We start from the raw sequence: 144,179 nt of genomic DNA, 5'->3' as shown, positions 1-144,179 counted from the left end.
ATTCCCCACCCCCCTCTTTATGAAAGACTGGGCTTCCAATGCAATCTGTTTTGGTCCTGGGGAAAAATAAATATACTTAATATGGAAGTTTCAGACAGTTTTTTTTAAAGAGATTTTCATTGGGAGTTACAGCAGCCATACATTCCTATAAGCAAGTGAACAATGTGGGTCCTAAGGACTAAAGGTTTAATTACTCCTGCAGACTGCCTTAGATGTTTGGATATTTTTGTAGAAATGTTGTTTTTATATAATTTTATGCTTGAATTATATGTTACCAAGGAAATACAGTAAATTTTTAGTTATAATTTTTAAAATATACATATTGAAAACATTTTTAATGTTTGTTTCTATATTTTCATTTTGTTTATTTTTTCTCTGGTTTTATTGAACTGTAATTGGCATGCAGCAATGTGTAAGTTTAAGGCTTAAAGTATAACTTGATTTCATGTATTGTGACATGATTACCATAGTATATTTAGTTAACACCCATCATATCATATAGATTTAAAAAAAGGGTTTTTTCCCCTCATGGTAAGAACTCAATGTTTACTCTCTTATCAACTTTCAAATATACCATACAGCAGTGTTACCTGCGGTCATCATGTTACACATAACATGACTTACAACTGTAAGTTTTTATCTTTTGACCACCTTCATCCAATTAGCCTACCTTCTTTTTGGAAGAGGCTATTAAAAGATAATCCTGAGTAATGAGATAGCAATTTTTGCAGCAATGGTGAAGAGTACAGAGAGGTCTCAGGCCTGCCCTACCTCCGTAAATCCTGGTATTACTATTATTGAGTGTGTTAGTCTTTGAGTGTCAGTCTCAAATTTCCAAGGACTGAGGAGTCTCACTTTATCCTCAGTGCCTGGCACAAGGCTTTACTTCTAGTAGGTGTTCATAGAGTCTGTTGAATGAATGGGTGGATTAATAAAAAGAAGATGAAACCTAGAAGGTTAAGTACTGTGGCCCTCTTGGCATCCATGGCTTTTGCAATTCCCTCCCACAGGGATTCTGGTCTTGGTCATGAGACTTGGCTCGGCTAATGGGACAGGAGCACATGTGGTGCTGCAGAGATGGCCTAAAACAACAAACATTTATTCTCTCACAGTTCTGGAGGCTCAAAGTTCTGGAGCAAGGTGTTGGCAGGACCATGCTCCCTCTCAGACTTTGGGTAGAAACCTTCCTTGCTCTTTCCTAACTTGCGGTGGTGACCATAGATCCCCGGTGTTCCTTGGGTTGCCCCTGCACTGCTCCCATCTCTGTCTCTATCATCACATGGCATTCTCCCTGTGTGTCTCTGTGTCTAATTCCCCTCTTCTTATAGGGACACAAGTCATATTGGGTTAAGGCCCATTCTACTGACCTCATCTTATCTTGATTACATCTGTCAATACCCTATGTTACAAATTAGGTCACATTCCAGAGACCGGGAGTTAGGGATTCAACATCTCTTTTTGGGGGGTGGGGGGTGGGTAATGGGGGGAGACAGTTCAGCATATAATACATCCTTTTCTGGAAAAGATAACTTATTGTCTATTTCACTGATGGGACACCGGGGGAAAGACTTTTACTAAGATGCAACAAAGATTTTTCAAATGTTCTTTTAAAAAATATGGCAGCTATTTAATGCATGTTTTTAATACATAGAATAATTATATATCAAAATGGCTATTGCTTATAATGTAAAATGTTCTTAGAACAGATCAAATATGTAAGATAAGAGGAAAATCAAATGAAGGATCTTTGGTCTTATGGAGAAAACTGCTTTGAACATATCGTAAGTTTTTTGGTGGGGAAGGACAGAGTATAACGGTATGGTGAGTCCATGATTTAGCATACTGTATGAATGTGATAAATACAGTTTTAAAAGAAAAAAAACACATATTGGGCAAAACAAGACAAACATTTCTCTGATAAAAAATGTAAAAGAGTGAATCAGAATATTAGCCTGAATTGTGTCCCCTAAAAGATGTTGATGTCCTGATTCCTAGTACTTGTGAATGTGACCTTATTTGGAAATAAGGTCCTTGCAGGTGATAAAGTTAAGATGAGGTCATGAGGGTGCTCCTTATTCTAATATGTCTTTGTCCTCATAAAAAGGAGAAATTTGGACACAGACACAGATACACACATGAGAAAGACAATGTGAAGATACAGGGAAAGCACTGTCTATAAGCACAGGAACCTCAAGGCTACCAGAAGTTTGGAGACAGGCAAGGAACAGATTCTCCCTCACAGGTAGCTGTCAGAAGGAACAACCCTGCCAACTCAAAGTTGTAGCCTCCAGAGCTCTGAGACAATATATTTCTGTGATTTGTCACCCAGTCTGTTGTGTTTTGTTATGGCAGCCCGAGGAAACCAATACACAGGATGAAAAGGCTGTTTGGTTCCAGCTGCAGAAATTCTTGCTGATAGCTTCTTTCTGGTAACAGAAGGTAAATGTGCTTCATGTCAGGTGAAGAACAAATTCACTCCATTAGCCAGAAGCTGAAACTAAAGGAAATTGTGGGGGAGGGAATACAAAGAGTTTCTAATATGGGGTTATGGCCTTATAGAAACCTATGGGCCTAAGGAGGTTCTAGGGCAAAAACTTACTTTACACATAGGAACTGGCACAAGCCACCTAACAGCTTGTGGACTTCAAGACCCTAAGGTAATAGCATACAGGCACCTTCAAGCTTATAAGAATGGGTTATGTAGCCCAAGTGTCCATTAGTAGAGGGGTGGATAAAACAACTATGGGGCATTTACACAATGGAATACTACTCGGCCATAAAAAAGAAGAAAATTTCACCCTTTTGTGACAGTATGAATGGACCTGAAGAACATTATGCTAAGTGACATAAGCCAGTCAGAGAAAGACAAGTATCATGTGATTTCACTCATATGTGGAATCTAATGAACAAACTGAACTAACATGCAAAATAGAGACACTTGTAGATAGAGAGTGGATGACAGATAGTTCTGGAGGGTGAGGAGGTGGAAGGGTTGAGCAAAAAGGAAAAAAGACTCATAGACATGGACAAGAGTGTGGTGATTGCAGGGAATGGGAGATGTAAGGGGATTAAATGGTAATGGGAAAAATACAATAAGAAATTTTTTAAAAGAATGACTTGTCAACTGGGAGTGAGATTGGTACAAATAGAAGTGGTTACATAACTGCATTCGGGTCGGGGAGAGAGAAAGAGAGAGAATGAGAGAAATTTGAGCCTGTAAAACAAACTTTTGGCATAAACAAAATAATAGAAGCTTGGAAATACAACATCAAGAAAAACCATTAGATAACTTCCGGCCAAGATGGAGGTGTAGGTAGACACACGGTGCCTCCTCACACAACCAAAAGAAGGACAACAACAATTTAAAAATCAAAAACAACCAGAACTGATGGAAAATCCAAAGCTATGGAAGTCCGACAACCAAGGAGTTAAAGAAGAAATATTCATCCGGACCAGTAGGAGGGGCAGAGTTGGGCAGCCGGACAGAAAGGACTTGTGGCAAGGTGGTGGCTGGCAGAACCAGCATGGGATTGTGGAGTGGAGTGGGCAGGGCTGCACTGGCAGCTGGTGGAGAGGGTGGTCCCATATTCGTGCACAGATAAACTGGGAGGAACAATTGGGGAGTGAGACATACCAGGCAAGCCAGGGTCCCAGCATGGGGAAATAAATCCTCAAAACACCAATTGAAAACACCTGTGGTGGTTGAGGTGGCAGTGGGAGAAACTCTCAGCTTCACAGGAGAGTTCACTGGAGAGACCCACAGGGTCCTAGAATATACACAAACCCATAAACCCAGGAATCAACACCAGAAGGGCCCACTTTGCTTGTGGGAACTGGGGGAAGTGACTGAAATCCAGCAGAGAGTGGATCAAGTGCCACTGTTCCCTCTCAGACCCCTTCCCCACATACAGCATCACAACACAGTGACATGGGTTACCTTGTCCAGGTGAACACCTAAGACTCTGACCCTCACTACGTAACAGGTGTATCAAGACCCCCCCAAAAATGGCCCAAATGAAAGAACAGATCAAAGCTCCAGAAAAAAAATACAACTAAGTGATGAAGAGGTTGACAACCTATCAGATGCACAGTTCAAAACACTGGTAATCAGGATGCCACAGAATTGGTTGAATTTAGTTGTAAATTAGATTTTAAAAATGAAGGCTATGAAAAGTGAAATAAATGAAAATGTACAGGGAACCAATAGTGATGGGAAGGAAACTGGGACTCAACTCAACAGTGTAGACCAGAAGGAAGAAGGAAGCATCCAATCAGAAAAGAATGAAGAAACAAGAATTCAAAAAAATGAGGAGAGGCTTAGGAACTTCCAGGACATCTTTAAACATTCCTACATCCAAATTATAGGGGTACCAGAAGGAGAAGAGGAAGAGCAACAAGTGGAAAACTTATTTGAACAAATAATGAAGGAGAACTTCCCCAACCTGGCAAAGGAAATGCACTTCTAGGAAGTCCAGGAAGCTCAGAGAGTTCCAAAGAAGTTGGACCCAAGGAGGAACACACCAAGGCACATCATAATTACATTAGCCAAGATTAAAGATAAGGAGAGAATCCTAGAAGCAGCAAGGGATAAGGAGACAGTTACCCTCAAAGGAGTTCCCACAGGCAAGAAGGGGCTGGAAAGAAATATTCCAAGTCATGAAAGGCAAGGACCTACATCCAAGATTGCTCTCTCCAGCAAAGGTTTCATTTAGAATGGAAGGGCAGATAAAGTGCTTCTCAGATAAGGTCAAGTTAAAGGAGTTCATCATCACCAAGCCCTTATTATGTGAAATGTTAAAGGGATTTATCTAAGAAAAAGAAGATCACAAATATGAACAGTAAAATGACAGCAAACTCACAATTAGTAACAACCACACCTAAAACAAAAAAACAAAAGCAAACTAAGCAAACAACTAGCAGGAACAGAACCACGGAAATGGAGATCACATGGAGGGTTATCAGTGGGGGAGTGGGAGGAGGAGCGAGGGGGAAAAGGTACAGAGAATAAGTAGCATAGATGGTAGGTAGAAAATAGACAGGGGGAGGGTAAAATAGCATAGGAAATGTAGAAGGCAAAGAACTTATATGTATGACCCATGGACATGAACTGAAGTGGGGGAAAGTGGGTGAGAGGGCATGAGCAGGGCAGAGGGGAGTGAAGGGGGGGAAATGGGACAACCGTAATAGCATAATCAATAAAATATATATTTTAAAAAAGAAAAGCTATTAGAACATGAATTCACTCCAAATAAATTTTAGTTGGTGAAATAGTCTAAGATTTTAAAATGTCTATGCTTAGTATGCTCAAAAAATAATTGATAGGATCCATTAATAAAAGCAAAATAAATTATTATAGAAAATAGGCCAGTATAAAATAAGGACTAGTGGCTATGAAAAAGAATTGACTGAAAAGATTGCTAAAATGAATCACTAAAGCATGGGATAAACTGGATACAGCTGAAGAAAAAAATTAGAAAATGGGAAGGTAGTATTGAGGAATCTACTCATATGCACAATAGAGAAGTGAACATAAAACTTAGAAAATTTAGCTCTGAGCAGTGTGGCTCAGCTGTTTGGACATCATTCTGCAAGACAAAAAATCACCAGTTTGATTCCTGGTCAGGTCACATATTTGGGTTACACATTTGGTTACATGTTGGGGCATATACAAGAAGCAACCAATTGATGTTTCTCTCTCACACTGATGTTTCTCACCCTCTCTCTGTCCCTCTCTTCTCTAAAAAATAAATAAATAAAATACTAAAAATCAGAAAATTTAGATTAGAGACATAGAGAAGAAGCCAATAAGAAATAAGAAATATTATAAAGAAGGTTGTACAAGCAATATCTCTAACTACAAAAGACAGTAGCAGAGAAACTTCTAGAAATAAGAAAGATATGAATCATCAGATGCAAGTTATACTCTGAATATTAATAAAGAAAAATACATCATTAAATACACTGTACTAAAGCTATAGACCATCAAGAATAAAAACTAAATTACTACTACTTTAAAAACTATTTAAAAAACATGCAATGACCACAAATGATCCAGCAGATTTCACATAACCCTGAGGACATGCTCACTTAATGGTACAATAACAAATTGTGCAGGAAAAAATTGCTAATCTAGAATTTCATATCTTATTAAGCTACCATGAAAATACAATACTTTTTAATATACATACATACTAAAACATACACACATACTAACATATATATACTAAAAGGAAAGAAAAAATAGAGCTTGTAGCTTTCAAACAAGCAGAGGGGAAAACAAAAAATATAGAAACTATCAATCCAAAAGGAAGCATGAAAGAAAATAAGAAGTAAAGCAAAAATATCAGAAAATAAAAAAATAAGATGGTAGAAATGAGTCTAAATTTATCAATAATTATAATTATTGTAAATAGAATAAATTCATCTGTTAAAAAGTAGCTCTTATCATAGAGAACTAAAAAGAAAATGATCTGGTTTTAAGTTGTTTAAAAGAGAAAAAGCAGCCCTGGCTGGTGTGGCTCAGCGGTTGAAACATTGTCCTGTATTCTGAAAGGTTGTGGGTTTGATTCCCAGTCAGGAGACATGCCTTGGTTGTGGGTTTGGTCCTGGGTCCAGGAGCATACTGGAGGCAACCAATGTCTGCCTGCCTGTCTGTCTGTCTGTCTGTTTCTCTCTCTAGAAATCAATTAATACATCCTTGGGTCAGTATAAAAGAGAGAGAGAGAAACCGAGAGCAGGCAAAAATAAAGAATTATAAAATGACTGAAAATAAAAGGATGGAAAAAGAGTTATAATGCACATCCTAATAAACAGAAACCTATTACATGTATAGTGTTATTTATAGCAGACACAAAAGAATTTAAAGCATCAAGGAATTACTATAAATAAAGAATACTACATGCAATAATTCACCAAAAACATATATAATAAATTAGGATGCCTTTAATGTATGAAATAGATAAAACAAAAATGAACAGTTACTAAGAGAAACTGATAAATTCTTAGTGAGATTTTTTAAAGCATTTATTTAATTTTAGAAAGAGGGGAAGGGAGTTAAAAGAGAGGGAGAGAAGCATCCATATGTGACTGAAATGTTGGCTGGTTGTTTCTTGCACACCCTCAACCTGAGACCTGGCCCACAGTTCAGGCCTGTGCCCTTACTGGGGATCGAACCAGGGACCTTTCAGTTTGCAGGATGATGCACAACCCGCTGAACCACACCAGTCAGGGCGATAGTGAGATATTTTTATATTCTTTCAGAAAATAAGATATTAAGCACAAATTAGATGAGAAGAACAGACAATATTCAGATTAATAAGACAACCTAATAGGTAGGTGTGGAAATATGAATTCAAAAATACAAAACAAAAACAATTTTCAAGGTAAATATGAAATACAAAGTACTTTATAAAGGAAATTGTATAAATTTTCAGGGATCAATGTCATACAAACCACATTCTCAGACTTAAATATAATTAAATTAGAAGTCAATGAAAGTAAAGCAATCACACTTTTGGTCAAGATGGAGGTATAGGTAAACACAGCTTGCTTCCTTGCACAACCACATCAAAATTACAACTAAACTACAGAACAGCCATCACTCAAAATCTTCAGAAATTGAGTTCAATCAAAATCCAACAATTATGGAATAAAAGAAACCATATCCATCCAGACTGATAGGAGACATGGAGACACAGAACAGGCTGGTCCCACACCCACGTGTGGTGAACAATTCAGAAGGGATATCTCAGAAGTGAGGGGCCCTAGCCCTACACTAGGTCCCCCAGCCCAGTGTTCCAGTGCCAGGAAGATAAGTCTCCACAACTTCTGGCTGTAAAAACCAGTGAGGGTTGAGGTGATAAAAGGAACTACTATATGCCTATATTCCTATATTCTTAAAGGGCCCCCACACAGACTTACTCAGACTCCTCTCTCTGAGCTCCATCACTAGGGTAGCAGCTTGAAAGGCACCAGTATCATCCAGGGAAGAACTGAATTGTCTATAATTAGGGTGAGAGTTGGGGGATAACATTCTCTTAGATAGAAAGGCAGACAGAAACCATTATTCCTTTTCTAAGCCCTCTCCTCACAGAGCCACAGAGCAGGTAGGTGGGGCCATATCTGAGACTCCATCATTCTGGCTCACATGGTTTGCTCTGCCCTGGTGAATCCCTAAGGCTTCATACCACCAAACCCACAGCCCACTATAGCTGTTAACAGTGGAAGCAAAAACCAGTATCAGTGAGCCCCCAGCCTTCATATCCCTGGCTAAGTGGCCACAGGCCCAGCACTAGCAGCAGACTACTTTGGATCAGTTTGGCTTCGTCTGGGAACCGCCAAAACTAGCACAAGTAGGAGCCATCTGCAGATTGTTGCAACTCATGCTGGGTGGCCCTGGGTAGAAACATCGGGTAGGGGGATGACTCTGGCCTGCAGCACCTGGGAAACCCTAGAGCTGGTAAACCCAATGGAAAGCTACAGGCCATGTTGGAACACTACCACTCTGTCCCTGCACAGTTGATCATCCACAAGGATTAGTGTTGATGGTCAGTGGTCATAGTCAGTCCTTACAGCTGACTTGCCTGGCTAAATCCCTCCCATTGACTGGGTACTCTCAATCCCTATAGCAATCAAAGCTCAACTACAAGAGGAAGGTACACTCAGCTTGCACAGAGGGTGCACCTTGAATACCCAGCTTGGGTGATAAGAGAGGCTGTGCTACTGGACCTTACAGGACACCTACTACATCAGGCCACACTACCAAGACAGGGAGTCATAGAAGCTCTACCTAATACATGGAAACAAACACAGGGAGGTTGCCTAAATGATGATACAAAGAAACATTGCCCAAATGAAAGAAAAGATGAAAATTCCAGAAAAAGAACTAAACAAAACAGAGATGAGCAATCTATCAGATGCAGAGTTCAAAACACTGGTTATAAGGATGCTCAAGGAACTTAGTGAGAATCTTAGCAACATAAAAAAGACCCAGGCATAAATGAAGGATAAACTAAAGAAATAAAGAAAAATTTACATGGAATCAATGATACAATGTTATGACGCCAAGAATCATATCAATGGTATGGAACATAAAGAAACATAAAACAATCGATCAGAACAAGAAGAAGAAAAAGAATGTGAAAAAATAGGGATAGTGTAAGAAGCCTCTGGGACAAATTCACGTGTCCCAGCATTTACATCATAAGGGTGCTGGAAGGAGAGTAAGAGAAAGAGCAAGAATTTGGAAATTCTTCCCTAATTTGGTGAAAGAAATAGACATAAAAGTCCAGGAAGCACAGAGAGTCCCAAACAACATAGACACAAAGAGACCCACACCAAGACACATCATGATTAAAATGTCAAAGGTTAAAGATGAAGAGAGAATCTCAAAAGCAGAAAGAGAAAATAAGTTAGCTACATACAGGAGAGTTCCCATAAGATCATAGCTGATTTACCAAAAGAAAATTTGCAGGCTAAAAGGGATTTGCAAGAAATATTCAAAGTCATGAAAACCAGGGACCTAGAGCCAAGATTGCTCTACCCAGCAAAGCTATCACTTAGAATCAAAAGGCAGATAAAGAGCTTCCTGGACAAGAAAAATCTAAAGTATTTAGTTCATTATCACCAAACCATTATTATATGAAATGTTAAAGGGACTCATTTAAGCAAAAGAAGATCGAAACTATGAACAATAAAATGACAATAAACACATACCTATCAACAACTGAATCTATAAAACAAAATAACCAAACAAGAACAGAGACAGAATTGTGGATACGGACAGCATTTTGATGGTTGCTAGAAGGGAGCGGGGTTTAGGGGAATGTGTGAAGAGGTAAGGGGATTAAGAAGAACAAATTGGCAGCCACAGAATAGCTGCGGGGATGTACAGTACAATATAGGAAATGGAGTAGCCAAAAAACTTACACACATGACCCATGGACATGAATGAAGGGGTGAAGATTGCCTGAGGGGTGGGAGGTGCTGGGTGGGTAGGCAAAGGGCATTACAATTGGGACAACTCTAACAGCATAATCAATAAAATATAATTGAAAAGAAAAAAAAAGTAAAGCAATTAGATGGACCTGGAGAGTATTATGCTAGGTGAAGTAAACCAGTCAAAAACAAGTATCATATGATTTCACTTATGTGTTTAGCTAACAAATAAATGAAAACAGATTCCTTGAGATAGAGAACAGACTGACAGCTGCCAGAGGGGAGGGGTTGTAGGGCTTTGTGAAAAAGATGAAGGGATTAAGCAAAAACAAAAAACAAAAAACAAAACTCAAAAAACTCAAGCCAGACAGCTATATGATGATTGTCAGAGGAAGAAAGTGAAAAGGCAGTGGGGGGTGGTAGTAGAAGAGGGCAAAAGGAGAACATATGGTGATGGAAAGAAATTGACTTGGGATGGTAAACAAGTAATACTTATACAGGTAATGTTTTATAGAATTTTATATGTGAAACCTATATAATTTTATTAACTGATGTCACCTTAATAAATTCAATAAAAATAAATAAACAAAATAAAATACAATACAAAAAAGTAAAGTGATCTTCTCAACAAAGTATGTTTAAAATCTCATATGTTAAAGAAACGATCATGATGGTAATAAAATATTTAGAGCTAAGCAACACTTGAAGTACTATATGTCAAAATTTATGGGATACAACTAAAATTGTTTGTAGAGTCATAAATGCATTTATTAAAATGTAGTAAAAACAAAAAATGAGTAAAATAGAGAAAAAAACATAAAATTCTTTCAAAATAGAAGGAAATAATAGATAAAATACATAAATTCAGATAACCCAAAATAGTAGAGCAAATCAATAAACCAAAAATTAGTACTTTAGCAAAACTAAAATTCACAAAAATTTTATCTGGATTAAGAACAACAAAGGGTATATATATAAAGTGAAGTTATAAACACACAAGGGGAAATAACTGTGGATATTGTAGAATACATATCTGTAAATAGGATATACCTTGGTGATAAAGAATAGCTATGTCAAACATACATAATACTTAATGGTGACATTTTAGAGACTGTTTTATTAAGAGAGAAACAAGACAAGGGTGCCACTGACTGCTCTATTCAGCATTAGACTGACAACTATATCCAGTGCAAAAAGAAAAGAAAAAATAAACAGCACATAAAGATGGAAAGAGGCAAGTCTTTTAAATGATAGATGATCCACATAGGAATGATTAGAGACTTTTCAGACAAGCTATTATAACCAAATAGAATTTGGTAAGTTTGTTGGAACCAAGATCAAAATACAAAATCTGATATTCAACAATGATAGATATTAAGAATATGTCATAGAAAAAATTTGATTCCCAATAATAACAAAAGTTCAATGCTTTAAAAATGTTAATTCTTTCCAGATCAATCTTTAAATTAAAATTCTGACCATTTTTTCCCATGAATCTTGAAATGGTACACCTAAAATTCATAAGAAAAATTAAAGAACTAAGAGGGACTTACTATGCCAGATATCATTTTTATTTTATTTTTAAAAATTTTATTTTAAATTATAGTTGATATGCAATATATTCATTTTAGTTATAAAATATAGTGATTAGACACTTATATACCTTATGCAGTGATCACCATGATAACCTGAGTAACTGTGTAATACCATGCATGGTTATTATGATATTATTAACTATATTCTCTGTGTTGTACATTACATTCCCATGACTTATTCTAATACAACTGGCAGTTTGTACTTCTTTGTCTCCTCCACATTTTTCACCCATCTTCTCATTCCCTTCCACCTAGCAAGCACCAGTTTGTTTTTGTTTTATTTTGTTCTGTTTTTACATTTCACAAAGAAGTGAAATCATAAGGTATTTGTCTTTCTCTGTCTGATATTTTACTTAGCATAACACTCTCAAGGTCCATCTTAAATGGCAATATTTTATTCTTTGTTATGGCTGAGCAATATTCCATTATATAAATATACCACTGCTTCTTTATCCATTCATCTATTGATGGACACTTAGGTTGTTTCCAAATCTTGGCTATTGTATATAATACTCCAGTATTTTTTTATTTCTTCATATAAATACTCAGAAGTGGGACTGTTGGGTTATATGGTAGTTCCATTTTTAATTTTTTGGTAAACCTCCATTCTGTTTTCCATAGTAGCTGCACCAGTTTATAATCCTACTAACAGTGCACAAGAGTTATTTTTTCTCCACATCATTGACAACACTTATTCTATGTTATCTTTTTGATACTAACCACTCTGATAGGTGTGAGGTGATATCTCATTGTGGTTTTGATTTGCATTTCCTTTATGATTAGTGATTGTAAACACTTTTTCATATATCTGTGGGCCATCAAGTTTTATTTTAAAACCAAAGTAATTAATACTCTGGCATTAAAGCACAAAAGATGAATAGGTTAGCTGTACAGAATGGAGAGCCTAGAAAAAATTTACACTTGCATGGAAACGTGGCATATGTGAGAGGCAGAATTTTATATCAGGAGGTAGGAGATATTAATGGTGATAAAATAATTGATTGTTCTATTGGGGAAAAAAAGTTAGGCTCCAGAATCATACATCTATTATAAAATTAAATTCTGATGCTTTCACAAAATATGAAAATCAAATTGGTATTTTTTTAGAAGACAATGTAGAATTACCTTTATAATTTTAGAGTAGGTAAAGTTATCTAAAAAGGTAATAAAAACAATTCATAAATTAAAATATTGAAAATATAATTAAACAAAAATTTTAAAACCTTGGTTCAACAAAAGACATTGAAAACAAAGTTAAAAGAAACACCAGAGATGGTGAGAAGATAACTCTGAAATGTATAACTGACAAAGGATTAATATTCTGGGTTTATTAAAAATGCCTACAAATCAATATGAAAAAGAACTAACAAATAATATAAAAATGCTCATTTGCTAATAACAAGCTATTCACAGAAGAGAAAGCCAAAATGATCAATAAACAAAAAAATTATTCAATTATTCTCACTAGTTATCAAGAAATTTCAAATAAAAAGTGAGATATAATTTCATACCCACCAGATTGTCAAAAAATAAAAGTATGGCTGTCTCAAGTGTTGGTAAGAATATGGAACAATACAAACTCAGAAACTAGTAGTATGAGTGTAAATTATGTAACATTTTATAGCACAATTTGGCAGGATCTAGTACAAGTTAAAGATTTATATATTCCTCAACTCAGCAATTCTATTTTTAGGTATTTACTAGTGAAAGTTTTGCACATGTGACTATGAAAAATATACAGGGATGTTCCTAGCAGCTGTTTTATGACTGTAAGAAATTAAAAATATTCTAAATTCCTGAGGTAATCCAAGATGGTAGAGGAGTGAGTGGAGGCTACAAGAACATTCTCCCAGGATTAATCTGGAATTATAACTAAATTGTGGAGACATCATCTGGAATAAACAACTGAACAACAGCGGGAGAGAAGCCGCTGTGGTTATAACCACAGACAAACAGAAAAACAGCTTCACGACAATGTGACTGGTACAGATTGAGGAGGAGATATGAGAGAGCTGGTTGGGCTTCCACAGATGGCAGAGGAATATTCCTCTGGCACTTCTACAGCAGCTGGGGTGTTCCCTCTGAGAAGTGTGGGGTCTAAACCCCAAGCTGGGCTCCCAGCCTACAGCACCTAAACCTGAAAAGTACCCAGATAACATCCAGCTGCAAAAAGCAGCAGGGTTTCTCTCTGCCAAGGACAGACAGCTGCAGATACAGAAAACCTTTTTAAAGAGCCAATGTATAAATTTTCATTGCAGCCACTTACCCTGGGCTCCAGCAAAGGGGGTCAGAGTGGACTAGAGGTACTTGAGAGTCTGGAGATGATGGCTTTGGGGAGAGAACTGAGAGAACAGCCACCAGGATTATGGTGCTGGGTCATCCTGCATACTGCAGGAGCCATCATGCTCAGGCACACTACTCTTCTCTAAGAGGTATCAGCCTAAGGAGAAGCAATAGCCCTGTCCCCAGGACTTAGTCTGCCCCAACCTGTGATGCTTAAGCCTGACTGTTGAGTACAAAGTGACTAGATTAACAACTGAAGGAGTTAGCCACTGATGGTGGATCTCTGATAGCCTTGAACAGGCTACCTAAGGCTAGACTGGGACACCAACTGACATCGCCGGAAGCAGATCCACACACACAAAAAACAAACAGTGCACCTGCATGATAGCATACAAGACATGGTAGGTGGGTAAATCTCAGTCAGCCAGCTGGAAGGAAGGACCCATCAAAGAATAAACCAATAATCAAAACCCAATTACAACCAGAGAGCCAACATAAATGGCATAAGGGCATCCCAAGAGCATCAAGTTTAGGAGATTGAGGAGACTGCATCACTGAATCCCACAAGTCTCCTACTATAGAAGTTCATACCACAAAGACAGGTAGTCAAAGTAGATTAATCTAAGAAGCAGGAACAAACAAGAATAGTCTCTCCTAAAATGAGGAGATAAATAAGCAACTCCCAATGGAAAGGAAAGGAAGAGTCCCAGGAAAGAGTGCTAAATGAAATAGAGGCAAGTCAACTATCAGACATTGAGTTTAAAATAATGGTTATAAAAAAGCTCAATGAGCTCAGTGAGAAATCCCAAAAAGTACAAAGAAGCTACAAGGAAGCTACTTACTGCGAACTACATCAGCATGAAAAAGAACATAGAAACTATCAATAAGAACCAGGAGGAAATGAAGAATACAACTTCTGAATTGAAGAACACAGTAGAAGGAATTAAAAGCAGGTTAGATGAAGCAGGGGATTGAATCAGTGAGCTGGAGGACAAGGTAGAAAAAAATTCAGACTGACAAAATGAAGAAAGACTCAGAAAGAATGAAGAGGGCTTAAGAGAACTGCAGGACAACATGAAATGTAACAATATTCATATCACAGGAATGCCAGAAGGAGAAAGAAGAGGTACAAGGTATAGAAAACTTGTTTGAAAAAGTAATGATGGAAATGTCCTTAACATGATGAGGGGGGTGGGAAATCATACAAGTCCAAGAGCACAAAGGATCCTATTCAAGATGAATTCAAAGAGGCCCACTCTGAGACACGTCATAATAAAAAAGACAAAATTTAAAGAGAAAGAGAGAATATTAAAGGCAGCAAGGGAGAAAGAGCTAATAACATACAAGAGAGCCTTGATAAGGCTATCAGCTGATTACTCAACAGAAACACTAGCTGGCAGAAGGGAATGGCAAGAAATATTCCAAGTAATGAAAAGCAAAGGCCTGCAACCAAGACTACTCTACCCAGCAAGACTCTCATTGAAAATGGAAGGCAAAATAAAAAATACCCCACACCACACATACACAAAAAAGCTAAAAGAGCACATATCCACCATTCAGCATTACAAGAGATGTTAAAGGGACTGCTTTAAGAAAGTGAAGAAAAAGAGAGTGAGAGGAACACAAGAACAAGGGGAAAAATTGGCAACAAATAAGTACCTATTAATAATAACCTTAAATGTAAGTGGATCAAATGCTACAATCAAAAGACATAGGGTAGCTGAATGGACAAGAAAACATGACCAACATATATGTTGTCTACAAAAGACCCATCTAAGAACAAAAGACCTACACAGACTGAAAGCGAAGTGATGGAAAAAAAATATTCCAGGCAAACAGACCTGAAAAAAAGCTGGGGTAGCAATACTTATATCAGACAAAATAGATTTCAAAAGAGGCCATAAAAAGAGAAAAAGGAGGATACTATATAAAATTTAAGGGAGCAATCCATCAAGAAGATATAACCCTTGTAAACATAAAGCACCAACATAGGAGCACCAAAACATATACAGAAAACCTTAGAGGACTTCAAGAAAGATGGAAGGCAACTCACTCATAGTAGGGGATTTTAATACCCTATTTCGACAATGGATAGATCTTCCAAGCAAAGAATCAGTGAGGATATTGTGGAACTGAACAACACTCTAGATTAAATGGACTTAATTGATATATATAAAATCTCTCACCCCAAATAAGCAAAATATACATTATTTTCAATTGCACATGGAACATTTTCAAAGATAGACCACATGGTAGGTCACAAAACAAGCCTCAACAAACTCAAGAATATTGAAATCACATCAAGCACCTTCTCAGATCACAATGGCTTGAAACTAGAAAACAACCTTAAGGGAAAAGCTCAACAACATTCAAATTCATGGAGACTGAATACCATGCTATTAAATAATGAATGAGTTAACAATGAGATTGAGGAAGAAATCAAAAAGTTTCTGAAAATGAATGAAAATGAATACACAACAGCCCAAAACTTATGGGACACAGTGAAGGCAGTCCTGAGAGGGAAGTTTATAGCGATACAAGCCTACCTAAAAAAGATAGAAACATTTCAAATAAACAAACTAATACTACATCTATAAGAACTGAAGAACAACAATAAAGAAAGCCCAGAGTGAGTAGAAGGAAGGAAATAATCAAGATCAGAGCAGAATTAAATGACATAGAGACTAAAAGAACAATTTAAAGGATTAATAAATCTGGTAGGTGGTCCTCTGAACAGATAAACAAAATCGAGAAACCTTTAACTAAACTCATCAAGAAAAAAAGAGAGAGCATCTAAATAAATAAAAAAATCATAAATGAAAGAGGACAAATTACAACTGAAACCACAGAAATACAAAGGGTTGTAAGAAATTACTATGAAAAACTACATGCCAAGAAATTTGACAATCTGGATGAAATGGACAAATTTCTAGAAACCTATAATCTTCCCAAACCAAATCAAGAAGAAGCAGAAAGCCTGAGTAGACAACTAACAGCTAATAAAATTGAAGCAGTAATTAAAAAACTACTAGTACACAGAAGCCCTAGACTGGACAGCTTCATAGGCAAATTTTACCAAACATTTAGGGAAGAGTTAACTACTATTTTTCTCAGACTATTCCAAAAATCCAAAAAGAGGGAAGGCTCCCAAAATCTTTGTATGAGGCCAGGATTATCCTAATTCCAAAACCAAGTGAAGACACAACAAAGAAAAAAAAAGCTACAGGCCAATATTGCTAATGAACATAGATGCTAAAATCCCAAGCAAAATATTGGCAAACTGGATCGAGCAATACATTAAAAAGATCATATAGCATGATCAAGTGGGATTTATGCTGGGGTAAATGAGATTATACCATCACATAGTGATGGTATAATATTCACAAAGTGATAAACTTAACACACCACATAAACAAACTGAAAGACAAAAATCACATGACCATATCAACAGATGCTAAAAAAGCATTTGATAAAGCACAGCAGCACCGATTTATGATAAAAACACTCAGCAAAGTGGGAATAGAGGAAGCATACCTCAACATAATAAAGGCCATATACAAGAAATCTACAGTCAACATCATACTCAATAGGCAAAAAGTAAAATCTTTCCCCCTATGATCAGGGACAAGACAAGAGTGTTCGCTTTCACCACTTTTGTTTCACATAGTATTGGAGATTCTAGCCACAGTGATCAGACAAGAAAAATAAATAAAAGGCATCCAAACTGGAAAGGAGGAAGTTAAACTATCATTATTTGCAGATGGCATGATAGTATATATAGAAAACCCAATAGGCCCACCAAAAAACTGCTTGGCCTAATAAGTGAATTTGGCAAAATAACAGGATACAAAGTCAATATTCAGAAATTGAAGGCATTTTGTATACCAACAATGAAATAACAGGAACAGAAACTAGGGGAAAAAACCCATTTACTATAGTAACAAGAAAAATACAGTACCTAGGAATAAACTTAACCAAGAAGGTAAAAGACTTGTACTCAGAAAACTACAGAACACTGAAGAAAGAAATTAAGGAAGACAAAAATAAATGGAAGCATATACCATGTTAATAGACTGGAAGAATTAACATCACTAAAATGTCTATATTATCCAAAGTAATCTATAGATTCAACACAATCCCTATTAAAATACCAATGACATATTTTACAGATTTAGAACAAACATTTCAAAAATGTGTATGGATCCAGAAATGACTCTGAATAGCTGGCTGCAGCAATATTGAGAAAGAAGAACAAAATAGGAGGGATGAGAATACTTGGTATCAAACTGTATTACAAGGCACTGTAATCAAAACAGCCTGGTAGTGGTGTAAGAACAGACATGTAGATTAATGGAACAGAATAGAGAGCCCAGAAATAAACCTATGTCTCTATGGTCAATTAATATTTGACAAAGGGGACAGAGGCATAAAATTTACTAAAAATAGCCTCTTAAACAAATGGTGCTAGGAGATTTGGAATGTACGTGCAAATAAATGAAACTAGACCACACCAACTTACACTATACACCAGAATAAATTCAAAATGGATAAAATACTTAAACCTAAGTCAGGGCACCATAAAACTTCTAGAGAAAACAGGCAGTAAAATCTCAGATATCCTACATAGCAATATTTTCAGCAATACATCCTCTAGGGCAAGGAACATAAAGGAAAGAATAAACAAATGGAACTACATCAAACTAAAAAGCTTTTGTGCAACTAGAGAAAACACCATCAAAATGAAAAGGGAACCAACCGTATAGGAAAACATATTTGCCAACAATACATTGGACAAGGGTTTGATCTCCAAAATGTACAAAGAACTCATATGACTCAATACCAGGAAGACAAATAATACAGTTAAAAAATGAGCAAAGGACCTAAACAGACACTTCTCTAAAGAGGACATACAGAGAGTCCATAGGTGTATGAAAGGATGCTCAACATCACTAGCCATCAGAGAGATGTAATTTAAAACCACAATGAGATACAACACCTTACACCAGTTAGAATGGTCATCACTAATAAATCAACAAACAACAAGTGCTGACAAGGTTGTGGAGAAAAAGGACACCTAGTGCACTGTTGGTGGGAACGCAGACTGGTGCTGCCACTGTGGAAAACAGTATGATATTTCCTCAAAAAACTAAAGATGGAATTGCCTTTTGACCCAGAAATTCCACTGCCAGGATTACGCCCTAACAATCCCAAAACACCAATCAAAAGAACCTATGCACCCCAATGTTCATAGCAGCACAATTTACAATAACCAATTGCTGAAAACAGCCTAAGTGCCCATCAGTAAATGAGTGGATCAAAGAACTGTGGTACATTCTCATAATGGAATACTACACGGCAGAAAAAAAGAAGGAACTCCTACCCTTCGAGATAGAATGAATGGCACTACAGAGTATTATGCTAAGTGAAATAAGCATAATACTCTGAAATAAGCATAAGGCAGCGAAAGATAAATACCATATGATCTCACCTATAAGTGGAACTTAATGAACAAAACAAAGGAACAATATAGAGCCAGAAGCATGGAAACAAGGAACAGACTGACGGGGACCAGAAGGTAGTGGGGAGGGGGATAAGGGAGAAAAGAAGGATAAGGGCCTAGTTGAAGAACAAGTGTAAATGACTCATGGGCATGAACAACAGGGCAAGGATTGACCATGGAAGCAAGGGATAGGCAGGGTAGGGGAGAGCAAGGGGGAACAATTGGGACAACTGTAAGAGAGCAACAATAAAACAAACAAACAAACAAACAAATAATAATGTATCAAAATAAATAAATAAAAATATTCTAAATTCCCATCAACAGAAGAATGAATATACTGTAGTATATTTATACAATAGAATATACTATACAATAGGCAAAATAAGTGAACTCAAGCTACATACAGCAAAATAGTGTAATTAAGTTTCAAAAGGTATATATGGGGAAAAGTATATATACATTACATTTCACTATTATTTACATAACACTTGAAAATATGCCAAATAATGTTATATATATCTTTTTTTTAAAGATTTTATTTATTTATTTTTAGAGAGGAAAGGGAGGGAGAAAGAGAGAGAGAAACATCAATGTGCAGTTTCTGGGGGCTGTGGCCTGCAATCCAGGCATGTGCCCTGACAGGGAATCGAACCTGCGATACTTTGGTTCACAGCCCGAGCTCAATCCACTGAGCTATGCCAGCCAGGGCATGTTATATATATCTTATATAGCATAATTATATATATTTATGCATAGTGTGTGTGTGTTTGTAGGAATATTTTAAAACATACAAAATCAGAGCAGTGATTACCTCTGGGGGATGGAGGGTTATCAGATAGCTTCAACTGTGTCTTCACTGTTTTATTTCTTTTATGAATCATGCATGACGAAATCTAACAGAACTAGATGATGTTCAACAATTAATCATGTATTTTCTGGACATTTGAAATATTTCATAATAAAATAGTTTCTACTTTAAATATGACTATAAGGAAATTAAGCCTTTCCTCAATTCATTATTACTGATATAAAAACACAAATAATGAAATTATTTTATTTTTTCATCACATTTAGCTTACATTTGTGTAAGATTTAATAGTAAGTAACATTTTTCATTTGACCTACTTTTTTTCCATGTGATCATTTCTTTTAAGATGAGAAAGCTACACTAAAGAAGTTGAACTAATAAACCCACACTTTCATAGTCAATATTAATATTCAACAGAGGAAGCAAGCACATAAATGGGCTAAAGATAGTTTATTCAACAAATGGCATTGGGAAAATTGAACAGATACATGAAGAAAAATGAAACTAGACCACCTTCTTACACCACACACAAGGATAAATTCAAAATGGGTCAAAGACTTAAATGTTAGACCTGAAACCATAAAAATACTAGATGAAAACAAAGGCAGCAAAATCTTGAACATTGCTTGTAGCAATATTTTATCAGATATATCTCCCCAGGCAAGGGAAGCAAACAAACAAACAAAAAAAAACCCAAAACAATGGGACTACATCAAACTAAAATGTTTCTGCACAGCAAAGGAAACATGTACAAAATAAAAAGACAACTCACAGAATGGGAGATTATATTTGCCAATACATCTGATAAGGGATTAATATCCAAAATTTATAAAGAATTTAGAAAACTCAACACCAAAAACACAACAACCCAGTGAAAAAATGGGCAAAGGACTTAAATAGACATTTTTCCAAAGAGGACATACAGATGGTCAGGAGATGTATGAAAAGGTGTTCGATGTCATTTATCATCAGAGAAATACACATTAAAACAATAATGAGATACCATCTCATACCTCTTAGTATGGCTATCATCAGTATTCCAACAAACAACAAGTACTGGTGAGGATGTGGAGAAAAGAAAACTCTTTTGCACTGTTGGTGGGAATGCAGACTGGTGCAAAGCAGCATGGAGATACCTCAAAAATTAAAAATGGATCTTCCTTTTGACCCATTGATCCCATTTCTGGGAATATACATCCCTGTATGTTCCTGACATTTATAAACACCAGTTTTTCTATCCCTTATTTCCAAAGTTTGGTTTCCTCCAGTTGAAAGAAATATTCAGTCTTCTGGCCAAGATGGAGGCTCCATCCATTACTATGTAACAGGCATGCTGAGACCAAAAAAAAAAAAAAAAAAAAAAAAAAAAAAGGCCCAAATGAAAGAACAGATCAAAGCTCCAGAAAAAAAATACAACTAAGGGATAAAGAGCTAGCCAGCCTATGTGCTGCAGAATTCAAAACACTGGTAATCAGGATGCTCACAGAATTGGTTGAATATGATCACAAATTAGATGAAAAATGAAAGCTATGCTAAGTGAAATAAATGAAAATGTACAGGGAACCAACAGTGATGGGAAGGAAACTGGGACTCAAATCAACAGTGTGGACCAGAAGAAAGAAAGAAGCATCCAATCAGAAAAGAATGAAGAAACAAGAATTCAAAAAAAGGACGAGGAGAGGCTTAGGAACCTCCAGTACAACTTTAAACATTCCAACATCTGAATTATAGTGGTGCCAGAAGGAGAAGAGGAACAGCAAGAAGTTGAAAACTTATTTGAACAGATAATGAAGGAGAACTTCCCTAATCTGGCAAAGGAAATACACTTCCAGGAAATCCAGGAAACCCAGACAGTCCCAAAGAAGTTGGACCTAAGGAAGCACACCAAGGCACATTATAATTACATTACACAAGATTAAAGAAAAGGAGCAAGAGAAATGGAGACAGTTACCTACAAAGGGGTTCCCATAAGACTGTTAGCTAATTTCTCAAAAGAGATCTTGCAGGCAAGAAGGGCCTGGAAAGAAGTATTCCAAGTCATGAAAGGCAAGGACCTACATCCAAGATTGCTCTATTCTGCAAAGCTTTCATTTAGAATAGAAGGGCAGATAAAGTGCTTCTCAGATAAGATCAAGTTAAAGGAGTTCATCATCACCACGCCCTTATTATATGAAATGTTAAAGGGACTTATCTAAGAAAAAGAAGATAAAAACATGTACAGTAAAATGACAGCAAACACAATTATTAATAACCACACCTAAAACAACAACAAAAACAAACTAAACAAATAACTAGAACAGGAACAGAACCACAGAAATGGAGATCACATGGAGGGTTACCATGGGGGAATGGGAGGAGGAGAGAGGTGGAAAAGGTACAGAGAATAAGTAGCATAAATGGTAGGTAGAAGATAGACAGGGGGAGGTTAAGAATAGTATAGGAAATGTAGAAGGCAAAGAACTTATATGTATGACCCATGGACATGAACTGAAGTGGGGAGTATGTGGGTGGGAGGGCATATGCAAGGTGGAAGGGAATAAAGGGGGGGAAATGAGATGACAGTAATAGCATAATCAATAAAATATATTTTAAAAAAGAAATATTCATATGGTATCTTTCACATACAAGGATGTCATTTCCAGCTCAGTCAAGGGTGCACTTGAGGTGTCCATGAATTTGCATAAATCCATACATAAGAAATTGTAAGATCTTTCATTCTATAACAGAACTCTTCCTAAATTTGAAAATTAATACCTACTTGTCTCTACAGTAAACCCTTTCTCAATATTTTGTTAGCACCATAAAGGCTTATATGGTTTATAATGTCCCTTATATGAGTGGACAGCAACAGAGCAGCTGATGTTAGGGGTGAAATCAGTGGCCACAGGATCCAGACAGGTGGCTGGAGTCCAACTCATGGCCCATCCACTGCCTAATAATATGCACTAGGAAACATTCTTGTCTCATGCTTTATGCTTTGGAGAGCACCAAGTACCAGTTTTTTGCATCATTAGTAATGTGCTTAGTAGCATTTATTATATGAAACATTGTCTACATTTCCTTAAAAGCACCATTAGACTGAATTAATATAAGAGAGTCCATCAAATTAATTAAGTACATTCTTAATATCTATTAGCCTTGGCATTTTTGCTACTACATGTTTAGGATCTTACAAATTCAAAGTAATTTGCTTTCTTACTTATTTCAAAGATTAATGCTGTATTTTCAAAGCATGAATTATCCTCCATTCTCATCTTTCACATTTTTCAATCCTCTACCTGACATATGGACAGAGTTTCAGTTACACAGAGAACTTCTGATTTTTGTGATTAATTCCCTAATTCATTTGGTTATCTTGACTCTTTTCTATGCCATTGAGGATTCATTGTATTTGGAAGGGTATATTAAGAGGTATGCTGCTGATCTTCCAGACTTTATCTTCTAATATTATAAATCCCATGCCACAAGTAGAAAATATCTTTAGAGATGTATGTACCCCACATTCACTGCAGCATTATTCATGGTAACCAAGATATGGAAACAACCTAAGTGTCCTCCAATAGATGGTTGGATAAAGGAAATGTGGTATATACATACAATGCAGTACTACTCAGCCATAAGGAAGAATGAAATATTGTCATTTGCAACAACATAGATGGATCCTGAGAGTATCATGCTAAACAAAATAAGTCAGGTGGAAAAGGACAGAAACCATATGATTCCATTCATCTGTGGGATATACAACAGAAATCAACAAACAAAACAAACTCATACACACAGACAATACTATGGAGGTTACCAGAGAATAAAGAGGGTCAAATATATGGTGACAGGAGACTAGACTTTGGGTGGTGAGCACACAGTGCAATATACAGGCAATGCATTATAGAACTGTACATTTGAAACATATAATATTAACCAATGTCACCTTAATACATTTAATTTTTAAAATGTATAATTAAATGTTGGGGAATGTTATTAAAAGGAAATATCTTTAGAATATAGGTATAAAGAATAAGGAAAATTCTTAAGAAAAAGTAATTGAGAATCACCCCAAATCTCAAAGAGAAGAATGACATATATTACTTAGAAATATACTAATTGAGTAATAGGTAATTGGTGACAATAAAAAAAAGTAGTAGACAAGTTGGTGGCAGTAATATTATTAACATTTACACACCTCTTAATACATTATATTTAGTAAATCAGGTTAGTCCTGATATGTAACTTTATTTATTTATTTGTTTATTAAGATTTTATTTATTTATTTTTAGGGAGGGAAGGGAGGGAGAGAGAGAGAGAGAGAGAGAGAGAGAGAGAGGGAGAGAGAGAGAAACATCAATGTGCGGTTGCTGGGGGTTATGGCCTGCAACCCAGGAATGTATCCTGGCTGGGAATCGAACCTGGGACACTTTGGTTCCCAGCCTGCACTCAATCCACTGAGCTACGCCAGCCAGGGCTGATATGTAACTTCTAATTCATTTATTTCTTCTTCTACCATTTTTATTCCATCAACTGCATGCTAAACAATGTTATATATTATTTGTGTATATATGTGATATGTGTATCAATACTAGTAAATATGCATTTGGATATGAATCCTTACTATATATTATATTAATTATAGTTGAAGTCTAGAAACAATATATAAAACAATGCTAACACTTATGCTTAAACTTTTATTCTTTTATCTGCTAAGTTCCAATTACTTTGGCTGTAAAAATTACTTTTGCATTTAAGACCAAAAAAAGGAGCAAGTGCACTACACTTTCAGTTAATACTTATTTTTATAAATTTTTAACTACACTTAGTAAAAAAAGAACTTTTCAGGTCCAAAGTTGCAGAGGGTGAAAAGAATAAATTTAAAATTTTTTCAAATATATTGAGATTGTTCTGCTATTAAGAACCTTTAAATTACCTCTTTGATGATTCATTCCTAAAAACTCAGGGAATTAACAACACAATGTAATCTAGGTTTAAATTTTGGTTCCTCCCGTGTTTCAGATATTTATGTTTGAGTTTTCCCTTACTGACAAGCCACTTAAAGAGTTACTGTTACTTTGAGGTTTTATCTACGAGATCCGTGTCTTTGGAGCTCATTAAGGACATTTACAAAGGTTACAATGTCAATAGCAACTAATTTCTGGACTGTGAGAAAGGTCTTCTTGAGTACATAAAATCTGTGGCAGTGCACAGTACACAATGGGCAGCTCAGATCCCAAATTTTATCACACTTAAGTAGCAAACAAATTAATAATGTTACCTGGGCTCTCTCGGGATAATTAGGACTGAGTAAAAAACTGCTTTGAAATTCTGCAGATAGTATTGTACCTCATTTTTTATTCTCCTTGATTAACAAAGATTTATTTACCACTTCATTTCTTTTTCTAATGTTGCATGACTCTGTTGTTTTCATTAAAGTATTTTTGGGTTAACACTTGAAACATAACAAAAAGTTATTTTTAATATGTTTAGGAAAGATATGTTACCTGATATAACATTGTTTTAAAATATATTTTATATTTTATTTCACTTTGCAAAATAGCTACTGTATATTTTAATACTAATGATAGATTTTATTTTTATACTTGTGCTTGGTAGAAAATTGGTTTCTAAAGAACTAATGGAGAGAGTAGCTCTTTTAAATCACTAGCCTACTGCTTAGATCATTATGGCTACCATGTGGCCGTTATAATGTAATCTTTCTTTTGGGGACTGGGGATTCTATTATCAACAGCTCAGGAGGAAAGGTAGGGATAGGGTTAGCTAGGCACATCACAAGTTATCTATTTCACTTAATTCTCATCGCAAAGGTATGAGGTAGAGTCACCCTCTACAGTTTACACAGGTAGAGAAAATTGTGATTGAAGTCCCTCACTCAGTAAGTGTCTGGAACTGAGATGGGAATCGAAGTCTCTCCACCTGCAAGGCCTTCGTTACGTCATGTGTTTCCCCATTGTGTTGTTGAAAATGGGACAACACATGCATGAGTCTTGGGGCAAGTCAGTGTGACTGAATGGTGACATGCTTGGGCTCTGGGGCCACACTCCTGGGTTTGAATTTAAGTTCCTCCACTTATTTGCGGTGTAACCCTGGCAGCTTCCTAAACCCATGTTTATCCAATTGTCTCCTCTGTAAATTGGGGGTTGGGGAAAAGCAGTTCTGACCTCTTAGAGTTTTGTGAGGATTGAAGTCACAATCTAAAAGGCATTTAAAACAGGACCTTATACTCATTAATGTTAGCTATACACATTTTTTAAACTTTTAGACTATTTTACTATTTTTAAATTAAATTTATTGGTGTGACATTGGTTTGCAAAACCATACAGGTTTCAAGTGTGCAACTCAATAAAGCTTCATCTACACACCACATTGTGCACCATCGCCCCAAAGTCTCTTTCCATCCTCATTTGCCCCCTTTCCCTTTTTGTTCACCTCCACCTATCCCACCCCTTTCCCCTCTAGCTATACACAATTTTTAAAACTATCTTGTGATGTGCAAGTGCAACTTAAGAGCCTCAATCTTTTTTTTTGCTTTTTTAAATTGTTTAGTTACAGTTGTCCTACCTTTTCCCCATCGCTCATCTCTACCATATCCCCTGCAACTCCCACAACCAATCCCCTCTATTGAATCTGTGCCCATGAATCCTCTATTCATGTTCCTGTGCCTGCCCCTTTTCCTTCTTTCTCCCTGTTATTCCCCTAGCCCTGCCCCTCTGGTCACTGTCAGTTTAAGAACCTCAATCTTTGACATGGCATCAAGGATGCTGTAACAGGAAAGATAAATATTCAACAGGGTATTTAAAATATTAATATACTAAGAAATGAAACTCAGTACAACAGTGACTTTAAAGAGCTTGGTATGGCTTCTGTCACCAGCTGGGTTATAGATGGGTTAAACTAATCCCCCTGCCATGTTAGAGAAAATAATGAAGATTTGTCTCTAAGTCAGGTAACTAAATATCTCTTTAATAATGTATTTGTAAATTAGTGCTTGAAAACACTAACAATATATTAAACTATTTTTAAGAGCCTGAAGTTGGGGAGGTACTCAACCTTCTGAAATATCTGAGAAGCTCAAGGTGACTTATTTCATAAAGACAATTTGGCTCTTTGAATGCCTACTGTGACTACCACTCAGTAGCCATAACCACTAAAAGATTCATTTACTCCCCAAATTAGTAAATTTGTAATAACAATGCCTCCTGGCATTCATGTATTTATTTTTATTAAATACAAAAATTTATTTCTAGTAAAAGAAATAAACCCCATTATTTGGATTAACTGGAACCCAATTAACTAGAAACTGTTGTTAACTGGGTTATTTCTTCAAAGGGAAGAACTTCAGAGGGAACAATAAGACCTGCCAAAGTTGTATCTGAGATTTAGTAGAAAGGAACTTCAGGGTTATGTTCAGAGGTATTTGGTGTGAACATTGTCACCTACACCTCCTCTGCCATGCAGATTTATACTCAGAATATGGAGCTTTGTGGCATACTGCAAAATTATGGATTATAAAAGAAACATTTACATTTAGTTTATATAATTTACTAGTTTACATGCAGTTTAATTAGGTGAAAAACTGGACTAATGAATTTTAGGAGGGTTTTGAGTAGACAGGGTGGCAATAAGTGTACCTTTTGCATTTTCAGGACTGAGAAAAGGGAATGACATTTGTTTCAGCTGTCCATTTGTACTACCTCAAATGGACTGTTGAAAAACGGTTTGCTTGGCTGAGTAAAATTTGGATGGAAACTCCTCAGTTGAAAATTTGAGGGGATGAAATTTTGCTGTTAATTAAAATTTCTGGTCAACTACAGATCCCAAATCAATAAGCTGTATTTTCATGATACATCATAAAGTCTCTGTTCTCCTAATACATTAAATGTTTTAGAAATAGCTTACTTTATGGATTGGAATTTCCAACAACTCAACAGATCTCATCACTCATTTAAATGCTGATACCTTTAAAAGGTCATAGCTGTGCATTATAGAGACCAATCCGAGCCTTACTGTAATCTAAATGCTGGCCCAGGGGTTAACCAACACTATGACTGCTGAATGAGTCTCCTGTACCAAGGGCAGGCACCTCTGAAAGAGATACTGCCAATACACGTAAGCACTACAGAAATAGCTTCTCCATTGCATGGAAGCCCAGAAGGAGGTTCCTCGGTGCTGAAGATCCATTGAGCTTTCAAAGTGCAGAAGATTTTAAAATTAGGGTCCAGGATTTAAACTCTTATCACACAATTCTCCCTTGCATTAAAGATTTACTATAAAAGTCTACATTTAAACATTCCCAGACATGAAAAATAAAAATTATTGACATCCTTTGGGGTTATTCTCAATAATAATAATTCAGAATAATAATGTCATATTAATCCAACTTGTTTAGTAGAACCCACTAATAGCTTTAAATGATGGATTTCTTTAATTTTACTTAATCACCCTTCCACTCAACACCCTCAGCTGGACTGCTTATAACATAGAAAATTAAAGAAAGAGATGACTAAGTAGGGTTTGCATTTTGGTTTTGAAGTTTAAATAAAAGGAAGTGTGGTTGTACCCCCAAAGACTAACATAAAATTATGGAAAAAAACATACTTCCAGTTGCAAAAGACTCCAATAAAAACCCTGTAAGGATTGAGGGGAGATAAAATATGCTAGAAATAGTCATACTTTTTCCCTAATTATTAAGTTGGAAAAATAGGAATTTAACAGGAGAATCAGGTTGGGGGGCAGTTTAAATAATAGAAAAGAAAAAGGATTCCATTTGAGATAGTTTCTAGTTTTGAAATATGTCTAAATTATTTTTCAATTAGCAGCAATCAATATTCAAAAATGTGTATCAACATTCTTTTATTTGGCACATCTGTGTATCAATTTTATAAATTGTCAGAAAAAAGTCATAGATTCTTTCAGAATACCAAACACTCTGGGATAACGAAGTAAAGCAATGTTATTCTAGACTAAGTACCCATTCATTCCGTGTTTGAACCTCTTTTCCAACATCAAATATTCTTATCTTTTAATGAAGGCAGAAAGGATTTCTGATCACTGCCTATGTCCAAGTACTTGCTTGGTACCTGTAGATTAAACCAAAAAGTTTCATTACTGAGACTGAATAATATTGACTGGTTAAATGTTTAATAGGGGGGAAATAATCTACCTACCAAAGAAGCATGAGTATCACTTCCAGTAGATGCAGCAGAATCCATCATGAAGTTCATTTTAGAGTGCACAAATACAGGTTTTAGTTTCTGAAAGACACAAAAGATATGTACTGTGTTTACAAGGGCAAATAATGATCAAATCAAATAAATGGAGAGTGTTTTTCAGCACTTAGTTAACCAATACATGAAAATCTTTTTGCTCAAATATGTCTGGGGAAATCTTTTCCTTTGAACCCATGGAATAAACCTTTTCCTTTTTGGGCTACTTTGAGAGAAAATTCAAGAAAGATTTAAAAAACTCAACAATAATTAAAACCAGACAAATTGGTGGAGGTGGAATTGGATTTTTTCAAACTAAAAGAGAAAGTTTATTTAGGACAGAGGCAAAAGAAGGGCCTGTGGAGCTTAGGAAAGAGGAGGGTTTTTGTTTAATGGGTGCAGAGTTCCAGTTTTGTAAGAAAAAAAGGGATTTAGTGATTTGTTTCGCCACATGTCAATGTTCTTAAAATTATTGAGCTGTACACATAAAAATGTTTAATATGGTAAATTTTATGTCATGTATATGTTTTTACATTTATAAAAATTCTTGAATAGTCTCTTCAGAAAAGAAGATCTAAGAATGGCCAACAAGCACACGAAAAGATGGCAAATATTAATTATCGGGAAAATACAAGTAAAAACCTCAGTGAGATAGTATGTTAGCATGGGTAAAATTTGAAATTGGTGATATCAAGGTGGTGCCAACATGGAGCAATAGGAACTCTCAAATATCACTGGTGGGAGAGTGAAATGATACAATTACTTTGGAGTGTTGGCAATTTCTTATAAAGTTAAACATACACACTCTTAAGTTCCAGCCTGAGAGTTACAAAAAATGTATTTCCACAAATGACTTGTACAAGAATGTTTATAGCAGCATTTATTTTTCAAAATAGCATCTAACTAGAGACAGCTCAAGTATCCATCAAGAGGAAAATGGATAAACAAATTATGGTTTATTCATTCAATAGATTACTATTGAGCAACACAAAGAAACAATTGCTACAGGTACACATAATAGCATGGATAAATCTCAAAAGCATTCTGCTGAGTAAAATAAGCCAGGTATAAAAGACTACATAATGTCTGATCATATCTACATACATTTAAGAACAGGCAAAACTAATCTGTAGTGACAGAAATCAGACCAAATGTTTGTTATAAGAATCTGAGTGAGCTATTGTCTGAAAGGAGACATGAGGAGAATTTTAGGGATGGTGGAAATGTTCTATACTTTCATTTAGGTGATGGCTACACAGGAAAAAGCTCTTCAAATAGTATACCTAATATTTGTTCATTTTATCACATACAAAATATACTTCAGTATTAAGAAAATAGTAAATAATTTTTTCATCACACTTATTCTAATATGTACTTTAAAGTCTGATGTTTCCTTATTAATGTCTATCTTTTTGACATTGTAGATCAGGCAATATTCTAATCTCTATGAGTGAAACATTTTATAAAACAGACCAGTCCATATTCTCATGGAATTTATATTATAGTCTATAAAGGAAGGAGCCATATTTGTCATGTGAACTACCTTATTCCCAGTTCAGAGCTTGGTGCTTGTACTCAATAAATATTTGTGGAGTGGATGAGTGACTAGAGTGTAGGGAACCAAGGGAAAATGTTACTGTAGCCAAAACTCATTGATTCACTCACTCATCACTTTTTCTCTTTCCTTCCTTTCATTATTTTTCTTAAATATTTGCTATCAACTCTGATGAGTGTCTCAAGTGCCTACATATTGTGTGGATGTATATAGGATTCAGGAGTCTGAACCCCAGATAAGCAGTGGCACATAGGTGTATACTAAAGCAGACAGAGAACCACACCACTTCCACAGGAAGACAGATTATGTAAATATCTGAGGGCAAGATCAAGATGTTTCTCAAAAGAAAGACTGCACATCGCAAGCACATCTATTAATGTGCTTGGACTAGCATAATTTTGAGATTAAAAAATTTTTTCAGTTATAGTTTACATTCAATATTATTTTGCATTAGTTTCACATGTAGAACATTGTGGTTAGACCATCATGTGCTTTACAAAATGTTCCCCCTTATATTCCTAGTATTCACCTAGCATCATATGTAGTTATTACAATATTATTAACTATATTCCCTATGTTGTTCTTTATATCCCCATGGTATAATTTTGAGATTTAGAAGTTTGTTTCATAAAGCCTGGGCAATTGAAATTTGGACCGGAAAAAACTTACTGGACAATCCTAAAAGAAGCCTGATATTGAGTAGCATAGAATTCTCATGGGTCTTCCAATATTTTATTTGCCCAACTGATTAAATATCTAAACTAAGGATTACTTCACTTAAAAGTTTCAGGTGGAAAGCTTAAAGAAGATGGCGGAAGAGTGAATGGACGTCATGCTCACCTCCTCCCAGGGATGATCTGGAATTACAACTCAATTGTGGAGAAAGCACTCGGAACAAACAACTAAACAACAGCAAGAGAGAAGCCATATAACCTCTAACAGACAGAAAAATCAGCTTTGGCACAACCTATCTGGTACAGAGTCTAATAGAGGCTTGAGGGGGCTGGCTGGTTACCCACAGGTGGCAGTGCAGGAGGGATAATTAAGCAGCTGGTTGGATCCTTCTGAGAAGAATGGGGTCTAAACCTTAAGCTAGGATTCCCAGCTTAGAGCACCAAAGCCCAAAAATTACACAGATAACAACTACCAAAAAAAGCAGCAGAGATGCAGAGACAGACAGATGGAGATGCAAGAGTCATTTAAAGGGTCAACACAAATTTTTATTTGCAGCCACTTACCCTGGGCTCTGGCAAAGGCACGGGCAGAGTGGACTGGGGACACCTGAGGAGAGGCTAAGGACTGAAGCTCTGGGGAGAGAACTGAGAGAATAGATGCTGGGATCCTGGGGTGACTCATCCCTCATATGACAGTAGCCATGATGCTCAGGCAGACCATTCCCCTCTGAGCAGCAGCAGCCTGAGGGGAAACAATAGCCCCCACCACAGGAGGGGTTTGACCCTGCCCTACATGCTTAAACCTAACTGTTGAGTGCAAAGTGACTAGATTAACAACTAAGGGAGGCAGCCAAGGACAGTAGCTCACTGGACATATCAAACAGGTTGCCTAAGGTCAGATGGGATCAACATCTGACATCACCACAGGCAGATCCACAAAGGAAAAAACAGTGGTAAATACAAGAGGTTATTGAGACGAAATCCACTGGGTCTTCTCATGATTTGTGATATTTTCTTTCCTGCATTGCTTTTTAACATTCATTTCTTGTCCAGCAAGTTTGTACATATTAAGTCACTAAGTTTTATACTGTAAGTGTATTCAAATCACATATTTTGCTCCTCCATACTCTTAGCCAATTTTACTTTTCTCTTTCCTCACACTATTTTCATTTCAAATTTTGTCTCTTGCTATGACTTGTTCCCATTCCACAGTCTTACTATTTCTCCCCCATCCAGAAACACAAAACCAATTTTTTTTGTCGAGGGTCATCTTACATCCTTTTACCTGCTCTAAAAATACTTGTGCTCTCTCTCCACCTTTAACAATATTTGCTAGTTGGTTGTGGGTGGGGTAGTTGTTGTTGTATTATTTTACCAATTTCATCTCTAGAGCTTCATTAATTCTGTATTTCAAATATCAAATTTTACTGGTCCCCTGTCTTAATCTTTTTTTTTACCTGAAATTTTAATTTTGCTGTCTTAGCTTGTTTTTTTTTTCTCTTTTGCCTTTCTTCTATTTCTCTTTCATCCTGCCCTTTTCTTTTTCTTTAATCACTTTTTTCTTTTTCCTTACATCCCAAATTTGATATTTTCCCTATTTTGGCTTGTTTTTTGTTCCTCATTCTTAGTATTCCCCCTCTCTCTATTGTTTCAAAATCACATCCCATTTCTCTAAACATCTCTTAGACTTTTCTTTGTTTCTTTTTTCCCTCTTATTCCCATACCACCTATATTAATTTTAGCTCATTTGCTGTTGATAGTATTATAGTGGATCTTTCTCTCAAATTTGGCTCCCAAATTTTTATTGATTACTTACTATTTTCCTTCCTTTTTCTTTCTCTCTCTCACTTTATTTTATTTTATATTATTTTAATTTCTGTTTAAACCTAATACTATATGCTTCTCTTCTCATACTCCCTTCCCCATTCTTCATTCCCCTTTTTATTCATGATGTAATTTTTACTTTCTCTCTTCCCACTGCTCCAACTCCCAACTCTTATTAGTGCTCCTCCCTCTACCCTCTCAAAAATCACTTTTCTATTCAGTAGGTCATCTCATATCTGCTCTCCTTTCTTATAATAATCTTAATCTTGTTACATCCTTGTTAATATTGGCTCATTTGTTGTTGATAGTGGGATTGTGTGGGGGAGTTATTTTTTCAGGTGTGGGTTTGTTTCCTAGGCTTTGTAGTATTGTTGTTCTATCAGCACCTGCACAACAGCACACAAGATGTGGTGGGTGGAGTGACCCTCAGTCAACCAGCTGGAGGGAAGGACCCACCAAAGAAGGACCCAACAACAATCAAAACCTAATTACATTCAGAGAACCAGGATAAATGGCATAAAAGGCATCCCAAGAGCATCAAGTTCAGGAGATCAAGGAGACTACACCACTGAATCTCACAGGTCTCCTACCAAAGAATTCCACACCACAAGTCAGGAAGTCAAAACAGATCAATTTAAGAAGCAGAAGCAAACAAGAAGAGTCTCACAAATAATGGAAAGACAAAGAAACAACTCCCAATCAAAAGGAAAGGAGGAATCCTTAGAAAGAATGCTAAATGAAAGAGAGGCAAGTCAATTATTAGACACAGAGTTCAAAATAATGGTTATAAAAAAGCTCAATGAGCTCAGTGAGGGTTACCAAAAAGTACAGGGAATCTATGAGGAACTTACTGTGAACTATATCAGCATAAAAAAGGACACAGAAACAATCAACCAGAACCAAGAGAAAATGAAGAATATAATTTCTGAATTGAAGAACATAGCAGAAGGAATCAAAAGCAGGCTAAATTAAACAGAGGATCGAATCAGTGGGCTGGAGGGCAAGGTAGAAAAAAACTCCTAGAAAGAGCAAGAAAAGGAAAAAAGTTTAAAAAAGAATGAAGAGGGGTTAAGGGAAATGCAGGAGAACATGAAATGGAATAATATCTATATAATAGGAACACCAGCAGGAGAAGAAAAGGAGCAAGGAATATAAAACTTGTTTGAAAAAGTAATGATGGAGAACTTCCCTAATTTGACGAGAGAAAGAGTCACACAAATCCAGAAAACACAGGGTCCCAATCAAGAGGAGCTCAAAGAGGCCCACTTCAAGATACATCATAATTAAAATGGCAAAAATTCCAAGTGAAAGAGAGAATCTTAAAGACAGCATGGGAGAAACAAGAAGTAACATACAAGGGAGCCCCAATAAGGCTAGCAGCTGGCTTCTCAACAAAAATATTACAAGCCAAAAGAGAATGGCAAGAAATATTCCAAGTAATGAAAAGCAAAGACCTGCAACTGAGACTACTCTATCTAGCAAGGCTCTCAGTTAAAATGAAAGGTGAAAAAGGGAGCTTCCCAGACAAAAGAAGGCTAAAAGAATACACCTTCACTAAACCAGCATTGCAAGGTATGTTAAACAGACTGCTTCAAGAAGAGGAATAAAAACAGTGAGAGAGAAGGGAGTACAAGAAAAAAGGGAGTAAAATGGCAATAAATAAGTACCTATCAATAATAACTTTAAATTTGAATGGTTTAAATGCTCCAATCAAAATGCATAGGGTAGCAGAATGGATAAGAAAACATGACCCACACATCTGCTGTTCTAAGGTGGGTCTTTTGTTCTAAGAGACCCACCTTAACAAAAGAGCTACATGGACTGAAAGTTAAGGGTTTGAAAAAAAATATTCTAAGCAAATGGACAGGAAAAAAAGCCAGGGTAGCAATATTCATATCTGACAAAATAGACTTCAAAACAAAAGCCATGAAAAGAGACATAGAAGGAAACTTCATAATACTCAAAGGAAGAATCCATCAAGAAGACATAAATATTGTAAACATATATGCACCCAAATAGATAAGGAAATTCTTGGAGGACTTCAAAAAAGGTATAGACAGCAACACAATTATAGTAGGGGATTTTAACACCTCACTGTCAACAATGGATAGATCATCAAAACGAAATATCAACAAGGGTATTATGAAACTAAATGATGCATCAGATCAAATAGACTTAACTGATATATATAGAAATTTTCATCCCAAAGAAGCAAAATACACATCCTTTTCAAATGCATATGGAACACTGTCAAAGATAGACTACATGATAGGGCAAAACAAGCCTCAACAAATTCAAAAAAATTGAAATCATATCAAGCATTTTCTCAGACCACAAGGGCTTGAAACTAGAAATCAACCTAAAAGAAAATATTAAAAAGTATTCAAACTCATGGAAACTGAATAGCATGCTATTAAACAATCAATGGGTTAATAATGATATCAAGGAAGAAATCAAAAAGTTTTGGAAACAAGTGAAAATGAACACACAACAGTTCAAAACCTATGGGACACAGCAAAGGCAGTCTTGGGAGGGAAGTTCATAGCAATAACAGGCCTACCTAAAAAAAATAGAAACATTTCAAATAAACAAACTAATCCCACACAACTATAAGAATTAGAGGAATAACAAACAAAGCCCAGAGAAAGTAGAAAGAAGGAAATAATCAAGATAAGAGAAGAATTAAATGACATAGAGACTAAATGAACAATTCAAAGGATCAATAAATCCAGGAACTGGTTCTTTGAAAAGATAAACAAAATCAATACACCTTTAACCAGATTCATTGAGAAAAAACAAGAGGACCCAAATAAATAAAATCAGAAATGAAAGAGGATAAATTACAATGGAAACCACAGAAATACAAAGGATTGTAAGAAACTACTATGAACAACTATACACCCAGAAATTTGAAAACCAAGGTGAAGTGGACAAATTTCTAGAAAGATATAATCTTCCAAAACTGAACCAAGAAGAAGCAAAAAGCCTAAACAGACCAATATTAGCTGGTGAAATTGAAGCAGTAATAAAAAAAACCCAAAACACCCTTGGCACACAAAAGCCCTGGCTGGACAGTTTCACAGGAGAATTTTACAAAACATTTAAGGAAGAGCTAACACCTATACTTCTCAGACCATTCCAAAAAATCCAAGAAGAGGGAAGACTACCAAATTCTTTTTATGAGGCCAGCATCACCCCAATCCCAAAACCAGACAAAGACACAACAAAGAAAGAAAACTACAGGCCAATATCACTGATGAATGCAGATGCTAAAATCCTCAACAAAGTACTGGCAAACCACATCCACCAATACATCAAAAAGATCATACACCATGATCAAGTGGGATTCATCCCAGGGATGCAAGGATTGCATAATATTCACAAATTAATGTAATTTTTACATCACTTAATGTAATACATCACTTAAACAAAAGAAAAGACAAAAATCACACAATCATATCAATAGATGCAGAAAAAGCATTTGATAAGGTACAGCACTCATTTATAATAAAAACACTCAGCAAAGTGTAAGTAGAGGGAGCATACCTTGACATAATAAAGGCAATAGATGAGAAATCTACAACCAACATCATACTCAACAAAAACTGAAAGCTTTCCCATTAAGATCAGGAGCAAGACAAGGATGTCCACTTTCACCACTTCTATTCAACATAGTATTGGAAGTCCTAGCCACAGCAATCAGACAAGAAAAATAAATAAAAAACATCCAAATTAGAAAGGAGGATGTAAAACTGTTATTGTTTGTAGATGATATGATAGTGTACATAGACAACCCTATAGACTCCAGCAAAAAACTACTTGATCTAATAAGTGATTTTGGCAAAACAGTAGGATACAAAGTCATTATTCAGAAATCAAAGGCATTTTTGTACACTGACAATGAAATATCAGAAACAGAAATGAGGAAAAAAGTCCCATTTGCTATAGCAACAAGAAAAATAATCTATGTAGGGATAATCCTAACCAAGGAGGTAAGAGACCTGTACTCAGAAATACACAACACTGAAGAAAGAAATTAAGGAAGACACAAATAAGTGGAAGTATATACCATGTCCATGGATTGGAAGAAGTAACATCATCAAAATGTCCATAATACCCAAAGCCATCAGTTAAAGCCCCAGGGACAGATTCTTTAATCTCCTTTTTCCCTTTGGAAACAACTGGCTTCTTGAGCTTTCATATTTCCTAACATTCCACCCATGTCCATAAATGGTTGGACTGATAGTTTCTTCCCAGCTAGAATGAGTCAACCTTCCTCTGAAATTTTCACTTGCCTCTACTGTAGCTCAACCACATAGCATTGTAACAATTTGTTTATGCATCTATATCTCACACCAGATTGAGCTATTTGAGTTCTGGAACTTGTCTCATGCTCTCACTATCCACCAGAGTGACTGTCATGTACTATTTCCAGAGCGTGTAAGGTCAGGAGTTCAATAAATGTTAAATAAAAACAGAAAGACATGTGCAGATATCAAAGAAACAGAACCTAAATATCATTTGTACTTACAACATAATTGAAGGATGTATCAGCAAGCACTGCAAACTGACGAAACAATGTATGCCTGGTAAACATCTCATTCTTAAGGGCATGAAAGCTGAAATAAAATCAATAGTGAAATTTGAATGTATAGAAATCATAGCATAGAGCAAATCAGTATGATCCTCATGTGGTTAAGAACTAGAATTTTCAGTGTAAGAGAAAAAACAAGTAAGGATTTAAAAAAATATGAATACGAACTTGTTTCTTCTTTCATTTTTAAAAATTACATATTTTTAGCCCTCAAAGGTACAGGAACAATGGCAACATGGTATCAATGAGCACCCTGAGGGCTGAGACTGTGTTTTAAAGACATTTCTCCATGAAATGAATTAGGACATCTTCCAGAATTGGCTGTTTCTAGAACTAAAACATAAATGTACAAGATAAGCCTGGGAATTCTATTGTTTAGGGAGTCATCAAAGATTATGTCAAAAGTACATTATTCAGTTTTAAAGGACTCCAATTAACTTTAAGATTGGAGAAATTAAGCATCAAAAATAATGATTACAATATATCAAAGCACAACAAATATATGAAAAACTTGGGAAATTCTCAGTCTATCTATATTGCAAATAATGCTAAAATTAGGAGATTCAATCTCAGGAAAGCATGTTCTGCAGAGAAAGCCAAGAGTATGCTGGACAACCTTTGTTTAGCAAGTAGGAAGAAACAAAACAATCACAGCATTCAATCACACAGGTGGCTCTAAGAAGAGATTAGATGTATGTTTCATGGATCAAAACCATAACGAGGTAGCACTACATAGCTACAAGGGTGACTAAAACCGAAAAGCCTATAATTTCCTGCTCACCAGGCTGTCTGATGGCGCCTCAGTGAACTTTTCCACCTTCCATGGGCCACAGGTATACATGCCAGAGGCCTGAATCACAGCCTTTTGGGGAGAAAACTTTTCCTCAGCCCTAGAGGCAGAAGCTGTTTCGTACATTATGTTACTCCTCTAACCTGAAGTTCTCTTTACTTCCTTTAGTAGTTAGCCACCTTTTATTAGTTAATACTTCTTTTAAAAAATATATTTTATTGATTATGTTATTAAATTTGTCCCAATTTCTTCCTTTTGTCCCCCTCCACCAAGCACCCCCCCATTCCCTCTGACAACACCCCCCCCTTAGTTCATGTCCATGGGTCATGCATAGGTTCTCTGGCTATTCCATTTCCTATACTGTACTTTATATCCCCATGGTTATTCCACCTATTTGTACTTCTTCATCCTCTTACCTCTTCACTCATTCACCCATAACTCCCTCTAATCTGGAAACCATCAGAATGTTCTCCATATATGTGATTCTGTCTATTTGTGTTTGTTTAGTTTTTTAAAAAAATTCAGTTGATACATATGTATTTATTGTCATTTTATTGTTCATTGTTTGATCTTCTTTTTCTTAAATAAGTCCCTTCAACATTTCATGTAGTAATGGTTTGGTGATGATGAACTCCTGTAGGTTTTCTTGTCTTGGAAGCCCCTTATCTGCCCTTTAATTCTAAATGATAGGTTTGCTGGGTAGAACAATCTTGGCTGTAGGTCCCTGGTTTTCGTGACTTTGAATATTTCTTGCCAAACCCTTTTAGCCTGCAAAGTTTCTTTTGAGAAATCAGCTGTCTTATGGGAACTCCTTTGTAGGTAATTGTCTGTTTTTCTCTTGCTGCTTTTAAGATTCTCTCTTTATCTTTAACCTTTGGCATTTTAATTATGATGTGCATTGGTGTGGCCCTCTTTGGGCTCATCTTGTTTGGGACTGTCTGTGCTTCCTAGACTTGTATGTCTATTTCCTTCACAAAATTAGGGAAGTTATCTTTCATTATTTTTTCAAATAAGTTTTCAGTTTCTTGATCTTTACCTCCTCTTTCTGGCACCCCTATGATTCAAATGTTGACACATTTGAAGTTGTTCCAGATGCTCCTCAGCCTATCCTCATTTTTTTTTTGATTCTTTTTTCTTCTTGTTCTGATTGAATTTTTTTTTTCTTCCTTATGTTTTAAATCATTGACTTGATTCTTGGCTCTATCCACTCCACTGTTGATTTCCTGTCACTTTTTCTTCATTTCACTTAGTGTAATCTTCATTTTTGCCTGGGTCTTTTTTATGATGTTGAAGTATGCAATGAGTTCCTGGAGCATCCTAACCACCAATGTTTTGAACTCTGCTTCTGATAGATTGCTTATCTCCATTTTGTTTCATTCTTTTTCTACAGTTTTGTTGTTTTCTTTCATTTGGGCCATATTTCTTTGTCTTCTTATTTTGGCATTCTCCCTGTGTTTGTTTCTGTGCATTAGGTAGAGGTGCTTTGACTCCCTGTCTTAATAGCATGGCCTATTGTAGGAAAGTGTACCTGTTAGTTGGATGGGGTAGAGCCTTATGTAATTGCCAGGGTGGGGCAACCTGTGTGAACCAGGTTGATGGAGTCTCAGGTATGGTTTCACTGATCTGTGGCTCTGTTTGGAGGAGTACTCAGAAAAGGGACAATGACCACTGTCTGGCCTCTGGAGTTTTGTCTTGGAGGAAGCTGTTCCGTGGCACTCACCCTGATTCCAGACACTTCAGTGTCTCCCTATATGCCACTGGTGCTGTTCTAGCTGTTGCCCTGGTACTGGAGTACAGAGGGAGTAAGTCTGCGTAAGTCCTAAGTTTGTTTTGGTCCTTTAAAAAGAGATGGCTGAGAATTCCTCAGTTTCTTCTGCTGTCCCAACCCCCACTGATTTTTACAGGCAGAAGTTAAGGGGACTTACATTCCTGGCACTGGACCCCTGGGCTGTGTGGTCTGGTGTGGGTCTGAGATCCCTTGCTTCTGGGTTATCCCTCTCTATTTTTATCCATTACATGTGGGTGGGGGACCACTTGTTCTGTGTCTCTGTGTCTCCCTGTTTCTACCCTTCCTACCCATCTGGATGAATGTGACTTCCTTAATTCCTTGGTTGTCGGATCCCCATGCTGCTTGATTTTATGATGGTTCTGGGTGATAGCTGTTTTGTACTTCAGTTGTAATTTTTGCTGTGGTTCTGAGAGGAGGCAAGTGAAGATGGAACCTACACTTCCATCTGTACCAGAAGTCTTGTCTAATACTTCTTGATATACAATTTCTTTGTTCATGTATTTCCTGACTAAATCCTGACTGGTTTACTTAATTAGGGCAAAGATGTGTACACCCAAAGTGGACAATCAGATTACTGTTTACCCACATTTGGTGAACCCTTCCCTGTCATGCTCCTCCCCATGAGAAGACAACAGTACCATCATCTTGAACTTAAACCCATATGTCACATTTTGTTAATAAGTGCTAACAGAAAGTGGTTTGTGTTATTTCTGGGCAGAAACTTTAATCCCTGGTACACAGTTTGTTCTGTCTCTTTTGCCTCTGCCAAGACAATATTTTTGGTAGAAAATGCTGTATCAGCCTGGGCTCTATAGTCAAGGTAACAATGAACAGTGTCATATGAAATGTAGAGTGAGTGAAATAAGCTATTGTTATTTGAAGTCATTAAGATGTTAGGGTTGTTTGTTACTGCAGCATAACCTAGTAGATTCTGAAAGAATGGCCTTATGACTAGAAATTCCTCCTGGAGATGTATATTTGTAAACCATTTTTTACAAGAAGACAGGAGATAGGAACAAGAATGTTTATTGCAGCACTTTTTTGTGTTAGTGAAATATTGGAAATAATCTAAATATGCTGTAATAAGGGAAGGATAAACAACCTGTAAGTCATTTATAATATGTGTAATCTATAGTATTATACAGTACTTAAAATATTTAAGGCAAATCTTAAGAATCAACTTGAATTTCAAAATTATAACAAGTTAAGAAGTGGTATGTTATGATTGTTAATGTATATTATATAAGCTTTTAAAGCACACAAAATACTTTTTATTATTTGCCTTTACTCAAATATAAATTTATAGCTAATAAAGGTTAAAAAGGTGAAAGGAAGAATAAATGCTAAATTTATTATGTTGACCTTTAGAAAGGAAGGAAGAGATATAGGATTGGAGTAAAAGTACAAAAAGAATTTAAGTGTATTAGAAGATTTTACAAATTTGATTTAAAAACTACATTTTTGACCTATGAAAACTACTTATAGGCATAAATCTATCTTACAGAAATAATGGCAATAATATATTAAGAAACATAAGACTATTCAATGCAGCATTGTTTACATGGAAAAAATTCATCAGCCTTACACATGTGGATAAATTATAATCCACACATATAAGAGGACCAAGTGGCTATTAAAATGAATGAGGAGTATCAAAATGTTTTGACGAGGACTGTTGTCCAAAACAGAGTATTAAATAAAAAGGACAAATTGCATACTAATGTGTACATGATTCCAACTTTTGTAAAATATATATTATATAATATTACAATGGACATAGGATTGCAGATATATCATCAATATCCCATCATCATATCCTTTGTGTATATACCTAAAAGTGGGACTGCTAGATCATATGGTACTTCCATTTTTAATTTTTTGAAGAACCTCCATACTGTTTTCAACAGTGGCTGAACCAATTTACATTCCCATCAACAGTAAACAAGTATTCCCTTTTCTCCACATCCTCCCCATTACTTATTTCTTTTTATTGATTGGTGATAACCATGTAACAGGTGTGAAGTGATACCTCATTGTTATTTTGATTTGCATTGCTCTTATGATTACTGATGCTGAGCATTTTTTTGTGTTCCTGTTGACCATCTGTATGTCTTCTCTGGAAAAATATTTATTCAGTTCCTCCATCCACTTTTTTAAAAAAAGATTTTATTGTTGTTCAAGTACAGATGTCTGCATTTTTCCCCCACTACCCCCCTCCCTAGCCAAGCCCACCTCCCTCCTTTGCTTCCACCTTCCCCGCTGGTTTTGTCCATATGTCCCTTAGAGTAGTTCCTAAAAACCCTTCCCCACATTATCACCTCCCACCTTCCCTTTGGCTACTGTCAGATTGTTGTTAATTTCAATGTCTTTGGGTATATTTTGCTTGCTTTTTTTCATTTGTTGATTATGTTCCAGTTAAAAGTTAGATCATATGGTATTTGTCCCTCACTGCCTGGCTTATTTCACTTAGCATAATGCTCTCCAGTTCCACCCATGCTATTGTAAAAGGTAAGAGCTCCTTCTTCCTCTCTGTTGTGTAGTATTTCATTGTATAAATGTACCATGTTTTTTTGATCCACTTATTTACTGATGGGCACTTAGGTTGCTTCCATCACTTGGCTATTGTAAATTGTGCTGCTAGGAACATTAGGGTGCACAGGTTCTTTTGGATTGGTGTTTCAGGGTTCTTAGGATATAATCCCAGCAGTGGAATTGCTGGGTCAAAAGGCAGTTCCATTTTTAGTTTTCTGAGGAAATTCCATACTCTTTTCCACAGTGGCTGCCCCAGTCTGCAATCCCATGAACAGTGCAGTAGGGTTCCTTTTTCTCCACATCCAACACTTGTTTGTTAATTTGCTTATGATGGCCATTCTGACTGGTGTGAACTGGTATCTCATTGTGGTTTTAATTTGCATCTCTTTGATGGCTAGTGATGCTAAGCATCTTTTGATATGTCTCTTGGCCCTCTATATGTCTCCCTTGGAGAAGTGTCTGTTCAAGGCTTTTGCCCATTTTTTAATTGGATTTTTTGTATTCCTAGAGTAGAGTCATGTGAGTTCTTTATATATTTTAGAGATCAAACCCTTGTCCAAGGTATCACTGGCAAATGTTTTCCCATAGAGTTGGTTTTGTTTTCATTTTTTAAATGATTTTTTATTGATTATGCTACTACAGTTTTCCCAATTTTCCCCTCTATCCCCCCTCCAACCTGCCCTCCCAACCCTCCAGCATTCCTCCCCCTTAGTTCATGTCCATGGGTTGTACATATAAGTTCTTTCAGTCCTCTGTTTCCTGTACCATTTTTATCTCTCCCTGTCTATTTCATGCCTACTAATTATGCTTCTTCTTCTCTGTATCTTTTCCCCACTTTTCCTTCCCTCCCCTTCTCCACTGAAATCCCTCCATGTGATGTCCATTTCTCTGATTCTGTTCCTGTTCTAGTTGTTCGCTTAGTTTGTTTTCATTGTTTGTCTTTTCTTTTAGGTTCATTTGTTGATAATTGAGAATTTGTTGTCATTTTACTGTTCACATTTTTTATCTTCTTTTTCTTAGATAAATCCCTTTAACATTTCACATAATAAGGGCTTGGTGGTGATGAACTCCTTTAACTTGACCTTATCTGGGAAGCACTTTATCTGTCCTTCCATTCTAAATGAAAACTTTGCTGGAGAAAGCAATCTTGGATGTAGGTCCTTGCCTTTCATGACTTGGAATGCTTCTTTGCAGCCCCTTCTTGCCTGCAAGGTCTCTTTTGAGAAATCACCTGACAGTGTTATGGGCACTCCTTTGTAGGTAACTGTCTTCTCTTGCTGCTTTTAGGATTCTCTCCTTCATTTTAATCTTGGCTAATGTAATTATGATGTGCCTTGGTGTGTTCCTCCTTGGGTCCAACTTCTTTGGGACTCTCTGAGCTTCCTGGACTTCCTGGAAGTCTATTTCCATTGCCAGATTGGGGAAGTTCTCCTTCATTATTTGTTCAAATAACTTTTCCACTTCTTGCTATTCCTCTTCTCCTTCTGGTACCCCTATAATTTGGATGTAGGGATGTTTAAAGATGCCCTGGAAGTTCCTATGCTTCTCCTCATTTTTTTTTGAATTCTTGTTTCTTCGTTATTTTCTGATTGGATGCTTCTCTCTTCCTTCTGGTCCACATTGCTGATTTGAGTCCCATTTTCCTTCCCATCACTATTGGTTCCCTGTACATTTTCCTTTATTTCACTTTTCATAGCATTCATTTTTCATCTAATTTGGGATCATATTCAACCAATTCTGTGAACACCCTGATTACCAATGTTTTGAACTGTGCATCTGATAGGTTGGCTATCTCTTCATCACTTAGTTGTATTTTTTCTGGAGCTTTGATCTGTTCTTTCATTTGGGCCATTTTCTATCTTGACAGGCCTGTTATGTAGTGAGGGGTGGAGCCTTAGGTATTCACTCGGGCAGGATAACCCACATTGCTGCATTGTGATGCTGTACGTGGGGGAGGGGTCTGAGAGGGAACAGTGGCGCTTGATTCACTCTCTGCCGGATTTCAGTCACTTCCCCCAGCTCCCAAAGCAAAATGGGCCCTCTGATGTTGATTCCTGGGTGGGTGGGTTTGTGTACATTCTAGGACCCCATGGGTCTCTCCAATAAACTCTCCTGTGAGGCTGGGAATTTCTCCCACTGCTGCCTCAAGCCCCATGGGTGTTTTCAATCAGTGGTTTGAACAGCTTTGTTTCCCTGCACTGGGGCCCTGGGTGTGTGTTCTGTTTCATTCCCCAAGTGTTCCTTCTGGTTCATCTGCATGCAAATGTAGGACCACCCAGTCTGTAATCCACTGTCTCACCGCCCCACCCACTGCTGCCTAGCTGGCCAGCTGCAGCCTTGTGCACCCTGCTCCACAATCCACCGCCTCACTGGGTCCACCAGTCGCTGCCTTGCCATGAGTCCTCTATACCCAGCTGCCCATCTCCCTCTCTCCTCCCCATCTGGATGAATGTGTCTTCTTTAACTCCTTGGTTGTCAACTTCCATACAGTTTGATTTTCTGACAGTTCTGGTTGTTTTTTGTTTTTAAATTGTTGTTGTCCTTCTTTTGGTTGTATGAGGAGGCACAGTGTGTCTACCTACGCCTCCATCTTGGCGGGAAGTCCAAGTATTTTTTAACTGATTACGCTATTACAGTTGTCCCATTTTTTCTTGCCTTTATTCCCCTCTGCCCTGTACCTCCCCTCCCACCATCATTTCCCCACCTAAGTTCATGTCCATGGGTCATACATATAAATTCTTTGGATTTTCCATAGAGTAATCTTGGATGAAGGTCCTCACCTTTCCTGATTTGGAATACTTATTTCCAGCCCCTTCTTGCCTGCAAGGTTTCTTTTGAGAAATCAGCTGATAGTCTCATGGGAACCCCTTTGTAGGTTACTGTCTCCTTTTTTCTTGCTGCTTTTAAGATTCTCTCCTTATCTTTAATTTTGGGTAACTTAATTATGATGTGCCTTGCTGTGCACTTCCCTGGGTCCAACTTCTTTGGGACTCTCTGAGCTTCCTGGACTTCCTGGCAGGCTATTGCCTTTGCCAGATTGGGGAAGTTCTCCTTCATTATTTGTTCAAATACGTTTTCAATTTCTTCTCTTCCTCTTCTCCTTCTGGCACCCCTATGATTCAGATGTTTGAATGTTTAAAGTTGTCGTGGAGGTTCCTAAGCCTCTCCTCATTTTTTAAAAAATTCTTGTTTCTTCATTCTGTTCTGGTTGAATGTTTCTTTCTTCCTTCTGCTCCAAACCATTGATTTGATTCCTAGTTTCCTTCTCTACACTGTTGGTTCCCTGTACATTTTCCTTTATTTCACTTTTCATAGCCTTCACTTTTCCTGTATTTTGTGAACATACTCAACCATTTCTGTGAACATCCTGATTACTAGTATTTTGAATTCTGCACCTGATAGGTTGACTATCCATCGCTTAGTTGCATTTTTTTCTGGAGCTTTGATCTGGTCTTTCATTTGGGCCATATTTTTTGTTTTGGTGTGCCTGTTAGGTAATAAGGGGCAGAGCCTTAGGTGTTCACCTGGGTGAGGTAACCCACGTGGCTGTGTTATAGTGCTGTATGTGGGGGAGGGGTCTGAGAGGGAAGAATTCCCCATTGAGTGTTTTTGGATCCTTTATCATAAATTAACTGACCTTATGTATGAGTTTATTTCTGGGTTCTCTATTCTTTTCCATTATGTGTCTGTTTTTATGCCAATGCCATATTGTTTTAGTTACTATAGCTTTATACTATAGTTTGAAAGCAGAAAGCATGATGCCTCCAGCTTTGTTCTTTTTCAAGATTCTTTTGGCTACTTACAGTCTTTTGTGGTTCTATACAAATTTCAAATTTCTATTTCTTTGAAAAATTCCATTAAAATTTTTTTTCAGAACTAGTTTTTTTAAAGATTTTATTTCTTTATTTTTAGAGAGGGAAGGGAGGGAGAAAGAGAGAGAGAGACATCAATGTGCAGTTGCTGGAGGTCATGGCCTGCAACCCAGGCATGTGCCCTGACTGGGAATCAAACCTATAATACTTTGGTTCACAGCCCGCACTCAATCCACTGAGCTATGCCAGCCAGGGCTGAAAAATTCCATTAAAATTTTGATAGAGATTGTATTAAATTGCTAGATGGCTTTGGGTAGCATGGACATTTTAAGAATATTAATTCTTCCAATCTATGAGCACAGAGGATTTTTCCATTTATTTGTGTCTTCTTCATTTTCATTCATCAATGTCTTATAGTTTTAGAGCTTTCACTTTTTTGGTACATTTATTCCTAAATATTTTATTATTTTTTGATGCAATTGTAAATGGGATTGTTTTTTAAATTTCTCTTTCTGAGAGTTCACTGTTAGTGTATAGAAAGGTAACTGATTGTTTTATATTGATTTTTGTATCCTGGCTCAGAAGGGTGCCTCCAGACAAAATCCTGCAATTGAGGTGGGAGTGGCTGCATTACTGTGACATCACCAAGTTAGGGATCTATTCCTGGGCTGATGTGCCACAACTGTACACCATTTATGCTGAGAGAAAAGGCAATGATGACATCAGCAGCTGAGTAAGGCATGCCATGATAAGAGGAAAGACTAAGTTCTGCCCTTGTCATCACTGCTTAACTTCAGTCTTTCTGGAAATAATGACAACTCAGCAGGAAAAAAAAAGCTTTGAGAAGAAGTTTTGAATTGGATTAGTACTGACTATAAGTCATGACTTGGCTGAGAAATCATGGGATTAAATTGTTACCTTTACTAGCTAAGTTGAAGTTTTTCTCTTATTAAACAAAAATGATTGCTCCTGTTATATGATCTGTAACTGTAAAATGAAATAACCATTTTAGGACATACAAGTCTGCAACTGTACAATTAATCTCCACACCACACCATAACACAGCACTCTGGATATATATACTCTCTATGTTTTGGGTGTATCACTTTGAATAACATTTGGTGTTGCAACCAAGCCAGAGAGACTTAATGCATTATATCCTGACACTGTGCTCTTTTAGTCAACTAAATGAAGGGGGGAGGTTAATGGGTAGAGAAATTAAGCAAAAAGGAGGAAGGACTCATAGACATGGACAACAGTATGATGATTGCAGTGGAGAAGAGGGTATGAGGAGACTAAATGGTAATGGAAAAAATACAAAAAAACTTAAAAAAAGAAAGCTTAAAAACTTAAAAATAAAACATATAGAAAGTGTGTAATAATACTTCCTAAATATTTAGCTACCAACATAAAATCTGCACAGACCAAAATGATGAATATGATTATCAACATCTTGGTTAACAGAAAATCAATTTGAAGTAAAACTAAGATATTCTTGTTGTAAATGTTCATTGAGTATAGGATAAATTCCACAGGGAAAGATACAAGGTAAATCTTAGGGATGAAAGTAAATCCTACAGAAATGAATGAGGGAAAGACATTCTACTCAGTTTCAGAGATAGCCCAAAGTCCACATGCAAGAAAATAAAATTAAGTGTGTATTTAAGCTCTCCTTTGTTCTCAATCTCTTTGTTTCATCACCTCAATCTCTTGTTTCACCTGTATTTATGTGCTGTGCTTATAATAACTCTGTGAGGGGTCAGGGAAGCTATTAATATGCACATTTTTTCCAGATCACAGAGTAGTTATCAGCACTGGAGTGAAACACAAGCAGAAGTGGGAAGAACATTTTACCACAAGGATAAGATCCTTCACTCATCATCTGGTGGTATTTCTGTTATGGAGATACTCAGTGTGCCACCTGGGATTATTTTATTGCAATATATACAGCAATGTATATAATTTTATACATACAAATGGTGTGTGCTAATGAAACACAGTGCAAATGTAGGGCATCATCACCCCATAAAGTTAGGTGTGAGCCTAAAGTGTGACCTGGGACGTCAGACCAACATTGAATCTCTCCTGTCTTGATGCTTGACTGTGAAAAAACCTTGTAAAGAAATGATCATATGTGATAAAAAAGAGAATCTACAGGAAATTATGGCAGGAACCAAAATAATAGAATATAGAGTTTTAATGTTAACATGTTAAGACAAGAAAAAAAAGCGTGTTTTTCTTTCTTTCTTTCTTTCTTTTTTTGCCTTAGAACCATCAAAAATCATGGTCTTAGAGATAAATTTTGGTGACAGTAATTTCTCTGCTTGTTATATGTTGTAGTCTAGAATGGTCTAAGAGCAAGGGGGCTGGACAAGGAATAGAAGCAAGCCCAAGGTCTGCCTCAGGGCTATAGCTTTCATCCCATGTGGGGAGAGGAACCCTGACATCAGCCATGTGTGAGCCTGCCCCAGGCCCACACTGGAGTCCTGGTGATGGGTTGGTGAACCCCACTGTATCTGGTCAAAAGAACTTCCTGGGAACAGAGTGGAGTAGGAACTGTTCAAAATTGACCTTACCAGAACCCCTGGGTATCCTCCAAGGTTAGTGGGGTTCACCAACTGGTGGATCGCACACCTAACCTTGCATTTTTTCTACTTGGCATTGCTTTCAGGTTTTTCAGAATTTTACAGTGTCACTTTCTCCATTTTTTTTTTTTACTTTTTCCATCTTTGAAAAAGACAACGATGACCTTGGGAAAATAAATTAAAATAACTAAATGGAAATTAGATCTGAGAATTAGAGTTGGTTTGGTTTTGTCTGAAAAAAGGAAGATAATCTAGTATATTAAGCAATTTTACAAAGAAAATATAGACCAAGTAAATAAGATTATGTGCAATTGAATATAAAAACATTTTAACAGCCCTGTGAAGGAAGATGACTATGTAGGCCTGACTAAAGCAGGTATCGATAGGCACTGTCCATCCTCTTGAGACTTTAAAAGTTGAAACATTGAGATGAGGAATGAAACAGAGTTTTAAATTAATTTTTCTTTGAAGTGACTTTAACTACTCTTCTATTTTAGGGCAATTATTTTGTGTTTCTTTTTAAAAGTGTATGATTAATTTTCTATTAATTACTATGTACAGAAAAATCCCTCTTCATTTCCTTAAAAGATGATTAGTCATTTTTATAACTTGAATTTGTATATATTACACACTATACCTGTTCCTGAGAGTAAAGAATTTCTTTTCCCAGATTTTGCTTATCCGTTCTGACGCCCTTTTATACCTGAAATAAATGTATAGATGGTTAAGTTTTGTATTAGGTACAAATGAACAGTTATGAATCATTATTTTCAGTACCTTTCTGCCTTTTTTTTCTCATTCTCTAAACTAGCCTTTAACATTTCTATTCGCTTCTCCAAAACACGTTTTTCTTCAGCCTTTCAATAGAAAATACATCACAAAGTTAATTACATGAACACTACGCACTATTTCTCCATAAATCTGAAAAGCTACTTATAGTACATAGCATGCACATTCTAACTATCAAAAATAATTTGAGGGAACAGTGAGTTACATTTACTTGCAAATTCCTATGAATTAGAAGAATTTAAAATCCTACATCTCCACTGCCTGTAAATGATTCACTGAAAGACAGCCAGCTCTACACAACATTATGAAGCAACCAAATTTATCTCCATCACCCCTCTCTCTACCAGGTACCCACCTTTCTAAATCTTGCTTTCCTTTATTTATTGTGACCTCTCCAGCTCTTTATCATAGGCAGCAGTTGCTTTCAGTTAGTCTATTTTTTCTTTCTATCAAAACTGTCCTCAGGAAAGGATCACCAACTCAATCACATTAGAGCTTTTCATTATTTTTCACTATTATTTACATTTTACATGGGAAAATGTTTTTGCAAAAGGAATGAATCTCTAACAGGGGAATTGTAGGCATTTCAAAAATTAGAGAGATTTCTTTTGAGTGTGGCAGGGATGTACCCCAGATCATACTATAGAAGCAATCATGTCCTCTGTCTCTTTATAAGATTAATTCTCCATTAAAATCATTGTTATTTTCTAAGAATAGCCAGCATCAATATGAACAATAATTAGGTAACTAATAATGGTTATATTAATCATTATTATACCTTAACCTCTTCTATTTTCACCATCTTTTCTTCATGTGTCTCAAAAAGTATTTCAGGTCTAACCTGGCAAAGAAATAAACCAAGGTAAATCCAGGGTGTGACAAAATTAGGTTTATAGTTGTGAGTACATAAAACATAAAGTATTTTTGTTGTTATTTATTAATTATTATATTATTTTTCCATATGGACCATTGTAAACCTACTTTTGCCCCACCTGTATAACATTTCAAATTAATGAATAAAGATGTGGTTTCTCTGTAACTTAAAGAAAGGCAGCTGAGACTTAAAATATGCCAACTGTATCCCCACAGGGGTCTTCTCTGCCTTACCCAATTTATAAAGCTCAGTATTTATATACTGCATTTTTAATTTGAAATTTAGTCCATTAAAACCAACTTTCCCACCACTGTTTTTTAAAATGCATTACTCTTAGTAAAACATTACCATTATACTTTTTAAAAATTAAATGGATAGTTGTTACCTGTGAAAACACAAGCTTTAAACAATCTTTTATTTTAAATGATATTCAAGGTGGGATTTTCCTACTATACCTTTCTGATGATAAGGAGAGTAGATGGCAGTGAGAAAATATACTGAATATAAAAATTTGCTTGGTTAGCTATTGCTATATTCCTAAACAATAGACAGAAAAAATGCCCCTTATTGCCACCACTACCTTCTCTAGTGGATTCTGTGACCCCAAAACCCTTGATCTCTTGCTCTTCTTTATGGGGTGGGGTCTGCCAAGGAGGGTCTGAGAATAAGAATCAAAGAGTCTGGCAGGATATAATAAAAGAAAGGGACCTCAAGCTCCCCCAAACAATCAGAAATGTGGGCTGGGAAGAAGGCTGGAGGAGAAAATGGTGAGGCAAGACCAGATGGCTAGAGTTGCTAGTATGTAGTCAAGCCATGGCTGACCAGTGGCCAGGGTGATGTCCAATATTCAATTTGAAATGGCACCTTGGTGATGTAAACTGTTCCTGTCAATCAACCTTCTTCAATCTCCTTAAACTTACAAATGCAAAGGTGTCATGAGAGTGGTTTGGTTTTAGTAGAAATTGCAAAACTGGATTGAATTCAGCATCTGGTTTAACAAAATGTGAACTGGGATGGCAAGCAGAGTACAATGAGACTTAGAAACTGACTTAGGTAAGTGGAAGAAAGAGCTCATTCACAGTGACAACCACCAGAAGATGCTGTGGCATCTGCAGAAACTGTGGGACATACTGTAGGCTGCTGCAAAACACAAAATTGGTTTGACCTAATTTTACTTATATCCAAAGGGGCAGAGGGAACTCACCTGACATCAGCTACCACATATTAAAGGAACACATTTTGTAATAACATCCATAAAAACTAAAATTAATTGAGTGCCTACTCTGTGTCAGATATTCTACATACATTACTGTTTATTTCTATACACTAACCTATTGACTTCTTCATTCAGATTACCTTAGATATTTATTTATTTATTTAAATAATTTTATTTTAATTATTGGTCAAGTATCTTTTACTCCCATCCTGGCCCACTGGCCCAGCCCTCCCTCGCATTTCCACCTGCCCCTAGTATTTGTCCATGTGTCCTTTATATTTGTTCCCATAAACTCTTCTCCTTTTCCCCTGAAATTCCCTCCCCTCTTTCCTCTGAACACTTACATCCTGTTCTCTATTTCAGTGTCTTTGGTTATATTTTGCTTGTTTCTTTGTTTTGTTGATTAGGTTCCTGTTAAAGGTGAGATTATATGGTATTTGTCTTTCACTACTTGGCTTATTTCATTTAGCATAATGCTTTCCAGTTCCATCCATTCTGTTGCAAAGGATAGGAGTTCCTTCTTTCTTTCTGCTGCATAGTATCCCATTGTGTAAATGTTCCATAGTTTTTTGACCCATTCATTTACAGATGGGCCCCTAGATTGCTTCCAACACTTGGCTATTGTAAATTGTGCTGCTATGAACATTGGGGTGCATAGGTTCTTTTGGATTGGTGTTTCAGGGTTCTTAAGATATAATCCTAGCAGTGGAATTTCTGGGTCAAAAGGCAGATCCATTTTTAGTTTTCTGAGGAAATTCCATACTGTTTTCCATACCAGCAAATGGACCAATGGAACAGAACAGAGAGCTCAGAAATAAACCCAGATCTGTATGGTCAATTAATATTTGACAAAGGAGGCAGCAACATAAAATGGGATAACAATAGCCTCTTCAACAAATGGTGTTGGGAGAACTGGACAGCAATGTGCAAAAAAATGAAACTTGAGTACCAACTTACACCATACACAAAAATAAATTCAAGGTAAATAAAAGATTTAAATATAAACCATGGCACTATTAAAGTCCTAGAGGAGAACATAGGCAGCAAAATCTCAGATATTTCCCGCAGCAACATTTTTACTGATATGTCCCCTAGAGCAAGAGACATAAAAGAAAGAATAAACAAATGGGATCTCAACAAAATAAAAAGCTTCTGCACAGCTAAAGAAAACAGTATTAAAATAAAAAGAGAATCAACTGTATGGGAAAACATATTTGCCAATGATACCTCAGGCAAGGGTTTAATCTCCAAAATATATAAAGAACTTACACAACTCCACTCTAGGAAGACAAGCAACCCAATTAAAAAATGGGCAAAGGACTTGAACAAACTCTTCTCCAAGGAGGACATACAGAGGATCCAGAGACACATGAAAAGATGCTCAATATCGCTAGCTATCAGAGAAATGCAAATTAAAACTACAATGAGATACCACTTCACAGCAGTCAGAATGGCCATCATAAACAAAACAACAAACAATAAGCATTGGAGAGGTTGTGGAGAAAGAGGGACCCTAGTACAATGTTGGTGGGATTGCAGACTGATACCTTAGATTTTTAAATGATAGATAATGTATGCACATATTTTAAAAATAAACTACAAACAGCAAAGTATAGAGCGCAGATTAAACTAGGTTCTAGCGAAGATAGAGGCATAGTAGAAATCCTTTGTTTCCTCAAACAGCCAAAAGGAGGATAAAAACCAATCTAAAATCAATAAACAATCAGAAATCCAAAATCAAACTGCATGGAACTACTACAACCAAAGAATTAAAGAAATAGTCAACCAGAACAACCAGAATGGTGCGCTAAGACAAAGAAATATGACCCAAATGAAAGAACAGAGCAAAGCCTCAGAAAGAGAACTAAGTGGGGAGGAGATCCCTAACCTATCTGATGGAGAATTTAAAGCCCTGGTAATCAAAGTACTCACAGATCTGATTGAGCTTGGTTGAAAAATGAAAGAACAAATGAAAGATATCCAAAATGCAATAAAGCAAAATATTCAGGGAACCGACAGTGACAAGAAGAAAACCAGGACTCAAAGCAATGATTTGGAACAAAAGGAAGAAATAAACATCCAACCAGAACAGAAAGAAAAAACAAGAATCCCAAAAAATGAAGAGAGGCTGAGGAATCTCTGGGACAACCTGAAACATTCCAATATCTGAATTATAGGGGTGCCAGAAGAAGAACAATGGCAAGAAATTGAGAATTTATTTGAACAAATAATGAAGGAAAACTTCCCCAATCTGGTGAAGGAAATAGACTTCCAAGAAGCCCAGAGAGTACCAAAGAAATTGGACCCAAGGAGGAACACACCAAGGCATATCATCATTAAGTAACCCAAGATTAAAGACAAAGAAAGAATCCTAAAAGAAGGAAGGGGAAATGAGAGAGTTACCTACAAAGGAGTGCCCAGCTGCCAGCTGATTTCTCAAAAGAAACCTTGCAGGCAAGAAGGGGCTGGAAAGAAGTACTCCAAATCATGAAAGGCAAGGACCTCTGCCCAAGATTACTTTTTCCAGCAAAGCTTTCATTTAGAATGGAAGGGCAAATAAAGTGCTTCCCAGACAAGGTCAAGTTAAAGGAGTTCATCATCACAAAGCCATTACTATAGGAAATGTTAAAGGGATTTATCTAAGAAAAAGAAGGTCACAAATATGAACAGTAAGATGACAACAAACTCACAATCAACAAATCAATCTAAAAAAAACAATGAAAACAAAAACTAAGCGATCAACTAGAACAGGAACACAATCAGAGAAATGGACATCACATGGAGAGATTTCAGTGGGGAGGGGGAAGGGAAGAATGGGAGGGAAATGTACAGGAAAGAAGAAGCATAATTGGTAGGCATAAAATAGACAGGGGGATCAAAATGGTATAGAAAACAGAGGACTCAAAGAACTTATATGTAAAACCCATGGACATGAACTAAGGGGGGATACTGGAGGGCTGGGGGGTGCAGGGCAGAGGGGGGATAAAAGGGGAGAAATTGGGAAAACTGTAATAGTATAATCCATAATATATACTTAAAAAACACAAATTTTAAAAAAAGAATAGCATAGAGTGCAGCCTAGAGATGCTGACAAAAGACTGCAGGGGAGTTGCAGCTGCTTCCTGGGAGCTGATGTTGCCAAGTTTGCCAAAAAGCTTTGGAATTTTTAACTGACTTTAAGAAAAGTCCAAAAATAGATTTGACACTGTAAAAACAGAAGCTGCAGTAAGGGGTTTCAGTGCCCATGCATCAACAAAAAGACAGCTAGAGTTAGTGGAAGGAAATCTTCCTTGTTTTGTGTTTCCCATGGATCTTATATTTTGTGCAGATGACCAATTGATACATAATGAAGTATTGACTCTATATAATCTCTATGAGTTTGCCTTAAAGTTCAACGTTTTGTGTAGTACTCCAAATAAGTAGGTTGTTGTTGATGCTGCAGGTGCAGCAAAGCCTCAGTGTCATGTGGATATTGCAATTTGTCATATGGATATACTTGATCCTGCCATTATGATATAACAGACAAATTCAGTCTCCAAGTTTCTGAGCAAAACCAGAGGAAGGTGGAAAGAGGTTGTGGCTACTCTTCTGCCTTCTGCAAAAGAGCAAAAAAAGGAAGAAGAAGAAAAAAGAATAAAGGAACCATTAATTGAAAGTTTATTTTTTGAACAGTCATTTCAACCAGGAAACAGAACTGTCTCTTCAGGACCTAGTTTACTGTCTTGTTGGGAGTGGTGTGGATTGATGCTTTGTTACATCCGGGAATGTGGAGTTGCCAGTACCTCTCTCCCTTCATTTAGTTGTGAATCAAACATCAGCTTACATCTTTAGATCTTGCCACAAAGTCTCTACTTAGAACATGACTTTGAAGTAAATTCATCTAGGAGCTAGAGATGTGGACTGCCTTTTATCTCTGTTTCACTCCATTGACATCCTACAAACTATTGAATAATTTGCAATAAGTATAAATGTATAATACATTTTAAAATTACTCCATTCAAAGGACTTTAGCACATTATGTTACAAACAATAGGATGTTTCTAACACCTAGGAAAGTCTTTGAAGAAATTCTTTTTATATATAAACCTACATGCAAAACACTAATTAAAACATTTGTTATTTTCTCAAAAAAAAAAAAAAGGGAATAGTGTACCCTGACTGGTGTGGCTCAGTGGATTGAATGCCAGCCTGGGAACCAAAGGTTCACTGGTGTGATTCCTGGTCAGAGCACATGCCTAGGTTATGGAGCAGGTCCCCAGTGGGGGGGGTGTGATAGGCAACCACACATTGATGTTTCTCTCCCTCTCTTTCTCTCTCCCTTCCCCTCTGCCTAAAAACAAACAAACAAACAAACAAATAAAATCTTAAAAAAGGAAAAGAATAGTGTACATGAACATAAAATCTTACTTCCCAGAAGCCAAGGTGTTTTTTGGTTTTTAGTTTTTCTCATTGTTGTCATTATAAATAAATAACAGGGTTTATCAGGTTCCAGTCAAGATGGAGGCATAGGTAGAAACACTTCACTTCCTCATACAACCAAAGGAAGGATAACTTCCAATTTAAAAGTAATAAACAACCAGAAGTGCCAGAAAGTCAAACTGCATGGAATTCTGACAACCAAGGAGTTAAAGAAATAGTCATTCAGACCTGTAGGAGGGGCAGAGATGGGAAGCCAGGTGGGTAGAGAGGACCAGCAGCAAGGCAGCAGACCACAAGGGTGAAGCAGGGCTGGCTGACAGGGAAACTAAAGACTCAAAACCTTTAGCTATAAAACACTGTGGGGGTTGTGATAGTAGGAGAAACTCCCAGTCTCACTGGTGAGTCTGTTGGAAAGTTTTTCTTTTGAACAGTCATTTCAACCAGGAAACAGAACTGTCTCCTCAGGACCTAGTTTACTGTCTTGTTTGGAGTGGTGTGGCTAGAGCAGAGGGAGTGATTGGCATTGTTCCATCTCTGACGCCTTCCCCATAGACAGTGCCACAACACAGCCACATGAATACAAATGCCCCTTACAAATATTAAAGGGTCTGCACCTTATAACAGTTGCACCAAGACAAAGAAGTATGACCCAAATGAGATAAAAGACCAAAACCCAGAAAAAGAGCTATGCTTTTTTGATGAGGAGCTAGACAACCTATCTGATGTAGAGTTCAAAACACGGGTAATCAGGATTCTTATTGAATTAATTGAGCTCGGTCACAAAATGAAGGAAGAAATGAAGGCTACACAAAATGAAATAAAATAAAATATACAGGGAACCAACAGTTAAGGGGAAGAAACTGGAACTCAAATCAACAATTTGGAAAAAAAGGAAAAAATAAACATCCAACTGAAATGGAATGAAAAAACAAGAATTCAAAAAAAAAATGAGGAGAGGCTTAGGAACCTCCAGGACATCTTTAAGTGCTCTAACATTCAAGTCATAGGGGTACCAGAAAGAAAAGAGGAACAGCAAGAAATTGAAAACTTATTTGAACAAATAATGAGGAAAAATTTCTCCAATCTGGCAAAAGAAATAGACTCCCAGGAAGTCCCGGAAACCCAGAGAGTTCCAAAGAAGTTGGACCCAAGGAGGAACACACCAAGGCACATCATAATTAAGTTACCCAAGATTAAAGGTAAGGAAAGAATCTTAAAAGCAGCAAGAGAAAAGGAGACTGTTACTTACAAAGGAGTTCCCCTAAGACTGTCAGCTGATTTCTCAAGAGAGACCTTACAGACAAGAAGAGGCTGGAAAGAAGTATTCAAAGTCATGAAAGACAAGGACCTCTGTCCAAGATTACTCTATCCAGCAAAGCTTTCACTTAGAATGGAAGGGCAGATAAAGTGCTTCCCAGATAAGGTCAAGTTAAAGGAGTTCATTATCACCAAGCCCTTATTACACAAAATGTTAAAGGGATTTATCTAAGAAATAGAAGATCATAAACAAGAACAATAAAATGACAACAAACTTATAACTATCAACAATTGAACCTAAAAAAGCAAAAACTAAGCAAACAATTAGAAGAGGAACAGAATCACAGAAATGGAAATCACATGGAGGGTTATCAGTGGGTAAGGGAAGTGGGGAGAATGGAGTGAAAAGGTACAGGGAATAAGAAGCATAATTGGTAGGTATAAAATAGACAGGGGGAGGTTAAGAATAGTATAGGAAATAGAGAAGCCAAATAACTTATATGTACAACCCATGAACATGAACTAAGTAGTGGGGGGGTGGGGGGTTGGAACAGGGGGGTGCAATGTGGAGAGAGGAAAAAGGGGAGAAAAAACTGAGACAACTGTAATAGCATAATCAATAAATTATACTTTTAAAAATAGTCATTATTGATTTGGGCTCCCCACAAATAAACGTTAAAATTTTAGAACATTCACATTATTTTCCACCCTCTCTCTGACCCCTCACATGTCTGATTTTTTACTCGCAGATGTTGTTGCCTTTATTATGATTTCAATATATTTAAACTGGTATACTTGATATGTTAACTCTTTGCTGTGAAAAATAGAAATTTTTTAAAGGCTTTAGTTATTTATTTTTAAAGAAGGGACAAGGAAGGGAGAAAGAGAGGGAGAGGATCATTGATGTGAGAGGGAAAAGGTGATCAGTTGCCTCTCTAACACAACTGGCCCAAGGACTGAACCTGCAACTCAAGCATATGTCCTGACCAGGAATCAAACTGGTAAACTTTTGCTTTGTGGGGTGATGCCCAACCACCTAAGCCACATTGGTCAGAGTGAAAGATGGGAAATATATTTAGTCTTGTATGTTTTCCAACATCTTCACTCACCCAACTTCCAAGTTTTCAGAAGGAATGTTATTTTTACACTGTCAATATCTATAGCATTGTTCTCTAACTATAAATAGGTCCTCCATGCTTTATCCACACATTGATTCTAAAAACTGAAATCCAGTAAATAATATTAACAATGCATTTATGTAAATATTATTTACTACAGAACCAAGTAATACAACTATCCATAAAGAAAAATGTGTAAACCCTTTACTAAAGTTTGCCACTGAAATAACTCTTTCAAGTGTTTTTTAATGTTTCAACTTTAATTTTTTCCAGCTTCCCTCACTTTTGAGTCACCTAGTTTCTCCTTTTTATTGTGTCCACATTTTCATGCATATCTTTTTTTGCATACTCAATTAAGAGTTTAGCTGGATATAAGAATTAGGGTTTAAACATTTTTTTCCTTTGAACACATTGCTTTATATCTTTTAACTTTTCTCATAATTTCTGTCTGTTTTTTTTTTGCACTACTTCTACAAGACATTTTTTTTGTCTTCCATATTATTACTTAGATCTTTGGCTGCATCAATTTTATTTTTCAACATGCTCATTGCCATTTTTTAAAAGTTGTTAATTCCAAGAAATTATTCTTTTCCTCAGATTGTTTCTTTTTCATAGCAGCTTGCTTACTAGACAAAAGTTTTTCTTTGTTTTCCAAAATATATTTATTTTAAAAATGTCTTTTAAAGTCTGTGTCTGTTTCCTAAATTAACTGTTTCCTACAGAGCCAATGGCTTTGTTTTCTTTGTTCTTTCACTTGCTAAATATTTGCTGAATTCCTGCTATATATCAGGAAATGTTCTAAGCATTGAAGATACAACAGAAAATAAAACAGGGCTAGAGAAGATATATTTGAGAGGAATTATGAAAGAGGTAGAATTTAGAGCACTTTTTTGAGTGACAATAGAACCACCTATAATTTCTTATTCAAGCAACTAGATGGAGAATGGTGCCATTCACTATGATAAGAAAAACTAATAGGGACAATTTTGTATGCTAGTTCCTTCCTCCCTCCCTCCCTCCCTCCCTCCCTTTCTTTTTCTCTTTCTCTCTTTCTCTCTCTCTCTCTTTCTCTCTTTCTCTCTCTCTTTCTCTTTCTTTCTTTCTTTCTTTCTTTCTTTCTTTCTTTCTTTCTTTCTTTCTTTCCTTTCCTTCTTCCTTCCTTCCTTCCTTCCTTCCTTCCTTCCTTCCTTCCTTCCTTCCTTCCTTCCTTCCTTCCTTCCTTCCTTCCTTCCTTCCTCCTCTCCTCTCCTCTCCTCTCCTTTCCTTTCCTTTCCTTTCTTTCTTTCCTTATTTTTCTTTCCTTCTTTCCTTCTTTCTTTGGAAGAATTTGGTAGATGCGGTTTTAGACACTGAGTTTCAGGTACCCATGACACAATCACACAAAGACATTAATAGGTAATTGGGACAAGGGCCTGGAACTTGGAAGTGGGGTCAGTTCTACAGATAGAATTTGGAATCATCAGCTGAAGACTTGAATAAGGTCATTCACAAAAATTATACAAATAGAAAAGCATAACGTCAGGGGTAGAAGGCTGTGCCTAGGCATGGCTGACGTTTTGTTCTGATTCATCCCTGGCTGATAGGAGAATCCTCAGGACTAACTTAACCTGAACATGGGCCCTAAAACATCATTCTTAGTTCTCTAAACTCTAACTCCTGCTCCATCAGTCCGCACAGTAATGAAGGGCCCTTTGGTGGTTACAGATCTATCTAAATAATTGTGCCCTTAGTTGTCTACACTGTATCTCAAACTTCCTAGAAGAAACTAGCACCTACCACCACCATGACTCAGCACCTACCAGCACCATGACTCATTCTTTCCAAGGCTCAAAATTCAGGAAGCTAGCCAAAGTGAAAGCTTAAAACACAACAACATCAATTTAAGAAAAACAATCAAAAGTCTTTTGTTTGAAGCCTTCCTTGGCTTCAAAAAAGTGGGTTCACAAAGGTGACTGAAGGCATGCACTTATTGGGATCCTTGTACCTATTTGTCCTCAGAAAGCTTGATCCACCTGAAATGTCTCCCTGCCCAGAGCATAAGTAGTTCAGAGTGAGTTCACTGTCATTTGGTTAACATGGACCTAGGAAATCATTGAGGTAAGAGCCACAAAATTTGGAGGGCATTTACCAGGATGCTAATAGAAAAAAAAGTAACCCAAATTAAAAAAGATTAATACATAGAAAGTTAGAAAAGCAAACTGGTAAAAGAAAATAAGTGTCCCTGTGGAAAGACATTTACATTTATTTATTTCGCCACATCCAAAGTCTTATCAGTAATTGAAAGTTTATTTTAAAAAAGATGTGTTTAAATTCATATACAATAAAAATTAGTTCCAATTTTCAAGGTTTCCTTTTTCTAACTCTCATAAAATGATTGACTGTAATAGAGATAAGACTGTGCTAAAATATATTTTCTGTAAAGCAAATAATTATTCAGTCTTTCAAGAAGACAATACTCTGAGAATGACAATGACAAAGATAGCTTTTCTTTTCATTAAAAAAAAGTACTACAGTGGACTAAAGTGTTTGCTCTCCAGTTTGAGTTGAACTTTCAACTTGACTATAGCATGTTATATTGAATCCTCGCTCTGTCTACATTAAACTGTCATTTTGTTTTATCAGCTGCTGACATTCCATTTTCTCTGGAATACACATGCTGCTCTTTATGTGGTTACTTCATTGACAGGTGCAAATATTAAACTGCTAAACAATAGCTAGAGGTGAAAATAAATGGCAATATTAATATAAAAGTAGATAGCTTCTTAGGAAGGAAAATATAAATTAACAATTATAAAAATAATCAAAAGTTCTAATTAGAAATAATTTCTTACAAATATTTCTCATTTTAATGAATTTATATATTATATAAAACTGAAAATTCATAAAATTAAGAAATAAGGTTTCTTTTCTTTTTTTTAAAGATTTTATTTATTTATTTTTAGAGAGAGAGAGAGAAAGAGAGGGAGAAACATCAATGTGCGGTTGCTGGGGGTTATGGCCTGCAACCCAGGCATGTACCCTGGTGGGGAATCAAACCTGCGACACTTTGGTTCGCAGCCCGAGCTCAATCCACTGAGCTATGCCAGCCAGGGCAGAAATAAGGTTTCTTTATAACAAGTTATGATTCTTAAATTTGCTCTTTATTTTAAGTACTGAAAATGTTTTTAAAAACATCTAATAAGTATATAATCTTCTAAATTAGGAATCAACTAAATTAGCAATCAATTAGGAAGCCTAGCTTTGTCATAACAGAAGTGCAATTATGTTTATTAACCAGAGTAAAGCAATCATATTCCTTGTCACATCTTCTTCTTATTTTCTTGTTAATGAGGGAGTCATTACATTCTTCCATTTCTCCTAATTTCCACAAACATAATTCTTCTGAAACTTTGACTATTCTTTCCAGCCTTAATGCCCCCTTGCCTCTTTGTCTTTTAAACCATCAACTACTATTACTTTCAGAACAATCTTTCTAACTCATCCTGAAGAAAGGTGACCTTCTGTCCCTAAAACTTCATTAATCTTGATTTTTATATTAAGATTTTTTGACATCCTAAGCAAACAACTCTTTGAACACCAGTAATATGTCAGTGTGTGGTGGGTGGTGGGAGAAAGGAGTGAAAAACACACATGAATGGAGGAGAACCAGTCTCATATTTTTATAATTTGGAGAGAAGAGACTTGAGAAGTAAGAACATTGAGACTAAAACATAAGGTTGTATACAATCAAGCACTAATCATTGCATAGGTGAATAGTCAAAACATTTATCTAAATATAGCATTAATAAATTTGCTTCTAACAAAATCTTTATGCTAGAGAATTCTTTGAAAAATAAGACAAGACTTTCTCATTTGATATGCCCCAAGGGTGCCACTCCATGTTTGCCCAGGGCCTTGGAAATATTTTGGCAGATGATTGGGCTATGAAGCCCTATTGAGTCCAAGCTGATCCAGGCCATGTGCACATCTCAGGCATGTCTTCTCAAGGCTTGGAAGCCCACCAAATATGATGTAGGCTTGGCATCTTCACCTGCTTTCAGATCTTCCTAGACTTCATGTTCACTGCAGGAAGTCAGGTATGTAGAATCAGCCTACATATCTTCTGTCAAATTATTCAATCTAAAAAATTTGTGATAAAAATTCTTCCATGATGGAAATGGATCAATTAAAGATGGCAAAGCCATTGTTTATAACAGCAAAAAAAAAAAGGCATAAACAATATCTTAGGAAGACACCAGTAAATTGATAAAAACTTGGTTAACTAAATCGTGCTACTTCTATGGAGTGAAATACTGCACATGAGGGATTATATACATTCATTGGCATTGAATGAAGTTCCCCCAAATCTTGTTGTGGGTGCAAATCTCTGTCAAGACTTGCCTGAAAGGGGACTTCTGGCCAAGATGGAGGTATAGGTAGACACACTGTGCCTCCTCGCAGAATCAAAAGAAGGACAATGATTTTAAAACAAAAAACAACTAGAACTGACAGAAAATTGTTGTATGGAAGTCTGACAAGCAAGGAGTTAAAGAAGAAACATTCATCCAGACAGGTAGGAGGGGAAGAGATAGGCAGTCAGGTGGCGAGGACTTGAAGCAAGGCAGCAGCTAGAGGACCAGGGTGGGCAAGGCTGCAGTGGGTGGGCCTGGCGAGGTGGCTGATTTCAAACTGGGTGGTCTCACATTTGCATGCAGATAAACCGGGAGGGACAATTGGGGAGCGAGACAGTCAGCACAACCCAGGGTTCCAGTGTGGGGAAATAAAGCCTCAAACCTCTGATTGAAAACACCTGTGGGGCTTGAGGCGGCAGTGGGAGAAATCCCCAGCCTCACAGGAGAGTTCGTTGGAGAGACCCAAGGGTCCTAGGATGTACACAAACCCATCCACCCGGAAATCAGCACCTGAAGGGCCCAATATGATTGTGGGTAGCTGGGGAAGTGACTGAAAGCTGGCAGAGAGCAGAGCAAGCAGCACTGTTCCCTCTTGGACCCCTCCTCCACATACAGCATCACAACACAGCAATGTGTGTTGCCCCGCCCTGGCAAATACCTAAGCCTCTGCCCCTTACTATGTAACAGGGGTGCCAAGATGAAAAAAATGGCCCAAATGAAAGAACAGATCAAAACTCCAGAAAAAATACAACTAAGTGATGAAGATATAGCCAACCTATCAAATGGACAGTTCAAAACACTGGTAATCAGGATGTTCACAGAATTGGTTCAGCATGGTCACAATTTAGATGAAAAAATGAAGGCTATGCTAAGTGAAATAAATGAAAATGTACAGGGAACCAGCAGTGATGGGAAGATAACCGGGACTCAAATCAATGGTGTGGACCAGAAGGAAGACCTAGGCATCCAATCAGAAAATAATGAAGAAACAAGAATTCAAAGAAATGAGGAGAGGCTTAGGAACCTCCAGGACATCTTTAAATGTTCCAACATCTAAATCATAGGAGTACCAGAAAGAAAAGAGGAACAGCAAGAAATTGAAAACTTATTTGAACAAATAATGAAGGAGAACTTCCCTAGTTTGGCAAAGAAAATAGACTTCTAGGCAGTCCAGGAAGCTCAGAGAGTCCCAAAGAAGTTGGACACAAGGAGGAACACACCAAGGCACATCATAATTAAGTTACCCAAGATTAAAATGAAGGAGAGAATCCTAGAAGCAGCAAGAGATAAGGAGACAGTTACAAAGGAGTTCCCATCAGACTGTCAGCTGATTTCTCAAGAGAGACCTTACAGGCAAGAAGAGGCTGGAAAGAAGTATTTAAAGTCATGAAAGACAAGGACCTCTGTCCAAGATTACTCTATCCAGCAAAGCTTTCACTTAGAATGGAAGGGCAGATAAAGTGCTTCCCAGATAAGGTCAAGTTAAAGGAGTTCATCATCACCCAGCCCTTATTATATGAAATGTTAAAGGGGTTTATCTAAGAAAAAGAATATCACAAATATGAACCGTAAAATGATAAGAAACTCACAGTTATTAACAACTACACCTAAAACAAAAACAATAACAAACTAAGCAAACAAATAGAAGAGGAGCAGAATCACAGAAATGATGATCACATGGAGGGTTATCAGTGGGGGAGTGGGTGGAGGAGAGAGGGGAAAAAGGTATGGAGAATAAGCAGCATAAATGGTAGGTAGAAAATAGACAGGGGGAGGTTAAGAATAGTACAGGGAATGTAGAATCCAAAGAACTTATATGTATGACCCATGGACATGAACTAAAGGTGGAGAAATGTGGGTGGGAGGGATGTGCAGGACAGAGGGGAATAAAGGGGGAAAATGGGACAACTGTAATAGCATAATCAATAAAACATATATAAAAAAAAGACTTGCCTGAAAGGATGGTCATAAGGGGTTTTTGATGATTATTTCTGGGTGGCAAGATTCTTTTTTACTTTTCTTCTTTTGAGATTTTTTAAAATTTTATTTTAATCATTGACATTTCTTTATTGAGCCAAGTTTGTATAAGTATAAACTGTTTTATACAAGAAATTCAGACTTCTGGCTCCCAAATAGGATGCAAAAAATGCTATTCCCAGACTAACAACAAGAAAAATCCAGATACAGTACAAAATGGCAACCTTTCTTGAACCTATCAGAGAACTGAAGTCACAACCAGGCAACCTGCATTCCAGAGGGATGAGCCTCTCCAAGGAGAGTTATGACCACGAACAGTCTCACCTATAGCAGAAGCAGCACCATGCTAGTAGTTGCAACACAAGCAGGTAAGAAAAATAAGCTGAAATATAAAAAACTATGGAAGGGCAAGTATGGGTTAGCAGAGTGGTCTGAAGTAGCTGGGGCCACATGTTGAAAGAGGAGTTCATGCTCACAGCTCCTAGCTCTTCCAATGGTGGTATAAGGGTCTAAAGTTGTGTATGGGATCTTTCTCATTTTAATATAAAAATTACTTTTAAAATGTTTATGGCTTCTTTAATGTAAACCAGATGGAAATGCTATGTATCTTAATCAGATTACACTTGCACATTCTCACCTAGAGAAAAGACCACCAGAATTATACTCTAGGTTGCTTAGAAACATGTTCACCAATTCTGGTGGCATGAAACCAAATAGGGGTTCATCATATAAAATCAACCATTAGATGAACTTGACTCCATAACAGTTCATGACATTCGCTGTAGGTAACTTGTTTTTCTATTCTTGATATTTATATACACTCATATATTCAACAAAGGGAGGAATCCCATTTGAGATTGGTGAAGGAGATTCTCAAACTATTTTCAAATCTTTAAAAGCCTAAATGAATGTGTACCTTGATTCTGTGATAGAGTTGCACAGGTTAACAAAACTTAAGAACTCTTTAGATTTTGTTAGTATTAAATCAATTCAGTGAGATATCACTGGTTATCTAAGCTTGATCAGATATACAAGTTAAAAGTACTATATAATACATGAATAAATATGAGAAAATAAATAACTTTAAAAGTTCAGGGGTTTTTTTCTTTAAGATTTTATTTATTTATTTTTAGAGAGAGGGAAAGGGGGCGAGAGAGAGAGAGAGAAACATCAATTGGTTGCCCCTCACACATGCCCCCATACTGGGGACCTGGCCCCACAACCCAGGCATGTGCCCTGACCAGGAATCAAACTGGTAACCTTTCAGTTTTCAGGCTGTTGCCCAACCCATTGAACCACACCAGTCAAGGCTACAATTTCAAGTTTTCTTGTTGAACAAAAATAGATTAAACTAAGGAAAATGAAGGGTATTAAATGAAGAAAACTTTAAATACCACCATCCATTAAAATACATTTATAAAAAAAACATGATATGTTTCATAACTTACAGAAACATACCCTTAGATTAGGGTTTGAGGATAAAGCTGCAAACTGGAGACTCTAGGCCTGAAGAAATCAGGGCCGGAGAAACTGACAAATGGGCAGTGCTAGATCCCAAGAGGGTAGCCAACAGTCCAATACCAGTGTCGAAAGCTTGGGCTACCTCGAACTTAATTCTGGCCTTGAGTATCCGTGTAGAGTAGTTCTATATAATAGAACTCGTAGCACCCAGCAACAGAATTGACATCTGCCATAATGGCAGTTAGGATGAGTGACAACATATCAAATTGTTCAGTCTTCTTGGGGGTAAGACCCATTTCTGGGCCATGTCAGGACTCTGGCCAAATGACCTGCTGTTAAGACTGGCCTCAACTCCTAATGGGAACTGGAGAGAAACCCACAGCTGAAACCCTGGCAGACACAATAAAGCAACACTATGCAGTGTGGGGTAAGATGGCTGCTTTGTGTGCTCCTCAAAGTCATGGATGACATTTCTTCTGCTGCCACCACAGTGACATTACATGTGGCGAGGACCTAGCAGCTGCTCCCATGACTGAAAATGTCTAGGGAAGAGTAATAATTGACACCAATCTAAAATTCATCTTTTCCTGATTTCCATGGTAATATCTTAGGTCCTTGAGTTAAATGATACTGAAATATCATAAATTCTCCAAATAAAATGTTATAATCATCCTCCAGCAAAATAAATAAGAGACAAAGCATAAGCCTCTGAGTGGTTTTGCAAATAAAAATTTTCATTTATGCAAGTAGTAAACATTATTTTCACTAAAATATTTTCAGTTCCAAATATACTGAAAGTATTCAATTTATCATCAAACTACTCAGAATAAAATACTGTACAAACAGCCATCTTTCAGTTGAATTTTAAGTGGGATATTATTCAGATTTTTAATTTTAGTTCCCTGAGAGCAGAATCTAAAGATGAACTCATTTTTATGGTAAACAAAAATTTTGATTTTAAAACAAAACAAGTAATTGTAATATATGATTTCAATTATCTGTATATTTTAAAGCTATTCATATTATGAGACAAAGATCCAGTATAAAGGAAATTCCTTTGTGTCAACACGATCTATCAAAATACAATAAATATTTTTTGACAACCTCTGAAGACCATGCACGTGCGCAGATGTCCTACCTCTGTATTTCTGTGCCCTCCCCTCACCCTGTGGCCAAATTAACAACGAGAAAAATGCTGGCTTTCCACAATGCTCTGCAGAACTATTAACTGCTTACTTTATCAAACCCAGCCAAGGGGAAAAAAGAATAAAATAATAAAACAATGAACATATTACATTATTTTCTTGTCAGGTAGCATTTATTTTGAACTTCATGTGCAATTTAGTCAAATAAATAGGCTGTAGAGGAGAGGAATGGAAGCTCCAGAAGAAAAGATTCTTCCCTCCCTCCCTAGCCTATAATACTATATACCCATAATAATAATTCTGTATCCTGTAAGAGTAATTTTTCAAAAATTACTAGCTTGTATGGTGACTATGGTTATAATTGCAAAACTATTGCAAAAATATTTCATCTAATGATTCTTTAGTGAAAAGAATAATGCTCTAGAGTTTTTATTAAAATCTTGTATAATATATGAATTGCTTTGTATTACATGAACTTTAAGAATAGGAACACGACTCACTTTGTCCCTTGTCCCATTTCCCACACAGAAGGGTGCTGATGCTTTCCGCAGATCTAAGCACACACCATATGTTCCATCAGCATACACCAGGTTACCCCATGGAAGGTCAGAAATCTTCCAGGGAAGCATTCAGTGGGTGCGACCTTAATTAACGAATTACCCTGGCTGGGGGGTTGGGATAGGGGAAACCTGGAAATGCAATTTAACCTTGATATGTGAAACCTTAGTATTTGAAATGTTTTATAGATATCAAAAAATAAACTTTGCACAAAAACACTGTACAAATACAAATTTTAAGTTGTGAAATCGTTCATAAATAGAAATCAGACAGCAATGTTCATATCACGTTTTTCAGACTGACTAAACACTCAGTTTATCACTGTGTACTCCACTGAGTGAAGCATGTGTGCTGTTCCCACCAAATGACACAGATTTCAAGAAAATAAGTATGATTAATTGGATAAGTTAAATGACTGATTTAAAAGTTCCTGCAGCAAGCTCTCCATTTGGACATTTACACATAGTAAGTATAAAACTTTTAAAGTAATTTTTAAGATGTCCAGCTACCTGAATATAACAAAATATTTAAAAGAAAGAAATAAAAAACTTATAACCATAGTGCATATATATATATATATATATATATATAGTTAATCTATAGTGAAGAATGGATCACAGGGGAAGGTGCTATAAGAGAGCCCTTATAATACAGAATTATTGTTAACAACAGATGTATATATGCTAGTAATAATGATGAACTAGAAAACTATATTGAACTATAAAATCAAGTTAATTAATATAGAGATGTAAACACCAGCTTATGTCATTTCTCTCCTTCCCTCACCCAATTTTTACTTATTGTTATACATTAACTTCAGAGTCTACCAGCTGACAAAATATACTGCTATGTTTTGGAAACCGCAAGATAACCATCATTACAATCAGAAGGAAAAACTGTTACACTAAGAGAAAATTCTATTGAAATGTCACCTTCTCAGAGATCATGTCTGCCTTTGTCTCTCCTTACTGTGCATTTTCTGTGGGTAAGAACAGGCAGTATTTCTGTCCCTTGTGGCTGTGATTTTGGAAACTCAATTTCAATCTGTAAATTGAGGACACTGGAGTTTCTAAACTGGAATTGCAGGATTTAGTTACAGCCCTGGGCTTGCTGTAGGGATGGGGGCAGCTCCCCCTGTTGCTGCCATCTCAGGCTTGGAGGACCCAGTTGCTCTGTCCCAGCTGCCAACTCAGCTCAGCAGCCCCACATTCATCACAGAGCCTTGGAGCACAGAACCCTGGCAGTCGACCTGACTTCTGGCAGCTGACAGAGCCTTCTGGAGCAGGATGCTGCCTTGATCATAGGTTTACTAATCCAAGGCTTGGACTAGAGCCCCTCACCCAGTATGGCTGGTCTCTTTGCCCATTCAGCAGGCAGCACTGCTGGGGCAGGATTCTTTTTCTGTGTGTTTATTTGTTTTTGTTTGTTGTTCTTTGTGTGTGTGTGTCATTGAAATTAAGAACAAACTGACAGTAACCAAAGGGGAGGTAAGAGGGGACAATGGGAACAAAGAGGGAAGGGTTTTCAGGAACCCGTATAAAGAACACATGGACAAAACCAAAGGGGAGTAGGATCAAGGATGGGAAATAGGAATGACTGGGGTCGGGGGAGTAGTGGGGGAAAATGGAGACACCTATACTTGAATAACAATTAAAAATGAGGAAAAAATAAATTAATTTTAAAATTAAAAAAAAAAAACTTCCTAAGACCTGGATCTAAAAATCTTACTTCTAGAACCCAAGCACTGGTCATTCATATATCAACTTTCCCTCTAAATGCCTTTCTCCTCCTGAGGAATTACACTGGTTTCCAGTTGTCTATACTTCCCAACTTGCTGCAAAATGGAAATGCTTTTAAAAAGCAATGCTTTTTCTCAACTCCTGGGGAATGACTTCCACTAATATAACACCCTGTCCTCTCTCTACCTGCTGTCTCACTCCTCTGCTTGGTACAAGCAGTGAGCCATCTGCCTGGGAAGTTGGCATGAGAGGCCTAGATCTTTCTGTGCTTGTTTGGAGCAAAGATGATACAGGATGACAGTTCTGCTCTGCTCCTCCATGCCCTGAATGTTAGGGAGGTAGATTCTGTTCCCTGTAGAAGAAGAAGAACGTGGGAACATCTAGAAATAAGACTGAGCATGGGAAATCAAAACGTGCAGGTGGAGGGACTCTCTATGAAGTGTTACGTGTTAGCAAAATGAGTCACCAATTGGCTTCTAATCTTTCTGAGAATCAATGTGGAAAGGGAGTCTTGACTAGTGACACAATTCACAGTGTCAACAGGAAAGATCAATTGCTCAGAGAAAATACAACTATTCCTCTAACTAAGGGCAGAAGAAAGTTCCCCACAGGACCATCCTAAAGGGAGGCATTGTGTAATCCCATGAGCAGTGCCTCAGCAATGTCAACACAACAAGCCATGTTGAATTGAACATCACCAAGCTACTTCTTGACATGCCCTTTATGTAGATCAACAGTATTGCTGCAGATCCAGCAAAAGCAGCTCTGATTATTTTTGGATGAAAGTGAATAGAGACAGCAATAGCAGATAATTCCTGCATGCGTGGCTCTAATAGTATGAGTCAATACAGGCATCTATTTGGAAAACTATAAGCAAACATTCTGTATACCTGCATGTCCTTCAAGGAAACTTTGGTAAGCTTCTGATAGATATTGGGCAGTAATGAGTTAGAGATTATATGCCCTAGAAAGTGGTTGGAATATGGCTTCTCTATCCTGATAATTTAAAAGAAATCTACTATGGCTTAGTGCCTAAGCTAAATAAATCACTGAGCTGGGGATAGCAGTGGCATTCTCTTGGGTAAGTAACAAGGATGTATTGGTGTAGAGAAGAGCAGCCAGAACCCCTGCCCACCCAGATGTGTGCAAGGAGTAGGGAGAATCAGGCGTATTGAGACTGTTGATCTTGTTAATGCGGATGTGAGGTATGATGTGTGGATGCACTATCGCTAACAGAACAGGGGCCCCTGCACAGAAGAGGGTGTCACAGGGTGTGGCCATGTGAGCAGTTCTTACCACAGGTTGCTCTTGCTTTAAAGATTTTGTTGGAGTCTTAACTCTTTTGGTCTTAACATGCGCTGAACTGATGGAGGCAGAACGTAGCCTCGAAATGGTTCCTCTCCTGGATAAAATCTTGGGTTGTGAGGACCATGGCAATAAAGCCATTGCCTTTTTTCCTTCGGGTGATCTTGCGCTCTGGTACACAAAAAGAACCAACTTTGTTATTCTCATTTTATTCTTCAGATTTGTGTCCCTTTCTTTTCCTCCTTTGTTCTGAGCTGGAATTGCAGGGTTAAAGTTTTCAGTCTCAAAGGACCAGGATCTGTTATTTTTTTTTAATTTTATTTTAATCATTGTTCAAGTACAGTTTTCTCCCCCCTACTCCCATTCCAGCTCACCCACCCAATCCTCAGGATCTGTTATTGTTCTCAGTCCCACAATCCCCCTGGCCTGATTTAATTTGCAATTTGGGCTCCTCCCACCCCGTCCCCGCCTCCTCCCGTTGATGCTAATGTACAAAGAAAAACATACCATCAGATCAATGTTTTCTGGCAGCACCTGGAAAAGTGGAATGGCGTGATGTCATAGCTTGAGAATTGTATCTTATTTGTAAGAAGGTGGGGGAGGGGAATAAAAGCTAGGAGGAAAGGGACAGGAATCTGAGGAGAAGGCCTTGTGCCTGAGAATCAGTACAGGAGGGTGATACCTTTCACTCTCCTGCCAGGAGATGCCTTTCCCTCTTATGCCAGGTTTGCTTTCTTGGCTGCTTACACTCACTCTTTCCTTCTTACTTCTCTCAATATAAGTCTCCTGGTCCCTCATCCACATTTCTTGACTCACTGTCAAGCATCTTCTCTTTCAAACTCAGATGTTTGCTATACATACCAAACCCCATATGCTATGTGTAGATTCTTCAACCCAGATGCCAAAATAAGAGAAGCACAGAATAAAATAAAGAACTTGAGTACAAACCTTGACATTTATGCTCTCTAACTTTTTTCTCATTTCCATTTCTTCTTTATGTTTATTAATCTGTGAAATTAAAGGCCCATATCATTTGTTATCATTTGCAAAGATTTAAAAACAGAATTTTCTGTAAAACTTCCTATAACAATGAAAGAGTATCTTAAACCACTAGACTAACAAAACCATTGTGGGAAAATAAGTTAAAATGTTGAATATGAATTAGAACACAAATTTGTACATAGAAAAAAGCATTTAAAGGGAGTAAACAGGAATAGACAAAATTATAAATATTTAAAGTCATTAGCATTTGTTTATGGCTTTAAGAATAATAGAAATTATATAGGAACATGCACTGTTTGCTAATATGGTGATAATTTGTTTCATGTATTACTAAAATAGCTATAAAATTCAGGCCAAGATTTTTTAGGAGAAAATTCAGATAATTTAGTAGTCAAACTTCAATAATATAATGAAGTCTATTATAGTTTCCAGGAATAGAACACATTTTATCAATATATTTTTTAAAAATGTGAGATATAATTGACATATAACATTGTATTAATTCTAGGTATACAACATAATGATTCAATATTTTTATATATTGCAAAATGATCATCACAAAAAGTCTAGTTAACATCCATCACCACACAGTTACAATTTTTGTCTGCAAAAACTTTTAACATCTACTCTCGTAGCAGCTTTCAAATATATAATACAGTATTATTAACTACAGTCATCTTGCTGTACAACCCCATGAATTATTTATCTTGTAACTGGAAATTCATGCCTTTGACCTTCACCCATTTCACCCACGCTTACTTCCCACCCCACCTCTGGCAACCACCAATCTGTTCTTTGTATAAGTTTATTTGTTTTAAATCCTCACACGAGGACATTTTTCATTGCTTTTTCTTTTAGAGAAGGAGGAAGGAAAAGAGGAAGGGAGAGAAAGAAACAGTGATACAAGAGAAAAGCATTGATCGGTTGCATCCCACACGCACCCAGACCAGGCCTGAATACACAACCCAGGCATGTGCCCTGACTGGGAATCAAAACTGCAACTTTTTGGTCACAGGTCCACACTCCAATCAACCACACCGGCCCAAGCAGTATTTTTTTTTCTGTTTTTCTTTAGATCCCACACAAATTGAAATCATGTAGTATCTATCTTCCTCTATCTGTCTTACTTTACTTCGTATAATTTCCTCAAAGTCCATTCATATGGTCACAAATGGAAAAAATATATTATTAATGTATTCTTCGATAATATTAAGATTTTTAATAATATTAATTTATAAGTAATGCCAGTGATTTAATCTCAAGTAATCTTATTATGAAATTAAACAATGACGGTAAACAAATATAATCATTAATCTCATTGGTGTCTGAACATCAGCTATAATGTACTTTCAAAAATATCTCTTCTCTACTGATAGATCAGAATTCAATAGAACACAACTCTTGTCTCCCGAAATCTTGGGATCTGGGAGGACAGTAACTGATGTCCATTAAGGAATATGTTTAGGTAATCTCAGTGGGTTTAAATTCAAGGGGAATGTTACAATTCACCTCCAATATAATGGTTTAAAAATAACTTTCTCCATACCTCTATAAGAAATTTCTAGAAATATTGAATAAACCATCCCTCATAAGTATTTATTGAGTGCATATCATATGTCAGATACCATCCTAGGTGTCAAATGCACAGTGATAAACAAAATACACAATAAAGAGCGATAAAGGTGGGGCTGACTAATTTAGATGAAGTGGTCAAAAAAGACCTCTCCTGAGGTGATGACTTTTGGCTGAGATCGAAAGAATGAAACAAAGTAACCATAGGGAATGTAGTCAATAATATTTTAATAACTAGACTTTCGGCCAAGATGGAGGCATAGGTAGATACACTTTGCCTTCTTGCACAACCAAAAGAAAGACAACAACAAATTTAAAAACAAAAAACAACCATAACTGACAGAAAATTGAACTGTATGGAAATCTGACAACCAAGGAGTTAAAGAAGAAACATTCATCCAGACCAGTAGGAGGGGTGGAGTCGGGCAGCCAGGTGGAGAGAACTCGCAGCAAAGCAGCAGCTGGAGGACTGGGGCAGGCAAGGTGGCAGCTGGCAGACTGGGCAGTCCCACATTTGCATGTGGATAAACCAGGAGGAATGACTGGGGAGAAAGACAGACCACACAATCCAGGGTTCTAGTGCAGGGAAATAAAGCCTTGAAACTGCTGACTGAAAAAGCTGTAGGGGTTGCAGCGGTGGGAGAAACTCATACACATGCCCACCCACCAGAGGAATCAGCACCAGAAGGGTCCAGTTTGCTTATGGTTAGCAGGGGAAGTGACTGAAAGCTGGACAAGAACCGAGCAAACAACATTGTTCCCTTTTGGACCCCTCCCCCACATACAGTGCTACAGTGCAGCAAAGAGGGTTGCCCCACCCTGGCGAATACCTAAGGCTCCACCCCTTACTATGTATCAGGCATGCCAAGACAAAAAAATATTGGCCAAATGAAAGAACAGATCAAAGCTCCAGAAAAAATACAACTAGGTGATGAAGAGATAGCCAGCCTATCTGATGCACAGTTCAAAACACTGGTAATCAGGATGCTCACAGAAATGGTTGAGTATGGTCACAAAATAGAGGAAAAAGTGAAGGCTATACAAAGTGAAATAAAGGAAAATGTACAGGGAACCAACAGTGAAGGTAAGGAAACCAGGACTCAAACTAACAGTTTGGAGCAGAAGGAAGAAATAAACATTCAACCAGAACAGAATGAAGAAACAAGAATTCAAAGAAATGAGGAGAGGCTTAGGAACTTCCAGGACAACTTTAAACATTCCAACATCTGAATCATAGGGGTACCAGAAGAGGAAGAGAAGAAATTGAAAACTTGTTTGAACAAATAATGAAGGAGAACTTCCCCAATCTGGAAAAGGAAATAGACTTCTAGGAAGTCCAGGAAGCTCAGAGAGTCCCAAAGAAGTTGGACCCAAGGAAGCACACAGCAAAGCACGTCATAATGACATTGCCCAAGACTAAAGATAAAGACAGAATGTGAAAAACATATCCACCCTCACCCTAGGCCTCCAAAGATCTCATGACATTATAGCATCAGCTTGATTTTGGATCTCATTATCTTAGTCAGGTTCAGGTGCAGATGAGGCTCTTTGAGTACAGTCTACCTTGATCTGAAGACCAGAAACTACAGACACAAGTTATCTGAACCCCAAAGCTAACATACCATAGTGGAAGACAGGATAAGTACTAGAGGCCCTCCCCTTGGGTCTTGGGTTCATCTGTTCCCACCAGAAATATAAGATGGTTCTTAGGCACAGAAATTTAGTCATACATTTTTTTAGAGTAAATGTCTGGGTTGGGTTACCAAAATGTTCATTTTCATACTTAGTGGCCTTGTTACATGTATTAAGCCTGGGATGACTTGAAGCATGACTTAGGGGGAATTCAGGCAACAAGGAGCCCAGTTTTGGAACTCAGGGCCAATTGTAACAATCAGTATTGTGCCCCTAGAATGAGGGGCTAGAGCAATCTTTGTAACTCCTTTGTAACTCAAGTCTGTATTGTTCCTAGAAATAAGGTGTATGGGGATGACACAGATGAAAAGTCAGTTAATGGTAAGGGTTCAATTATGGTATTTTCCTGATGAGGACTCTTTTTTTGTTAGCTTCAAGATAAATCAAAGTACAGGCTTAAAATTTATGTGTAAAAATCAGTGGCATTTCTGTACACTAACAATTAATTATCTCCAAAAAAAAAAGAAAGAAAATGGCCCCATATACAATAGTATCAAAAACAATAACATATTTAGGAATAAATCTTACCAAGGTGATGAATAATCTCTATAATAAAAACTACAAAATATTGATGAAAGAAATTAAAGAAAACACAAATAAATGGAAAGATATCCCATGTTGATGGATTAGAAAACAAATAAATGGAAAGATATCCCATGTTGATGGAATATTGTTAAAATGTCAATACTAAAAACCATCTATAGATTCAATGGAATCTCTATTAGGATTCCAATGACAGTTTTTAAAGTAGTAAAAGCAGTCCTAAAATTTATATAAAATCATAATAGACCCCCCAAAAGCCAAAACAATCCTAAGGGAAAAAAATACAAAGCTGGAGGTATTATGCTTCTTGATGTCAAACTATATACTAGTTTCTGGTCTTCAAACTATATTATAAAGCATAGTAATCAAACCAGTATGGTGCTAGCATAAAAACAGACATATAGACCAATCAAACAGAATCAAGAGCTCAGAAATAAACCCATACATAGGTGGTCAACTAATATTTGACAAGGCAGCCAAGAATACTCAATGGAGAAAATATGCTTCAATAAATGGTGCTGGGAAAATTAGATTATTCATGAGTAAAAGAATAAAACTAAACCTCTACCTTAAACCACTCACAAAATTAAATTGAAAGAATTAAAGACTTAAATATCAGACCAGAAACCATAGAACTCCTAGAAGAAAACAAAGGGGGAAAGCTTCTTAACACAGGTCTTGGCAATAATTTTTGGATATGACACTCAAAGCACAACAAAAGCAAAAGTAAACAAGTGGGATGACATTAACTTGAAAAGCTTCTGCACAGCAAAAGAAACAGTCAACGAGATAAAAAAAGCACCTATAGAATGGGAGTAAATATTTGGAGATCATATATCTGCTAAAGGGTTAATATCTAAAATATACAACTCAATATCAAAGCTGCAAATAATCCAATTATAAAATGGGCAGATGATCTGAGCAAACATTTTTTTCAAAGAAGATATTAAAATGGCCAACAGGCTCTCAATGCCACAAAATCATCAGGGAAACCCAAATCAAAACCACAATGAGATATCTCCTCACACTTGTTAAAACATCCGTCACCAAGATACAAGGGATAACTACACAAGGGATAACTAGTGTTGACAAGGATGTGGAGAAAAGGGAACTATTGTGCACTGTGGGTGGGAATATAAACTGGTGCAACCACTGTGGAAAACACTATGGAGATTCCTCAATAAATTTAAAACTAGAACTACCATACAGCCCAGCAACTCCATTCCTGGGGATTTATCCGAAGGAATCAAAAAACATTAACTTGAAAACATGTATGCACCCCATGTTCATTGCAGCATTAGTTCCAACAGTCAGGACATAGAAACAACCTATGTGTCCATCAATAGACAAAAGGATAAAGATGATGTGGTACATATATACAATGGACTATTAGCCATAAAAAAATGAAATTTTGCCATTGTAACAGCATGGATGAACCTTAAAAGCATAATGCCGAGTGAAATAAGACAGAGAAAGACAATTCCCTTATCATCTTACTTATAGTGAAATCTTAAAAAAACAAACAAACCCAGAACTCACAGACACCAACAAGGAGCAGATTGGTGGTTGCCAGAGGCAAGGGATGGAGAGGGCAAACTGGGTAAAGTTAGTTGATAGGTACAAACTTCTATTTATAAAACAAATAAACCCTACGGATGTAATGTACAGCATGGTGACTATAGTTAATAACATGTATTGTATATTTGTAAGTTGTTAAGAAAATCAATCTTAATAGCTATAACAAAAAATGTTAACTATGTGTGGCAATTTATATTAATTAAACTTATCATGGTAACATTTTGCAATTTATACATATATTGAATCATTTTGTTATACACTTAAAATTAATATGTTATATGCCACTAAGAGTAGGAATCACAGGAAAATATAAAATTATTTCACATGCTTCCATTAAAACCAATCTAAGGATATTTTATTGTTTGCCTATTCTTATTGAATCATGCCTTTTTACTATTAGCTCTATGACTTTTAAATTAGGCTTTTAATAGGCCAGAAAATAAAATATGTAGGCAAGCATGGAACAAAAACCCTTCAGAAAGGTTTTTAATTTTTACAAAATGACTCCGGTTACTCCACTTTCTCCCACTCCTCCATCTAGGCACAATCAAAAATCTTCCTATCTGGAATAAAGCGCTCTGGCAAGAAACAAAGGAAGTCCAAGTAGCCACAAAGCCAGCTTCCCTACCAGTGAACAGAAAAATGTCTTGAGGTGGGTAATGGGTGCCAAATAGTAACCTTGCTGGGCCCAAAGATATGCCATGGAAACCTTGGTCATAAGCTCACTCCCTCCACTGAAAACATGGACCCCCGAAACTAGTTCTGAGGTACTGAGGCTCTTGTGTTGTTGTGAGGTCTGTGATGAAAGATCTTGCTGCTTGGCAACAAGTGGGTTCAACAAACTTCTAAACAACAAAATAAAAGGTGGTTGGTTCCCCTGTGGACAATAAAACAGCACCAGTTAACTGCTTATAGTTCAAATAAAGAGGAAAAGTGGTTCAAAAACTATGGGGTCTGTTCCTAATATAAGCACAAACTTCCAGATTAAGTAGTTTAATTTCTTGTCTAACGCTGCTAACAAACTGACTGACAACGTAACATTTGTTTCACCCTCTGGAACAGCACTTTCCAGTTTAATGACAACATGCACATTTAGTTGTTTTCAGAAGCAACTCCTGGAATTTGGAAAGAAGAGGATGGGATGGGATAGAGGAGATCCACCAAGTATACACAAATGGTGAAGCTGATTTTTATATACCAGGTATTTAAAAGTAAAGGGCTCAAAACAACATGTTCGTTAACACATGGTTTCTGTGACTAGCTAACCATCATTTTTTTCCTCGCCTGCATTCACAAGTTGGTTTCATAGAAGGCTTTATTGTAGTCCGGGAGCATTGTTTTGCATTAATTTCTATGACAAGGAACCCAAAACACATGGTGCCGAGAGTAACAAAACAGAGTTAGAAAAACAGTCATGACTTGGCACAAAGTGTGACAAGCTGTAAAAAGGGGAATGTTTCAATATCTGAAGTGGTGTTGATTTCCTATGAACAACCTTTTCTCTTCTAAACAGTATCATATTCTTTTCAAGCACATTTAGAACGCAAGTCAAGCTGTGTTTTATTTTTGATTATAATAAACACAGTCAGTTTACTGTAACAAAGACGTACTAATCCTAATCAGTTGAAAGCCAAAGTACAACCCCATAAACTGGGTGGGGGGGCCGGGGGCGGGCAGTCAACTGATAAAATAAAAGACCAGCCGTCTGGAAAGTTCTCTTAAAAGAACATAAAAAGGCAGTGTTTTCTTATGAGACTAACACAGAATGCCAAAATATCTAACGGGGTCCTGTTTTTGTTGTCACTTACGGCAATTTGTAACTTAAAATAGCAAATCCTTCAAAATATTGAGCTCTCATATTTGTTCTTTTCTTCTCCATACTAAAATTCAAAAGTTTTGTACACTGCTTTAAATTATAGTAGTATTTATATAAGACTCTTCTACATAGTAAGTATATTTATCATAGTACTACTCAAGTGATCATTTTAAAATGTTTATAATTATGCATGCACTTAGATTATTGATAAAGTGAAAATGAATAGATCACAAAACAGTTACAAACACAGTTTATAAAACTTTCATGATTAAATTCCTGAATTCCAATTTATTAGGAAATAATGTAAATTGCCTTACCATTTCTTGAACTAATAATTTTTCAGCATCAAGCTCAAGCCTTAATTTGTCTCTACCATCAGCTAACTGAAATAGAACATTACATTTTGATTAAAAAACAGAACAGCTGAATTTACTCTTCAAAAAATTTAGTGAAATATATTTTTATTCTGAATATGAGAAAAATGAATCCCGATATTTTTAAAGAAAAAAATTAAATGTCTACAGGTTGCCATGTAATAATAATATATTACCATAAAATTATTGTATTTTTGTCACAAAGCAAGCAAAATATACACAGAAAATGACAATTTATTTACAACCTTCCTCACCTCATCCCCAAAATGTGATACCAATACATAATAAAGCAAGTCTTAGTTTGTGAAAAAGAGCAATTTACTCTTTATAGAGCCCATTTCTTATTTTGGGTTTTTGTGCTATATTCCTATGCATATCAAGCCATGTCTCAATCAATTAAAAAAGCTACAAGTAATATACTGCAGTGCCACTCTGCTCCTGACTTGCCCAGTATTTTAAATTTATATGTAGTATATACACTGAATATACCATTCAATTCAATTAATTCTTATATTCATTAATTTAGTGAACACATAGGAAATGCCTTTTAGATGCCTGACATTTGTTCAGCTTGGAAGTTTGAAAATGAACTAGAGCAGATCCCTTCCCTGGCAGCATCGGCTGTGTGGCAGGAGAGCAATGTGAAATGACTATAAAACATAAGAACAAATGCGAAATCAAACCTTTGGGTAGTGAAAAAGCATAAAAATCCACGTAACTAACAACCATAATTATAACAAGATATGCCATTCCTGGTGTTAACCTCACATAAGTAGTCATTGACAAGGGTCTTGAAAAATAAGTAGAAGACTTATTTTTCCAACAGGAAAATTTTTCCAACAAGTTGGAGAAGGAGGAAGGTGGAGAAAACAGCCAAAAAAACAGCAGTGCAAACAGACAAGCATGGGGTAATGGAGGAATTTGGAACCCTTTGGTGTTGTGAGACCCGTTGCTTACACACAGAAAAGGCAAGAAATGATGGAAGGAGAGTCAGGGTAATATTATGGGGGGCTGTGCTCATGACAGTTAGGATAGAAAGGCAGAATGATGCAATGATTCTGGTTCAAATCAAAGTTCTGCCCCTCACCAGCTGTGTGGGTAAGCTAATTCTATGCTTCAAGCTCTAGTTTTCTCATCTGTAAAATTAGGATGATAAAGAGTTATTGTGGAAAGAATTTGAGATAGCAAATATCAAAGTGTTTAGTTGTTCCTGACATTTAAAAATCACTCAGTATATTTTGGGGATAGCCTGGTTTTATAATGAAGGCAATGGGAAACCATTGAAGGTTTCAGCACATTAGATTAGGGTATAGATAACCATAGAGGCAGTGTGGAAGCTAGGTTTGAAAAGGAAGGAGAATGGAGACAAAAAAAATGAAGACTCTGTGGAAATGATGAGGACCTCAACCAAATCTATGCAATGCTGTTGCAGAGAAAGAGGATTTGACATAAATGTCGGAAGGAAAGTCTATAGACATAGTTACCAATTAGATATGAGATATGAAAGAGAGAGTAGAGAAGGACTCTGGATTTGTCATCTGGTCCCCTGGGTGGATGGCAATGTCATTACTTTAAATGAGGAGCATGGCAGAGTCCATATTTGAGGGGTGATGAGTTCAAGTTTTGACATTTTTCAGCAAATATTTTGAGGGCAACATAAATAAACAAGACAGTTCTTGACTTGCAGGGAGCTGACAGTCCTGAGAGTGTAGGAGAACGGAGGGGTCCCTAATTACCACAGGGGATGAATGGGGACCTTTAAAGAAGTCTTCCCAGTGCAAGTAACATTCAAATTGAGGATGAGGATAGAGTTGAAATTAAGGAGGTGGTGTTTAGGGAAAACCTGAAGCAGGACAGAAAGGTTTAGAAGTTACTGGTAAGCAGATGTGCCAGTTATGCAAGAGTCTGAAGTCAGCCAGAAAAAAGACCAAGGGTTAATAGAATCTCCAAGAGTAGTATTTCAGTGGAAGATGGAGGAGAGGAAGCCATTGACAGATTGCTTTGGAAGGGATGAAGAAAGTATGTGAAAGATCAGAAGTGAGCATTGCTGTAGAGGGCGCCTGTGATGTGGGGCATGGTTTTATCATGTACAACAGAAAATTCCAGAAGGAAGAAGATTGGAAATGATTAAGGACAATCAGAATCTCATTGTGACCTGATCAACAGGAAAAACTACCAATGAGGGGTGAAGAGGGGGCTGGTTTTCTTATAAATGATATTTGAAGAACAGTGAAGGGCAATGGCTTTGAAAGGCACCAGAGAGAAAAAAGCTGATGAAGAAAGGTCTCAGAAGAAAATAAGAAAGAGATGGAGTCAGGCAAACAAGTGGAAGGAGGAATGAAGGCAAAGAAGAATGTCCCCTCTTCTGATGACAAGGAGTAAATGTAAACTAAGTGACAGAGTAAGAAATTACCAAGGAGAAAACAGAAAATCCAGTGTCCATCATGTTCTCTGGAATCAGGGAGTAGTGCAGAGGAATGGGGTACTGGAGTTGAGAAAAGCAGTGAAGCCTGGAAGAGCTGCAGTAGGCGGTAAAAAGGGTGCTAATTAGATCCACGTGAAGTGATAGCGGAGGGAGGTCCCAGCTACTCTGAGTTGAAACACGGTATGTTTGCAATGTTACCAAAAGACAAGGATGGAGTTGTCTTCAGCAGCACAGGGCAGTCCCGGACCAGGGCTGGAGAACACTGGGGACTGGCTAGATGAGAACCTCTCATCTAGGGGGGTTGAGAAATGTGGTTGAAGATGTGGGAGGTCGACAGCAGATTTACAGAAAATAAAGGAATGAGAGGGGTGGGAGGAAAGGAAAAGATTTTGTGTGGAGCCGTCATACCTTGGTCTGGAAAGAAGTGTCATTAAGCTCCCAATGGGGGTCAATTACCAGCAAACACCAAGGTCAGTAGCCCCAATCCTGCCTGCCTTCTCATCAATATTGTCCTCTCTCTGTTGTTCTTTTACCCTCATTCTTCTCTTCACTGAAGCACTTTAAAAACACACCTTCAACCCCATTTCACCCTCCAACTGCTCCCCACCTCTTCCTGGCCATCTACAGCTGAACTTCTAGAGTGTCCATGCTCACTGCACCCCACTTCTTGGCTGCTTCCGCCATCCCAGTAAAATGACTCTCATTCATATGACCAGGGCCATTTTGTTACCAAAACTAAATTGTCTAGTTTTCCCTTTTTGGCCTTTAGCACACCTGGCCTGTAGGCAACATTTGATGTCTTGTGAGTGTTTCCTTCCTTTTTAAGATTCTTTTCCTGATGGCTTCTGAAATGCCTTCTCCTGCTTCTCTCCCTGCTCTACCACCCTGTTCTCATCTTCATATGAATGCTATCCAGCCTTAACTTCTCTCCCTCCTTAATCTCTCAGGCCTCCAGCCTTGTCAATGACCACAGCCCTTGCTGCCTAATCATCTCTCAAGTGTATCCCTCCCCATCATCCCCAATGTCACTGTCCTCATTCTGTTTTAGGACTTTATAGTTTCCATAGTTTATCCAAGTAACCTCTTAATTGGTCTCTCTGGCTCCAGATTTTCCTCCCTCCCATTTGTTTTCTTTAGGAAACACAAACTGAATCCTGCCTCAATGTTCAGGGCTTCCCAGTGCACTCAGGTCATTCAAAACCTCTTGGAATGAATAATAATTCTCTGCCATGTGTCCTGCTTCTCAACACTGCCTATTCTCACATACCCTTTAGCTACTGCAAATCATGTGCACTTACTTCCCTTCTGCATGTTTCTTACCCTTCCCACCTCCTTCTCATCCTTTCCTGGAGCTCTGACCTCTCTTCAGGAGTTAGCTCAGTGTCCTTCCTCCAACATTCCCTGATCCCTCACACCCCAGGCTGGGAGTGCCGCACTGTGGCACTCACTGCCACCTGCATCCTGAAGCCGATCACACCCTGGGCTGTGATCACTGACTGTTGGTCTGTCTGCCTCCTAGAAAGAAATTCTTATTGTGACCACAACTGGAATACAGAGTCAGCTGTTATTAGATTATTGGAATTAAAACAAAAAGGCTACTGAACACTATCTTAGCCCAGAAAGATGGCAAGAGGTCAGCCTTCCCAAGTTCAGTCCCATTTTCAACTTGCTTTTAATTACATCCACGGCTAAAAAAGGAAGCATGTGACTTATTCAGAGGCTTCTGAGCTCCCTTTCCATTCTTCCATTACCTGCTTAGCTCTTCCCCATACCCCAGATTTCCCCTCTTTCTAACAGAAATACTCAGCACATGGTCTCACCAGATTCTTGCCTCATCCTCTAGCCATACCAAATCACAAATAGGTCCACAAACATATCTCATGGCTTATGTATTCACACAGCTTATGAACCCAGCTCTTACCTACTTGGAAAAATCAGCTAGAGTAAGACTGTGAAATAAGCATGGAACTCTTTGTGAACCCTTCATAGAACCTTCCAGGTAAAGTTAGGCACCTCCTCTCTATGTGCACTTTTTTTATAAGTATTTTATTTTATTTTTTAAAGATTTTATTTATTTATTTTTTAGAGAGGGAAGGGAGGGAGAAAGAGAGAGAGAGAGAAACATCAATGTGCGGTTGCTGGGGGTCATGGCCTGCAACCCAGGCATGTACCCTGACTGGGAATCGAACCTGCGACACTGGTTCGCAGCCTGCGCTCAATCCACTGAGCTACACCAGCCAGGGCTGTGCACTTTTAGTATAGTCCTTATCACATTGTCCTCTAGTTTAATATCTCCCTCTAGACCTGATTTCTTCCACAGCAGGGCTGTCTGTGTGTGCATAAAATATACTATTTATATAAAAATATATATATCTTGTATATATTATCTTGGCAGTAATGCATGATACTAAAAGGTACTTGATAAAAGAACTGATTTAATGAAGGATATTGAAAGTAAACCAGTAAATATCAGCTCTCATTTGCTCAACAACTCTTAATGTGCTTTTCAGTTGACAAAGCACTCACATACATTTCGCATTCTATCCACACTGTGAGTTCATAAAATTAGTAATATTTATGGATGAAAAAGTAAATTCAGATACCAAAGTTATTCAAAATAGACATAAAGACTTTCCAATAACTAAAACAAGTATCAGTTTTTTACATTTCAATTTCAAAAAGTTAAAATGAACTAGAATTAAAAATTCAGTTTCTTAGTCACACTAGACACAATTCAAGTGTTCAGTAGCCACATGGGGCCAGTGGCTACCGCTGGGCAGTGCAGACCTGGAAAGCTGAGGCCATAATTAATTGAAATATTGAAGCTCATGCAAGTATAAGTGGCCACTCCCAGGCTATGTTTCTTTCTAATGGGTGGCTAAATGGTGAGGTGTTTTTATTTTAACTTTAATTTCTTATGCTCCTCACAGAGAAGAGAAAGCTTGCACAACTCACCTCTACCAGTGACAGACTGAATAGCTTTAGAAACATTTAAAGAAACTGAAATGGTTCCCTTGTAGGTTCTTAAGTGAAACTTGAAGTCTGAGATTTTATTTTTAAACCTAGAGTTTGATACCAAAAAGGTTAAAGGTGTCTGTTCACAGACTCTGTGATCTCTGTAAGAGTGGGACTGGCAGGGAGCAGGGGGCGGAGCACATGAAAGGGAAATGGCTTTGTGAAACTCTATGAGAGATTCAGTTATCATAGAAAACACCCCTCAGTCTGACACGTCAGGATAACCGTGTCTTTAAAATATAGTTCTTGATAGTAATTTTACCTAAAACATAAGAATAACCTACTTAAAATTGAAATCTGAACCTAAACTTAGGTCCATGTGGGGACTGAGCTCTGGAAATGTAGCCAGTGTGATTGAAGAACTGAATGTTTAATTTTATCTAATTTTAACTGATTTTTATTTAAAAACTGATACTTTATTTGGTTTGTAGAAAGCATGTATGTTTATTTGGAATAAATAAAAATTAATGTATTTAATATAATGAAATAAAAATTTCATGTATTTCCATACATGAAAACTCACTTTATCATGTATACATTCTGCAAATTTTATGGATTCTAAATACATTCTCATTCTATGAGTGAGTCCAAGAGTATTTTGAAGGGTGCTATGCACTGCACTCAGCATTGGGACTATCCCACAGACTGAGATGGTGTAGCCTCTGCCCTCGTGGGCTTGCAGTTTGGTGGGGAAGAATGACCCCCATAGAAAAGTGTTTTGAAAGCTGTGATAGCAGTGATATATTGACTAAAGAAAGGACAAAGCAGGAGCACCTGACCTGTGCATGCAGGGCAGGAAGTGCTGGGTTCTGCTGCTCTGAATACACTAGGAAATCTTGATCTGCACACCAAAAGAATTCCCTGTAATAAATGCAAAGTTCCTGGATAACATTAAGTCTGGGTCATTTGTATACAGAAAAATGAACATAAACCAACAGCTGTCCTGAGACTACACTGCTCACTCTTAACAATGTAATTTTTCCATGAACACACCTTTGTCCTTCCTGTGTTATGTAACGTTTCGATTCCTCACAATCAACAAGGTGGACACTCAGTTATATCAAATAATAGAAGTATCTAGGCATTAAGTCAATATCAAGATGGAGTCCTTATTTGTAACTAGAGACCCTACCCAAATAACAAGAGACATTAAATACAGAAATTGACTTTACATCACAGGACAAGAGAGACACACGTCATTTCAAGAACTGGGCTGATATTTCAATTTAAAAGAGTCATTCATCAATGTAAAAAAGTTACAGTACCTTTAGAATGGTTCTATTATCCTTGTCTGCCTTCTCTCTCAGACTTATAATTTCATCTTCTATAAACAAAAGGAGAGAGAGACCAACCATGAAATTACAAGCTTATGCCCTGTATTCAAACTGCCTGCTTCTGGGCAGGCTGTACACCACAGGCAGGCATGGTGGACGCAAGTCCTAGCAGGACTGTGACCTTCACAACTGCCCTTGACATTCACAGCCTTCTTCCTGCTGTTTAGACGGCTGGTCAGATAGAGATTAAGAACTAAGTTCAAGATCCAAGTGTGGCAGAGGGCTGAAAGCTTTTCATCAATACTTTCAAGGGACACTTTTGCTATTAGTCATAGCCTATACAAAGTGTTTCAGCAGGTGGTACTTTCTGACTCAGTCAGGACTCCCCAAACCTAAAAAAGCACTGTTATACTACATCAAAAGAGAAGCAAAACTACTGTGGCACAGTATAGTTGTATATTCAAGGGATATTGTAATATAAATGATTTTGTCAATATTTTGTGGATTTTTTGTTGCTTACTCATTGTTTTTCATACTGCAGATTAAGAGCAACATTACATAATTAACATAAAATCAAAGATAACAGTAAGTGAAAAATACTTAAAGCAATCTAACTTTGGTGATTAAAATGCAACTTTGACCAATGTTGACAACATGTAAAAAAAGTGGAGGTCACAGGTATATGAATGAAAATTCATACTTAAAATCTATCAAAAATTGAAGATAACTAAGTAGTAAGTCAAAGCATATTTTCCTGAAAGGCTAACTCAATTTCTCCATAAAGGATACCCTGATATGTATTTATAGGTATTTAAATGTTACAAATTTTACATAATTAACCATCTAAAACAGAAATTGGCAAATGTTTCTATCTGTGTATAATATTTCTAAGTGAGACAGAGCACAGTTTAGCACATTTTTTTCAAAGGTCAATGCTTGGCTTGAAAATAAAATTTAAAAAAATGCCCTGAGTTAAAATGACATGGCTGAAAAGTACAATTATAATATTTATATATAAAATATATTCTCTGTTCTAAGCAAGGAATGCCATTTTAAATAAAATCAAGGGGGACTATCAAACTGATCTTTTAAATGTAAATAACCAGACAAATGCATGTTTGGAAAATATGAACACAGCTATGAATTTTATGAAGTGACCAATGTATACATTTTCTTTAAAATGTTACCTAATGCTGAATTTTCTTGTAGATTGAGTTGGATTTCTTCTTCGAGTGCTGAAATGACTTGAAGCAATCTCTCATTTTCCACTTTGAAATCTAAATTTTCCTTTTCTGGAGCTGATTTTGCAAAGCTGCTTGCTATGGCCAAAGAGTCCTGAAAGATGGGGAATTCCATATTTCTAAGCAGGGAGCCAAGAATTTAAATATGCAACCCAAGACAATACAGATACAGAAGAGCTATCATATAATTTTCTGAATTCTATTACACACTTATAATATGAATAGCAAAAAGGAAGGGGATTAAATAGAGCTTGCTGGAAGAAAGGCTGCAGTACATTCTGTACAAAGACCACAGCACATGGGGACATTTTATTGACAGGAATAATGCATATCATACTGTTTGTGTGCCCTCATCATTCAGGTCAATTCATTACGGAGGCTGTGTCCGGGGAGGCAGCTGGGCCACTCCACCCACACTTCCTCCTGTGTGTGTCTGAAGTGCTGTCCGCCTGTAACTAGGCAGGCTGGGGAGACCATGGACGGGCAGCACCAGGGGGTAGCAAAGTGCATGGTTAAGGAGGGGGGCTTGTTGCCTTTGTGGCATTTCCCAGTGTCAACGCCGCCAGTGTCATGAGGAGCACATCACATGTCAAAGTGGTGACGTTTTCAGGCTGGGAGCCGCATGGAGTCCATCAGGCACACGGATATCCACACAGTTGGTTTTCTGCTGGGTGGAGGAGCCACCCAGAGGCAATTCATATTCTGAACATTAACATGGCTTTGCATGCCTGTCACACTGGGGCTGTGCAGGCGTTTAATGCTATTGAAGACTTCGGTTTAAATCTCTATGCAAACAGCGATTACCTTGTAAGAAGGTTTCAGGATAACTTACAACAAAAGACTTTAAAGTTATAGTTTTAGTAAAGCAAACTCATTTACATTTTTATTATGTGAGTCTTTTGTTTAAATCTTGCCATGTCCATTATGGGAGAGGCTTTTTCTTCTGCACTGGAAGCGTATTGGGACAGCTACTCTTCTTTTCTTCTTCTTCTTGTCTGTTTCAAAGCTAATGAAAACATCTGAATATACTCACTATGACTGTCTACATTTTACTGCCACACATTATTTTTAAAATTAAGATGTAATGGGTTGGGGAAGCTGTTGCAGAACTTTATGTTTCATTGTAGTAAAATATTAGACTGATTCTGCCATCTCAAAATATTAAAGAGTATGATTAAAAGTGATTATATTAGGCTAAAAGAGATAGAAGGTTCCACATGTCTTGTTTCAAAATTGATAGACACTGGAAATACTTTTGAACTGTAAAGTGATCTTTAGATGAATTATAACCTATTCTTTCTATAGCAATGCCATGGTTGCAAATACATGAGAATAAAGTTTCCCCTCAAAAACAAAATCATTCCTCCCAATACTCTGCTTTCCTTTTGGAATTATATGTTTGTTTAACTTCAGAGATAGTTGAAAGTATATTACTAAGATATTTTCCTCTGTAATCATGATGGTCTAAAAGAAAAATAAATGGCTACAATGTTTTGTATTACATTACAAAATGTAATAACAAATGAGTTTGTTGTTCCTTTAAAAACTAACAACTTACTAATGTAGTTATATCGGAGTTAATATTTAAAATTATGTTGTTAAGTTTTCTACTAAGCCTAATTACAAGTTTGATTTACCATTTCACTTAAATTACTTGAGCTCAATTCATTCCTAGTTAAAATATCTAATAGTTAATAAACAGCACTGTTTTCTTCCTAGAGGGGGAATCCAGTCATTAATTTCTTGTCCCATATGGTTAAATTTGAGATGATCACAGAATGTACTTACAAACTAAGAAGGATTTTAAATAGCAAACAAACAATATCTAACTTAGGAGGCTTATGCATACATTTCCTAAGAGTGGCAGAGTTTGAACATCCACAGTGGATTGCATGAACACCCATTACCATAAACTAAACAAGAACTATTTGAATTAATCAGGTGAAGTGTAAATTTTTAACTGGTAGCAGCTAATGCCTAAATTCATTTTCTAAAAATCTGGTCAGGAAACAAGGAAAACACATTTAACACAAAGACTTTTTTTCTCCACGTAGCCATATACTGCTCCTGTTCTTGTGAGGTTAACCTTTAGCTCTGTCTCCACCATCTGTCCACGGTAAGAACTGCAAGTAATTAACTATGCAGGCTCCCACAGCAATGAGGACACTCATTAGCAAAATGAACAAAGGGATAGTTCTGGGCTGCTACGGTCATCTGTTACACTGAGTGGCAGGTTTTGTGATGGTGTTCCTTCTACCATCTGCCCACACCACTAGTTTTAGCTTACTTAAATCATGAGACTTCTTTAAAATATACTACATTAATAAACCAAGGTTAGGAAGATCATTAAAAGGTGAACTAGATGTAGCTAATTTAAAACCACATTGCAGTCAATGAGAAATTGTGTGTGATTCATGACCATCCTGTAATTAATTTTAAGTTTATAAAGGAACTTGCCAGTTTAAAGTTGCTCTACCACATGAAAACTAGGACTTCAGGTGATGGTTTATGCACTAGTTCTCTTGTAAACAGCAACAAGATGTGCAGATTCACTATTGTCAGGTGTTTGAATTCCAAATTGTCCTTGAACGAGTTTTTTCTGAGAACTGGTATACTCAAGAGCCTTACTACTCAAAATGTGGTCCACAGACTAAGGAGCCAAAGGATCACCTGGGAGCTTATTGGAAATGCAGAATCTTACCTCCAGCCCAGCCCTACTATCAGAAGCTGTACCTTAACAATTGCTGCAGACAATCCACATGCACAATCAAGTCTGAGAAGTACTGTTGAGAGCACTGCATGTGCCTTCTCAGCAGTGTCCCTTTTGCCACATTGGTGTCTCAATTCTGCAGGCTCCATGTATACTACTTGGACATCTTAATTTGATGCTGGGGGTGGAGTAGGGTTCGGATGCATGCCCAGGCTGCATGACAGTCACAGAGCAGAGCAGGTGCTTTTTCAATGAGTGACAACCAGGAAAGTGGCATGCTGGGACAGTGAAGCCCTGCAGAGCTGCCAGTCTTGAATGACAGTTCTCTTTCAAAACTGTCAACAACAAACTTTTATGTTCACCTGTTGGGAGGGTGCACAAGTGACGGTTGCACAGCTCATACGTGTGGGGGTAAGGAAGAAAGGAAAGGTCTTTCAAAAGAACAACTTCAACTGCAATTAAAATACATTTGCGCATGCACACACACACACACCGGCAATAGTCTGACACGTTAGCCTGTTTCAGCAGTTCTCAAGGGGATTTATTAACAAACAGCATGCCAGCCTGATAACTACAGTTGCATGCAGTTAAGTCACAATGGTTTCCTATAGAACTAATCTTGAAAAGAAGCTCAGTCCTTGAATTAAGATGCCTTCAGGAAAACTCAACATTAAGGATGCCTGACCTGGAGAGATGTGGCTTCCATAACTTGGAGAGCTTCCTTTTCTGACTTCAATTTTGTTGTAAATATAACTTAAAGTAGCTGTTTATTAAACTTTCACATTCTTGTCAGATTTCTCTTAAAAACAGCCCTGGAGAGATACTAGGACTACTTATTAACTATAAAGCTACTTAGGTGATTTGACTATCAGTGAGAATGCGCTACAGTGTTCCCCTATTGTTTATGCAGTCTGTTGGTTTCAAGTTTTTTCTTTTCCAAGTTATTTCTATTGCTACTTTGAAACTTTTCTAATTGTTTCTCTGTATTCTGTTTTCCAAATTTAATTTCAGATACTTGACGTCTCACACTTTTTTATTCCACTAGAGGGAGCAGGTGTATAAAATAAAATTTTAAATAAAAAGCCTATATATCATCTAGATCTTAAGTGGCATGGAGTTTTAAGAAAGCTTGTTTTTAGAGGATTAAAAAAGGATATTTTCCCAGAGATTTATTTTCTATAATACATTATCTGCTTTTGCAGCATTTAGTCCGTGTTCCTGGAACGCACATAGTACTGGCGCTGTACACTGCCCTCAGTTAAGGTGGGAGACTGGGGCCATATGTTTTAGTTGCAGTCCTAAGAAGCTGGGAGAAACGTATAGACCCAGTTAATCAGATGCAACTCACTTTCCTCAAATCTTAAAAGGTTGACGGAAAAAATGATGTGGTCTCCTTGGCGACAAATTACAGTGGCATATCCAGGGTCTCTGGGATGCCCTCCTTTCTTCCTTGCAAAGCCAGCACGCATCCTTATCTAGGACATCCAGATAGACCAGTTAACTGGTTGAGACACTGAGAGAGGTAAACATTCCAAGTAAGACCTCATGTTTTAGTGTAATGAGCTCCAAGACCGAACTGGGACATGATCAACAATCCAGAGGCCTGTTCAGTGCATTTCATGGAATGTAAACCAGATGGTCATAAAGACTTAGGTAGTGTCTCATAAATGATAACTAGAATTTATAGGCTTATCTGTCTTCAAAGAACTCAAAGCAGTTCACATCCAGTACAACAGGTATCCTTCTCATCACTCTTTCTTGGCCAGGCAGGACTCACTTTCCAGTTCACAACTGGAAAATAAATGGATTAAAATGGCTTTGCCAATTTATGCTGCATTTCTTTGGCCAAGGCACAATTAACAGCTGAAACTAAGGCAGTTTTTTTAGACTTTTACATTAAATTATTTTTCCCAAAAACTAAGAATAAATGTAGACACAGGAAAATATTTTTAAAAACAAGTAAATGAAAAAACTGGATCTGCCTTCTCTTCCAAGGCAATCAGAATACATAAAAAGACTTGGTACTCAATTTTACAAGATTTATGTTAATAATACTTAATACTATGTTCCTTAGAGGATGCTCAATTTTTTTGTTTTTAGAACATAAATAATTCAAATAAGTTAAACAAAGCAAACACTGCTTCAGCAGTTGGTAAACAAAGTCCTTTAGAATGGTGCATATTCAATTCCTTTTCTCTTCTAACTTCAAAGTATTAAGTGTGGAATTTACATAGACTGTAGATTGTTCTTAAAAGGACCAGCAACCCACAAGTGTTTTTTCCTAGTGTTAATTTGATTTATAACATCTCATGTTTTTATGCATGTGTCAATATTTACGTGTATATACAAGGCCTCTCCAGAAAGAGTCAAGCCATTGTTAATGCAATGGGAATGGTTAGTGCAACATCAATGTAACCTGGCAGCCAAGGAGAGTGGACTGGAATGTGCATGTGTGAACAATGACCACTTCACTGTACTAGTCAGTGGGGGCGATAGATGCTGTTGAGTAAGCAAATATACAGTGTTACCGTCACATTCAAAATGACTGAGCAAGTAGAGCAACGAATCTGCATCAAATTTTGCATTAAGCTTGAACATTCCTCTGTGGAAACTATGTGGATGATTCAGAAGGCCATAGCTCTGGGCAACTGGTGATTGGCAGCTTCATCATGGCAACGTGCCTGCTCACCCATCACATCTTGTGGAGAGTATTTTTAGTGAAACATCAAATCACCCAGGTGACTCAGCTCCACTACAACCCAAATTTGGTGCCATGCAATTTCTGGCTTTTTCCAAAACTAAAATCACCTTAAAAGGCAAGAGATTTCAAACTGCAGATGAGATTCAGAAAAATATGATGGAGCATGTGATGGCAATTTCAACAAAAAATTTTGCAGAGTGTTTCAAACAGTGGAACAGACTCTGGGAGAACTGTGTGAGGTTCCAAGTTGCCTACTTTAAAGGGGACAGAGGCATCATTGTCCCATGCACAATGTTTCTTGTATCTTCTTCGAGAAATGTCTCTATTTGTCATAGTATATGGCTGGATACTTTCAGGACATACCTTACATACATATGTAATGTATATTAATTACAATAAAAGGCATAGTAATATAAAGACATTATAATAATATAATCATATATGTGTGCATAGAAAACAACCTTTAATTCCTATTATGGAACACAGAGCTCCACTTCCTTCAGTGGGATGTGGATTCAGCTGGACCTCAGGTTCTCCCACCATCTTTCTCATTTAGTAGCTGTCTGCCTAGGGGGAAGTTACTTAGCCACCCTGTCTCTGCTTCCTCATCTGTAAACTAATCTGTGAGATAAGGAGAGGTACTACTCTGGAGGCACCTGGCACCCTCTAGTTGATATTCAACAGACTGTTATTCTGCCATTCTTCTGTGAGCCTCTCCTACTCACCTGATCAGCTTCTCGCTCTCAGAACTTAAGAATAAAACCCCTCCATGGTTGTGGACTATGTTGGGCCAGGACAGCCTAGTGGCTCAGAGCTGACTTGAGATGAAAATGAATTCACCTGAAGGTGAATAAAATACCTGACGGTGAATTCACCTGAAGGGTCCATACTTTTGATAGCCCTTAAAATTCTTCTCTTTGACAGGAGTGTAGGCAGTCCTTTCTGCTCTCTTTCTCATTCCATTTTTGTCCCCATCAGTTTTTGAGCAGTAAACCAGCTCCTGGCTCCCATTTCAATAGAGAACTAGGGGAAACACTCTGAGAATTTCCTTCTTGACATTTCTCCTTAAGGCCACCACACTCCAAGCTGGCTTCATGGAAGCCTCTGACTTCCATGGAGAGATAGTTTGGTGTCTTTCAAACTATCTTGACTGCAAAAAGAATCCTCAAAATTAAAACAAAAGTCTATTCACTTGCTACTCTAGAGTGGGAACATTGTTGCAGTGGGAGATAGGTTATTTTATTCCCATTATTCAGAAAATGAGAATAATTATATTGCTCCTATTTATAATTATTATGGGTTTTCTAGAAGGTGCCATTCGGCAGAAAAGGATTGGATTGGCCTATGTTATGGAGAGATGCCCCAAGATACATTACTTGTGTTTACTTTATTCCTAATCCAAGGTTTTAGATAGTTATAATTTTGTTTACATATATTAAAACTAATTAATCTTGCTTTAAAACTTACAGATTTTTGAAATCGAAACTCTTCATGTTTTTCTAATTCTTCTTTTAATTCCTTAATCAATTCCTCCTTGTCCTTTAGTTTTTTAAACAAAATAGTTATTTTGGCAGCAGCTGAGTCATGCATAGAAACCACCTCTTCTTCCACCTCAAAGAATGCCTGGCGGGGGGAGGGGGTCGAGTAGAGGCAGCAGCATTAAAAATCAGACACTCTTGGCTAGCACCACAGAAATCATTTCATGTTTTATTTAAGCTACTGTATTGTAAATTATTTTATTTTTGTAACTTGCACACAATTTTAGTAAATATATTTATCAATATATTGAATCATATGCTGAAGTATCATGGCCTGTAGCACAGCATTATCCTATAAAATACAAAACAAAGTACACAATCTTACTGAACTGCATCAGTCCTGCAAGTAATAGAAGTAAACTTTAATAGTAAATTCACATAATGATTGTGAATGTCCTACTTCAGTCTTCCTCTAAAAAGAGACAGCAACTATTTGAATATGTAAAAAAGGAACTGAACTAATTTCCTCAATGACTTGGAATGGCAATGTGGAAAGAAAGACATACTGTTTCTTTTTCTTTCTTTTTTTGCCACAGAAATGGTGTGTTGACCTTTAATCTAGACAAACTATGCTTCACTTGGAAACTTAAGAAATGGAGACCAGAGTAGAGGAATATGCATTAAAGTAGAGGGGCTTTTTAAAGTTTTTTTTTTAATCCTCACTTGAGGATATGTTTTTATTGATTTTAGAGAGAGAGGAAGGGGGACAGAGAGAGAGAGAGAGGGAGAGAGAGGGAAACATCAATCCATCAAGGTGAGAGACAAAGACCCAGCAGGTACCTCCCATACGTGCCTGCAGCCTTGTGGTGTGCAGGGATGGGACGATGCTCCAACCAACTGAGCCACCTGGCCAGGGCAAAATAGAGGATTTTTTAATGCAAAACTGTGGCTAAGAACCATCAGGCATAAGAAAAATAATCTTCAGGGTCTATGTGCATAACCATTCTAAAATTACATAGTTCTAACATATTCATTTCTCTTCTCTCTGCACAAAAAAAGATAGGTATGTTGTGCTTCTCTCTTTTTTAAAGATTTTATTTATTTACTTTTAGAGAGGGAAGGGAGGGAGAAAGAGAGAGAAAAACATCAATATGCGGTTGCTGGGGGCTGTGGCCTGTAACCCCGGCATGTGCCCTGATTGGGAATAGAACCTGCGACACTTTGGTTCGCAGCCCGTGCTCAATCCACTGAGCTACACCAGCCAGGGCTGTGCTTCTCTTAAAAACCTAATAAACTGTTTTTTGATAACCCTAATCAAATAGAGGTTGACTTTTTAAAACATATTTTATTGATTATGCTATTATAGTTGTCCCATTACCCCTCTAATTCCCCTCCATCCTGCACAACCTCTCCCACCCATATCCCCCCCTTTAGTTCATGTCCATGTGTTGTAAGTTCTTTAGCTTCTACATTTCCCATACTATTCTTGCCCTCCCCCTGTCTATTTTCTACCTACCATCTATGCTACATATTCTCTGTACTTTTCCCCCTCTCTCCTCCTTCCACTCCCCTGTTGCTAACCCTCCATGTGATCTCCATTTCTGTGGTTCTGTTCCTGTTCTAGTTGTTTGCTTAGTTTCTCTTTGTTTTTGTTGGTTAACTTTTTAAAAACCCAGTTACAAATTAGTTTGAAATAAATTATTATAATACTAGTTGATTTCATCTGTCATATATAGGATTGCCCCTATTTTAGTTCATTTGAGCTTATACCTTTTTTTGTGCATTCTTTTCTTTCTTTTTTTTTAAATTTTATTTTAATCATTGTTCAGAGCTTATACCTTGAGCATTCCCCATATCATTAACATTTTACATAAACTTAATTACTAATTGTATAACATTCTGCTTTATAGAAATGTCATAATTTATATAATTATTTTTTTAAGTTTTCCATTGTACTTAATCTTTATACATAAATCTCTGTCCACAAATCTGATTTTCTTTTGGCATACAGATTCCTAGAAGTAGAATTTACAGCCAATGCATATGAATGTTCTAATGGTCTTGATTCATTTTATAAAGTACTTTTTTAAAAGATTGTTCAATTTATATCTTACCTAGAGAATGAGGATACTTATCTTACTACACTTCCTGAACAATCCTATATTGTCACTTAGAATGTGACAATATGTAAATATATTGTTTTATTTTTGTTTTAATCAGCATGTTTTGATCACCATTCAAGGTAAATTTTTATATGCTACTCACTATTTACATGTTTTACATTCTGAAAATACTCAGTTTTAATTATGTACCATTTTATTGAGAACTCAAAATATTTTTAGAACTCCCCTTGCTCTACATATTAACCAATTTTATTAATTAGTTCTGCTATTTTCTTTGGTTAGAGTGTAAGTACCACTTCTTGACAGGCTTTTTGAGCATTTAAGTACTTTCCTATTTGTGGTCATTACTCTGAAGACTTGTATCACAAAACCAAAACAAGTAAGAAATGCTTACAAACTAAATGCCATTACTGACTTCCAGCATATAAAAATTTCATTTTCAACACTGACATTCAAAACTATAATATCTATTTTGTACTCTTGAGGGAATCACAGAAGAACTATTTTATTTTTATCATAGATTCATTACTAATACACTTGGGCACATGCACATACAAGAAATAGAGTAAAACCTAATCATACTGCTAATATACTTAATATTATATTTCAAAAAGTTAGAGATTTACAAACTAGAATTGCTCTACATTATAATGAATACCAGTAGACTAAGAAAAATAATACATTGAGGTGGAATTAATAGTCTAAACAGGAACATAACACTGACATACCCTACACAGCACTAATTTTAAAAAATCAGTGTATGAATGTGCAGACTTAAGAGTGAATATAGAATAATCTATATGATAACATCACTTTTTAAGTTGGGTGATTTTTAAAGAATGGTATTGATTATGTAGATCCATCTTTCCCATTTACTTGTAGCTATGCCTACAAATCAAGTGCTCTTCAGAGGCCAGGACACATCACCCCACTAGTACCCTGGTATTGCCAGCCATGTCAAATTCAGCAGGTCCCAACAGAGTTCACCATCTTCACTGTCATCCTTTCTGTTTCCCCCCATTAACCACAGCACAAGCCCCAAAGCCATTTTCTGTCATTTTAAGCCCCTCTACTCCCTCACCAAATCACCAAATCTGTTCAGTCCACTCCAAAACCTCTCCTGAACCCAACCTCTCCTTCTCTATCCCACTGCCTTTGCAGTCCTTGCCTTGTTTGCCTGGGCTATTGAAATAGCCTGTTAACTTGCCTCCCTGCCTCCTCCTTTGTGCGCTGCAACCAATCTCCACATTGTGGTCAAAATGATCTTTCTAAAATGCATCTCTCACAAGCTAAAATCCAACTCTTTTAGCACAGTGCACAAAATAGCACCTTTCACAATCTGCTGCCAGCTTCCCTGGCCACTAACTCGTGTTAGCGTTCTCTCCCCTTCCCCCCACCCAAACAGGGCATTTTGTCAGTACTGATACCCAGCATGCAACTTCTCCGAAATGCCATGTTGCCACAGATCTCTTTGTCTTTGCTCTTGGAGGTCCAGCCCCAACTAACAAACTTCTACTTGTTAGTCAAGCAGAATGGCATTAGAGTAGGCTAGCCATGTCTGCAGGCCAGCTCTACAGTCCCTTAGTAGTTTTGTGATCTTGAACAGTTTCTCAGACCCCCTGTATCTCAGTTTTGGGTGTTTTTTTTTAAGATTTTACTTATTTATTTTTAGAGAGAAGGGAAGTAAGGGAGAAAGGGAGGGAGAGAAACATCAATGTGTGGTTGCCTCTCATGTGTCCCCTACTGGGGACCTGGCCTGCAACCCAGGCATGTGCCCTGACTGGGAATCGAACCACCAGCCCTTTGCTCCACAGCCCTGTGCTCAATCTACTGAACTACACCAGCCAGGACCCTAGATCTCTGTTTTATCATCTGTAAGATGGGACAAAGAATAACAGTACCCAAATCACTGAGAATTTCAAAAGATAATGCATGTAAACAATTTTGAACAGTGTCTACAAGACACTCAGCTCCCAATAAGTATGATATCTTAGCATATATTATTGTTGTTACTGTTTGTCCTTTCAATCCAGGTGAGTTGTAACACGCCACCTGCTCTGGGAAACCTTAGCACCTCTCTCCTACCTACCTACCTTCCACCACTGAGTTCTTTCTATATCTTGTGACCACTCTTCTAGAGTTGCTTTATTATTTGCTCACTGATTTTTATGTTCTGAATGTGATGAATTTGTATAGCCCTTGAAAAACAGCCAAACAAAGATGTTTCTGACAGGATGACCAAGACAGGATGACACGTTTAAAACACAAACCACCCACAAAACACAGCACAAACCACACCTGGGGGCTCATTTAAAATCCCAGTAGGAGCTAGTGTACAACTCAGCCAGCCTATCTTTAGCATGGGCCCTATCTCTGTGGACTTGGGGGTATGGAGAGGGTCACAGGTTTTTGGAAGAATAAAAAGTTTCACTTCTGACATTTTATAAAGTAACTGTTAGACCCAAACACCTTGACTTCACTTCTCTTCCTCTCCTGGAATGTTTCTGATGTTTTACTGTTGTTTATGGAACCAGTGGGAGAGAGGCAAAATGAGTGGAAAGCAGTTTCATTTTCCTTCTCTACCCCTTCAAATCAGGTCTCTGGCCACCTGTTTCTCACCTCCTAAGAGAACTCTTAGGGAAGTGCTATGACTGACTATTCTTTTTAACTCTTAGATAATAACAAAACTGTATAAAGAAAAGAAAGATAGGGGGAAAGCAAAAGTCAAAACAAAAACAAAACACCCCTAATCCCAATCCAGCCTATTCACACCCATCAAAGTGGCTGTCTTCCCAGCTCTGGCCTCTCTCACACTTGGCAGCCTGCCGGGCAGTGGAAGGGATGAGTCTGGCATCCTTTTCTAGTATCCAGAGAGTTGGTCAAATACCAGTCTAGATGTGACTGTGAAGGTATTTTTTTTAATGTTAGATGAACATTTAAATTAATAAACTGAGTAAAAAGATTAACTTCCATGCTGTGGGCAGGCCTCATCCAATCAGTTTAAAGCCTTCAGAGGAAGACTAAGGTCCCCAGGGCAAGAGGCAATGCTGTCAGCAGACTTGAACTGTAGCCTCAGCTCTTCCCTTGGTCTTCAGCCAGCTAGCCTACCTTACAGATTTCAGATTTTTCAGCCCCTACAATCATGTGAACCAATTTCTTAAAATCTCTCTCTCCAAATGTCTTACTGGTTTTGTTTCTCTGGAGAACCCTAACACAACATCTACATCTCAAGACCCTAAATTCACATCTACACCTTTAGTTCCAAGCCAACACCACAGTGTTTATTATGGTCTGTTTCCTTTCCATAGTAAACCCCCTCTCTGGCAGCAAGAAAACTGGCTCCTGTTTATGCTCAATGCACTGATGTATTTATATGCTGGAGCCTCCCTTCATGTAGCAGATCTCTTGACCACACTGTGCTACTGAGAGCTTGGCTCAGATGTAACAGAAGAGAAGGGAGGTGTGACCCAACTCAAGTCTAGCTGCCTGCCACAAAGAAAGCCAAACTCATGAGACAGTTGCTAGTGGAGAAAAAAAAGTGGTTTATTCAGATGTCTGCAGTCTGAGAAAATGGCAGGCTCTTGTTTCAAAACCCATCTTAGCATCTCAGTGCAGGCAGATATTTTCATAAGGAGGGACAAGGAAAGCAGAACATAGTTCTCCATGTGCAGACCAGCACAGTCTATTCTGATAAGGGCCTTGCAAATGACCAAGAAACGGTCTGGTGTGCATCATCCTCATCTTTGTCACCCTGGTTTTATGTCATCTTGGTTTTATGTTCCGAGGTCTCAGGAGCTGGGATGCTTGAAGGTCACAGTCTGTACCTTTTGAAGTTAATTCCTATGATTCTTATACAAACATGTGGTTCATCTATAAGCTACATATCAGAGTCAGCACTTACAGAAACAATGTCAAAAGAATGGCAGGGTGGGTTACAATTCCCCAGTGTTATAGAGGCATGCATGCCTTTGATCTTTGAATTCACAATGGCAAGAATATTTATTTTGGATTTTAATTTTTTTGGTCTTACCAGAAGAATTATTATTTGTATGTTATTTTTTCCTTTAGCACTTGAAAAGAAGAAGGGGTTAATATTACCATCAGGGGAATAACTGTTAGTTTTTTATTACTAGAATAATTTTGTGATGTCACTTGATCATGGGCAAAACCTCTTGATAGACAATATCAGGCCACATACTAGACATAATCTGGGGTGAGAAATAGACTAGAAAGTAAATTCTCAGTATTGGGTACAAAATGAGCTTGGAGTTAAATGAAAATAATGTACTCTTTTAACCCTATGCTGAGTCTTCTGGAGTCCTAGTGGTCTCAGGATCCCCAGAGGAGCAGCAGTTAGTATTGGGGGCTGCATCCTGAAGGGATAGACAGGGATTTCCTCTCCCCCAGGGCTCAGACACACACTTAGTTGATTATAGACTAAATGGTTAAATTCAATGAGTTAAGAGAAAAAGAAAAATCTAGGAATACTGTTTCCTTCCACATGGGTGACATCCTTCACTCAGTGATATGATTATGATCTTGGAAGAAAAGAGTTGGTCAACCTTGGCCATCCCTTTCCTTTTCCTTTGCCGCCTGGGATGAGCACTGCAGAAGCACGTGCTGAGCCCTGGCAGGAAGAGACCTGCCCAGCCACTGCTCCTCTAATGGAAGTCAAGTCTGCCTAATTCTGGGGTTTGGCACTAGGTAGTCTGTTTCATTAGTAAAACAGATGATCTCCATCTGCTGGCTCCTTGACTTTATTTTCGAATGGTCCAGAACCTGGGTAAAAAAGTGGGTATTGTTTGTCAAGTCTCCTCAACACACCAAAAATATTTGTCTTTCAAGGTTGAAAATCTGAGCATATCATGAAAACTGCTTAGAATTCGTTGATGTCTTCAAGATAAAATATTAATTCTGTAGCTTCACTGTCCTGTGTCACTCCTCACCACTTTCCCTAGCCCTCTCATCTTCCAGACATACTGAGCCATTTGCAGCTCCCTGACTGGGTTTTGCACCTTAATGCCTCTACTAATGCACTTAATGCCAGTGGCTATCAAATAAGCCACTTCCTTTTCTTCCTCCTATTCTTCCCTCAGCTCACCAAAACTTCATCACCTGTCATCCTTCAAGTCTTAACTCAAGAATCACTTCCTCTCAAAAGTCTTCCTGCAATTGCCAAGAGGCAATTCTTCTTTTTCTCTCTCTTTAGAGAGAGAGGAAGAGGAGAGAAATATTGGTGTGAGAGAGAAACATCAATCGGTATTCTCTCATATGTGCCCCAACTGGGGACTGAACTTGCAACCCAGGCATTTGCCCTGACCTGGAATAGAACCAGTGACCTTTCCCTTTGTGGGATGCTGCCCAACCAACTGAGCCACACCAATCAGGGCAGTTGCTGAGATTCTTATCTCTCATAACCACTAGATTACAAATAACTTGAGCATAAGGGCTGCTTTTTTCTCTATTATAAAATCAGCCAATGGGTGGATGAATCAACAGTTGAAGGAAAGAGTAGTTAAAGCCCTCAGCCTTAGGCATTGTCTTTATTCTAGGAAGGTTTTACTAGAAACTCATGATCTATTTCCAGGACCATTGTGTAGGTCAAGTTCTCTTGGCACCTTTCTTGGTGTTCAGACCTTTGTTCAACAAATATTTCCTGAATACCTCTGTGTATCAGGTTCTCAAGAAGCAGAGTGCCAAGATGAATAAAACTTAGCCCATGGTCCCAAAAACAAAAAGTTTAGTGTACATACCAATCCATAAGTATGTAATTGTGACACAGTTCAGTGTGTTGGTGATCCAGGAAAGAAAGCATTCCAGTAAGAAGAGACATTATGTAAAAATTCCAGGGAGGTTACTAATAACCTGAGGTGTGCAGAAGGACACAGATGAGTGCACATAGCTCATACTGCTGGAGGGTGAAGTTTTGCCAAGAAGTGGAAAGAAATAAGAGAGGAGACATATAAGGGCCTCTGGGCCATGCTAAGGGTCTAGATGTCATCCTACAGGTATGGAGGAGGTACTGAAGGCATTTTAAATAAGGTGATGATGTGACGGGATATGTGTTTTGAAAAACCAGTCACTTGACTGGGCAGACAATGGACTTTAGGAGACCAGAAGATAACTGCTGGCCAGGCAAGCAATGTTGACTGCCTGAGCTATTCAGTGGTGAGAGAAAGAGGATGAATTTCAGAGGTACAAACTGGCAGGAAATGATAGCTCATCAAAAAATTTAAGGGTTCACTTGTTGCCTATGCCATTATCTATGGTCACAGTTTTACCAGAAACTTAGTGGTTTAACACATTCATGTATTATCTCACTGTTTCTGAGGGTCAGGAATTCAGGCATGGCTTAGGTGAGTCCTCTGCTTAAGGGCTACTAGTCTGCCAATCAAAGTGTTCAGGGCAATGGTCTCAATAGAGGCTGAACTGGGAAAGGACCTGCTTCTGCGTTCACCCAGGTTGTTGGAAGAATTCACATCCTTCTGGCTGGAGGAGTAAGGATGTCAGTTTCTTGCTGTCAGCCAAAGGTTGTCCTCAGCTCCAGAGGCTATCCACAGTTCTTTGTCCCTCCAAATGTTGGGGCTCTTAGACATGGCCTCTTGCTTCCTCCAAGCTAACAAAGGAGAAACTCTGCAAGACTGGAACTACACTCTTCCCTCATATAATCATTGTGCACTTTTGCTGTATTGTATTGATTAGAAGCAAGTTCCATGTCCTGCTCACACTCTAGGAGATAAGGGAGGTGATCACACAAGTGTGTGACCACCTGAAGCCTGGGTTGTGGTACCCAGCCTAGGGAGTGACTCCTGGTTTCCCAGGTGGGGAGACTGGCTGAATTGTTGTGCCACCAGCTAAGGCCGGATGATTCAGGAGAAAGGACAGAATTAAGGGGGAAGATGCTGTACAGAACTGGGTCATGGTGAGTTTGGGGTGACTTATAATTCTTTTCTTGTATAGACTTCAGTTTTTTGCCATTCCATATAACCAGGTTTGTTTTTTTTTCCTCACCTTCTTTTCAACATAATGTTCTTTACAAAGTTCCAGGAAGGAAATTCCTCACAATCCAAGGAAATGGCCCCTGGGTGAGGTACAAGCCCATCTGGGTTTCACAAGTCAGAGTCCAGAAAATTTAATCCCCTCTAAATATCAAAACATAATGTTTTGGAATAACTTAATTTTATGAAAAATATATACAACCTCCATAAATAAGATAATAAAACTTTATTGAATACATAAAATAAAATTCAAGTGTGTGAATCAAGAAATAATCTTGATAGATTGAATAAGTAATGAAAATTTCTTCCAAAATTTATGAGTTTCTTTTTTTTTAATTATTGATTTTAGAATAAGAAGAGAGAGAGGGATGGAGGAGGAGAGAGAGAAAGAGAGAGAGAAACATCACTTTTTTGTTCCACTTATTTATGCATTCACTGGTTGACTCTTGTATGTGCCCTGACAAGGGATCAAACCTGCATCCGTGGCCTCTCAGGATGACACTTTAACCAGCTGAACTACCTGACCAGGGACTGAATAAATTTCCAACAAAGTCAATTTTAATAAAAGTGCTAAAGGAAGTTTTTTTTGGAGTGGAAGAAAAATAAAGAAAGAAAGTTTATCTGGAAGAATAAAAAGCTAGGACATTTTTGAGAGACTCAATGAAAAACGAACTAAACTTACCATATATTATAACATATTGTAATTCTAAAAATATTTACTACAGAAAAGCAATGGAGGGCCACCACACTGTGTAGATAATGTTAACACAGAGCAACAAAACAGCCTAAGTAACTTTGACATAAACCTTATTGTTGCTAAATGATGAATACCAAACAAGGAGGCCATTAGACTGAGATGGTTCTAACACCTTAGCAGCCTAACCAAACCAAAACCAGTAAATGCCTCAAGGTTAAGAAGTAAAAACCTAAGGACAACCAATCACAAACAGCCAACTAGGCTTTTTGCAAATAAGGCAAATGCTTAAGCTATAACCAAATTGTCCTTGCTTTGTTCCTGCCTTTTCTCTATATAGGTCCTGTGGGTAGAACACTGCTATCAGTGGAACGCCACTGTTGGTGTAGTGTTCCTATTGGTAGAGCAGTCCTAACCACTTCTGGCTGGGCACTGCCCAATTTGAATAAATCTGTGCTCAATAGACTCTTAAAATTTTTAATATACCCAACTCAATTTATCTTTAAACATAAGGAAAACATCATAAATCAATAGAAAAGGAAAAGATATTCAATGAATGACATTGGAAAATCATTTATTAATTTGAAAGCTAGTGGACAGTCTCCCAGACTTTTACTCCTCCAGTCTTTCCAAGAGTTTTTAAAGTTCTCTGACCCCTTTATTAAATCCTTGTGTTTGAAATACCTATTTCCTTTTTTTTTAATGTATTTTATTGATTATGCTATTACAGTTGTCCCATTTCCCCCCTTCTCTCCCCTCCACCCTTACCCCCTCTCCCACCCATGTTCCCCCCTTTAGTTCATGTCCATGTGTCATACTTATGAGTTCTTTAGCTTCTACATTTCCCGTACTATTCTTGCCCTCCCCCTATCTATTTTCTACCTACCATCTATGCTACTTATTCTCTATACCTTTTCCCCCTCTCTCCTCCTCCCACCCCCCTGCTGCTAGCCCTCCATGTGCCCTCCATTTCTGTGGTTCTGTTCCTGTTCTAGTTGTTTACTTAGTTTCTTTTGGTTTTGCTTTAGGTGTGGTTGTTAATAATTGTGAGATTGCTGTCCTTTTACTATACATGTCTTTTCTTTATCTTCTTTTCTTAGATAAGTCCCTTTAGTATTTCATAAAATAAGGGCTTGGTGATGATGAACTCCTTTAACTCAACCTTATCTGAAAAGCACTTTATCTGCCCTTCCATTCTAAATGAGAACTTTGCTGGATAGAGCAATCTGGGATGTAGGTCCTTGTCTTTCATGACTTGGAATATTTCTTTCCAGCCCCTTCTTGCCTGTAAGGTCTCTTTGGAGAAATCAGCTGACAGTCTGATGGGAACTCCTTTGTAGGTTACTGTCCCCTTATCTCTTGCTGCTTCTAGGATTCTCTCCTTTGTTTTTACCTTGGCTAATGTAATTATGATGTGCCTTGGTGTGTTTCTTCTTGGGTTCAGCTTCTTTGGGGTTCTCTGAGCTTCTTGGATTTCTTGGAAGACTGTTCTCTTTGCCAGATTGGGGAAGTTCTCCTTTATTATTTGTTCAAATACGTGCTCAATCTATTGCTTTTCTCCTTCCCATTCTGGTACCCCTATAATTCGGATGTTGGAATGTTTAAAGGTGTCCTGGATGCTCTTAAGCTTTTCCTCGATTTTTTGAATTCTTATTTCATTATGCTTTCCTGCTTGGTTGATTCTATCTTCCTTCTGGTCCACTGTATTGTTTTGAGACTCAGATTCCTTCCTTTCACTATTGGCTCTCCTCTGCGTATCTTCCTGCATCCCTTTTATGGTAACCTGCATCCTTTCATCTAAATTGCGCCCAAAATCAATCAATTCCATGAGCTTTCTGATCACCAGTGTTTTGAACTGTGCATCTGATAGATTGGCTATTTCTTGGTTGCTCAAAAGGATGAGTCCTGGGGGACTGATCTGTTCTGCTGGAAATATGTCTTATATCTTTCCCTATCTCTCCTTTTTTTTTTCCGGTTGCTCTTGTTATGGTGGGGGGCGGAGCCTTAGGTGTTCACCGGGGCTGGGCACCCCGGTCGCTAGATTGTGATGTTATATGTGGGGGCAGGGGTGGGGGTGAACAATGGCGGTAGTTCCGTTTTCCTGGGCTCAGACCCTTCTTAGGGATCCTGGGCTGTGAGCTCTGCCTTGCTCCACAATCGCTGCCTCACTGGGTCCGCCAGCCGCAGCTTATGTACTCAGGGATCACCGCTGCGTTCTTGCGCCCTAATGGCTGTCGCACTGATTTCGCGCCAAATTTTCCCTGACCTCCACACGCCGCCAACATGTGCCAGCCCCGCGCCCGCCTGGCTCGTCTTCTCCTACCAGTCTGGATGTACGGGTCTACTTCAACTTCTTGGCTGTCCAACTTCCATTCAGATAAATCCTCTGTCAGTTCTGAGTGATATTCTGTCTGTAAAATTATTGTTGTTCTAATCTTGGTTGTGCGAGGAGGTACAGTGCATCTACCTATTCCTCCATCTTGCCGGAAGTCGAAATACCTAAAGTATTTTCTATCTTTTTACCTGAATCTGAGCTAATACATTTTTAGAAAATATTTTCTTTTACCTTGAAATGTACACAATACTATAGTAACACACAAGAAATTGTTTTTAAAGTTAAATGGATTTAGACTTTTGCCCCATAGCTGAAAAAGTACTCATACCTGTATCATTAACTGAACTCCAGGTGGCAGCAGAGAGTTATTTACACTTAATCAAAAATTACATTTTAACCAAAAGTGTACACTTTGGTTGTTTTTTTTCAATACTGTTCTTTTCTTTCGTATGACTAAGCCCTGTTTTACAAACTGGGTGGCCAGAATTAGGAAGGCTCTCTGAGGTCATACCAAAAAGCCAAAGCAAAGATTCAAATAATGACTTTTGTATCATTAAAACAATTATTAAATTAGATAAATCAACTAACCACAACTAATATACTGTTGGCGAAGCATAGTTAACCAGCATATGTTTACAAAAAACTGATGAATATAAAGCACTTAACTATTTTAGGACTTCTGCTCTTAGAAGTATAAAAAGTATATATAAAGAACCATAGTCATTTAGCCACATTTTTAGAACATCTGATATACATTAGAAGTATATCAGTGTTCCAGAAATCACTGAAGACAGAAAGTACTATGAAAGCATGTTAAAAAAAATTCATGGAATTCTGAATTACCCTCGCAATGTAAACAACAAAGATTCTAGATAACATAGGTAAAATACACCTATAAACACATGGTAAGGGATATTGAGGCCAAAACAAGACTGAAGTGTGCATACTGAAGCCAGCCTTCACTCCTGTGCATTGGTGAACCAGGAGAATTGGAACCTTGGTTTACACCTCTTTACAGGGCACTGAGAAGAGACATCGCCTAGGTGTTCCTCAGCATGGCAATTCTAAGTAAGGTTGAGATACCTGAGGGCCACCCCTTCAGTGCAAGAACAAACTAGAAGTAACCACCTGGAACTCTATACCTGCTCCCACCCCACTGAAAGTGAAATTTCCTGTGTCTGGAAACTTGGTTCCAAATATAGGGAGGGAAAAAATTTCTTATAAGCATAAGATGGCCCACGCAGTTTTATGGCCCAAAGTCATACATCTAGCTGAGAATTAGATTAAAGTGGTCACATATCCAGGAGTATCACAAAGGCAAATATAAATATTCTCTGCTATAACCCACTTCTATTTCAGACTTCACAGAAGTCCCACAAAAATATGAATTCACAAAAATCATGAAACCCAAAAGTAAAAGATACATCATAAGCGACAGCCAGTACTTATCACACACTCAAAGATGGAAGTTATGGAAATTGTGAAACATAGAATATAAATCAATAATATTTAAATATGTTTATTTAAACACATAAGAATAACCATACTGAAATTATGAACAAAAAGCAAGAGTTGTAGAAACAAAATTAAATAACCAAGCATAGAGCATCAAATAGAATTCCTAGTCATGAAAGACATGTGACATTTAAAAACTCAATGAAAATGGATAAAATAGTAATAAAAATATGTAATGGGATTTAAAATATAGGATTAAGATATAAAACATCAATAAGGCATATATTATTAAGCCTTTATTCCACCAGACTTTTGAGTTTAAATGAAATAGACAAGGCCCTGGAAAAATATTTCATTATATCTAACTCAAAAGAAATAGAAAACCCAAAGAGTCCTATAATTGTTAAGGGAACTGAATGAGTCCAAAATATGTCAATCAATCAATCTCTCCAGGCCCAGCTGGATCCTCTGGCAATCCTAAATATTAAAGGAAGAAAAATTTCTAATTTTATGCCAGTGCTCCTAGGGAACAAACTAGGCACAACAGTCCAACTCATTTTGTGAAGCTGCCATAACCCTGATACCAGACCCAGCAAGGACAGCAAAACAACAAAAACAAACAAACAGGTTGCCTCACTGATGAATGTAGATTTAAAATATCCTAAGCAAAATATTAACACATTAAATTCAACAACAATTTTTTAAAAGATTTTATTTATTTATTCTTAGAGAGAGGGTAAGGAAGGGAGAAAGAGAGGGAGAGAAACATCAATGTGTGGTTGCCTCTCGTATGCCCCCAACTGGGGACCTAGACTGCAACCCAGGTATGTGCCCTGACTGGAAACTGAACTAGTAACCCTTTGGTTTACAGGGTAGCACTCAATCCACTGAGCCACACCAGCCAAGGAAAATGTTTTAAAAAATACATATCACAACCAAGTTGGGTTTATACAAAGGAAGTTTGATTTAACATTAAAAATTCAATTAGTTTTATCACATTATTAATTATAAATAGGTTAAGAAAAAAAATCAAATAGCTTCTCAGTAGATGCATAAGATTCACATTTTATAAAATTGAAATGCATTCATGATTTGTTTTAAAAAGTCTCAGCAGAAGAAATAGCCTGAGAGTATCTACAGCAAGTATTATGCATAATATTGAAACATTATATTCATTCCCTGTAAGATTAGTTATAAAATAAGTATACATGCTGTCATCACTTTATAAGATTGTTGATATTTAATCTTTTTGACTCCAAAAATATCAATCTCATATGGTTCAACATAATAAAAATTGATAATGATTACAGAGATCTTAAAAGCACTTGATCATATCTGAATTCTGCAGTCAGGAGACAGAGAGCTGTGCACCTAAATACTAAGATAGGAGAATTAGAAGCCCCAGTAGCCTAATGGATAAGGTGTTGGCCTCCTAAATACTAAGATAGGATAATTAAGGGACAGAAAAAAATACCAAGGAGTGCTGTGAATATGTGAAAGTGTTTGTTTATTTAACAAGAGCTAATATTGCACATATCATGTGCCAGGCACCCTTTGAGTGCTTCACAAAGATTGGTTCATTTCATCCTCAGGGCAGGCCTATGAGGCAGGTACTTCTGTGATCCTCATTTGTCAGGTATGGAAACTGAGACAGAGAGATTCAGTACTTTGCCTGAGGTCACAGAGCAATTAAGGGGCAGGGCAGGATTTGAACCCAAATAGCCTGACTCTGGAGTCTTTTTTTAAAAACATACACTATGCTAACTCTCAGCTACAATGTTATACTGTGCTGCCCAAACCATTAGAGAAGTAATCTATCCAACAAATGCATTTAAGAAATTGGTTATTGATGTGAGTGTAAAGATACTGTTCCAGTTATCTATTTATTGCTGCATTTCCTCAAACTTATTAGCATAAAACAACAATGTATTGTGTTCACAAACTCCATGGGTCAGGGAGTTAGGATGGCTTTTCTCTGCTCCATAATGTCTGGATGGGAAGAATGAATGGCTGGAGACTCGATGATTTGAAGGCTAGGCTCAATTGGGTTTGCAGGCCAAGCACCCCATGTAGACCCTCAAAATAGCTGGGGGTTCTTACACCATGGCAGCTGGAATCAGAGGGTAGATTCCAGAAGACAAAGATTCCAAAAGTATAAAGATATAGTTGCAAGGCTTCTTTTGATCTGGCCTCCAAAGTCATGCAGCATTATTTCCTCCACATTCTGTGCTTATGAACAAGTCACTGGATCCAGCCCTGATTCAGGGGAGGGGAATTATACTCTCCCTCTGGTAGGGGAAGAGCAAGGTCACACTGTAGAGGAACAGGTGTTTGGGATATGTCAAGGCCACCTTTGGAAACGCAACTGGGTATAGGATCAGAGGTTGTTGACAGAGCAATGGGTCCTGGGATAGATATTCTCAGCTGCAGGTAACTGAATGGATAGCTGACAGTGGCTTAAACACTCAGAGTGTTATGAACTCATGAAATAAAAGGGCCAGAGGGAGGGCAAGTCCAGAGTTACTTTAGCTGTTCAGTGATGTCATCAGTGTCCCCAACGCTTTCTGCCTTTCTACTTTGCCACACTTAGCACATCGAAAGTGTCTCAGCCTTTGGTTTTAGGATGGCTGCAGCAATTCCAAGCATCAGAAGATGTAACAAGGTCAAGCAAAGAAAAAGAAGGGTATTTTTTCCCCATGAGTCTCATTTGATTAGAGAGAACAACCTGTTCCCCAAATGTCACAGTCAATTTAAGTTCAGGTCCTATTGTTCAGGGACCTGACCTTGCCCATGTTTATGCCATAGCTGGAAAGGTACCTGGAAAAGAAAAGATCTAGCATTTTGGCTTGTAGAGTAAGAAGGGCTTCTGCTAATGGAAAGAAGGAGGAGGGAGAATGACTGTTGAGTGACCAGTATCTGCCACAAGTATAGGCAACCATCCATTCATTTTGCAGTTCTTAGCTGATTGCTAATTACGTACCAGGCACAGTGTTAAGAGAAGCAGGGCACCACAGTGAATAACACAGACAACATACCTGATAAGGCTTACAGTTTGGCACAGAACAGAGACATGTAACAAGGAATTATATCATTAAACACAAATGTGTTAAGTGCTATGAAAATAAGTATGCAATCAATACACAATTTGCTGGAATAAAAAATATTTCTTTATGGGCACATATTGAAATGAAAGAAGACGTTAATAACTACTAGAAGAAGTACAAGGTCTTTACGAAGCCTAAAAAGTAATCATTGAAATCTATGAATTTTTCCATTATGTAGGGGAGTGAAGCACCAGTCTGGCAGGTAGAAGTGTCCTCATCATTAGAAAAGTTACTCCATCGAGAGCCACAGATGATTTAATGGGATTTACTATGGACCCAATGAACTCTCTCCTAACACTATCTGACCTTCTGCTATTCAAGTGCATGTTCACCGAGCTGGATTACTTCATCACCTGCCCAGCACTTCGGATACCTGATTGGAATTTTCCAGTATCTGGAAGGTTATATCCACCACCATAATGTGTTATTTTGTTCAATTTAATGTGAGCATGAACAATATTAGGCCTAATCCCTTTTCAGGAACCTGAAAACTGAGAAAACAGATCTTCAAAGGTAAGCATTGGATGACAAAAGGAGATCTATGGAAAGTAACTTCATAGGGTGATCTGATCATAAATTCCTGACTGGGCAGGTCATGGTGAGTAGTCATAGCCCAGTCATACAACGTTTAATAAAAGGTTTATCTTTACTTCAAGCAAGCCACAGCCATTGTTTCTGTGCATCTAGGTTAACTGCACCTTTGAAATAAACTGTAATCACCCTCAAGAGCACATAATTTTGTTAACCTATAATCCAATCACCACCTTGCTTTCTCCCACCTCTACATAATATTTCTTACATTCCCCCTTTCATTTTAAATGTATAAAAGTAGCTACAAAACTATCATTATGAAGAGCATTTGAGATCTTGCTCACTGGCATATGTCATCAGTTTTTCTCAAATAAACTCTTATAAAAACTATCTACAGGTTTGAATTCTTTTACATCAATGTAACGCAGACTGGCAAGCCATAGTGAGCTACACTCTGTTCACTTCCAAGATACAAAGCTGGCCTTGCTCAGGACAGCACTAAAAACTCACCCTGTACATTCCTCTGATAATAGCTATGGCATCTGCCAACTGCTGATTGTAGCATTTTCTTATGTGATCCTCATTCTGCAATCCAAAAATAAGTACAGTGAGCACCACAATGCATTTCTGAAAACAACTCTCATACCTACTATGGAGGAACTCAGTATAAAACCATTCAAATCATCACAATCCCTTGAAAACTTTATTTTATAATCATTTCTCCTATGCTACAGCTATTATAATACATTCCATTTTTTTTACTTGCATTTAACCAAAGCAATAGAGTCTACATGGATAAAATAAGTGAAAATTACCATATTTTGCCATGTAAAATGCACACCTTTATGCCCAAATTTTTTAGGGAAAAATAAGAATGTGCATTATGCATGGGTATAATGATTATATACCAAGAGTATAATAATCCCATGTATAATGCGCACAAAAATGTGGGTGTGTATTATACACAGCAGAATAGTACTTAATTTTGGCAGCTCAGTTCCTATAGATCAGGGATAATAGCATTTCCATTTTAGGATATTAAAGGGCTTGAGAAAATTGATTTAGAAGGCTTATGGTACTTAAAATGCTGTGGTCAACAATAGGCGGAGTTGGATTTTTTGTTTTACAACAGAGAAGTAAGAGTGATGCCTATTCATAATGACAGATAAATATGCTAATTTGGCCAAAGATTTTAAGAAATTCCTCAAAGCAGCAGAGTTTTCTTGCCTTTGGCTCCCAAAAGCCATTAAAGCACAAGAGCACATAAAATTGCAGCTGAGAGCCAGGTCATCAAACTGGCCTGGAACCTAAACTCAGCAGTTTTAAAGTGGTGATTCTGAGCAAGTTAATTAACCTTTCTGTGCCTCAGTTTCCTCATCTATAAAAGAGGGATAATGGTACTACTTCATAAGGATAGTATGAGGATTAAATAAATTCATATACAGAGTATTTAGAAAAGTTCCTGACACACAGCAAAGCTGTATGTATTATATAGCTCTACATAGCTCTATGTTGCTATTATATGGGACACAAACATGCAAATTAAATTGCCCTCAAAAGTTGCAAGTTCAAAACTGTAGTGCCTACATATCTAAGCACAAGATTAATACACACACACACACACACACACACACGAGAGTACTTCTACCTGTTGATAATGTTTTTCTATCATTACGATCCTGTCGTGTAGAGCAGTAAAGAGATTGAAAGACTCCTCTTTAAGACGGTCCTCAAACTTCAATTGAAGCAATTGTTTCAGGAACCCAAAATCTACCTGAAGGGATTTAATAATCTAAAAAAAAGAAAAACATACATTATTCAGAGTACGGGTCCTCTCTGTTGAAACTGTAACACCATGCCTAGTTTTTGGCATGTAACCTGGGTACCTGGTCAGGGGATTGTTCTGTCTTTTTAATTTTTAAAAATTTTTATTGATTTTTTAGAAAGAGAGAGGAAAGGAGAGAGAAACATCAATTTGTTGTTCAACTTATTTATGCCTTCATTGGTGGATTCTTTCATGTGCCCTGATGGGGGATCAAACTCACAACCTTGGAGTATTGGGGAAATCTTTAATCAACTGAGCTACCTGGCCAGAACTTGGACTGCCTTTTAAGATTAGCTGTCAGATACTGTGTATACAGTATTGGGAAGTGCTGCTAAAGGATTAGAAGCTAATGGAATAAGAGAGAGGAGGTTCCTAGTAATCTACTCTCATACAGAATTAAACACCTGTGCTAACAATGATCTTTTGTCATACCCCAAAATGTATAGTTTTAAGATGTGAAATTTGGATCAGAAGAGATGGGCTAAGTCACTATTTGTTATGAATCGACTAGCCAACCACTTAAATGTATAACCAGTGTGTTGATCATTATTATTTGTGATCATTAAAAGACAATGTATTTTTATTTCCCACCATCCATTTAAAATGTATTCCTAGTTAATCTGTCCCTGTCCTGAATGAAAACTTTAGGCAATCTCATTACTTTTTGTTCATTCTTGAGAACAGAAGTCCTACCATCACTCGAATCACAACCTCAAAAATATCTTTTGGAATATGACCACTATGAGTTAATATGACCACTTCTAACTTCATTCACGGGTAAGGCTTCTCTCTGCACACCAAGAGATTAGGGCAGTAGCTGCCTGTCTTTAAGGGAAAGAGTGTGATTCATTCTTGAACTCTCTCCTATCTCACCTCTCCTTTCACACTCCAGTTGTTGGGTCTCCAGCATGGACAAGGTCAAGGAGATAAAGGAGCATGGCTGTTCCTGCACGGTGGGGTGGCTTCACCCCCCAGGACCGGCAGGTCAAGAGAACTAACTTTCTTCCCTTGGGCACTGACATGGCTTCTCCAGAGATTCCCATTGCTGGGACCCTCTTCCCCGCCAGGACCCTTTCTCCTGTGGATGCATAGTGACCCAAGCAGATGCTTCCCTACTATGGTGATCATGGCTGCCCCTTCCTCAGTCCCTGTGAATCTGGAGTTCTCTTTTTTTCTTTTCCTGCCATTGGTGGTCCTCTGTCTTCCTAGACCACTGTACTGAATAGGACCCAGAATATCCCACATTGGTTAGCACTCTTGCTCTTTCTTCTTCTCCTCCCCCTTTTTCCCTTCCCCTACTCTCCCTTTTCCCTTTCCTCCCCCTCTTTCTCCTCCTCCCCCTTGTCTTCCTTCTTCTTCTCTCTCTCATAGACCTCATCTGGTCCACAGAAAACAATCACTCTGAAGTGTAGACTGATCCCAAATTAGCCACTCTGTCTTATTGTCACAACACACTTTAGCTTTTTTACACACAGATCAAGCACTAGTCCTCTATGTTTTCCAATAACAGAAAAAAAATTTCAAGTTCCATAGAAGCCTACCTTACTAGCTGTCAGCAGAGGACGATCACTTCTGCTCCCCCATTCCCGACCAAGAGCACGGCAATTGTGCTTTCTAAAGAAACTGCTCCAGTGATTTTTTTCTCTTCACCTCTTGATTCCCTTTTTTATTGCCCTTGATCTGATTTAAGAGCTAAGAGTCACTGGTCTGGTGTGCAACATTCCCTTTCCAAATTCTGCAAATGGAATCTAACTCACACTCACTTTAGAATTTGATGCTTAGAAAGAATCACACTTTAGTATCCTCATGCTCTGTGCATTGTTTTATTTTGCAGGTAAGGATATCAAGACTTTGAGAGGTTAAGTAACATACTAGTCTAATATTATGTGGCTGAATAAGAGAAAAGCCCAGATTTGAATGACACTGACTCATATTCCTTTCTCTTTATATAAGGGTACTACGTTAAGAAATCATTAAAAAATATATCTTAGAGCAAGTGAAGTCTTAAGAATCTCCTTTAATTGCAGGAACAAGTAGAGATGACTTTGCCTTTAGAAGAACCAGCCCTACAGCTTTGCCAACAAGAACCGGACTCCTTGTTCTGAAGAAGGGAGGCTCAGGGATCCCAGTGTGGTCAAACAAACTCCTGCTGGACCACAGGCTCCCTTTGACACTATATAAACTCTAGATATATGACCAAAACACAACCAACAACTCAAAGACGCTAGAGAATAAAAAGGAAAGAAGGAAGGAAGGGAGAGGGAGTGGGGGAGGGAAGTTAACACATAGAAAGTGCATGTAAACTGTGTCTTTAAGAAGGTTCCCAAAAGCAGCCAGATAACATTTCCATCTAAATTCTATTGACCACAACTTAGTCATCTTAGACATCCTTAGCTGCAAGGGAATAGTTATAAAATTTTCCCAAAAGCATTTAAAAAGACAACAAATTGGCAAGTATGTAAGAAAAGAGACAGCCTCAGATGTTAACTAGTGGGAGTGTAAATTGGTACAAACTCTATGCAGGGCAATTTGGCAATATCCTTCCAAATGACTAATGCATACATCCTCTGACTCAAAAATTCCACTTTTAAGAATTTCCACCACAGATTTGCTGGCATATGAGTATGTACAGAATTATCACAGTAAAAGATTTGAAATGACCAAAATGTCCATCAATAGAAGGATAGCTAAATAAATATGCATGTTTCTGTGATATGATGCACTTGTGAAATAAACGAGGAAATCTTATAATGGAATGATTTTCAAGTTCTATTGTTAAGTGAAGAAACAGAAACAAAGTACACAAGAGTATTTATAGTAGTGGGATACCATCCTATGTGACAGCTTTATTGATTAGGGAATTTAATAATAACTCTTGATATCTGACATACATGAAATGTTCTATTTCTTTACAGTCAAAAAAGTTCCAAAGGGATGATCTGACAAAGTTATATGTTAGGTAACATAATTATTTGTTATATTATTCTCTTCTTTCTACAATTTTTAAAAAGTATCATACATAGAAAATGTTCACAGATGTCAAATTACAAAAAGAGTAGCAAAACACCTCACTAAAGTACATAAGCACAACATAAATATGACATAAATATAAGTAATGGTTCATATTGATAATTTTTTTAAATCCTCACCCAAGTATATGTATTGATTTTAGAGAGAGAGAGGAAGGGAGAAGGAGAAAGAGAGAGAGAGAGAGAGAGACATCAATTGGTTGCCTTACATAAATGCCCTGACAGGTGATTGAACCCACAACCTAGGTATGTGCCCTGACTGGGAATTGAACCCGTAATGTTTTTGGTGTATCGGACAATAGTCCAACCAACTGAGCCACCCAGCCAGGGTCTTATTGAAAAATTTTAAAAGCACAACTGTCATCCAATTCAGTTTGTAAAGGATGCTAATATTTTTAATTTTTTAATCATTTCAGTTCATCAAAAAAGAGACATAAAGGCAATTAATACTTAAAAAATTACCTCAGAAGTTTCAAATTAATCCAGATTTACCTGCATTAGCTCTTGTGTAGATGAGCTTAACTCTTTTAATGGCATAATTTCATTGGAATCCGTTTGAGTAGCATGGTCTGTGCTGAAAAAGCCAACTTTCAAATCGTCTGATATTTTAAGTCTACAAAAAGATTAAATGCGCTTTATGTAGCAGATATTTCCTTAAATATATATGTTAGTGAATATATTTTTATATAAATCATACTATATTTTAAAGACGGATTAGTAAAGTGAGGACACCTCTGAATCACCTGCTGATAATTCGGGGTTTTCACCAGGACTCTGATGGATTATCCTATTCCCTGGACTGTGGCCTTTTGCTCCACTGATACTCATTTCCATTTTCTGAGATCTGATCAATTTATAAGCCCCCTTTTAAGTATCTTATCTACTGTTTTATGTGTGCTACCACTTGAAACCATTATAAATTAGGCACAGGCATATCAAGAAAAACTAGTTTAAGATGGTGGTTCTCAAAGTGTCGTCTGAGGACCCCAGAGACACCAAGACTCTCAGGGAGCTCCCAAGGTCAAAATCATTTTCATAGTAATATTAAGATTTTGTTTGCCTTTGCACTATCATTCTTTTACAAGGGGCCAGTAGGGTTTTCCAGAGGCAGCAGGGTATATATGACTGCATGGCAGATTGAATGAGAATTCAGGTATTTTACATTAAGCCAGGCATTGAAAAGAGTTGCAAAAACCTAAAAAAGTGACACTAGTTTTATTAAAGCTTTTGGTTTGAAGAATACAGTTTGTTTTTCTGTGAAATGTTACTTATATTAACACAGAATTGATTTATCATAATTTTAAATGATCACTAGGAATAGCGAAAACATAAATTAAAGTTCTTTGAGGTCCCCAACTTTTAAGACTTGTAATGAGGTCCTGAAACCAAAAGTTTTGAGAACTGCTTCTTTGTGATGATCACATAACTGTATTGTATTTGATTTTCAAAGTCAGTTCTTAAAAAATCTGAGCAGGCCAAGAGCAAGTATTTGTAAACTCCTCTTACCGACCTTTAATGACAAGCATTTCAAACAATAACAAGAAGGGCAATATTGTGGATGCAGTCTTTCTTTTTGAGGTTGATGAAACTTACCACAACTATTGGTTTATAAAATGTCAGCTAAAAAAAAGAAAGCTATAAAAGCTCAAGTGGAATTGTTGTTGGTGGAAATCAGGCTCTGTGGTGCGGTTTATTGATGATATTCAATTAAGGGGGTTCCCCTCCTGACTTTCCAGTGTCCCATCTCTGTCCATCTCACCACGGAGAAAGTCCAATCTTGTCTTCAGTAGGGCCAGGATGAAGGCCACTGCCCAGAGTTTATACTCCGTATTAAAGTCCAGTCCAGCATCTGGCTAGTTTAGCATGTGTTTGCATCTGCAATCTGTTTCAGGTTCCCTCCTGGAAGCAGCGTGTGGAGTTGCATGTCCTTGGGCCACATGGCCATGCAGAGAACAAGTGTGTGTACCATCCAAGTGCAGGCCATGAGCAAGAGAGAGTGAATGTCTTTGTTTCCCAGGGGTTACAACCAGGAGCTTGGGTTTGGGACTGACCAGGTGCTTTCTCAAAAACACCAATCAACTTCTCAAATTTCTATGGGCTTTGCATGGGTTTACACCTTCTAGTTAGGCCTCTATGATCCTGAACCTCCCCCTGTGCCTCCCAACAATCTGGTACTGCAGAGGAAAAGGGAGGAGTGTTAATCCCCGTGGCGCAGAAATGCTGTAATCCCCCAGGGTGTGCAGCTTTAGTTTCCTGGCTAGCAAGCGGGCCTATGCTTCCCATTTTATTAAGTTGAATATCTAGTTCCCTTTGCTCTCTTTCCTTTATTAATGTCTAGTTAAATACCAGTGGTAACAGAATTACCAGACTTTTCAGTGCCTTCTCTGTAGACACTGTGTCTGCACTTCTGTCTACACAGGGCTCCCAGGGGAGAGGTTTTCTCTGTGACTGTGGACATTGCCACATGCAGAAATGATGCCAAGAACTGCCACAATTATCTGGTGGCAAAGCCAGGACATAGATAATGAGCTTTTAAAAAGATGAAAATCATTTTGACTGATGACTTTGTATAAATTTTGACTCAACTAACTCTGAAACCTGTCATACCTCTGGTCTTCCTGCAACATCATATAATAAATGCACCTGGTGAGAGTTTCTATCAACCGATATTCTAGCTATGTGACATAGCATAATTACTTAAACTTTCTGTGCCTTAGTTTCCTCTTATGCAAAATAATAGTGCTCATTACATACAGTCATTGTCAGGATTAGTGTGTTAACACTTAGAAGTACTGTGAATGGTGCATGTCACATAGTAAGCCCTTCAGCAGTGTTACCCGTTATTGATGCTGTGGTAGTGGTGATTATGACTATGACTACTACGCTGTAAAATATCATCATTTTTTCATCATGTTTGGAGAATACTATTAAGGCATAGCAATATTCATCTAAGAAAGACTACTTAAATTTTTTAAACTTTTAAATATTCAGAATAATGATTTGCTAATAATGTCACTGAATTTTCAACTGATCTTCCACACACATTAAGTATACTGATGATAGATCTTGTCAACAGTATGATATGGGTGGGGAGGGAGCATTAGTAATGTAGATCTCAATTTCAATGAAAATTTCTAGTGTTTTTCCACAGAAAATTGTATTTTAGGTTGGGTTTAATTTATTGCAGCAAGCTATATTCTATCTCACTAGCCCAGTACTATTCAGAGAGGAGGTATGGGCCCTGAGTGTCCCTGTACCTTCTTTCCACACAGGCCAAGACTGGGAAGTCCTGACCGTGCTTTCCACAGGCCGTTCTCCAGAGCTGTGTTTACAGTGAGCATCCTTGAGGACGAGATCATGTTTTCCTCCCACCAAAAAAAAAAAAAAAATAGCTATGGTGGCAGAGATGGAGTTCAACAGCATGGTCTTCCCCTTACCAAAGCAGGCCTGGATGAGACAAGCATTGAGTGCCTAATCAGTCAACAGCAAAGATCAATACTGAGTCCCTAATATGGAAGTATTAACTGATGAGCAGGGATAGTCAGCCACTTGGTGGCAAGTTGATAATACTGACCCTCTGAGACAGACATATATTCAAGATACTAATTTGTATTCCTTGAACATAATGCATCTGCCAGAACCACCATCTATTGATAAAGCATTACAGAATGCTTTATTTACCATCATGACATCATACATAGCATCATTCCTGATCAAGGTACTAATTTCATAACAAAATAGTGCAGCAACAGGCTAATGCCAGTGGAACTGCCTGGTGTTATCACATGTCCCATCACCCTATAGTGGCTGGCCTAGTGGAAAGGTAGAATAGTTTATTGAAGATTCACTTATGGCAGTTGAGAGCCTGATCCATGAAAGGATGTGGTCCTGTCTTATAGGATGCAGTACAGTGGTGCTATACTTTGAATCAGTAGTGGTGCTCCCTCTCCCGTGCTATAGGTCCAAGAATCAAAAGGTAAAAGTAGAATTTACATCTTGTGCTAATATACCTAATCACCGACTCCTGAAATTGCTTCCTATCCCAACATTTTTATGATCTGCTAGATTGGAGCTCTTAGTTTCCAAGGGGAGAATGCTTCCTCCCAGAAACATTTAACCAAAGGCAGAGAAGGTAGTCACTCTAGGGGCTGAAGTGACTGCTTCTGGCCTGGTTGTTGGTATACAGTGGAGTCAGGAACACTATGTTGGAAACTCAAGAGAGTCTCTGGGATGCCTTTTAGCATTTCCATGCTGAAAGGGAACAGAATTTGCCACCCCAAAATATGCCTCTTTGGCATAAGTATTATCTTGAGCTGGTTGTTTGTTTTTTTTTTTTTTTTTTTAAGATTTTATTTATTTATTTTTAGGGAGGGAAGGGAGGGAGAAAGAGAGAGAGAGAGAAACATCAATGTGCAGTTGCTGGGGGCCATGGCCTGCAACCTAGGCATGTGCCCTGACTGGGAATCGAACCTGCGATGCCTGGTTCGCAGCCCACACACAATCCACTGAGCATGCCAGCCAGGGTGAGCTGGTTGTTTTTAAGAAATAGCAGGCACAGGAGAAACTCTAAGCTGAGTAGAAGTTGCCCTCTGTAAGGGACATTTGCATTTATACGAGACTTTACACTTGTAAGGTTTTCTTTCTCTCTCTCTATACCATGAAGAGAAGGGAGATTCAATCTCTAGAAACTCATCAGTAGAGAAGGCTCAGGCTTAAAGTTGCATAACAACCATACTGTGCTTTGCCTGATTGCCTCCAATAACTGGCTTCCCCTCTCCCCACTTCATCTTCTTTACTCTTTAATTATAAAAAGTACTTAAGATGGTGGCTTGGACCATTTACAGGAGTTAATTAGTTTTCCTTGGTATTGCCCATGTGTACAGGAAATATATATATTTCATATATATATTTCAAATATGTATATATTTGAGTATATATTTCAATATATATTTGAATATATATTAAAATATATATAATTTGAAATATATATATTAAATATATATATTTCATATAGGAGGTATATATGTTATTAAACTTCTGTTTTTCTCCTGTTAACCTGTCTTTTATTAAGGGGGGTCTCAGCCAAGCACCCAGAAAGGTAAAACAAAAATTACATTTTCTCCCCTAAAAAAAACAAGATTTTGAAGCTCAGTACCATCAGGAATGAAGATTGGGATCTCCAAGTTTGGGCAAGTTTCTCTGCCACTAGCCACATCTGAGAGAGGACTTATTTTACCCTTTGGGTGTCACAACTGCATTCTGCATTTGCATCAACAGTAACTGCTTAAGTCGTTTGCCACTTCACTGCCTTTTACTAGTTAAAAGTCCTTGTTAATGTTTAATAAGGAAAAGAAAAAAACCTCACCAGTTCAAATACTGGTGAGGTTTCTGCCTTCTGTTCGGATCCTGAGTGCTGCTACATCAGTATAAAAAATACAAACTGCCACCTAAACTTTACCTGCTTCTTCTAATCTGCAATGCTGCACATGTGACGGAGCCCTGTGATTCACCCTTCCAGTCCGTGAGTACAGTCCAGTCCTCGACCTCCTCAGTAACAAGCACTCCTTTTTACTATCAGTTTCATGTTTTATTAAGCTTCACATGTGTGTTCTTTCTTTCCTTTTCTTTATAAGCAAAAAATCTATTGTGGGCAGTAGGTGTATGAACTGTGGGTAGTTAGTATCACAAATATATAGTGTTATATGTCAATTCTATCCCCAAAAGCTTGAAAACAATAAAAGTACAAAAAATAAAAACCAAAAAACATTTTCAGGATGTGATTTTAAAATGTAGAATAATGTTTTCAGTTATGCCTTCTACTGTCATAATATTAAAGTACTACAGTAAAATATTTTTAAATTAACTTCAGAAATTTTACAGATACCCCCATTAGAGTAACTAAAAATAATATGTTTGCCTATTCATTGAGTGCTTAATTCATCCCATGTGTTTCGTTAAGACATATGCATCAACACACACATTTTCCCCTCAGGTTATGCTCTGAATAATCTCATAAGAGAGATATTAACTTCCTTGTTACAAAGATGTGGAAACTGAGGTTCAAATACAGTAAATAACTCATCGAACATCATAAGCCTGGAGTGACCGGTTCCTATTTTCCGTCTCTAGTGAGAACAGGACTGTGGCTCTAATGTTCCTCATGTCCTGACTTACTGTAGGACTGGTTCAGAAAGATACAGCCCATTCAGAACCTAAGTGAAACCTGAAGGTTCATCCTTCAGTTTCCCGTCAAATCCCAATGTCTCAAATTATAGGTGAAAACCCCACTGCCTAGAATGGAAACCCACATCACAACAAATTTAGCTAAGTGGTTCCTATACTGTTCTTATTTATAGTCTCAGTAACTTCTGAATAATAGCTTGGTTGTTATGCACAAAATATAGTTTTGGAAAGATAACAATTATAGTTTTTAATAAACTAGATATAAAATTAATGTGTCAATTTGTTATAGAAAACAGATCAATGAATATTTACTAATAGAATACAATGATACTTCTCATTGAATCTTAGAATAGTCTATCCTAATAAATACTCATTAATGAATGAGTCAAAGAAAATGGCATTAGTGTAAACAGCTCAAAATGGTCTTATCCTGTTGACCAAGATATAAGTTGCTTTTCAGAGACAACAGACCAAAGCCACAAGTCATGCAGCCCAAGCTTGTGCAGAGGAGGGAACTTTGACCTCCAACTGCTGCACCAGGAACCAAAGTCTCATCCCCTCCTCTCCCCAAAACCAAAGGACAGAGACAAACCAGAACGTGAACACCAGAATCCTATCAGAAGGGCTCATCATCCAGGAAGATCCAGTGCTGATGCTCCTTTAACATAAATGGCCAAGTTCCATAGTCCTTTAATTAAAACTTGCCCCACCAGTCTTTCTGCATATGTATTTTCCCAAGCCCTTAAAAACCCTCAAACTAGTCCAGTGAGCAAGATGGATTTGGGCCACTATTAAGTCTCCCATCTTCTCAGCTGGTGCCTTCTTGATCAATAAACCTTTCCTTACCCCATGCTCTGATGTTTTGAGTTTTGGCCTTTTGAAGCATCAGTCACACGAATTTGGGTTTGGTAACGTTAGGTATGCTAAACTTTTACAATGGTGCACTGCTCAATTTTAAATAAAGAAAATTTGCTTCCCTTTCCTCCTCTTCAAAGAATATACCATTTTGATAGGCCCCAAGGCTCACTAAGTTTCCCAGCTCTAGATCCATCTTTGTGGCAATCACTCCCAAGTTGATATAGCCAGGCTAGACCTCTTTTTTGAACTCAGACTAGAAGGCTAATAGAATATGGCACCCCAAAATATATCTCTTTGGCATAAGGATTATTTTGAGCTAATTATTTTGAGAAACTGTAGACACAGAAGAAGCTTTGCAAATAATAAAGGTTGCCCTTTTATAAGAGAAATTTTTATTTAGAAAGGAAATCTACATTTTAAGGGTCTCCTTCTCTGTGCCAAGAAGAGGAGGATGAGTAAATCACAGGAAGAGGATCTTATCAATGGAGAGGGAACTGACTTAAATTGGCATGACAAATCTTACCCTATTTTACCATGCTTTCCCTGGTAACCTCCCATAGCACCCTTTGTCTTTAGCTACAGGTGATATGTAAGGTGGTGGCTCCAGCTATTTCAGGGATTTACTTAGTTTTCCTGGTATCTCTCATGTATACAAGAGAACTATATGTTATTAAACTTCTGTTTTCTTTTCCTGTTAATCTGTTTTATATTACAGGAGTATGGGGAGTGGAGAAGAGGTGTGTCTCAGCCAATAACCCAAAAAAGTTGAGAAAAAAGTATTTTCCTCCCCTACGACCCTTAACTGTTTTCCCTGTTTCAGACATTATCCTCATTATAATCTATCATCAAAACCACAACCAGAGAAATTCTGTTGAAAGTTTAGCCAGCTGATGTCATTCCTCTGCTCCAATCCCCTCATGGCTTCTGATCTGTGATAGCGTAATTTAAAATAAATATGTATTGATATTTTAGTCTTTGTGCTTCATAGCTCCCAAAACCATTGGAATTTCCTAAACAACAAGAGCAATGGGAACATCTTTTGTTAAATATTTGTGTCTTTTGTCTCAGTTCCTAAAATGGCTTCAATGTGGAAAAGGTAAACTGGTATCTTTTGTCATTCATAACAAACTCCTTTCAACAACACCTGAGTACCTGAGTTTGTTAATGAAGGACTTTTGGAAAGCCCTTGAGGATGGGGTGGGGGGTGGGGGGGCAGTTGTCAGAAGAACCAGCCACTGTTAGAGGGTTGGACCTTTTAGTCCCACTCCCCACTCCTACCTCCAGAAAGGGGCTGGAGATTGAATCAATCATCAAGAGTGAATGATTTACTCAATCTTGCTTACATAATGAAACCTCCATAAAATCCCTAAGTTACAGGGTTCAGAGAGCTTACAGGTTGGTGAACAAGAGCATATCCATGTGCAGAGGGGGTGGTACACCTCACACTCCACAGGGCCAGAAGCTCCTGTGCTCAAGTCCCTTCTGGGCCTCACCTTATGTGTCTCTTCATCTGGCTCTTCATATGCATCCTTTAATATTTTTGTAATAAACAAATAACCTAATTAGAAAACTGGCTTCCTGAGTTTTGTGAGCTATTCTAACAAGTTGATCAAACCTGTGGAAGGGGTCATGGGAACCTCCAATTTATAACTGGAGGTCAGAAGCACAGGTGAAAATCTGGACTTGCAGTTGGCAGCTGAAGAGGAAGAAGAGGGACAGTCCTGTGAGACTGAACCCTTAACCTGTGGGATCTGATACTATCTCTAGGCAGACAGTGTCAGAATTGAGTTAAATGGTAGAACACCCAGTCAATGTACACTAAGAATTTGGAGAATTGCTTGGTAGTATTAAAAAGAAAAAAAAAAAACCATGATACCAACTCATTTAAAGTCAAAACTGAAGGCCTTACAGTGATCTAGGTCCCACACCATCTGGCACCAACCTCTTACCTCTAACTTAATTTCCTCTGCTCTCCCCGTCACTTTGCCCCAGCCACACCGGCTTCCTTGATGGTCCTAGAACACCCAGGCTCACTCCTTTCCACTTGCTGTTCTCTGCTTGGAACACTCTGTCCTTCTATACTTACATGGCTCCCTCTCAAGCCAGCAGTCTTCACCCCAATGTCATCTTGGCCAAGCCTTCCTTGATATTACACTCCACACAGGATTCCCTCTGCTCTCTCCTGCTCTGTTTCTTCTCTGGTACTTACCACTATTATCTAACTTATTTATTATATAGTTCGCTTGTTTGTCATTGGTTTCCTGACTGCAATGTCAACTTCACAAAGGCAGGGCTTTTGTCCATTGGCAGATTGCTGTCTCCCCTGGGCCTAACTTTGCCTTAATCCCAGCATTTCAGTCAATACTGGAGTCTTTCTCACTCATACACTCATACCAGGGCACTGACACAGTCCCCCGAGCACTGTGGCTGAAGAGAAATGAACATGGGTTTCAGTGGTTCCTTTGTTCAGATAACATGCCCTCATTGAGCACCTGGCATTGTCAGTCTGCTCACTGAGACCAGAGGGTGCGTTTTGTTGGAGAACTACCCACCAGGTAATGCCAAAGAATCCAGAGCAGGAAGTCATTCCTGTAAGTAAACAACAACTAGAACAGGTTAGACACTGTGTGACTATGATGCTAACCTTGCGCTACCGCCCACATGTGCCTTCCAAAACCAATAAACCAGGTCCTGTGTGTACCCTGATTGATTTTAACAAATGCATCCACTTAATAGAGTTGAGCTGGGGAGACTGAGCTTGGTAGAAGGGTATCACTGGATCAGCCCCCAAGGTTGGCTAGTACAGCTGTGGTTCTCATTCTCTTCCCTCCCTCGCCTCCCTCCCCCCACCCCCTCTCTGAGGGTCTTACTTCTAGGCTAGGCCATCTGGCATCATGTGGGCCTTGTGTTAGAGAATTTTAAGTGTTTACATAAAGGCTAATCTATTGCTGGCTACCTACCGATTTTAAAGGATTTTAAAAAGAAAAATATATTTTTCCAGAAATATCAGCTCTGCATTATCCAAATAAACAGAACTGGAGGAGAGGGGGCAAAGAAGGAGTGTGAAAGATAAAAACTAAAAAAAGGATCAAAGAATAACAGATGGCATTATATACACGACACTCTTCTAAACACCTTAACCAGGTTAATTCATTAAATGTTCAGTATGAACTATGAACAACATCATTGCTGTTTTCCAATGGAGTGACTGAGGCACAGAGAAGTAATTTGCTCAACTCATGGGCCTTCTAAAAGGGTGTCAGGATTGAACCCAGGCAGTCTGGCTCCAGAGTTTGCCCTCTTAGTGTACAGTAATAGATTTAGGGAATTAAAATAGCAGCTTTGGGGCCTGTCGGCTGCGCGAAAGAGGTGCTGGGCGCGGAGCGCGGCGGGCCCAGGCAGGCGGGACCCGCCCAAGGGAAGGAGGTGGCGGCGCGCGGAGCGCTACAGCCTGCGCGGTCACCTGGAGCGGGTCTGGAATTGTTCAGTGACAGACTCGCCGTTCTCGAGGCTCTTCCGGTACTCCTCGCTTTCGAGCGTGTAGCGCCAGTTCTCCATAGGAGCCGTGGGGGGCTGGCGGCTGCGCCGCGCACCGCCTCCGCGGAGATTCAATCTCGAAGAAGCGCGAGGCCAGAATCGGCGTCCGTTGCCATGGCAACTCCTAGGGAACTGGCTTGGCGCAGGAATCCGCCGGTTGGGGGCGCGGCGGGGTCGGAGAGGACCGCTTGGTGGGCTCTGGCGTCACCTCAGTGCCGCTTCCTTCTGCGCGCACACTGGGCATTCCGACAAGGCATTCTCTTCCCAGGCCAGACCAGTCTACGAGCCAGACCATCCCTGTAATGTCCCCAGAAAGCTGGACCCCCTGTAGATAATCCTGCGACATCCCACCACCTCCCACACTTCTTGCCATCTCTTCACCTAAGGCTCTGAGTCCAACCTTTGGCGAGGCCCAAGCTCTTGGGGAGGTGGGGTGGGTAGGGTGTGGATTCCTTCTGCTATCTTTCTATAACACCTTTAGTTCGGTGACCCTTGCTTTTCTAGCCCTCTGCCGTATGCTACAGATCACCCTCCGAGAGATGTTAAAATAGTGCGCCCATCTAGTAACGATGTTCAGGACACATTGAGTCCTGGGCTCTCAGAGCAATGCCATATTAAGAAGGAAGCAAGCGGCCTGATGAATTGCCTACACCTGCCTGCCACTAAAGCACAGACATAGGTGTTCATAGACAAAAAACAAAAATTCTTTGCAGAGATTAAACAGGCCTACTTTTCTATTTAATCTAAAGGCCAGAACTAAGATGTTAGGCTCGTATGTGGAATTCATGTTTTACTAAGTTCCTACAATAATAAGAGAAAAATTTTAAATCGTGGAACTGTTGCTCGTCCTTTGTTTTAAATGTCACTCCCTGATAATTGACGGAGACATGTACCCTAAGATTGATGTCACTGCTTGGTCTTAGAATTAAGTGTACTACATTTCCATTTTGGTATATTATCTACAGGAAAGCAAAATATTTTCTTATCTTCCTTATAATAACTATGTGAAAAGAAGTTATTTTGATAGAAGCTCAAAATAGAAAAAAGGAAATCACTGAAGCAATTATCACCACTCCTATATTTAAACACAAAGAGGAAAAGCCCCAAATGATGAACAAAAATCATAATCAGTACCTAAATAATCTTCTCTGAAGGCACAGTTTCCTTTGGAGAGATGAACAGAAAAGTTACTTTTATTCTACAAAGGTTTTTATTTTTGAAATCTAACTTCTAAGCTTACTTAGAAAAATTTTATTATGTAATCAAAATGTATTTTAAAAAGAAATGTCTGTATTTATAACAAATTGTTCTTCAGTGATTTTTTGTAACACAAAGCATATAAATTCTTAAATATAAAGAATTAAATTCCAAGTTAAAATTTAAAATCTGATCTGTTTAGAAGCAGGCCAGGGTAGCAAAAAGAATGTAATAAGCCGTTGGCTATTTTACTAAAGTAATTCTAAATGAATATTTTGAAACTGAGGAGGGAGATGTCACGGTAGATGCATGAGTCATTGGTCAGCACTGTGCAGTGTTTGTTGATGGATATGGACTGCATAGTTACACCATCCCACAAAAACAAGTACTGGACAAAACCTCTTTGTTTGAAACCTTGCTATAGCGTATCAAGAGGGTTCAGATTTCAGTGTCCAGTAGATCACCTAATGATGACTTTTTTTTCAAAAGTTTATTTAGAAAGTCACAGAGGTAGAAGTGAGCCATGGAAAAAGTGAGCCAGCTGGACCGTGTGGGCTCAGGAAACAAGTTACAGAGACAAAAGAAGGGCCCTTAGAGCTTAGGAGAAGGAAAGGCAAGGAAAACATGCCTGGGGGAAGGTGAGGGGGAAAGGCACGAGTATGTGAGACAGACAGAGAGAGAAAGAGAACACACAAACACAGGTCTGTTTTTGAAACTAATAACTCCATAATTCTTCTCTTCTTGTCAGTTACCTACATTTATCTCTCAGGTGTACTCCTTATAAAATTGTTCGTTTCAGATCATATTCTCACCTATAAGAACTGGGGGTGGCACTGTCAAAGTATTTGTTAGAATAAATCCATGCTTCTTATATCACATATTAAATTCATAGATGGTTTTTAGTGGAAATCTCAGGAGCTCTAGAGTAAATGTTTTTAAAAACCCACTGGTTCTGAAATTTACCTGCTTTAGAACAGCAACTTTCAAACTTTTCCTCTTGTGGCACACATAATTTAATTATTAAAATTCTGTACCACACCAAAAAAAATATTTTTGCCAATCTGGCAGAAAAATAAGTATAATTTTGACTCATTCACACCAGATGGTTATTGTTGTGTTGACTGTTGTCATTTATTTTATTTGACAACCTCAGGAAAAGAGGTCAGTGCCTGACTAATGAGACAGGTATTGCATGTTCTAAAAATTCTTGCGATACACCCACCGGTGTGCTGCAGTACACAAGTTGAAAATCACTGTTTTAGAAATTGGGCAAACACCTGTGAGCCTCTCTTTTTTCATCAGTAAAAAATGAACAATGAACTTTTCAGGGTAGTTGGGAGGAGTATTCTATAAAAGTGAGAAAAGCATGCAGCACACTGAGACAAACATTAATCAGGACTTCAAGGACTCTGTTCCTTCCTTCTAAACCTCAACTAAGGAATACATTGTTGAAGGTTTTCTATTTTTTAAAATTTGAATATTTCAGAAGTTAAAATATTTTTTTCTTGGTAAAGTAATAGGACTTAAGGCACAATTTTAAAATTTCAAGTGCTTCTCTGAAATATATACATATATAAGTATAATGTGTGTTTATATGAAAATATCACCTACCAATTATTAAAAGTGATAACATCTTGGATTAAACAAAATGAGGATTTGATTCAGAGTCAAGTGCTGACTCTAAACATAGTAATTTATATATTCCAGTTGGATATTATCGGTTCTGTAGTCTAATAAAATCCAAGATGATTCAGTTTAGGTTTGTAATTTAAATTCCTTTTTTAAGAGTCATCATATGTTAATTGCTCATTTTTCTTTTATCACCAGCTGTAATCCATCATTAGGTAGTACAGGCTCTGTTATGTGAACTTACTTTATGTCCTGCTTCATCCATAACCAAAGTTGTTTTTTGAATATATTTTATTGATTGTGTTATTATAGTTGTTCCATTTTTTTCTCCCCTTTATTCCCCTCCACCCTGTACCCACCTCCCACCATCATTTCCCCACCTTAGTTTATGTCCATGGGTCATACATATAAGTTCTTTGGCTTCTCCATTTCCCATACTATTCTTCACCTCCCCTTGTCTATTTTGTAGCTTCTTATTCCCTGTACCTTTACCCCATTCTCCCTCCTCCCCTTCCCTGCTGATAACCCTCCATGTAATCTCTACTTCTGTGAAACTGTTCGTGTTCCAGTTGCTCGCTTAGTTCATTTTTGTCTCTGCTTTTGTTTTTTAGGTTCAGTTGTTGATAGTTGTGAGTTTGTTGTCATTTTACTGTTCATATTTTTTATTTTCTTCTTTTACTTAGACAAGTCCCTTTAGCATTTCATAAAATAAGGGCTTGGTGATGATGAACTCCTTTAACTTGATCTTATCTAGGAAGCACTTTGTTTGTCCTTCCATTCTAAGTGATAACTTTGCTCCATAGAGTAATCTTGGATGTAGGTCCTTGCCTTTTATGACTTGGAATACTTCTTTCCAACCCTTTCTTGCCTGCAAAGTTTCTTTCGAGAAATCAGCTGACTGTCTTATAGGCACTCCTTTGTAGGTGACTATCTTCTTTTCTCTTGCTGCTTTTAAGATATTCTCCCTATCTTTAATCTTGGGTAATGTAATTATGATGTGCCTTGCTGTGTGCTTCCTTGGGTCCAACTTCTTTGGGACTCTCTGAGCTTCCTGGACTTCCTGGAAGTCTATTTCCTTTGCCAGATTGGGGAAGTTCTCCTTCATTGTTTTTTCAAATAAGTTTTCAATTTCTTGCTCTTCCTCTTCTCCTTCTGGCACTCCTATGATTCAGATGTTGGAACCTTTAAGGTTGTCCTAAGCCTCTCCTCATTTTTTTGAATTTTTGTTTCTTCATTCTGTTCTGGTTGAATGTTTCTTTCTCCTTTATGCTACAAACTGTTCGTTTGAGTCCCTGTTTCCTTCCCGTCACTGTTGGTTTCCTGTACATTTTCCTTTGTTTCACTTTCCATAGCCTTCACTTTTTCCTCTATTTTGCAACGATACTCAGCCATTTCTGTGAGCATCCTGATTACCAGTGTTTTGAACTGTGCATCTGATAGGTTAGCTATCTCTTCATCACTTGGTTGTATTTTTTCTGGAGCTTTGATCTGTTCTTTCATTTGGGCCATATTTTTGTTTTGGTGTGCCTGTTATGTAGTAAGGGGTGGAGCCTTAGGTATTCACCAGGGTGGGGCAACCCTCTTCACAGCATTGTGGTGCTGTACGTGGGGGAGGAGCCCGAGAGGGAACAATGCCATTTGTTCAGCTCTCAGCTGGCTTTCAGTCACTTCTTCCACTACCCACAAGCAAATTGGGCCCTTCTGGTGCTGCTTCCCTGGTGGGTGGTTTTGCGTATGTTCTAGGACCCTGTGGGTCCCTCCAGCAAACACTCCTGTGAGGCTGGGAGTTTCTCTTGCTGCCTCAACCCCCACAGGTTTTTTCAGTCAGGGATCTTGAGTCTTTATTTCCTGGTACTGGAACCCTGGGTTGCATGGTTTGTCTCACTTCCCAGTTGTTCTTCCCAGTTTATCCACACCCAAATGTGGGACCACCTGCTCTGCCAGCCGCCACCTGGCCCGGTCCGACTGCTACCTCCTTGCCTGCCCTGGTCCTCCAGTTGCTGCCTTGCTGTGAGTCCCCAGCTACCCATCTCTGCCCCTCCTACCCATCTGGATAAATATTTCTTCTTTAACTCCTTGGTTGTCAGACTTCCATACAATTTGATTTTCTGGCAGTTTTGGTTACTTTTTGTTTTTAAATTTATTGTTTTCTTTTGGTTGTGCAAGGAGGCAAGTTGTATCTACCTATGCCTCCATCTTGGCTGGCCATAACCAAAGTTCTTAAATAAAGGGTTGGGAAAGTAGATAGCACGACCCTTAGCCAGGACAATATTACATTACTAAATCCTTTAAGGTAAAACCTGAGACTAGATAATTTTAGCATCTTAAATTTTGATGTGATGAGATAACATATCCACTCTTGTAAAGAGCAAAGTTCGTCAATAAGTGTTTGGCACATGGCTAATGCTGAAAACCCAGATGGGAAGCATGACAGGGAGTCTGGGCCAGAGCATCCTTGGTATGGAATTTAGATCTTTCTGCCAAATGTTGTTGAATGCTATAGTAGGGGGTTGCCTCTATTTGGAACTAAATTTAGATCTTTAAAAGGGAAATAAATAAAATGTGAAGAAAATGGAAGAGCTTAGCCATATGTAGAAGTACATCCACCTGAGACAAAGTTTGTGAACCTGATGCTGAGGGAAATTTGGGAAATTTCCAGGTCTGATCAAATGACCAGAGTGGATCTTCATGCATGGGTTATAACCTACAAAATCTGTAACACATACATCTCCATGTATAGTGAGGTGGTTCAGGAAAAGTAGAAGCCTGACTGAAGAGTAATAAAAGGGGAATTACTATATTTCATGCTATCTAAGATTTTCATCCAAAAACATTAAAAATGTGAACCTTAGAATCAGTGAAATAAGGTAGATAATAAGAATTTATCAGACAAAGAACTGTTCAGTGGGGTTCCACTTCATCACATCACAGAGATAGCTGTTCTCACAAGAAGTGAAACATTCACCAAGCTTTCTCATAACTTGGACAAACTATCCACATAGGACCATCTAGTTGTCTTTGTTGTTCTTCCAATATCACAGGGTATCTTGTTAATAACTAATTCAAGTCCTCAGGTACATAGCATAGATTCCCAAGTAAGACTTGATCTAGACAGCAAATGTGTGATTTTGGTTGGTGTGAGATTCTCCTGTAGCCTGTCCTAAACAAACTGATAAAACAGCATTTGGACTTGTCTGCATGAGGTGTAAACTTTGAGGGAAGATATTCCTCACAAAGAATCACCAAGTCAGGCCTTGCCTGGGTAGTCACCTCGGGTCTCTCATTAACACCCTATAGTTGTAATAGTAGGCACCTTTCATTATCTTTCAGCTTCAAACCCTATTCTAGAAATGTGATACAAAAAAATTCTACTTTAGCAATTCTGAGAATTAATGGGGGATGTTGGATATAGGAGAATATGGTAATGTGAAACCCAAGTTTGTTATTTTTATGATATATATTTATTTGGTAATACTTCTGTATACACTGAGAACTACTGTGAGTATATTACATAGATCATGCTATAACCAAGCATACAGTGAAGGTTCTGACCAGGAGCACACATTCTAGGGATGGTCCACCTGCCACTGCTCAAATCAGGAAGCCTGTACAGAAAAGAGACTACTCCAAGCTCTGTTGTTAATGGCTCTAGATCAACAAGACACACTGTGCCAGTTAATGTAGTGAATATTGGCAATGGGTTTTTATTGATGAATGTATTGACTAGCCTATTGACTAAATATTAGATGTGAGCTAGAATTGGTATATTTAAAGATGTTGAAGCTATGTAGATCAGCTAAAATAGCTCAGAAATCCTCCCTCCATTGCAGAAACAATGTAAAACTCTATGAAGGCTGTAACTTAAACGCTGAGGGATGGGGGTTAGGGCTTGGTCCCCTAACAGTCCTCTGTTCAACCTTAGCTTTGTTGTTGCCTGGTGCCTACTGAAAGGGCCTATGACCTTTCTTCTGAAATGTTATTACATCTGCTTTAAAAGTACCATTCATCCTGGTGGTAGTCAGAACACCTGAACAGAGAAAGGGGAGATTTTGTGGACCTCACTGAACAGGCTGCTTGCTAATGAGTATTTCTTTTAAAAATTTTAAATTGATTTTAGAGAGAGAGATAGAAATTTCTCATTCCACTTATTTATGTATTCATTGTTTGATTCTTGTATGTGTCCTGATTGGGGATCAAACCCACAACCTTGGTATATTGGGGCAATGCTCTAGCTAACCGAGCTACTCAGTCAGGGAGCTAATGGATGTTTCTTAAAATAAATGTCTGAGATTTGCTTTCATTATAAGCTGAGAGGAAGATTGTGAGGAAATAGCTAATCTTCATCAAACTTATTTAAAGGACACATCTACTCAAAAAACCTAAGATTGTGTTTGACTAATTAGATCAGTTTTCTGGGAAACTACAAGAAGTAATAAAAGCTTCCTAATATAACTGACTGATGTACAAAATCTGTATCTGTCTTATTCATTCTTGCATCCCCAGCCCCACCCATGCCACTCACATAGTAGGTGTCCAATAAGTATTTACCTAGTGAGTCAATGACTAATGCTGAATAAGTTCTTTAAAAGAACTATTTCTAAAGAGCTGTGTATCTCAGTAGTTGGCACTAGAGAACTACTGGAGTAGTTGGCAGGAAAATTCTGGCTGCTTACTAGAGGAGAGACTAAGAGATTACCATAATCCAAGCTGCCAATGCTTGATGCCTTGGGAAACTATGCCTTCCAGGAAAGCAGCAGATATTTCAGACCTTAATGCTTTGCTGTCACATTCTTTATGAAGAAAGAATCCCCCATTATCAATGAGAACTGAAAAGAGAGGAAGAAGTACAGGTAAGAATTTCCCATCAGGATATTCTGCATCTAGGTTCAACTGGTGAAGAGACTGGCCCCATTAGGAAAAGTTATATGTGACTGGGATGGTTAATTTTGTATGTCAAGTAGGCTGAACCATGGTGCCCAGATATGTGGGCAAACATTATTTTGGTTGTTTATGTTGGGGTGTTTTTGGATCAAATTAACTTTTATTTAATTATTTTTAAAAGATCTCACTTATTTATTAATGAACCAGCCTACTAGTACAGAAAAATATTAACAAAGAAAAACAATTTGTCTAATAATTTCCCAATAAAATACATCCAGATAGTCCAGATAGTTCAGAGAATAGTAATCTTTTCAGTGATATGATAAGATGCAGCAACCTGGATACTGTATAAGTATGTGAGCTATCTCATGTGAAATTCCTTGCAGATACAGCTTGTTTCTTTTCCAATGTTTCCTCTTGGAGTTTTACCTGATTTTACTACCAGTTTTCTTCTGGGTCCATTGAGGAGTGGGTTGATTCTGCTTTTGATTCTTGGGTAGGGGCCTCTTGACTCTGAAAGTCTTGTGAGGAGATATGACAAAGAAAGAGTCAACCACATACACCGCAATGATGGACAAAGAGAGACAGATGAACTTCTAAACTGGTGAACTTCAAGTAAAGCAGATTACCCTCTATAATGTGAGTGGGCTTCATCCAATCAGTTGAATGCTCTAGTCATGTGCCACTTAAGGGCAGAGATATATTCTGAAAGTCATCATTAGGCAATTTCATTGCTGCGCAAACATCATTACACAAATCTAGATGGTATAGCCTACTACACACCTAGACTGTATGATATAGTCTATTGTTCCTAGGCTATAAATCTGTACAGCATGGTATTATAGTGAATACTGTAGGTAATTGTAACACAATGGTAGGTATTTGTGTATCTAAACATAGAAAATGTACAGTAAAAATACTGTTGAAGATAAAAATGGTACACCCATATGGGGAAAGCAGCTGGCAGGACTGGAAATTGTATTGGGTGAGACAATGAGTGAGTCAGAAGTAACTGTGAAGGCCAAGGACATTACCACACAGTAGTGTAGATTTTATAAACATTGACCCTTACACTACACTAAATTTATAAAAAATATTCTTTCTTTAATAATAATTAACCTTAGCTTACTATAATTTTTAGCTTTATAAATGTTTTAATTTTTAAAAACTTTTAGACCCTTGTAATACCACTTATTGTAAAACACAAATACCTTGTACAGCTAGCTGTACAGAAATATTCTTTCTTTATATCCTTATTCTATAAGCTCTTTTCCTATTTTTTAATTGTTTTTTTTTTTTACTTTTTAAACATTTTTGTTAAAAATGAAGGGGAAACACACACATTAGCCTAGGCCTACTCAGGGGGAGGGTCATCAGTATCACTGTCTTTCACATCCATTCTTCCAACTGGGAGGTCTTTGGGGCATTAACACTCGTGAGGCTGTCATCTCCTACCATGACAGAGCCTTCTTCTGGAACGCCACCTGAAGAAGCTGCCTGAAGCTCTTCTTGAGGAGCTGTCACTCTTTTCAGAAACATGTCCACGGTGGTTTGCTTGATTTGTTTTTTTCTTTATTTTTTAATCACAGACTTGCTTGTAAGCAGATAATGTACCATGAATATTGCTATCAGTGAAAACCTGTTTGGGGGTCCATGTTCTCAAACTTTTCAAAGAGCTTCTTAAGGTCTTAAAATCTTCTCCTAAACCTTTCACAATGAGTTTTCTTGGGGTTCTTCTTTTTCCTTCTGCAGTTGCTTTTTCTCTTGCTCTTTCTTCAGCTATGCATACCTGTTCCATTAGTCAATTAATTGTTCAGGAACCACTTCCAAGAGCTCCTCAGTGTCATTCTCATCCACACCCAGGTTAAAGTTGCTTGTCATTTCAACCACTGTGGCTGATTTTTTCAACCATTGTGCTATGCTATTACAACAGCTGCATCATTAGACAATAGAACTTTTTCATCTCCATTATAATCTTACAGGTTCACCTTCCTGTATGTGCATCAGTGTGTGTTGCATGAATGTATTTCATTGGTTATGCTACGAGCAAGGTACTGATGGAAAATTAAAGGCTCTCTTCACCCAAACAAGAGGAACTTTGCAGTAGACTTGAACTGCAACTTTGGCTCTCTCCTGGTTCTTCCTTCAGCCTGATGACCTTCAGATTAGAACTGCAGCATCAGCTCTCCCTTTGGTCTCAGTTTGCCCACCCACCCTGCAGATTTGGGACCAGCCTCCATAATCATTTGAATAAATCTCTTAAAATAAATCTACCTCTCATCTATCTGTGTAAAATCATCCTACTGGTTCTATTTCTCTGGCAAAGGCTCACAAACACAGGGAACAATGGAAAATTAAGAAATTAGTCAGAAAATACCATTATAGTCTTATAGATCTTGTTGTTTTATTATCAGTAATAGTAAATGTGATGGTTAATTTTATATGTCAATTTACTAGAGTAAAGGATGCCCAGATAGCTGATAAAACATTATTTGTTTTGTGTGTGTCTCTGAGGGTATTTCTGGAAGAGATTAGCATTTGAATGGGTAGCCTGCATAAGGATGATCTCCTCACTCTTATGGGTGGGCATCATGTAATCTGTGGAGAGCCTATATAAAACAAAAAGCTAGAGGAAGAATAAGCTTCTTGGGTCTCTAGTTTGCAAATAGCAAATTGTGGGACTTTTCGGCCTCCGTTATCATATGAGTCAATCTCTCACAATAAATCTTTTTTAAATATATCTTATTGATTCTGTTTTCTTAGAACCCTAATATAATAACATATTAAAAGGCCTGAGAAAATGATGATTATAGCAATTTTAATATTATTTACTAAATGTTTACTCTGTTCCAGCAACTTTTCTAAGCATTTTACCACATCACTCATTTAGCAATTTAAAAAATGAGAAAATGCAGATGCCAAGAAGTTGCCTTACTGGTCCAAGTTCACAGCTGGCAAGGAATAAAATTGGGTTCTGAACACAGTATTGTTCCAGGGCATACACACTAAATCATCAGTTGCTTCAGCAAACTGTCATGAGGAAGAAATTGTTTCAGTTCTCACAATGTTAGCTTTGGCAATGGCCTCAGAAGTATTTCTAAAGTTGTCAGGTCATATTAGCAACTTGATTATGAATATGTATTGCTGGGGTTGCTGTGGAGAATTAAATACATTAGCATGCTGTCTAACTGGAGCCCGGTTATCAGGGAAATTCACCTTTGTGAAACATTTGTGAGAACAAAAAATTAAGCAAAATGATATGTACCCATTAAGTCTACAAAGTTCATGGCTAAACTTATTTACTTTAATCTTAGGAGAGTTTCTTTTCTTTTTTAAATTATATTTTACTGATTATGTTATTACAGTTGTCCCAAATTTTCCCCTTTGCCTCCCTCCACTCAACACCACTCAGTTCCCTCAGGCAACCCCTGCAACATTGTTCATGTCCATGTGCCATGCCTGTAAGTTCTTTGGCTGCTCCATTTCCTATACGGTACTTTACAAACCCATGGGTATTCTGTAACTACCTATTTGTACTTCTTAATCCCCTTACCTCATTACCCACTTCCTCACACCCCACTCCCAACTGTCAACCATCACAATGCTCTCCCTATCCATGATTTTCTCTCTGTTCTTTTTCTTTATTTAGCTTGTTTTATAGATTCAATCATTGATAGATATGTATTTATTGCCATTTTATTGCTCATAGTTTTGATCTTCTTTTTCTTAAATGAGTCTCTTTAACATCTCATATAATAATGGTTTTGTGCTAATGAACTTCTTTACTTTTTTCTTGTCTGTGAAGCTCTTTATCTGCACTTCAATTCTAAATGATAAGCTGGCTGGGTAGATAATCTTGGCTGTAGGTCCCTGCTTTTCATGACTGAATATTTTTTGTCAATCCATCTAGCCTACAAAGTTTCTTTTGAGAAATCATTTGACAGTCTTATAGGAACTCCCCTGTAGGTAACTAACTTCTTTTCTCTTGCTGCTTTTAAGATTCTGTCTTTATTATTAACCTTTGGCATTTTAATCATGATGTATCTTGGAGTGGGCCTCTTTGCATCCATCTTGTTTGGGACTCTGTGCTTCCTAGACTTGCATGTCTATTTCCTTCATCAAATTAGGGAATTTTCTTTCATTTTTTTTAAAAATAGACTTCCAATTTCTTGTTCTTTCTCTTCTCCTTCTGGCACTCCTATGATGCGAATGTTGGTAAGTTTGAAGTTGTCCCAGAAGCTCCTTACCCTATCCTCATTTTTTTTGGATTCTTTTTTCTTCTTATTGTTCTGATTGTTGCTTTTATTCTTTCTTTGTTTTTGGTTTTGTTTTCTTTTTTGTTTTGGTTTGTTTTGTTTTTTTTTGCTTTCTTATGTTCTAAATCATTGATTTTCATTCTTGGCGTCATCCACTCTAGTGTTATTTCCCTGTAGATTGTTCTTTATTTCAATTAGTGTTTCCTTCATTCGTAACTGGATCTTTTTTATGCTGTTAAGGTCCTCACTAAGTTCCTTGAGCATCCTTATAACTAGTGTTTTGAACTCTGCATCTGACGATTGCTTATCTCCATTTTGTTTAGTTCTTTTCTGGGAGTTTTGATATGTTCTTTCATTTGGACCATGTTTCTTTGTCTCTTCATTTTGGCAGCCCCCTTATGTTTGTTACTATTTATTATGTAGAGCTGCTGTGACTCCCCTGTCTTAATAGTGTGGCCCAATGTAGTAGGTGTCCTGTAGGGTCCACTGGCACCACCTCCCCTATCACCCAAGATGAGTACAAAAGGTACATCCTTCATGTGGGATGAGTATACCCTCCCCTTGTAGTTGAACCTTTGTTACTGTTGGCAGATCAAATGGAGGGATTTACCCAGGCCAGTGAGTTATAAGAATTGGCTGTGACCACTTATCACCAACCTCTGCCCTCCATGGAGGATCAGCTATGTAGGGTAATGGTGTTCCAATGTGGTCAGCTATCCACTGTGTTTCCTGACCCTGTGGTTTCCTGGGTGGTACAGGGTAGGGTCAGCTCCTGCCTGTGTTTTGCCTGAGGTATAAAGCAATCTGAGGTGTCTGCCACTTGTGCTTGGCTTGGAGATTTTCAGGAGAAGCCAAACTGTGAACCTAGGCTGGCTTTTCCTAGTGCTGGGCCTGGGGCCACTTAGCAAGAGGTATAGGAATCTAGGGGCTCACTGAGGCCAACTGTTGCTTGTTTGAGAGGATTTAGGAAGTTGTAAAGCATGAGCCAAGACCAGCCATTTATATGAAAAAGCTACTCTTAACACTGTAAGTTGGTTGGGAAAGATCGCAGGGGAGCTCTAGGGAGGGGCAAACAGTGTTAGCGAGATGAATGGAGTCTCAGATATGGCACCCCATGCCAGTTCTGTAGCTCTGTGGGGAGCATGTTCAGAAAAGGGACAATGGCCTTCAACCACCTTTCTGTCTAGGAGAAAGCTGTCCCCCAGCTCTTGCCTTGATGCCAGTCTCTACAGTTCCTCCCTATATGCCTCTGGTGCCTTTCAAGCTGCTACCCCAATGCTAGAGCTCAGAAGGAGTCAGTCTGCATAAATCAGTGTGTGGGTTCTTTAAGAGGAACTGCTTGGGACTCCAGAAGTTTACTCCACTGACTAAATTGTCACTAGTTTTTGCAGCCAGAAGTGATGGAAACTTACCTTCCTGGCACTGGAACTCTGGGCTTGGAGACCTGATGTGGGCCTTTGACACCTCACTCTGAGATAACCCTCTCAAATTTTATCCACCAGCTTGCTCTGCATCTCTGCCCCTCCTTCCAGTCTGAATGGATATGATTTTTTTTTAATTCCATAGTTGTCAGACTTCATCCAACTCAATTTCTGACAGTTCTGAGTAATGGTTTTCCTATAGTTTAGTTGTAATTTTGATGTGGTTGTGCAAGGAGGCAAATTATATTTACCTATGGTGATGTCTTAACCAGAAGTACTCTTCTTTTTTAAAATTGATTTTAGAGAGAGAGAAAAAGAGAGAGAGAAACATCAATTTGTTCCTAGTATTGATACAGTCACTAATTGATTTTTTTTTACTTAAGAATTTTTTTATTTGTTGATTTTAGAAAGAGAGGAAGGGAGGGAAAGAGAGGGGGGAGAGAGAGAGAGAGAGAGAGAGAGAGAGAAACATCAATTTGTTGTTCCACTTACTGATGCATTCATTGGTTGATTCTTGTATAGGCCCTGACCAGAGATTGAACCTTGGCATATTAAGGCAATGCTCTATCAACTGAGCTACCTAGCCAGGACTTAGAAAAGTTTCTTAACCTCTTACTCTGACCCTGAAGTTGCATCATTGGCCCTGAACACTTTATTGTGAAATAACTAAATTTCATAATAATGACCATGAATCATTGATTATATTTAATGCAACTATGTTTAACACACTCTCTTTAAAGGGCAGGTGTGTGTATAAAGCAATTTATAGACTTGATTCTAAAAGTTATTCTAACCTGATTCATTCTTTATATAGTTTTGGCATAGTTAAAATTTTATTCCACTCCTTAAACAAAGGGTAATTTGTCACTTGGATTGCTTTGTGTTGGAACATTGGAGGTTTCAAAGTTGAAGGGACCTTAGAGATGGTGTACTTTAGTTTACCTACTCAAGGATATATAGGTATATAGGTAGTTAGGCCATAGGTAGAACTAGGATATTTTTATCCTTTGGTCCATCACAGTGTGTTAGTTGTGGTAGCCTATGTTATGCTGCAAGTAATCAACAATCCAAATCTCAGTGAGTCAATACAACAAGAGTTGATTTCTTACTAACACTACAAGTCCCTCATCACTGGCAGGGAGGTCTGCTCCATACAACTACTTAGGCATCCAGCTGATAGAGGCTTTGTCTTGTGACAGCAGCAAAAAACCTCTTGAGCCACTTTAGCAACATGAAGGAGAAAGAATCAGCACTGTTAATTAAATATGCTGGTTCCTTCCACCTACTCCATTGATCAGGGGAGTCACATGGTTTCACCACTTGCCAAAGGAGCTGGAAAGTCTATTCTTTTAAGTGCTCAGGAAGAAGAGGGGAACAATATTGGCAAACACTAGTATTACCTACCAGTGTTCTTTGCTTTGTATTATTCTTCTGAAACAACGTTTTAAATTATAAGACAGGGATGGAGATAATAATAATGATGATAATGATGATGATGGTGATATCTAAAATCTGCTCAGGCCTGTAAGGTCCAGGAAATGCTCCTTTTATGTACATTATTAATTCAACTTTGTACAATAATATTATCTTCCTTTTTCACATGAGAAAATTAAGCTCAGAGAGAGTTTAATGGAATGGAGTGATTTGCTTAGGTTAGTACAAATGAGTCTTTATGAACCTGGCTGCTTGTATTCTCAGAATCAAGCTGAGGAGCAGCACTGGAGATGTCAACAATTGCTGTGTAGATGTGCACTCACTCAGTCTACACAGTAAATGTGTAGACAGCCTCCCTGCCCCCACCCTTTTTAGTGCAAGAACCACTCCCAACTATGCCTGGAGTCCCCTGGTTCACACATTCTTTTATCCTCCCCAGGACTTAATCTCCAGTTTCGGAAAAAGTGTGGAAGTGCCACTCTGCCATCTGTATGGACTAGCAAAAAGGACCTGGAGGTCTAACTGTTTCTGAAATGAACATTCAGCATTGTCCTCTTCACTCCCACTTCCACCACTTTGCCAATTCCTGAGCCTTTTGAAGGCCCTGTATCGCAACCATTTTGCTTCTCAGGTTTTTCCTAATAGTGATTTGAGATTTAGCTTTTTCATGTCTTCTAAGTAAGTTACCACCCATCCTTCTGCTAGGAGATAGGATACTGAAAGTCTAGTCAGAGCTGAAGGGGACTGAGGAGAAAAGTGGGATAGGAATCTAATCCAGAGGCAGCCAACATGAGAAAGCCATTTTCAGAATTCACTGCAAAAGTACTTTAAAACACAAGGGTTAATCAAAGTAAAGAAAACAGTGGAACTAGTTTCTAATTGTGATTCCTTACTTATAACCAAATGCACCCTTTATTTTATGTTAAAGCATGTTTGCCATGCAAGTATAGATACTGAATATTTATTGTATTGTGGATGGAAAATAGAAGGGGTTCTATAGAAAGTAACCTTACAGTGTGATCTGATCATAAATTCCTAACTGGCAAGGTCATGGTGGGTAGTCACATCCCAGGAATATAACTTTTTAGTAGAAGGTTTATCTTTGCCTCAAACAAACCCTGTCCATTGTTTTTGTGCATCTATGTTAACAAAACTGCAATAACCACTTTCACGAAAGCATACCTTGTTAGTTATCTTGTAATCCAATCTCCACCTTGCTTTCTCCCACCTCCATGTAACCCCTCCTTAATTTCAAGTGCATAAAGCAAGCTTAAAAATGTTATTCTGCCGAGCATTTGAGATCTTGCTCCCCAGTATATGCCATCAGTTTAGCTCAAATAAATTAGTATAAAATCTCTACAGGTTTGGACATTTTTTAATTTGACTATATTAGTGTAAAAAAAGTATAAAAACCTCATGTTCCTAATAGAATGTTGTAGGTGCTATGTAATGACACTATTATTATTTGAAATATCACACCTAGGCTAGAACTTTAAGACATCAACTCATTGAACCTAAATGTGGCAAAAA

At 37.7% G+C, this 144,179-nt stretch overlaps 1 protein-coding gene and 1 pseudogene across 1 annotated transcript; one reads left to right on the top strand and one right to left on the bottom strand.

Annotated features, from left to right (window-relative positions):
• Window positions 1–28,968: 28,968 nt before the first annotated feature.
• On the bottom strand, window positions 28,969–127,994 carry C1H10orf67 (chromosome 1 C10orf67 homolog). Its single transcript, XM_036023324.1, has 16 exons — window positions 127,758–127,994; window positions 117,746–117,866; window positions 114,048–114,191; window positions 112,910–112,984; window positions 95,149–95,304; window positions 88,217–88,364; window positions 87,021–87,079; window positions 80,259–80,324; window positions 72,687–72,746; window positions 71,730–71,909; window positions 51,057–51,119; window positions 50,267–50,346; window positions 50,127–50,192; window positions 37,919–38,006; window positions 29,296–29,382; window positions 28,969–29,208 (listed from the first exon to the last, which is right to left on the bottom strand). Exons 1-16 carry the CDS (start codon window positions 127,850–127,852, stop codon window positions 29,134–29,136), a joined length of 1,563 nt encoding a protein of 520 aa, XP_035879217.1. The 5' UTR covers window positions 127,853–127,994; the 3' UTR covers window positions 28,969–29,133.
• LOC114491426 lies at window positions 51,886–56,224 on the top strand (annotated as a pseudogene).
• Window positions 127,995–144,179: the final 16,185 nt, after the last annotated feature.

Source organism: Phyllostomus discolor, chromosome 1, assembly GCF_004126475.2.
Source record: "Phyllostomus discolor isolate MPI-MPIP mPhyDis1 chromosome 1, mPhyDis1.pri.v3, whole genome shotgun sequence".
Lineage (NCBI taxonomy): Eukaryota > Metazoa > Chordata > Mammalia > Chiroptera > Phyllostomidae > Phyllostomus > Phyllostomus discolor.
The sequence above is the reverse complement of the archived record's forward strand: the minus strand, read 5'-3'. Positions and strand labels throughout refer to the sequence as shown.

Bases quoted from the DNA above. Each gene is read 5' to 3' on its own strand.
- C1H10orf67 (XM_036023324.1), bottom strand. From the start codon at position 127,852: ATGGAGAACTGGCGCTACACGCTCGAAAGCGAGGAGTACCGGAAGAGC. The intron at 87,080-88,216 runs GTAACATTTTAA...TTTTGTTTATAG, and splicing joins ACAAGAAAATTCAGCATTAG to AAGATGAAATTATAAGTCTG. The intron at 80,325-87,020 runs GTACTGTAACTT...GTTCTATTTCAG, and splicing joins ATAATAGAACCATTCTAAAG to TTAGCTGATGGTAGAGACAA.